At 41.9% G+C, this 141,642-nt stretch overlaps 3 protein-coding genes and 1 non-coding gene across 6 annotated transcripts; 3 read left to right on the top strand and 1 right to left on the bottom strand.

The window, feature by feature from the left end:
- The first annotated feature begins 4,794 nt into the window (after positions 1–4,794).
- Positions 4,795–24,756, top strand: CD1H11orf97 (chromosome D1 C11orf97 homolog). 3 transcript variants are annotated; one of them, XR_003972348.1, is made up of 4 exons: positions 4,795–4,942; positions 9,890–9,994; positions 21,022–21,321; positions 24,472–24,756. XR_003972348.1 is itself a non-coding variant. In XM_030332462.1 (4 exons), exons 1-3 carry the CDS (start codon positions 4,795–4,797, stop codon positions 21,198–21,200), a joined length of 432 nt encoding a protein of 143 aa, XP_030188322.1. In that variant the 3' UTR covers positions 21,201–21,214; positions 24,472–24,756. The 3 variants fall into 3 exon arrangements, 2 of the variants coding, with proteins under 2 accessions (XP_030188322.1, XP_030188321.1); XM_030332462.1 differs by having other exon boundaries at positions 21,022–21,214; XM_030332461.1 differs by lacking the exon at positions 24,472–24,756 and having other exon boundaries at positions 21,022–21,451.
- On the bottom strand, positions 11,747–11,933 carry LOC115526666. Its single transcript, XR_003972715.1, has one exon. It is a non-coding gene; the product is annotated as a U2 spliceosomal RNA (small nuclear RNA).
- On the top strand, positions 21,501–46,440 carry FUT4 (fucosyltransferase 4). The gene is made up of 4 exons (XM_030333697.1): positions 21,501–21,581; positions 22,444–22,611; positions 35,691–35,765; positions 39,880–46,440. Exons 1-4 carry the CDS (start codon positions 21,501–21,503, stop codon positions 41,944–41,946), a joined length of 2,391 nt encoding a protein of 796 aa, XP_030189557.1. The 3' UTR covers positions 41,947–46,440.
- Positions 46,441–73,432: 26,992 nt separating this feature from the next.
- PIWIL4 (piwi like RNA-mediated gene silencing 4) lies at positions 73,433–118,466 on the top strand. The gene is made up of 22 exons (XM_030333409.1): positions 73,433–73,501; positions 74,039–74,059; positions 74,690–74,768; positions 76,618–76,715; positions 77,421–77,574; positions 79,492–79,706; positions 84,534–84,655; positions 86,072–86,152; positions 87,651–87,848; positions 89,625–89,736; positions 94,123–94,246; positions 96,657–96,774; positions 99,311–99,422; positions 102,149–102,333; positions 104,497–104,569; positions 108,678–108,878; positions 110,038–110,141; positions 113,200–113,270; positions 114,645–114,798; positions 116,586–116,711; positions 116,823–116,970; positions 117,918–118,466. The coding sequence occupies exons 1-22, from the start codon at positions 73,433–73,435 to the stop codon at positions 118,032–118,034; spliced, it is 2,682 nt and encodes an 893-aa protein (XP_030189269.1). The 3' UTR covers positions 118,035–118,466.
- Positions 118,467–141,642: the final 23,176 nt, after the last annotated feature.

Here is a 141,642-nt window from a genome sequence, read left to right as displayed (position 1 = left end):
AAAGTTAGACTCTTGGGGCACCTGGCTGGCTCAGTCTGTTGAGCATCCAACTTCAGCTCAGGTCATGATCTCACAGTTTGTGGGGCTTGAACCCACAAGCTGTGCTGACAGCTCAGAGCCTGGAGCCTGCTTCGGATTCTGTGTCTCCTTCTCTCTCTGCCCCTCCCCCACTCATGCTTTGTCTCACTGTTTCTCAAAAATAAATAAATGTAAAAAAAAAAAAGTTAGACTCCTACATCACACTGTAATGTTAATAAAAAAATTAACTCAAAATGGTCAAAGACTTAAATGTAAGAGCTAAAACTATAAAACTCTCAGGAGAAAGCATGTAGGGGAAAAAGTCTTCACGATATTGAATTTGGCAGTGGTTTCTTGGATGTGACATCAAAAGCAAAGGCATCAAATGGAAAAACAGATAAATGTGACTACATCAAAATTAAAACTTAAAAAAATACTTTTTCATTTTTGAGAGACAGAGAGAGGCATAGCACAAGCAGGGGAGGGGCAGAGAGAGAGGGAGACACAGAATGTGAAGTGGGCTCCAGCCTCTGAGCTATCAGCACAGAGGCCCATGCGGGCCTCGAACCCACAAACTGTGAGATCATGACCTGAGCTGAAGTCGGATGCCTAACTGACTGAGCCACCCAGGTGCCCCTGAAACTTTTTAAAATATTTATTTTTAAGATAGAAAGAGAGAGAGAAAGACAGAGTGCGATCGGGGGAGGGGCAGAGAGGGAGGGAGGAAGGGGCAGAGAGAGAGGGAGACCCAGAATCCGAAGCAGGCTCCAGGCTCTGAGCTATCAGCACAGAGCCCAACGTGGGGCTTTAACCCGTGAACCGTGAGATCATGACCTGAGCTGAAGTCTAACGCTTAGCTGACTGAGCCACCCAGGTGCCCCAAATAAAAACTTTTTAAAATCAAAGGACACTATCAACAAAATGAGAAAGCAGCTCATGGAATAGGAGGAAATATTTACAAATCATATATCCTATAAGATATTAATATTCAAAATATATAAAGAACTCCTACAACTCAACAACAACAAAGAATCCCACAAGCAAAATACTTGAATAGCTATCTCTTCAAGGAAGATATATAGAGGGGCGCCTGGGTGGCTCAGTCGGTTGAGCGTCCAAACCTTCATTTCAGCTCAGGTCATGATCTCAGGCTCGTGGGTTTGAGCCCTGCATCGGGTTCCAGGCTGAGTGTGGAGCCTGCTTAAGATTCTCTCTCTCTCTTTCTCTCTCCCACTCCCCTCTCCCCTCCTTGCACACTCCTTCTCTTTCAAAAAAAATAAATAAATAGAAAGAAGATATACAGATAGGCTATAAGCACATGAAAAGATGCTCAACATCACTAATCATTGGAGAAATGCAAATCAAAACCACAAAGATAACCACTTCACACTCATTAGGACAGCAGACTATTATTATTTCTTTTAAAAAGGAAAGTAACAAGCGTTGGTCAGGATGTAGAGAAACTGGAACCCTTGTACGTTGCGGTTGGGAATGTAAAATAGTACAGCCACTTGAAAAAGTTTGATGGTTCCTTAAAAAGTTAAACTTGGAATTACCATATGATTCAGCAATTCCATTGTTAGATATGTACTCAAAAGAATTGAAAGCAAGAACTCAAATAGCTAACTTGTGTATCAGTGTTCATTGCAACATTATTGGAAACCAGCAAAGGTGGAAACAACCCAAACGTCGATCAACAGATGAATAAGAAAATGTAGTATATCCATACATTGGAATACTATTCAACTTTAAAAGAGAATGCAGTTCTTATACATGCTATGACATACATGAACTTTGAAAACATTATGCTAAGTGAAATCAGCCAGAAACAAAAGGAAAAATATTATATGATTCCACTTATATGAGGTACCTAAAGACAAATTCATAGAGACAGAAACTAGAATAGAGGTTCCCAGGGGCTAGGAGAGGGGGAAATTGGGAATTATCATTTAATGGGTACAGAGTTTCTGTTTGGGACACAGTTTCTGTTTGAGAGTGGTATCGGCTGTACAACATTGTGAATATACTTAATTCCATTGAATTATATGCTTAAAATTGGTTAAATTTTATGTGTATTTCACCACAATAAAAATAAAGCAGTTAGACCCCCGATTTCCCAATTCTGAGAAGCTAAATGAGTGACTTCCCACCTGAGCAGAAGACTGGAGGTAAATCTGTGGAGGAAGCTAAAGAGAGGCCTTCTGGACTGGAAGGTACAAAACACAATTGAGGGCAGGACCACCATACCAAACAGGGAAATTTTGTGAATATTTTCATACTTCATGTTGAGCCCTCGGTTGTCTTTTCCCACTCACTTCCCAGGGCACCGACACCAGACAGACACCCTCCAGCAGGGAGATTGGAGGAATCACTCCACGGAGAGTCAGAGCAGTTCAAGAGATAAGAACTTAAAATACTGACATCATACTGTTCCATAACTGAACATCCCAGGCAGTCACCTATCACTAAAGCCCCTAGTTAATAAGTCCCACTATATGCACACGTTCATATTTTCCACTGCTAGATAAGGCAAGACAGTCAAATACCACTTGAATATTGATGATGATCACCTACTAAGACAGAAACCAAAATAAACAGGAATAGGTATCTTGGAGGAAGCAGCAATTATACAAGAAGAAACTAACATGGGAACTGAAGTATATCGTTAATATCCTCAGAGACATAAGATATTGTACCATGATACAAGGCCAAGATGTTTTGTAAAAACAAACATTCAGAGGGCTCTGAGAAATTAAAAACATGACAGCAGAAGTGAAAAATAGAATTTAGAAAATAATATTGAGGAACTGTCCTAGAAAATAGTGTAAAAATAGACATAGAGACAGGAAAAAATAGGTCAGAATAGTAGATGACAAATCAGGAGCTCTAACATACAAATGACAGGACTTCCAGAAGAACAGAGAAAACAAAGAAATTGCAAAAAATGATTCAACAAAAATTCCCTAAAATGAAGGACATGAATTTCTAGATTGATCTGTTGAGTGCCCAGCAAAATGGATGGAAAATTTATCCATATCAAGATGTATCCTCATGAAATTTGAGAATAATGAGAACAAAGAGAAGAGACTCCAAGTTTCTAGAAGGAAAACACAAAAAAACAAAAACAAAAAAAAAAAATTGGGCCTGTACCAGCGGTAAGGAATAGAATGGCAGCAGAATTCTCTATGGCAATATTAGATACCGGAAGACAATGACTTTAAAATTCTGAGGAAAAATGATTTCCAATCTAAAGTTCTTTACCCAGCCAAACTTCCACGTTAGTAGAGAGTAAAATAAAGACACTTTCAGACTGATAGGACTTGGACATTTTATCTTCTATATACGATTTCTCAAAATGCTACTGGGGCCAGACTTCGCCAAATAAGTGAGTAAAACAGGAATGAGAAAAGATGGGATACACAAAACAAGGGATCGAATGCAAGAGACAGCCAAAGGGAAATCCTTAGGCGGCAGCTGTGCAACTAGAGGTCTAGAGAGCAACCAGTCCAACCCTTTTTAAAAAAGATAAAATTGACAAAATTGCTCATGAGTTGGAACATATTAAGAGAGAGAGTTTAGGAACCCATCAGTGATAAGGACATTAAAAAGCAAGAAAATTAAAAACAAAGGCAGTTACCAACTCCAGGAAGTTAAAACGCTATTCAGAAGGGAAAAGTCACCATAGTATTATTATGTAGATCAGCTGTGACTAGAGTTAACATAGTCATAGTAATACAAATGCTCTGGCCAAGATTTTGATTTATCTTTACTAGGGGTTTGAGGGGGCAGTGAATATATGGGAGGTGAGGAAAAGGAAAGAAAGATAAAGCCTTATTCTTTCAAAGTAGGAGATCAGCATATGATACCTAAAACTGAAAAACCTAAAAGCATCAAAATAAACACTTGGTTACATGGTTGTAAATACTAAAGTGTCAGCCAAGAGACGTGAAAGTGGTTGCTTTGGGGATGAAATGGAGGCAGGTGGGGTCCCCTGCATTTGGTTATAAGTGTGTAGAACTATTCGACTCTGTAAAATAATGCACATTTACTCCTCATAAAATTAACACCACATCGTAATTTTATTTTTCAATGACTGCAAAAGCAAAACAAAAGCAACCTCATGCTCCAAATAAAGCTCTAGGTTTTCCCGTTTGCTACTCAAATCAAATGTCTCTGAATTTGATATTCTCATCTGTAAAAATAGTTACTATGTATAGATTGAAATAGACTGTGAATACAAAAGTGCTTGAAAACTACAAGAGTTGTTTAAAAACAACTTAGAATCCAAAAGTTTGGGATCCTCCACATGCATTTATTTGATCACGTGTGTAGCAGGGAGCGAGACAGGATGAGCTCAACGCACGTGAAACTAGCGACCTTACCCTGAACTCACCTGTCTAGTACCTGCTCCTACTCCTACCCGCTCCAGGGGGTGACCTATTCTTTGGGCCTGTGACCTCGGACAATTTCCTTAGCTTTCCTGAATCTCAGTTTCCCTACCTGGGAATAGTAAAGCTACTCCTGCGAAGTGGGAGTGAGAAACAAACGAAAGCCTAATGGAAAGTCCTTTGTTTTGGTGGGTAGGTAATCGATGCTCCCTAACTTCAGGGCCGCCCTGGGCGCGCGGGACACCTAGGGCCTTGGAGAAGCACGCTGAGAACTTCTGCCGCCACGAGGATCCGCAGTCACTATGGCAACCGGAGACGCCCGGCGTTCCCTAGGTAGCGCGCGGAGGAGCGGAGAAGGCCGGGGGCAGCCGGCGAAGATCCCCGCGGCATGAGGCGGGAGGAAGCGGTGGCGGTGACCTCGGTGGCGGCGCCGGAGCCGGGCCGCGACGGGGAGCAGCCTCGGCCGCCGGCGGGACTGGGGTGCGGGGCGCGAGGGGAACCCGGCGGCGGCGGACCCCAGGAGTCTTGCAAACAGCGTGAGTTCCCCTCCAGTCGCGCACCCGGCCCGGAGGGACGTGTGGTGTGCAGAACGCGTGAAATGGGGACTGGGGGGAAACGCCAGTGAGACTGGCTGGGGCCAGGAGGGTTTTGGAGGGGGCAGAGCTGCCGTTTCGGCAAAGGTAGGGGAGCTGATGGCACTGTGGTCGAGAGGATCAGGTCCCTTTCCCCAAAGCCTGTTTCACAAAAGGCTCCCTGAGCCCAAGTAGCCTCCAACCTATAGGTAGTGGCATTGGCCTGAAACGTATTGAAAAAAAAAGTGTGTGTGTGTGTGTGTGTGTGTGTGTATACGTGTGTATAAATTATAAAATTGTAAATATAAAATCTGCATGGAAAATATTATAAAATTATAATTATAAAAATCTGTAATATATAATATAAATTTAAAATTGTATATAATAAATATATAATATATTTATATATAATAAATATATATAAATAATGCAAATTATTTTATATACTAAGTATATGTAAATAATATAAATATATTTATATATAAAATACATATTATATATTAATATATTGCTATATAATTCTATATGTTATGTACAATTATGTATTATATATTGTATATGAATTATTATTTATATCTAAATAATATATATTAATTTCTATATAATAAAATGTATAGACATTTATAATCTGTATATATAAAAATTATACACACACACACACACACACACACACAGAAATACATAGATCATTTTTGCCAATTCCTTCATTTTACAGACCAGGAAACTGAGGTCTAGATTAGAGGAAATGAAGTGACTTTCCTACAGTCGTTCAGTCAATGCTGGAGAAATACTTAAAACACTTAAACTCACATCTGTTGGACTCTCAGTTCATCAATTGTTACTACCTGAGGCTTTTAGAATCTTACAATTATGGGCCACATTTCAACACACGGTTTCCTCCTTTGCCCTGCCGAACACACAAACAATATTCAAGTGAGTAAAGGTAGTTCTGGTCCAGTCACAACCAACCTGGCTGAAACCTGAGTCTGCTCCAGACCTCAGCACTCATCCATGTTGTTTCACGAATTTACAGATGTTTCACAGCCCACTTGTGCTCTACAGGTTTTCAGTGAGTGCTGAGGAATGATGATGGTGAATATCATAGGCCAAAAGAGGAACACCAGCAGTTTCTAGCCCTTCTGCATTGCCTCCTTGATTGCCTCTCTAGGGACCGGCCTCAGGCTCTAGCAGTTCCTTCGGTGCCCAGGCAGACCCCAGGAGGGAGGGGTGGGCTCAGCTCCCCTGTCTCAGGGGGCCACACACTCTGCTCCCAGGACATCTCATTAAGGATCCGCAGAACCTGTGTCTCCTAATGAAAGGGCCTCTTCCCTCAGCATCAGCCCCACATTCCTTGGATTATTATCAACGGCATGCAGGGGTCTTACTTAGAGCAATGAAATCTAGTATGTTTAAGTATACAGTATATTTAAGTACATCCTTATTCTGACTAAAATTCCATCTGGGAATTTTCCTTACTGCATGCCAGGCATTGGGCAAGCTGCAGAGAAGTGAGTAACGAATTAAGGCATGTGTCCAAACTTTCAGGAACTCACAAAGTCGGGGGTGGGGCATGTGGAGTTCTTGCTTCAGCCTTCCGGAGAATCTTCTCTGAGGGCCTCAGCCTAAGTAGAGCCAGGCTATTCACACCCACATGAAGTACCCATTCAATTTTCAAATGTTTTTTGGAAAGGTCTTCAATCTCTCTGTAGCTTCTACTCCCTCATCACAGATCTGATCTGAAATAGACAGAGATGAAATGAGGTCCTTTTCCAATGAAACACCCTTAAATTGTATGAAGGTGGATATTTGAGCAGCCACCAAATCTTTCATAGACTTCAGTGTCATCTTTAAAATTCTTTGGAGCTCTCTCACCGTGCTGGCTAACCTCTTCCAACATTCTCCAGTTTATTAAATCACTGAATCCAGTATTCCAGATGTGATCAGATTAGGCTAGTGTGGTGGACGATAACCTCCCTTGAGCCGAACCTTATGCTTCTATTAAACGGATCCAGGATCACATTAGCTGTTTTGGCCGGCACATTGTATTATTAATATACATAACAAATGCAGTCTATGACATCCTTAGTTTTTCTTTCCTCTTTTGTCCAATTGAAAACATTTGGAAACTTTTCCTACCTTATATTTATGCAGTTAATTGTCTCGTCCTAAAAACAAGTTAGTGTATTTATCTCCATCAATACCATTTTATGAAATTTAGCATTTCGTTCCTGGTATGCAAGCAGCCCTTTGAGTCCTGAGTTTGCCATTCAGCAAGTCTGTGCCATTCTCACATTTGGTGAATTTATTGGCAATTCCTATATCCAAATTAGGAGGTGGTTCCAAGAGTTCCGAGCAGAGCCTCTAGAAGACCCTGATCTTTGCCATGAGTGCTCTGCCTCCTACAAATACACTTTATCAAATGCCTTTGTTGAAATGCAGATACATTATGGCTACAACATCCCCCTAATCTAGCTAGTGTAGTAACTGGGGTTTGGGAATCAGGTAGGCTTGGCTTTTAATTTTTATGACTAGTTTTGTGACTTCTGAGAGTTGCTTTCTCAACTATCAAATTAGGAATAATTATCCCTGCCCATAGAGTGATTTTGAGAAAGAGAGATAATATATGTAAGATGCTAATAATATATGTATGGTAGCATTCAATAAATTATAGCAATTGTTAATTAGCTCTTAACAAAAGAAAGCCATTTAGTCTGGGATAACATTGTTTTAAGTAGGTCCTTAAAACTTGGTGATCACTGTTCTTCAAAGTCTGTGACTCACAAGCCATCTGTTGACTAACCCACTCAAAATGTTGAAGATCAACCTCCAGTTGCTATGTCAGAGTTTGTAGAATTTTTTCCTTTTTCCTTTTTTCCTTCCTTCTTTCTTTTCCTTCCTTCCCTCCTTCCTTTCTTCCCTTCCTCCTTCCTTCTTGGAGCAGGGAATATTTGCCTAGACTAAGCTCTTTCCCACTATAATTTTTAACAGTTCCTCAAAACCTTTAATGATTTCCTCCAGAAACTCTTGTAGCAGCACAGCTGAAATTCGTCAAGAGACTTGAACTTAGAGCAGGTGATCTCTTCTGTACTACTGACCGGTTACAGGATTTTCTTCCTTCTTAGCCATGGTTCCTACACCCTTTCCTTCCTTCAGCTCCTAATTTAGCCAAAAACATTTAAACCAAAGTTAAGACTGAGTAATGCTAACTGCCATCTCCCATTCATAGGACTCCTAACTTTTGGGAAACAAGTGTGAGACCCAGAAAGTGTCTAATTTTACCTTGTTCATGTTTGAGGGCATGTTTGAGTTTTCATGACCAGGAATGACCCACATAGCCAGAGGCAACTGGTCTATTACCCCATTTGGACCCGTCTGTACACAAGTCAAATCTATTCACCAGTGTATCGGTTAGTCTGGAAAAGATGAGGCACATACTATTGTGAGTTAAAGTCACATCTTAAAATAGCTAAAGTATTTGGTTGTTTAGGTTTTCCATGGTTCCTTGGATTGAGCTTTTGAGTATTAAGATTAGAACTACTTGTTCCCTTACATTGACAAGGCTGCATTGGAATTCATGCACAAGAATAGTCTTTGAACTCTATCTAATTTAACCATGCTGAGTTCTGCTTGAACACATATTTGGTCTATTATTGTGCCAGATTGTGTTCTAGGACTCGGATGGACTGAACAGACAACGTTCCTGCCCTACAGTATGTATGGTCTGGTAAGGAAGGCATATATTCAACTAGTAGTTACATAGATAATGGCAAATAAAGCAAATGAAGCCATATACAAATTGTAATAAATGAAATAAAAGAAAAGAGAGTATTATGAGAAAAAGTAACCAGGGACATTTCAAGATTGTAGAGTCAGGGAAAGTTTCCCCAAAGAACTGACGTTTTAGCCTGCACTTGAAATTTGAGTCGAAGTTACCCAGGCAAAAATATTAGGAGAAAGGCAGTTCAGGCCGAAAATAGAATGTACAAAGGCTTTGAGGTGGGAATGGGCAGAAGGGCCATGATGAAGCTCAGAGACCAAGAGAGTGGGGCTGACAGGAGAGACTGGGGAAGACAGTGTCAGCACAGAGCTCGGGGCGGGGGGTGAGCAGAAGAAATATTGCTAAAGTGCTTAGAACAAATAATCCAGTCCTCCACAATAGCAGTGATATCCTACAGGGCCAGGCTTAGAGGCCAGGAAAAAGTCATATGTCCATCCGTGGTTCATTACTACAATTCAGGTTGATCTCTAAAAGTAATGATTAAATAATGCTGGGGCTGTTCTGTGTCATGTATCTGGATTATAAACTTCATGCAGACATGTGTCTTATTCATTGCTAGGTCCTCTGCCCCTAGCCAAATGCCTGGCACAGACTAGGTCTGTACTAAGGGTTTATTGAATAGGGGCTTCTCGGTGGCTCAGTTGGTTAAGTGTCTGACTCCTGATTTCGGCTCGGATCATGATCTCACGGTTCATGAGCCTGAGTCTTGCATCGGGCTCAGTGCTGACAGTGTGGAGTCTGCTTAGGATGCTCTCTCTCCTTTCCTCTCTCTCTGCCTCTCCCCTGCTCTCTCTCTCTCAAAAAATAAACTAAAAAAAAAAAAGGGGATTTATTGAATAAATGAGTTATCTTGAAGCTAATGAAGGAAACTCCATCTGTTTCTTCATAATACCTGAAAAGAGGTATCTGAAACTCACCACAAAAGTTCAGGAATTATGTGACGGCAAAAAGTCCCAAAAGAACCAAAAATTACAATGAAAGGGATTTTTCCAAAATAGAGTCTCAGGGGCAAATCATCTGCTCTCTGTATGGAAGGATGTGTCCTTTTAGAAAATAGTTATTCAGTGGGTATAATGGCCAGCAAGTTGGGCGTAATTTATGATAAGTAACTAATTTGATTAATGTCTTTATAGGGAAGAAATTCTTGTATTCAGAACCACATAAGCGAATTAAGGAAGTACTGGAAGAAGAACTTTATATTAAAAGAGATGAATGCCACATTAAAAACCCACCTGCAGGTAATCTCAGTGACAAACGAAGTGTAGTTCTGAAATGAAACTGAAATTACCTATTTGATGGGAGAGTGATTATTTTATTGATTACAAAACCATGACTATCAGAAGAAAAATGGATCCTTGGGAAATTCTTGAGCTAATTTTACAATTAGTTCACCTCTGTGCAAATAAGCTTGTATCTAGGAAAAAAATGAGCTGGGCGTCAGCATCTACATTGCCACCCCACATTTTTGGTGGAGTTATTTAATTTAATGAGAAGTAGAATTTTTGCCAAGAAAAGCACAATAACATCTTCCATCTTTATCAATATAGGTATGACCAATAACAGGGGTTCCCAGAGTTTCGATTTCATCAGAATTACCTGGGAGAGCATGTTAAAAGCAGAATGCTGGGACTCATTCCTACAGTAACTGGCTCAGTAGTTGGGGGGTGGGTGGGGAATGGGCAGAATTTGCATTTCTACTGAGTTCACGGTTGATGTTGAGGCTGATGGCGCAGGGACCAATTTGAAAAATCGCTGACCCAGAAGAATCGAAGTCATTTAAACAGGTCAAAAAATCGGGGTGCCTGGTGACTCAGTTGGTTGAGTGTCTGACTTTGGCTAGGGTCATGATCCTGCGGTTCATGAGTTCAAGCCCCGTGTCAGGCTCTGTGCTGACAGCTGGGAGCCTGGAGCCTGCTTCAGATTCTGTGTCTCCCTCCCCCTGCCCCTCCCCTACTCATGCACATGCTCTCTCTCTCTCAAGGATAAATAAACATTAAAAAAAAATTTTAAAATAAACAGGTCAAAAAACCATCCAAGAATTTTATTGTATATACACATAGTTTATGGGTTATATGGTCTGGGTATTGATAGTTCTCATTGATGGTTTGGGAAAAGATAAGCTCTAGAAGCCCAGAATCCCTCACAGATGTTATTTTGGAACCACTGGAGCCCCTCGTTTTCGTGATTCCTTCTCAGTGACTACTGGGTGCACATTTCATGCTTTTCGAACAATCAGGTTTTTATTGCAAATCTCTTGGGTGCCAGCATTCCTAGAGGAAAGAAAAGAACTGTAAGATGTGACTCCTATACTCAGAGAACTTGATATTTTCTGAGGAGGATTGTTGAATCCCCAGCGGGGCCCAAATTCTCTAAGGATTCCCAAGAGCTGATGCTGCAGGCCCACAAGTACATTTTTTCAGACTCTCCATTTTTTTTTCCCCCACTTTCCATCACAGAACCAGTCATACAAACAGATTTTAGGCCTCCTCTATTGCCCATTCTTACGAAAGAAGAGACCAGCAAAAAATGGCCAGTTTTACTGATACTGTGTCTGGAAGGAAAATATAAAGTCTGGATGCAGAATGCTTCTACTAAACTGCTTCTCTGGAACTCTGCCTATATGTACAATTTCCCTAGTGGTTAACAAAATTTTTAAGTCTTACACTGTTTTATTTTGGGGTTATTTCATATACGCGCTTATAACTCTATAATGTATATACTAGCTAGATATTGTATTATTGTTATTGGTTACAATTGATTTTTTTGACAATATACGTGATTAGGAAATATGATATGATTTACAAAAAATTCATTTTTCTAAGCAATCTTTGCAAATATCCTTCCTATAAAATAGAAATGCTTGGGCTGCATTTTTTGAAACAGCCACCAGAGGTCGCACGGGGGGGGGGTCTTGTAGTCCAGACTGAGAACAGACTCTGGAAGATTAAAGTTTTATATATTTCTATTTTTATCTTCGTTTATTTATTTATTTTGGGTCCACCATCCCTGGAGATACTGCGATACCAGCTCGATGTGTGGACGGAGAGAGCTCCTATTCCATCTCCCTGCTCTCCAAATCCACTTAACGTATTGTCCTCAGGTAGAGGACTTACCAGGTATTTTAACTGACCAGAACACACACTGCATTTGATCTGAGCCAAAAGCCCGAGAAGCGATGGAAGGTTAAGTTTTAAAGGGGCTTTGCTCATGGAAAACAGGAACTACTGATTTTTTTTTCTTTTTCTGTTCTTAAAAAAAAAAAAAAAATGAATAAGGCTGGCAGCCCTGTGTCCTTGGCCACAACAGGGAACTGGCACAGGGAGGGTGCTTAGTCTGAGTGTTGTCGCTCTGGGCCAGCCACTGAGCCTCCTACTGCAGGGTTTCCAGTGACAGTGACAGACTCCTTTGAATACATGATGAAAGCGATCACTTCTCTTTCTGGAGAGCACAGCTTGTCCCATACACGCAGACCTCTGCATAAAATTTTTAGGGGCTAGTACGGCGCCCATAGCAGCTATTCCTACATGTTAACGGTAAGCACACTAGACCCGTTGCTCCTACTGCTGCCCTTACTGTTTACTCCTTCGCCCGTTGCAAATAGGCTTCTGTTTCCGTGAATCCAAGGAAACTGTTCGTTTCCAGATGGTGAGTGACCTTCCTCTTGAAGGTCAAATCCGATGATCTTGAAAGTCAAATACAGCCCCCAAACTCATCACACTCAACTTCTCTGTAGCACCTGACAGAATTGTTGACTCCTTCCCTTTGAAAAGACTTTGTCCACTTAGACTCTGGGTCACCATGCTCCAGTCTCCTGGTTTTGCTGGTGCTACTCTTTGTCACCTTTGCTGGCTGTCCCTCCTCCTCACCTCTAAACTTTGGAGAGCTCAGTCACAGTCCCTACACATTCATTTCTTGAGCGATCACATCCAGCCCCGCTGCGCTCATGACTCCAAAATTTGTATCTCTGGCCTCTTTTCCCCTCAGATCCCCAAAGCTTAACTTAACTTCCCACCTGGGTGTCCATTAGGCCTCTCAAACTTAACTTGTCCAGAACAGGACTCTTATTCTACACCACCCTTCAACAGCTCTTCCCCATCTCAGGAAATGACATCACCATCCACTCCATTGCTTAGGCCCAATATCTAAAAAGTCAAATCTTCAAACTTCCTATCCAGTCCCTTAGCTAATCCTGTTAAGTCTACATTGGAAATACATCCTAAATCTCCCCAACTGCAACCTCGTCCAAGCCCCTTTCATGTCTTCCAAGCCCAGTAGTAGCATCCTGTTACAGCTTCTACTGCTGTCCCCCCCCATTCTGTTCTCTACACAGAACCCAGAGGGAGCTCTCACAACATAACTCGTCGCACATCACCTCCATACTCAGAACTCTCCGATGGCTCCTTATTATTCTTAGTCGAAATCCCAGTCCCCTTGTGTGGTCTGCTCAACTTCTGTAGTCAACCCTTATGCTTCCCCACCCCACCGTAGCCACACAGATTTTCCTGATGTTCTGGAACATGCCAAACCCCTTCCCACCTCAGAACCTTTACACTTCGCCCAGACCATCAAATGTCTTTCTCCCTTTTCCTTCAAGTTTCAGCTCAAATGTCACCTTCTTGGGGGTAACATCTCTACCAGGTTAAAATGGAGACTACCCACTCCTCCAATTACTCTCTAATGTTCTATACCACTTTCTTCTTTCCGCTCTTTAAAACATTACTACCTGTAATTAAGTATTTATTTGTATACTTCTTTATTGACGACCTCTCCCACATAAGCTACATGAGGATGGGGGCTTTATTTTGCTTACTACAAATCCTCATAAAAGCCATGTGATGTAGGTATTATGATCCCCATCTTATGGATGAGAAAACTGAGATTTTGAGAGGTTTTTGCTGTCCAAGGTGATGCTTTAAGTGGCAAAACCAGATTCCAAATTCAGGTCTGACTCCCAAATCCCATTGGCTTTTATGCACTATAGTGTTTCCATGTTATGACTAAGTCCCATGGGTACTGTTCTGCCCTTGACTGGCTTGAGATTTCTGCAACACGAGACATAGTTGATATGTCAACTCATAGATGAGTTCTCTCCTTAAACCTTGTTTCTTCCTCACACTCCTTGATACTAAAATGTCCTTATTCTTCTCTCACTTCTCTGCATGTTTCTTTTCATCCTCCTTTAAGAACTTTCTCCCACACATCCTCGTCATCGAATATTAGTGTTTATCAGGGTGTTACCCACAGTTTTCTAAATCGTGTTCCATTGGCTTTCCCTGGATCATCACCACTATTCCCACTTTTTCTACCACTACCTCATTATGATGTGCCTGTGTCTGAAATCTGTGTCTCCAGGCTAAGTTTCTCTTAGTGGATGTCCCATGTCCAACATCAGCACGTCCCAAACAAAACTCATGCTTCTCCTCGGTTTATTCCTTCCTATATATCACCTATCCCAATGCATGACGTGGCCTCATGTCCAAGTCCAAAACCAGAGAGCCACCCTCCATACCCACTCCAGATCACCACGTCCCACATCTAGTGAGGCTGTCGGGGGTATCTTAGTTTGGGTCAGGATCCCTAACTGTTGACTCCTCTGGTAGGTTCATCTTGCAAGCAGATAGACATATTTATTTGTTCTGCATTGTAATTTTTGAATATATGAACCAGCTGTCAACATTTTAAAAATCAGGACTTTTTACATACAAATCTAGATGTTTAGATTATGTTGGGTGAAGAGGGGCAAGGGAGGAGAAAGAGAGATGTGACGACCAAGTTGACGTTCGCAGCTGGCAGCAGTGACTGGAGTTGGGTTAGGCCACCCTAGCTGGCCTGCCCACTCTGTTCCCCCTTGCGTGTGAAGTTCCCCAGTCAAGTGGGGCATTTCACAAGCTATGTTCACACGTCCACTGCAGACTTTCTCCTTTCATGGTGGAAATGGGAAAAAATGTGTTTCTTTGGTACCCATGCCTCCAACAAAAGTAGAACAAAATAAGAGTAGGAGAGCCAATTATTTCTTACCTCTGGCCTGCTTTAAATAAAACGTCTAACTAGTAGATACATTATATATATACATATATATACAGACATATATATCTACATATATATATATACATACATCCACATATATACAGATATATATATAATATATACATATATTATATATATTTGAATTTATGACTATAGATAAACAATCTATACTATTTCTTAGACATACCCAAGTCTAGGAGGCGCCTGGGTGTCTCAGTCGGTTAAGCCTCCAACGTCGGCTCAGGTCATGATCTCGCGGTTCGTGAGTTTGAGCCCCCCTTTGGGCTCTGTGCTGACAGCTTGGAGCCTGGAGCCTGCTTTGGATTCTGTGTCTCCCTCTATCTGCCCCTCCCCTGCTCTCATTTTGTCTCTCTAGCTCTCTCTCCCTCTCTCTCAAAAAAAAATAGACATTAAAGAAAATCTAAAAATATCTGAATTCTAAATATCTAAATCTAAATTCTAGGGAACCCAAGGTATATATGCATGCATGCAAGCATATTTGTGTAGCAAAGGATGCATTAATTGGGTTTGTTTGAATTCCACATCCTCCCACCACAGTCGGATTGAGGGAAGTGAGATTTCAGTAAGCATCCAGGCTGGAGTTTCCCTCAACTGTCGATAAAGCACCAAAACGCCCGGTCACGTGGCAAAGGGTGAACTTACCAAAGAGCTTAGGCCATTTATCAAGAGGGGGGTTGGCCTGACGTCAGGCAACTTAAATCATAGCATGTTTTGTTTGTGACCGAACTAATGATGACCATTATGGAAGTGCCCAGAAGCAGTGGACTTAGTTATTTCTGTGCTTTTTCTCTTTTCCTCTGGTTGAGTGAAATCGGTGTAAGATCAAAATTTTCTTTTTCTTGGGTTGAAGGAAGTAAATAAGAAGTCTAAGATGCATTAATTAGGTTTTTTTTTTAATTTTTTTAACATTTATTTATTTTTGAGACAGAGAGAGATAGCATGAACGAGGGAGGGTCAGAAAGAGGGAGACACAGAATCTGAAACAGGCTTCAGGCTCTGAGCTGTCAGCACAGAGCCCGACGCGGGGCTCGAACTCACAGTCTGTGAGATCGTGACCTGAGCCGAAGTCGGCCGCTTAACCGACTGAGCCACCCAGGCGCCCCATAGGTTTTATGGACGTGTAACGGAGTAAACATTGCCCTTATTTTGGGATACTTTTGTTTGGGTGGCAGTAGGAGATTCAGGTTTGTCTTCTGGGGCCTTCAACGAAATGAGCTACCTAGTTGTTCATGTGGTCGTGTTGTGGCAGCGGTTACTAAGAGTTGCGACGACGGGGGGGGGGGGGGGGGGGGGGGGAGGGGGCCTGGGTGGTGCAGTCGTTTAAGAGCCCGACTTCTGCTCAGGTCAGGAACTCGAAGTTCAGAGGTTGGAGCCCTGCGTCCGGCTCTGTGCTGACAGCTCAGAGCCTGGGGCCTGCTTCGGATTCTGTGTCTACCTCTCTCTCTGCCCCTCCCCATCTCATACTCTGTCTCTCTCTCAAAAATAAAACAAACAACAAAAAGAGTTGTGACGACGTTGACATGGGCGAGATATCCCAGGTGGTTGTTACCCCTTACTTGGATCTGGGGAAGGACATCAGTGACCACAGGAAACATGGGCTTCCAGGCTGCTTAGCCCTCTCTTCTCGGGGATTTTGATTCTTTCCTGGCTCCATGTACAGAGATAGGTGGGCTCAGTGAGAAGCATTGGAGGCTGGGGTAAGGGGTAGGTGTGGGTCCAGGGCGTCTACATATATGTGATGGTGGCGGTAATCATAATAAGTATTATTAGTAACTAATAGTATTACTATTATATTTTTGCGGTTTTTTTAAATTACATCTTTCAACCCTTGCAATGACCCAGCACTCTTATTATTCCCATTTTGCAGATCTGGAAGCTGAGGCTCAGGGAGGTACAGTGACTTACCCTTTGTCACACAGTGCGATAGGCTTTTCAGAAGCTGATGTCCTTGCTCTCAGCCATTGGCTTATAATGTCTCTTTTAAAACACAAGATTATTGGGGCACCTGGTGGCTCAGTCGGTTAAGCGTCTGACTTCGGCTCAGGTCATGATCTCACAGTTTGCGAGTTTGAGCCCCGCGTTAGGCTCTGTGCTAACGCTCAGAGCTTGGAGCCTGCTTCAGATTCTGTGTCTCCCTCTCTTTCTGCCCCTCCCTTGCTCGCACTGTCTTTCTCTGTCTCTCAAAAAAATGAATAAATGTTTAAAAAAATTTAAAAATATTAAACACAAGATTATGTTTTCTGAGGTTATTATTATTGAAATTGTATTGGTAGCAGATAGTATTCTCTTCAGTAAAAGAAAAGCTGTCACAATCTTTTCCAAGTTAGGTTCAAACTTGAGGTAGAACAGTTGTCCGAGGATTTACACATTCCTGCCAGATAAGGACAGGGTCTGGCCTCTACTCGAAAACAGTCTCATCATCCTGACAAACAAATGCCGTTTTCTGCTCAAATCTTCTGTCAGATGAGAAGGGAGTTTGGGGGGTGGGGGAGGGCACCTGGGTGGCTCAGCCAATGAAGTGTCCAACTCTTGATTATCGGCTCAGGTCACGATCTCATGGTTTGTGGGATTGAGACCCACATTGGGCTCTGCACTGACAGCGTGGAGCCTGCTTGGGATTCTCTCTCTCCGTCTTTCTCTGCCCATCCTTCTCTCTCTCTCTCTCTCTCTCTCTCTCTCTTTTCTTCTCAAAACAAATAAATAAACTGTAAAAAAAAAATTAAAAAAAAGAGAATGGAACTCATAGGAAAGTTCCAACTTACGGAACATTCTGGATAGGTAAGAATTAGCCTATATCATCATTCACATATTCTTAGTGACTCCCTGAAGATTTCCCCCCTCCTTACAACTTTTTAAGATGAAGAGGTAAGCTTGTGAAACAGGTATTATCATTTATCATTTTACCATTTATCTTAAAACTATTTCTACATTTCTAAGAACTTCTGCAGAGGACTTTGTGGAAATACATTAATGTTTTAATTTAATGTTTTCAAGTTGCAAGGGCTTTTATATTTTCCTGGCTACAACCTGCAGAGGTTATAGTAATCATGAAAAACCCGATTAATAACACTTACTAGTTTTCTGTTACGCAACATTACCTTTTGCAATGACTTTCCGAAGTGTCCTGCCAAATCCATTAACTTGTGTCTATATGTCCCAGAATGCATAAAAACTTAATTTTCAGCTTTGTTTATTTATTACATTTAGTACCAATTTAGAAAATGTAAAACATCGCTCGGCAAGTGTGGATATGTTTGTTATTCATTAATTCATTCAACAAAAATATTTTGTGTACCTACAATGTAAAGGAATTTACTAGACACTAAAGGCACGTTAAGGTAATTACAGAGCCTAGGAGTCACCAAAGATGAATTTAAATCGCTTAAATTTTTCTTCCTGCGGTCAAATTTCTTGACGATATTCACACAAAGGAATCCCATATGATATGGCGCTAAACTGGCTTTTCAAGCTCCAATGTTCATTACTCATAAGCAGAGACAGCTGAAGGGAACGAAAATATTTTTGAAGGGCAAACTTATCTTCCCTGAAAGACCAGGCCAGGTCCTCCTGGCTAAAATTTCTAGCATAAAGTCATGGTTTAGTAACCTTAACATTCAGGACAAACACACACCTAGAAAGGTCTCTGAGTAGAAGGGGTTGGGGGCAGAGAAGGGAGGAGGGAAGAAGACGCTCCTGAAGATTCTGAGCTTCCAGAAGGGATTGAATTGCTTCCTCTCAGCTGCCCTTTCCTTTCCAGGTTGTGTGCCAGCCCTGGCCCTCCTCCCCTCTGTGTCTTTTCTTCGTCCTCTTGGAATGCACATGCCCAGAACTGAGGGAGTTGGATTTCTCTTTCAAGAAGCTGCTTCAAAAGGCACTTGTGCTTCTTTCTAGGCTTTTTTTAAAAAAAAAAAAAAAAATTTAAAAATGCTTATTCATTTTTGAGAGAAAGAGAGCACAAGCCGGGGAGGGGCAGAGAGAGAGGGAGACCCAGAATCCGAAGCAGGCTCCAGGCTCCGAGCTGTCAGCACGCAGCCCGACGCGGGGCTCGAACCCACAAACTGTGAGATCATGACCTGAGCCGAAGTCGGACGCTTAACCGACTGAGCCACCCAGGTGCCCCTCTCGGCTTCCTTTTCTCCAGTTGAACATATCACCATCTGTAACTTCTTCATCCAAACATCAAGTCAAATCAAAGCAGTGCTGTTTTTTTTTTTCCCAGCAGCCTCTTTCCCTGAGTACAATAAACCCTTACACATAACTATATTTTGCTTTGATTTTTTTGTCACACATTACTGAACATCTGCATTTACATTTGAGGTGTATTCCCCCGTAAGTTGTAAACCTCCAGATATTCCTGTGATTGCATTTGAAAGCTTAGTATTAGATTAGTATGATTTTTCTATCAAATTTAATGTGGTTTTTCTACATGGTTCTGCCTCCTGATTTCAAATGGTTTTTCATTGGCCAGAACTTCCCACAATGTGGAACAAAACGAAATCTATTCCCTTGGTTTCTTTAAAAAAAAAAATTTTTTTTGATGTTTGTTTATTTTTGAAAGAGAGACAGACAGAGGGTGAGTGGGGGAGGGGCAGAGAGAGAGGGAGACACAGAATCCGAAGCAGGCTCCAGGCTCTGAGCTGTCAGCACAGAGCCCAACGCAGGGCTCGAATCCACGAGCTGTGAGATCATGACTTGAGCCAAAGTCACATGCCTAACCGACAGAGCCACCAGGGTGCCCCTATTTCCTTGGTGTCTTACCAGATGTTGTACACAGGGGGTATCTAATAAATATCTGTGAACTCCTAAATCTGAGAGCATATTACCCAGAGGCTAGAGAGCAGCTCTTTTCTGTCTCTAGATAGGATAGAAGAGGAGGAAACTGGGTGGAACAGTGTGGAAAGATTTAGGTTAGGTATAAGGAACAGCTCAAACTTTGTAAGGTCTTGACAGAAGGAGACTGTGGAATCTTCACCGAAGGTCTTTGAGGGAGGGGGGAAATCTAACCTTGCCGGCTTCAGCGACTCCATTCAGGAGTGGGGAGGGAGAGGCAAGCGCTGACAACCCGCTTGGTGAGTCAGCTCATGGATTGTGCCTGTGGAAATAGAATCTGAGTCCCTGCTTGGATAGGAAGATTATTGTCCCTGTAAAACTAGTAGCTACCATTTATTGAATACAAAGCACTTTATTTCATCCAAATCCTATAATAATTCTTCAAGCTAAGTGTCATCCCTACTTCAAAGCTGGGGAGACTGAGACATCGTGGGTTAAATGACTTGCCCAAAGTCATACAACTGCTAGGTGGTGAAGCAAAGGCTGAAACCCGGATCCCACCCTGAACACAAACACTGTGCCCCTGATCACCACATGGCACCGAATCCTTTAGGGAGGAATCAAATGTTAGCGTGGAGACCAGTGGGCCGCCGTGGACCTGTGGAGAATACTTGGCACTAAGATTTGCAGCTTCAGAAATGGTAAAAACAACACATGGCACTAACCCGAATAACCTTACTTGACTTGGGTCACAGTTTTCTGCATGGTAGATTTTTACCAAAAGCTTGTTGATTGACTCTCGAGAGCCAAACAAATGCTTTTAGGATATGGAGGACGATCCAGTGCCAATCAATGAACTAAAACAATACTTACCGAAGGATGTCAGGACTTAAAACTGCCGTCTGCTTTGTATCAATGTGTAGTCGTCACGTCCTGAATATTTTGCTACGGTGTTTTTGCTGTGAGCTGGTTGTTTCCTTCAAGGGGAGATTAAATAGCATCGAGTGCAACGTATTAGAAGATTGTTGAATGTAGTTGGTGATACGGTAGCTTTTAATTATATTATCTTTGGAAATATTTTGCACTTCTAGGAAATAAATCCGAATCAGATAGGGTTGGCTGCACGAAGTCTATGTATTAACTAATTTATTACTGATCCTTTGTGTTTTGTTATGTATGTTTCTATATTGACTTCTCATCTATTTCTTTAGGGCCAGTTAAATTATCTAATTAATAGCACTATAGAGGTTTAATTGCCTGGGGGACACTGAATGAACAAACTGGAATAAAAGATCAAATACTAAAGACCTTGGGTGGTTTGATTAATCACACAAAATAATGCTCCACCCAAATGACTGGAAAAATAATGACCACGTAAATACTTGTAAAACATTTTGCGCTAAAAAGAAGCTCATAATTGTCATCTTGCTTTTGAAAATATTGACAGTGGCCCTGGAAGGGATCTGGAGCATCAGAAGGAATCTCCCTGTGGGAGTCTTGAAGCCAGGACTGCGGAGCAGAAACAGTATGCTGCCACAAGCCAAGTACTATTCGAGGCACGGAGGGCTGGGAAGTAACATCCGGACACTCCTGACTTCTGCGGAAGCCCCTGAGGGCGCCGATTAGTTCACAGACCAGCGGTGCATGCTTTATTTCAAGTTCTCAATCAGAATTCAATCTTCTTTTGGTTTGCTTCTCTCAGGTTGCCTTTAGCTTCGCCGTGTAACCTCAGCGTGGAACTCAAACGGTAACAATTCAGCTAAGCAAATTATCCCACCGCTACAATAGAAGTTCATCCTCTGAGTTGTACTCCCGACCCTTTCCTTTTCATCTAAGGAGGCCTTTGTGGCACACGGCCAGCCTCGCTGGGGAGGCATCTTGGGCTGTCCCTTTTTCCAGACGGATGATCTTTGCTTACCAGTGGAAATGGGGAGAGGGAAGAGGAGGGAATTAAGGAAGAATCAGACTACTACTTTGCTTGGCTCCCTTGGTGTCACCCCAGTTGAGGTAAAAGGCCACCAAGCTGGGCCCAGTGCACTGTTCCTCACAGACACACATAAAGGTTGACACAAAATATTATTCATTCCTCACTGTCATAGTCAGTGTCTGCCAGGAAATTGGTGGCAGGATGTGGAGAAAGCAGGGGTCTTGGCATGGAAGCGTAAGTAGTGTCCAGATATCCTAGGGACCTGAGATTCGGTTTACAAATCCTAAAAGTAGCTCTACAAATGGGAGGTTACCCTAGGATGAAAAGAGATAAGTGGGTAAATGCCAAGCTTGGGTAATGCTGTGTTGTCCTTATGATTCCAGACTCCTTATGTATAATAATCTCCTGAGTTTTTACAACCACCACAGGAAACAGGTACGATTCACTTGATAGGTTAGGAAACTGAGGCACAGAAAGGGTGAATAATTTACCCAGAGCCACTCAGCTAGTGAGTAGAGGTTCCGAGATCAGAATCCAGACAGCCAGTCTCCAGGGCCCTTTAACCACTAGATATTAGAGCCTCTCTGAGTCAAACTGTGCCCAAGAGCTGGGGAGTCTGTTGAACCTAAGAGTGGGGTGAGAGCTCAGAAAAAGTGGCACAAAGGAGGAGGGTCTCCTGGGAGGCAGTCTCTAGGATCTGACTCAGTAGGGAGAAAAATGCAGTCACGAAGAGACAGAGACACAAGGCTAAAGAAAGAAAGAACCCTGGTTACTAAAGGGGACTCATTGTAGCAAAAAAGGACCAGTATGGAGACATGGGTTCAATAATAAAGGACCAGTGGCCACCATTTGCCATGTGCCAGGCACAACAGTTAAGTGTTTTATATAGCTATGTAATCCACATGTTCACATAAGATGTGAGCTTTAATTTCCATTTTCCAGGTGAGAAAACTGAGGCACAGCGACATTACATTACTCAAGATCCTGTGTCTGGGAGGTGGTGAGGCCAGCACTACCAACCTGTGTCCGTCTGGTTTCTGGGATGATGCTCTTAACCTCTGGGCCATCATGGCAGAGAATCTAGTCACTGACCCCGAGGGTGGAACCAGTGTGGGTGGGGTTCAACAGGCTGAGGGGATGTGGGGTTAGGATCCTGGGAGACAGCGCTACTCGAAATCCACAAAGATAGCAGTGTCCTGAAGTAATGTTGATTCAGCTCATGTCTGGGCCTCTTGCCCACTGGGTGCTGTTTATTTCAACTTTCCACCCAATTTGTCAGGTTCTAAGTATAGTGGGTAAATTCATCATTCCAAGAAAACTCACAAAGCAATTTATTTTAAAAAGTGAATGATTTGCTAAATGCCATATTATAAGACTGGTTTGAAGAACAAATTACCTTCGCTTGAAGACATAAAAGTCCAATAGATGACCCAATTCATCAGTTGGGGACATAAGATTAAAAACACATGTGTTTCATTTTGACCATGATTGCATTATTTTCATCTGTACAAGTTAGGAGAGACTTGTTTATTGCTCCCCCTCATTTTTACTCATCCACACTTTCTTCCTAGCAGCCTCTAGGCCTCTATCGACAGCCCAGGTCAAGCACTAACAGTGATCATAATATCTTAGGTTATTATATCTATATAATCTTAGATTATAATTATTATAATCTATATATCTTAGATTATATATCTTAGGTTCATCTCTGTAAGTTATCAGCTGCGTTTTGCCATATGAAATCCTACTATCTGCTATACAGATCACAGCTGATCATTCTATGCGAACCAGATTGGTAACAAGGAATTAGACTCTTCTCATCATCAATGAAAAAGGTAGACGCGAGGCACAGAAATATCATAGATGAACAAAATCCACAGATAGTTTTTAAAAACTGATCAGCAGTAAGGCATACGTATCAGAAACTCCATGAAAGCACGAACCACGTCTCTTCCACTAACGACCACGTACTTAGCAGGGTGCCTGGCAAAGTAGGTCCTCAGTCACCTTTTGTCATGAGAATGACCAGTGAATGGCGAACCAGGAAGTACATGTTGGATGCCTACTCTATGTTCAGAATCATCTTGCTGCTAACTCACATGTGTCTCTCCCTCCACAAAAGTATATGGTTTTCCCTACTTGAGCCTGCTAAATTAAATAGAGTGCAAAATAGAGGGAAAAGCGAGGGGACCTATTGATTTTAGTGTGTTCGTCATGCGAAGTTGCATGTATTGTATAACAGCTTCGGACTGATGCTTTCAGTGACAGGTTTTCCACGGATTACAATATTTCCAGGGACTTCTCCCATAGAATATACTTCAGTTAGACAACTTAGCGGGTCCTCACCGCCACCTTTTTCCTATTCACTTGTGCTTCTTTTTCTCTTCCTCATGAACAACACGGTCATTGTAGTTGTGACTCTTCCAACATTTAATACACGCGCCTTAAAATTTAAATTTAGAATCACGATCATCTAATTGTACTTCTAAAACACGTTTCTGTTTGATACTGTGAAGCATCCGCTACCTTCCTCAGACCGACAAGTTTTATTCATTCTTTGTATCGTTTCTTTCTTGTCGTGTGGCATATAACAACAGCAGCTAAAGTTGTCCAGCCCAGCACTTCTGAAGCTTTAACGTGCCTACAAATGACATGGGTGTCTTACTAAAACTCAGACTCCGATACAGTAGGTCTGGGGTGGGCTCTGGGATTCTGCCTTTCTAACCAGCTCCCAGGTGATATCAACGATGCTGGTCGAGACACTGTACTCTGAGAATTGAGGGTCCGGAAGACTGAGCGGCAGGTTCTTTAATTACCTGGATCGCACGGGTGTGGCCTTTACACTCTGCTCTACCAAATGAAGTTCTGTTGGGAACATGAAATCAAATTTAGATTAAAAGGGGGTTGGGATTGAGAGCATTTCCCCAGAGTAAAAACTTGCTTATTTGTTCACTATTTTCTTTGCTCTAGGATAAGATGAATACATTTTTCCAGTGAGAAGAAACTTCCTTCTCCTGATGCCTGAAAAAACAAGAGCCCAAGCTTGTTTCACAGTTTAAGATGTGTAAAAAAAAATGTATATTAGTCTGTAATTCTAATTATTGGTATTAATTCCCCTCTATAAATTAATCCGAGGCAATGGAAGACTATTGGCAAAGTTTGCTAAGCACCTGGAAACAAGGAAGAAGAATATTATATTTACTTTTAGTTGGCACATTTGGAATACATTGAGTTGCTGATTTAACTTATTTTATTAAATGTGTGAAACATGATAAAACAAAGGCATGTTTACTGAGTCTTTACTTCGAGGTAAATATTATAAACCTTAACCCTTCCCTTAGTGTAAGTATGTTCATCCATTAAAGCAAACAAACAAATGAAGCCCCCCGGGTGGCTCAGTGGGTTAAGTGGCCAACTTTGGCTCAGGTCATGGTGTTGCAGTTCGTGGGCTCGAGCCCCACATCGGGCTCTGTGCTGACAGCTCAGAGCCTGGAGCCTGCTTCGGATTCTGTGTCTCTGTCTCCCTCTGCCCCTCCCCCACTCACACTCTGCTTCTCTCTCAAAAATAAACATTAAAAAAAATTAAAAAGAAACAAATAGGGGTGCCTGGCTGGCTCAGTTAGTAGAGCATGCAGCTCTTGATTTCGGAGTTGTGAGTTCGAGTCCCATGTTGACATGGAGGCTACTTAATAAACAAAACAAAACAAAAAACACTAAAATAAATCCAGGTATAGGTAAAGGTTAGTAAATGAACCATGTAGATGAAAGTCTCAGAGACAACAATTTCAATGCTAGTTTGGTAAGCTCATCATTTCTCTAGAATTTGTCTACTAAACAGTATGGATTTTACTAATGCTATTGGGTTAAAAACAGATTAAAAAGAAGGAGGAAAAACTATTCTCCCCCTTCCCCTTGTCAAACGTAATACATGTGCTGTATAGAAAAATGGGAAAATAAAGAAATGTAATGGGAAACATATCATCTAGAATTCAATTCCCAGAAACAACCACCGATAAAATGTTAATATAATTTTATTCCTTTTTCCTACGCGTATGTTCCTTTTACATGTTTGAAATCACTCTGTATACTACATACATTCGTTATCCCTTTTAACATAACATCATACAATTTCCCAGTCATTAAAATATAACTTTTTTTTTAGTTAAGTAGCCACACGATGTCGCATGAGTTTCAGGTGTATAACATAGTGATTCAACAGTTCCATACATTACGCTACACTTTCCACAAGTGTAGCTACCATATGTCACCGGGCAACAGTGTTACAATATCATTGACTTGTGTGTTTCCCTAGCTTAGTGATTATCATGTTAGCCTAACAGTACCATCAGCTGTATTTTCTATGCTGTTGCTTTCGTCTCCGAACTTATTCAATCCAAAATTGGAAGCCTGGGTCTCCCACTCCCCTTCCCGTTTTGCCCATCCCCACACTCTCCTCCCCTCTGGCAACGACCAGTTTGTTCTCTGTATTTACGGGTTTGTTTTTGCTTTGTTTTTTAGATTCCACATACAGGTAAAATCGTACCGTATCTGTCTTTCTTTGACTTATTTTATTGAGCATAATACCCTCTAGGTTCATTCATGCTGTCGGAATGACAAGATCTCATTCTTTTTTATGGCTGAATCATATTTCACTGTGTATGTGTACCACAACTTCTTTATCCATTCGTCTGCTTTTTAAAAATTATTTTTACTTATTATTTTTGAGGGAGAGAGAGAGGGAGAGAAAGGGGGACAGAGGATCTGAAGCTGGCTCCACACTGACAGCAGAGAAGACCAATGTGGGGCTCGAACTCACAAACTATAAGATCATGACCTGAATCGAAGTCAGACACTTAACTGACAGAGCGACCCAGGCACCCCACCATTCATCTACTTTTTAAAGTTTATTTATTTATTTTGAGAGGCGGGGAGGGGCAGAGACAGAGAGAGAAAAAAAGAGAAAATCCCAAGGAGGCTTCCCACTCAACAGGGAGCCTGAAGTGTGGCTCCATTTCATGACCTGAGCCGAAACCAAGAGTTGGATACTTAACAGACTAAGCCACCCAGGCACCCCTATTTTATTTTTATTTTACAGAGACAGCAAACACTAGTGGGGGAGAGGGACAGAGGGAAAGAGAGAATCCCAAGCAGACTCTATGCTCAGAGTTGATTCTGTGAGCCTGGAACCACAACCCAAGCTGAAATTGAGAGTCAGATGCTCAACCAACTGAGCCCCTGAGGTGTTCCTATCCATCATATAACTTTAAATGATAATTATATTTAAAAATTATATGTAGTAAAAATTTGCATTTATCACTATTTTTTGGACATTTGGGTTTTTCAGTCTTTCATTTTATACATAACTGTCATAATACTCATTCCTGTCCCCTTAAAAAATTATTTTTCATAGGGGCACCTAGGTGGCTCAGTCAGGTAAGCGTCCGACTTTGGCTCAGGTCATGATCCTGGGCTTCATGGGTTCGAGCCCCGTGTCGGGCTCTGTGCTGACAGCTCGTAGCCTGGGGCCCGCTTCAGATTCTGTGTCTTCCTCTCTCTCTGCCCCTCCCCTGTTGGTGCTCTGTCTTTCTGTCTCCCAAAAATAAATAAACATTAAAAAATTTTTTTTAAATTCTTTTTCATAGTATTCTGGTTACATATCTCTCATTCTCTTTCCTTTCTGGGCTAAGCTCGTCTTAAAACTTCTTCCAGTTCTCAGTTCTCCAGTTCATTTCTCAGTTTTAATGTAATAAGTCAAGTCAACAAAGATTTGTTGACTGGGTGTGTCCCTTCCCTATTTAAAAATATTTACACAGTGAAACAGTCAATAGTCTCTTAAGATCCAAACTTTTCCAGATTTAATATAAAAATTTCCATTTAGTAAACGCACACCAGAAGAGATCCTACATGTGAGCCAATTCCAGCCACCACCATGTTTATGGAATTCTGCATCGCTGGCTGCTTCAAAAATGGTGCTGTGGGCCAGTGGCTAAAATTGGAGAGATTACATTTTAAATCAGTCAAGAAATACAGCCCCCAAACTACCAGGAGTTGGGTAAAGCGTTCATTATTCTTACCAATCGAAAATCTTAACCTTCTAAAAATTCTTCCCATCACCTTTTTGCACCTATGTTAGGATACCCCACAAAAAGTGCAGTGAGTGGGGGAGTGCTGACTTATTCATCCATTAGAAATGATGTCCTGTTCGCACTTGAACTCCAGGTGTGGCTTTACAAACTCACTCTCAGGGATTTCCTTCCTCACTTCCACTCTATTCCTGCCCAATAAACAAGCCCCCCTTTGTTCATTCTCAGCCTCACTGCCTAGGCTGGGTCCTTGGCATCAGTCTCCCACTTCCCGATCAGCCGCTAGCTACCAGCACCAAGGACTGATCTCAAGGCTCTGTTTCCTAGCTAAGGTTTCTATCCTTATTCTAGTTTGAGGTCCTGGCTCCTTTTGTGGCTAAATTCTGTTCTTCATTGACCCATAGTACACCTTCCTAAGTGGATTCCTGGACAGGATTTTTCATGCAAGCATTATGTATAATAGTGAATAACTGAAACCATCGAAATGCCAAAGATAGGGGATGGTTTTAACAATTACAATATGATACATCTGGTTTTTAATTCAATAAGCATTTTCAATAAAAACTTTTTGAAAACCAGAATTACAAGGATACTCCTTTAAAGTGATAGAAATCTAGGGGCGCCTGGGTGGCGCAGTCGGTTAAGCTTCCGACTTCAGCCAGGTCACGATCTCACGGTCCGTGAGTTCGAGCCCCGCGTCAGGCTCTGGGCTGATGGCTCAGAGCCTGGAGCCTGTTTCTGATTCTGTGTCTCCCTCTCTCTCTGCCCCTCCCCTGTTCATGCTCTGTCTCTCTCTGTCCCAAAAATAAATAAACGTTGAAAAAAAAATTTAAAGTGATAGAAATCTATAGCCATCTTAAATCAATAGCCATTTTAATACTCGATGAAATACACTAGAAGCATTCCTTCTAAGGTCAGAAATGAAACAAAAAAATTTTTTTTCCCAGAGCTGTTTGAAGCTTGCTCACTTTTAGTTTTCATTTTATATGCTCCCAGCCCAAGAGTTCCTGAATTTTTACAGTTCAGGCTGAAGTTGCTCTGGGGTAACTTGGTGTCATAGGGCTTGCACCACACTTCCTAATTTGGCTAAATAGTCGTGGCAAGAGTATCTGTGAGCCACGCAGATGATAAGATTAGAAGTAGATTCACAGAGCTAGAACAAAGAATCCTCAAACTTCTATGGAACCACAAAAGACCCGGAATAGCCAAAGCAATTCTGAAAAAGAAAAACAAAACTGGAGGCATCACAATTCCGGACTTCAAGCTGTATTACAAAGCTATAGTCATGAAGATAGTATGGTACTGGCACAAAAACAGACACATAGATCAATGGAACAGAATAGAAAGCCCAGAAATGGAAGTACAACAATATGGGCAACTAGCCTTTGATGAAGCAGAAAAGAATATCCAATGGAAAAAAAAAGACGGTCTCTTCAACAAATGGTGTTGGGAAAACTGGACAGCGACATGCAGAAGAATGAAACTGGACATTTTCTTACACCAAACGCAAAAATAAATTCAAAATGGTTCTCCTAAAGGAGAACATAGGCAGCAACTTCTTTGACCTTGGCTGCAGCAACTTCTTAACGAGACATGACTCGGGCAAGGGAAACAAAAGCAAAAATGAACTATCGGGACCTCACCAAGATAAAAAACTTCTGCACAGGGAAGGAAACAATCAACAAAGTTAAACACGGCCTACGGAATGGGACAAGATATTTGCAAATGACATTTCTGATAAAGAGTTAGTATCCAAAATCTATCAAATTCAACACCCAAAAAACAAATAGCCCAGTTAAGAAATGGGCAGAAGACTTTTCTAAAGAAGACATCCAGTTGGCTACAGACACATGAAAAGATGCTCAACATCCCTCATAATGAGAGAAATACAAATCAAAACCATGATGAGATACCACCCCACACCTGTCAGAATGGCTAAAATTAACAACACAAAAACCAGCAGGTGTTGGCAAGAATGCAGAGAAAGTGGAACCCTCTTGCACTGTTGGTGGGAATGCAAACTGGTCCAGACACCCTGGAGAACACTATGGAGATTCCTCAAGAAACTAAAAATAGAACTATCCAGCAAGGACACTATAAGGTATTTGCCCAAAGGATACAAAAGTACAAATTTGAAGGGGTACATGCACCCCGATGTTTACAGCAGCATTATCAAAAATAACCAAACTATGGAGACAGTGCAAGTGCCCATTGACTGAAGAATGGATAAAGAACATGTGGTGTGTGTGTGCGTGTGCGTGTGTGTGTGTGTGTATGTGTGTATCACTCAGTCATCAAAAAGGATGAAATCTTGCCATTTGGAATTATGTGGAGGGAGCTAGAATGTATTATGCTAAGTGAAATAAGTCAATCAGAAAAAGACAGATACCATATGATTTCACTCATGTGGAATTTAACAAAACAGATGAACATACAGGGAGAGGGGAGAAGACAGGGAAACAAGCCACAAGAGACTCTTAATGGTAGAGAATAAACTATGGGTTGGCGGAGGGAGATGGGTGGGAAATGAGCTAGATGGGTGATGGGTACTAAGGAGGGCACTTGTTACGGTGAGCACCTGGTGTTGTAGGCAAGCGATGAATCACTGAATTCTACTCCTGAAACCAATATTTCATTGTATGTTAACTAAAAAAAAAAAAGAAAGAAAGAAAAAAGAAAGAAAGAAAAAAATTAGAAGTAGAAAATAAGGGGCACCTGAGTGGCTCAGTTGATTGAGCACCCCACTCTTGATTTTGGCTCAGGTCATGATCACACAGTTGGTGAGACCCAGCCCCTCGTCTGGCTCTGTGCTGACAGTGTGGAGTCTGCTTGGGATTCTCTCTCTCTCTGTTCCTCCTCTGCTTGCACACGTGTGCGTGCACTCTCTCTCAAAATAAATAAATAAACTTTAAAAATACATCAGAAATAAAAGAAAAGGGGTTAAAAGAGGCATATGTGGGTAGTCTTTTTTTTTTAATGTTTATTTTTGAGAGAGAGAGAGAGACAGAGACAGAGCACAAGCAGGGGAGGGGCAGAGAGAAAGAGAGACAGAATCCGAAGCAGTCCAGGCTCTGAGCTGTCAGCACAGAGCCCGACGCGGGGCTCGAACCCACAAACTGTGAGATTGTGACCTGAGCCAAAGCCAGACGCTCAATCGACCGAGCCACCCAGGTGCCCCTATGTGAATAATCTTAGCAATTGTTGAGTCTTAAGGGGAATTTGGGACTCATCACCCTATTTTTTCTACGTGTAAAGTATTTCATAACATGTTGTTTTCAAGGATTTACTTTAGATATAAGGAAGCATTTATTCATGGAAATAATTGAAAGGCTGAGGAAGACCTCCCTTGGTCATCCTTATTTATTAAAAAACAAAACAAACACAGGAGTTAGTCACCTCTCCAGAATGGTTCAGCTCACAAAGGTGTTCCTTCCTCTGAGAATAGCTCACCACCACCGTATCCCTGACTCCCTGCCCCCACTAATCCACTGACCACACTGCCCTGGACTCTGTTCTCGGCCATGGCTAAGTTCACCAGGTAGACAAAGCCCAGGGTGGCCCAGTTGGATTCTTGCTGCCAAAGACTGAAAATTGAGAGTTAGGGCACCGGGGTGGCTCAGTTGGTTAAATGTCCGACTCTAGATTTTGGCTCAGGTCATGATCTCAGGGTTCTTGGGATTGAGCCCGAGTCAGGCTCTGCATTGACAGCAGAAGCCTGCTTGGGATTCTCTGCCTTTCTCTCTCTTTGACCCTCACCTGCTCTCTCTCTCAAAAATAAATAAACACTTTAAAAATAGTGTTAATAAAAATTTTTAGAAGTGGGATTCTGTGAGACTCACTTCTCACCTGTTAATACGTTTTGCCCCCCATCCTGCCTTTTTTTTCCCCCCGATCCAGAGCTGCCTCCAGTAAGTCACTATAACTGCAACTAAAAGAATCCTTACTAATAAAACTGGCTTTAGTTTTGTCTGGCTTAATTATAGTGCTTGCTTGAAGCACATGTATGTGGGCTAAACCGCTTGACTCTGGTTTATAATTCCACATCTCTGTCACTAAGAGAGAGAGAGTAGAATCTACTGGGTGGAGAGACTCAGGTCTACCCTCTTTCCCCAGCAGAAACTTGCTTCCCTTTCACATGAAAAACTTCCTTGGTTGGGGCGCCTGGGTGGCTCAGTCGGTTAAGCGGCCAACTTCGGCTCAGGTCACGATCTCTCGGTCCGTGAGTTCGAGCCCTGCGTCGGGCTCTGTGCTCACAGCTCAGAGCCTGGAGGCTGTTTCAGATTCTGTGTCTCCCTCTCTCTGACCCTCCCCCGTTCATGCTCTGTCTCTCTCTGTCTCAAAAATAAATAAACGTTAAAAAAAAAAAAAAGAAAAACTTCCTTGGCAAACTGACGAACCTTGCCTAACTAGTTGTAAATGGAGATGAGAAAGGTGCAAAGATAGGTGGCCTAAAACAACCTTCTACTCTGAGAGTGACACTTGATCAATGCAGAGGTGACAAGGGACAAAGTGACAAGGCAATCGAGGAAGTCTTGCTTCTAGAGGCACGTTCAGCAGTTACTGAAGATCTTACACATCCCAGGTTCTGATGTCAGCCTTTGGACTCTTTAGGTCTGGAATTGCTCTAAAACTATAGTTCAACAGGGTGGATTGAGTGTAATAAATAGCTAACATCTCCTACCAGGGCAGAAATGTTTGTTCAGATATACCTCAAGGACTTTCATATAATTGGCCTTCAGTAAATGTTATCACATGAAGTTACAGCTTTTGCAGTTTTCTAAGCCCAAACAAGGTCTGCCCCTAAGGTAGCCCGGCAGGTGTCAATGTCGGACAATTCTCAGTACTGTGTTGTTTGGAAAACCCTTTAGAAAACAAACAAACAAAACAATAGCTCTACAAGCTGATCATGACAAAGGTGCCATGCCAAAATGTACCAAAGAAAAACTGAAGTATTTCACCTTTCAAAGGCACACAGCAAATCCTGTCACATCAAAATCGTCTATCAACAATCCCCATCAATCTTGCTCAAACTGTGGACTGGGAAAGGGGCCAGGAGAGCTTCAAGGGCGCTGGGAGGCAAAACAGCTGGTCAGTGGTGGGAGTGAGGAGCGGTGGGCTCCGTGAACGGGCGGTCAGACAGCATCTACCACTTCCGTTCACATCTGATTTCTCTTCTCTGACTTTAACAGTTGCCGCTGTTTCCCTGCTGCCTTGGATGATCCAGGAAATGAAGTCTTTGCACAGTGAGCTCACTCGAGAAAGAAGTTGCTTTTTATGCAGAGCCCCGTGGTGCTGCCAGCACAGAAGAAGCTCTTGCCATGCAGTTAGATAGTTAGGGCAGTGTTTATTCACCTGTCCTCTTTTCCCCAAGACCAAATGTTCACTGAATTGCACTAAATGTTTCTCAGGGTGAGTACAGACCGAATGTTCCTTTCAGAGCGGTTGAAAATAATCCTATTATAACCAGCCTTATTAATGTGATTTCAACTTTATGCAGCATGTAAGGTTTCTGGGCTGTGGTTTCTTTGGCCACAGTAAGCTTGGCCTGGAATCATAAATACGTGGCTGTCTTACTTCTTCAGGAATTTTGCTTCCCTTGCCATATGAGCAATCTAGACTTACCCTTTCATTTTCCGTGCCTTTCCAAAATCATTTGTGTGTCACTAATTTGTTCATTGTCACCCAACAAGTATTTCTTAGTATTGCAAGTGCCTCAACCCCTTTTTAGAAGTAGAGTCACAGGAACGAGAGTGATGGAGGCTGGTCTGAGCACCGTTCTATTCTGATTGGCTACTTGAGGGAAATTTACTGGTCAAGGCAGAATTACCTGACTTCCAGGGGAAAAAAAAAATGTATCTTCTCTCCATTTTCTTTCATGAAGTGTGCCCTGGGACTGTGTGAGAAGTGGGGTCAGGACAAGGGGTGGGGGACAGGTAGTCAAGATCCTTTCCTCCATCTGCAGAGGGTGGGGGGTGCCCAGAGTTAAGGTCTGGTCCTGAGTTAGGATCTGGTTGCCTTGAGTGTAGCCACACACATAAGTACTAATGTGGGGCAGGTACCATAGAAAAGCCTAGTGTTGATATGTTTGAATTTCTGTGATTGTGTAGGATTTGTCCTAACTTGCTTTAGTCAAGAGAGACTTGGGATTGGGGTAGAAGGACAGTGCTGGTGAACCTGGAGGGGATTTGGGGAGGCCAGTGTGATACTTAACAAGATGTACCCTACACTTCTGTTGTATTATTTTCTTAGTAATTATTTTAGAGTTCAATCTTTTTTTTTTTTTTTTTTTTTTTAAGAATTTTATTCTTGGGGCGCCTGGGTGGCTCAGTCGGTTAAGCGGCTGACTTCAGTTCAGGTCGTGATCTCGTGGTCCATGAGTTCGAGCCCCGCGTCGGGCTCTGTGCTCACAGCTCAGAGCCTGGAGCCTGTTTCAGATTCTGTGTCTCTCTCTCTCTGACCCTCCCCCGTTCATGCTCTGTCTCTCTCTGTCTCAAAAATAAATAAAGGTTAAAAAAAATTAAAAAAAAAAAGATTTTTATTCTTAAGTAATCTCTATACCTAATGTGGGGCTCGTATTCACAACCATGAGATCAAGAGTCACTTGCTCCACCAACTGAACCAGCCAGGCACCCTTAGAGTCCAAAGTCTTTTGCATAACCTTTATGAATGCAGAAATGAAATTGTTTTGTAAGTGTCTCCTAAAATGTAAAATTAAGAGTGGTGTTCATTCATTCATCTATTCATGTATTTAATAAATATTTATGAAACACCTCATGTTGCCAGGCATTTCACTGTGTGATGTTAACATACTTATTTCGATGTCAAAATAACTTTCTTTTTTTTTTTTATTCCATTAATTTATTTTTTTTTATTTTTTTAATTTTTTATTTTTCAACGTTTATTTATTTTTGGGACAGAGAGAGACAGAGCATGAACGGGGGAGGGGCAGAGAGAGAGGGAGACACAGAATTGGAAACAGGCTCCAGGCTCTGAGCCATCAGCCCAGAGCCCGATGCGGGGCTCGAACTCCCGGACCGCGAGATCGTGACCTGGCTGAAGTCGGACGCTTAACCGACTGCGCCACCCAGGCGCCCCTATTTTTTGAGGGTGGTGTAGGGGCAGAGAGAGGGACAGAGAGAATCCCAAGCAGGCTCCTTCCTGTCAGTGCAGAGCCTGATGCAGGGCTTGATCTCACGAAGGTGAGAGCATGACCTGAGCTGAAATCAAGAGTCGGAGGCTTAACCCACTGAGCCACCCTTGCGCCCCTTATTTTCTTTTGCGTAAGTCTTGTATTCCATAACTTTCACATGTGACTACAAATAATGTCTATTCTAGGAGGAAGTAGTTTAACAAGAAAAATGCAGAGGTAAATCCTGCCAATATTTAAAGAATTATATAAATATTTCTAACAGTAATTGAAATTTCACTATGTACATTTTTCGGAACATGTACATTTCACTATGTACATATTTTCGGATACAACATTCTTGTATCACTCTTCAGTCAAGGAAGTGTGCAAGAGGAACTCGAGTACATAAAGAGTAACACCCTAAAGTAAATACAGTATGTTCTCACATATTGTCTCTTCGCGACAACGCCTTTCAGGGGCAGTAACGTTTTGCACTTGGGTAAAAAGAGAAGAACTTATAAATTGGTATTAGGCTTGTTTTTCTACCAGTGATTTCACAGGGCAATGAATAATAAATTGGGGACTGTCGTTGAATTTACACAATTCTTAACAATCTTTAACTAACAAGCATGTCCACACTCACCTGCCCAATTACGCACAGTTAAAGAATTATGCCTGACAACGGAAACAATCTCCACCTACTTGCATCCGAGTTAGCCTTTCCAGGCACACCTTCTCACAGACTGCTCCCCACTTCCTTGTAAGTACAGAATATGGGGAGGGGCTCTGGATTGCCCTTTTCTCTCTTCAAGGAAAAAACTGGAAAGTATACTGAGCAGGTCAATGTTGAGTCACAGGAATCTCAAATCCATCCAGAGATAAGAACCCATCTGAGGGTGGCCTCGTGGAGCCCAGCTGGCAGCTTGGTGCCGGTGGAAAGGCCTGAGGCCGTCAGAATGTGTTCTGGGGATTCCTAGGAAATATCAAACGTCTTTGGTGAGGAGTCCCAGGACGGGCTGCAAATGTACCATTTCCCCGAGGAAGAGCCAAGAGTGAGTTAGACTTGTAGCAACCAGAGTTGTCCTTGCCCTTGGTCTCAAAGAATTCTGTCCTATATCAAGTTTTGGAACTGAATAGATCATCCTCGGACACGCTGTGCGCCGATTACTCACTTGGCTTGATAAAATAGGCCTTAATTTATGGACTTCTCCTCTACACCGCGTTAGCAATCCTCAGAGTCCAGAAGCCCTTCCTTATACCTGACCTCGTTGTCTTCATACTTGCAACGGAAAGCCAGTTCTTCCTGTGTAATATTCCTTGGAAACTGAGAGGCCTTTAACTACACAAGAAATACTTTGGTTTATCGTTACCAAATTAAAGAGGATCATAGAAATTTTAAAATTCTAAGAATCTTAGAATAACAATTTTAGCATTTAGAATAACAGTTGCTTACTGACGGCTGGTAGCCAGGGTTGTTTTGGCCCGCCCACTACCCCGTCCTCTTCAGATAACAGCATTTCCCTTTGGGGAACTCCCTCCGTTGTTGGTCCATGAAGTTTAGGTAAACCTACCCTGTAGCTCCACAAGAGTATCTAAAGAGAGTCCACATCTCCTGATCGCAGTGATTGTTTCAAGAATGACACTTGGTGCAGGTTGGGCCAATGAGAGTCAGCCTTATTTGATGGAGCTTCTGATGCTGGTCATCACGGCTCTAATTCATGTGTAGCATTTACACTTGAAAGCTTCAGGGGCTTCTTCACGTCACAGCAAATCATTCACACAGCCAATTTTTCCTGATACTTACACACTTTATAGTGGGGAACACATTTACCAACAGATTATTTCCGCAATACATTAAGAGCCTTTATTCATTCAACAGGTGTTCAGTGAAATGATGAAAACTACTAGATGCCTGGTTCAGTGCTAGGAATGGAGTTGTGAATGAAATATGATCCCGGCCCCATGATATTCTGAATGATGCCTATATGGGAGCACACAGGAGAGTCATGTAACCTACCCTACATTTGTGCACATGGGGGTCCAGGAAGGCTTCCTGGAGGAAGGGCCTCCTAACTATCTCTGAATTGATTCTCCTTTAATTTTAATTTAATCTCATCCTCACATCTATCTCAGTTCAGGCATTTTGTTTCATATCTGAATTATACCAACGGTTGTTCAACTGGATTAGATACTTGTGTTCTTATCCTGGTCCTTAACTCCCAATTCATCTTTTACTAATGAAAGAATGATTTTTTTTTCTTAGAAACATTTTACTGAAGTATAATATACACACATAAAAGCACATATATAAGTCTGAAGCTTAATGAATTTACTCAACAAAACATACCCAATTAACCAGTGCCTATATCAATGAACATGGTCAGCACACCAGGAGACTATCTCATGTCAACTTCCATATACTCACCTCCCCTCGCAAATGAGTTTTTTTTTGTTTTGTTTTTTAAGTAGGCTTCTAGCCCAATGTGGGGCTTGAACTCACAACCTTGAGATCAAGACCTGAGATGAAGGGTTGAATGCTTAACCAACTGAGCCACCCAGATACCTGGCAAAAGATCTTTTAAAAGTACTCATTATATTGATCCTTTGCTTTCTAAAACCTTTCGAGGACTCTCAACAGCCCTCAGGATAAAACCCCATCTCCTTAGTCAAACTAAAACCCTAGTGATTTCTTAATTTTATAACGTTTTTTTATTTATTTTTGGGACAGAGAGAGACAGAGCATGAACGGGGGAGGGGCAGAGAGAGAGGGAGACACAGAATCGGAAGCAGGCTCCAGGCTCTCAGCCATCAGCCCAGAGCCCGACGCGGGGCTCGAACTCACGGACCGCGAGATCGTGACCTGAGCTGAAGTCGGACGCTTAACCGACTGAACCACCCAGGCGCCCCAAACCCTAGTGATTTCTAACCTACCATCCTCACCCTGTTTGGCTGTTGCTATGCTGCTCCTTCTGTTTAGACGAACATCTCAGCCCTGTTCCCAATTTGAATCGTTCCTAATTATTCCAGGAACCACCTTCTCAAAGCCTTCTATAATTCTTTCTCTCTGCACTGTTTCAGATTCTTGAAGGTAGAAATGGTATTTTTCAGTCCAGGTTCCTAACTGGTTAAATAAATAAATGAGAACACCTGGCTTTGTTACTTAACACCTTTCCTCCTTTCCATCCCTCTAAAATAAGAACAAACCGTTGCTCAGGGAATAAATCAAGGAGTATGATCTTCAATCAGTTGTTTGTAGAGGAGTCATGATTGGTTTCCATTGATCCAACTACACCCTCCTGCCAGGTATCCCTTTCCCCAACATCAAGATAAGACTAAAGTCGGAGTTGGTCATCCCTCACTCTACCAAGGTAAGTAGACACTATGGAAATTGATATTCATGAGAGAGGAGCCATTCTGCCCATAAAAAGTTGGTTTAATTGGAATATCTGAAGGACTTACAGGAAAATTGGGAGTGGGGGAAGGAAGCAAGGAAGCAGGTTAACATTTACCAAATGCTTACCTACCATGTGCTGGATACAACGTTAGCCTCTATCTGTGATGTCTTATTTACTTCAAGTGGGGGAGGAATGTGCATAAATATACAGGTTTTTGAATTGCATAACAAGAAAAGCGAATATATCCTTCCCTTCTTTTGGTTGAAGAAGGAAACACTTGGGCATTTATAGCTTTTTTCTAGAATTAAAAATAACAGAGTGGGGCACCTGAGTGGTTCAGTCCGTTAAGCGTCTGGTCATGAGCGTCGGCTCAGGTCATGATCTCACGGTTCTTGAGTTCGAGCCCCACATCGGGCTCTGGGCTGACAGCTCGGAGCCTGGATCCCGCTTCAGATTCTGTGTCTCCCTCTCTCTACCCCTCTGCTGCTTGCACTCTGTCTCTCGCATGGTCTCAAAAATAAATAAACATTAAAAAAAATAACAGAGTGGAACTGCAATTCATAACTCCAATGACAATTTGGTTAAGTAGCTTAAAAATTATACCATGAAATTAAAAAATTAAAAATTAAAAAAAAAACAACTCCACAACTTTATAACAAGTTTTAGTGTGTAGGAGAAAGTAGGTATAGCCAGAACATCTAATGCTATCCGGCTCCCAAATTGTCCCTGTGGGCCAGAAGGCAGTGCCACATGAAACCATCTTTATAGAAGCTTTCGAAATCTATACTTGATTTTTTAAATACTTATTTTGAGAGAGAGTGTGTGTACACAAACGGCCAGAGAGAGAGAGAGAGACAGGGAGAGGCAGAATCCCAAGCAGGCTCCACCCTGTCAGCACAGAGCCCAAGAGGGTGGGGGGGCTCAATCCCCATGAACTGTGAGATCATGACCTGAGCAGAAATCAAGAGTGTGATGCTCAACTGACTGAGCCACCCAGGTGCCCCCTCTGTACTTGATTTTTAATGAAAAAGTTCTTCCCGGTAAATCCTAATGGCAAATCCAAGTTTGTTTGTTTGTTTGTTTTTTCTGTATGCATAATATCAAACACACCCGACAGGTTGGCCCCATTCCCAGCAAATCCATTTCTCCTCTAACATCCTGTAACTCAATATGGCACTGGGCTGGGGTGCTGGCAATGCACAGCTGTCGAATGCTAAAAATTCTCCCCAAACTGCCTCATCTCCTTAGGTCAGCAGCCCACCTATGGCCTATTTGGAATTTTGCTGAAAAACAGTTTAATGACATACATGAAGGCCTAAACCTAGAAATTCAAATTCAACTTGTAGGAAAAAAAAAATTTGCTCAACTGGCTGTAGAAATGGATGCCTGGATTGTTGACTCACTGATAACAGTGGAAGCAGCTGTGAGCTACTCACCTTTTATAGCCTAAACTTGGGTGATCTAATATTTATCTTAGCCATCATTTTATTATAGTCCAGAGTGTGTAATCTTCACGAGTACATTGTTTCTTCAGTGCTTAATAAAACTTAATAGTGACTTTCATTCATTCAACTCCCGGACCAAGCAGTAATTTCCTGGAGGACAAAGGCCCAAAGGGCCATATGTTTATCTTTGGTTTCAGAGTCCTCCTCGCCCTTGTACCAAGAACGTTCTGGGCCGGCAGTGAGGAGTATTTAGAGGTGGAGTGAGGGCAAAGAATGTTTCAGATTGCTCAGAAAACGTTTTATTCTTCTGATCCTCTGCTGGGGAGGAAGGCGGAGGGGAGAGAACGTTCTTGTGGCAGTGGGATTTAACTATCCACCCTGAAAAATGGTTTCATAAACGCACAACCCCTGTGGGTCGCGCCACTGGCCTGTCTCGGAGGGTCACGAGGTCACGGTCACCGCCGCCGTGGCCGCGCCGCAGCCCGCACGTTTCCGCGGCCTCTCGCGCTCCCTCCCTCCGGCAGGCGTCGCTGGCCACCGCAGGGCGGCGAGGAAGGAAGCGGACTCGATCTTCCGTCCCGACGCCCGGGGACTCGGCACCCCCGGCCCGCCTTCTCCACGAGTCCGCTCTAGCGCCCTCTGCACGCGCCCAGCGACGAACCGGGTCCTCCCTCTGGAAGGCGAAGGTGCAGGCCACCGCGACTGAACACCGGGGCGCCGCTGGGAGGGAGCCGCGGGCAGGCCCGGGCTCAAGGCCAGGGAGCTGGGCGCGCGGAAAGGCCCGGGACCCCCCGAGGTGGGGTCCGGAGAGCGGGGGAGGGGCCCGGGCGGCGCGGCCGAAGGTCCGGGAGTCCTGGACGGGGCGGGGACGGGCGGAGGCGCGGCAGGAAACGCCCGGGGCCGGCAGTGCCGGTCGGGCCGGGGGCGCGGTGGAGGGGAGGGACGGGGCGGCGCCCGGCGGGGCTGCCCGGGCCGCGCACTTAGCCCTGGCGGCGCGCCCCGCGGGGACTCTTCGGGAGGAGTGCCAGGCCCGCGAGCCTTGGGATTCCGGGGCCGCCCTCTCCCGCTCCAGGGCCGGCGGCGAGCGGCAACGACGGCCGGAGCCGCAGCGGCAGCATGAGAGCGGGCGCCGCGGCCCCACGCCTGCGGACGCGCGGCGAGCGGCGGCGGCCGTGCCTGCGCGCGCCATGGGGGCGCCGTGGGGCGGGGAGGCCGGCCGGCGCTTCGGGCGGCGCCGGGGCCGGGGGCTTCTGCCGAGCGCCTCCGCGCTGGCGGCGGCCGGCCTGCTGTGCACCGCTCTGGCCGCCTTCTGCTGCTGGAGGCAGCTGCCGCCGCTGCCCTGGGCATCCTCCGCCCCGCCGCGGCCGGTGGCGGTGCTGCTGTGGTGGGAACCCTTCGCGGGGCGCGACAGCGGCGCGAGGCCGCCCCCGGACTGCTGGCTGCGCTTCAACATCAGCGGCTGCCGCCTGCTCACCGACCGTGCGGCCTATGGGGAGGCCCAGGCGGTGCTTTTCCACCACCGTGACCTCGTGAAGGAACCCCGTGACTGGCCCCCGCCCTGGGGCGCCCCGGTGCGCGGGGCAGATGAGCTGGAGTTGCGGGTGTTGGACGACGAGGAGGCGGTGGCCGCCGAAGCCCTGGCCACCTCGGGCCTCAGGCCCCCGGGCCAGCGCTGGGTGTGGATGAACTTCGAGTCGCCCTCCCACTCCCCGGGCTTGCGGAACCTGGCGGGGAACCTCTTCAACTGGACCCTCTCCTACAGGGCCGACTCGGACGTCTTCGTGCCTTACGGGTACCTCTACCCCAGGACCCATCCCAGCGACCAGCCGCTAGGCCTGGCCCCGCCGCTGGCCCGGAAACGGGGGCTCGTGGCCTGGGTGGTGAGCAACTGGGATGAGCGCCAGGCCCGGGTCCGGTACTACCACCAGCTGAGCCAGCACGTGTCGGTGGACGTGTTCGGCAGGAGCGGGCCTGGCCGGCCGGTGCCCAGCATTGGCCTTCTGCACACAGTGGCCCGCTACAAGTTCTACCTGGCCTTTGAGAATTCGCAGCACCTGGATTACATCACCGAGAAGCTCTGGCGCAACGCGTTGCTGGCCGGGGCCGTGCCCGTGGTGCTGGGCCCCGACCGTGCCAATTATGAACGCTTCATGCCCCGCGGTGCCTTCATCCACGTAGACGACTTCCCTAGTGCCTCCTCCCTGGCTGCCTACCTGCTCTTCCTCGACCGAAACCCAGCAGTCTACCGTCGCTACTTCAGCTGGCGCAGGAGCTACGCCGTGCACATCACCTCCTTCTGGGACGAGCCTTGGTGCCGGGCCTGCCAGGCTGTGCAGAGCGCTGGGGACCGGCCCAAGAGCATACGCAATTTGGCTCGCTGGTTTGAGCGGTGAAACCCTGGTGTGACCCAGGGAGGTCAGATCGTCAACTTTTGACCCTCAGCTGCGCATCTCCTTGGCTGGTCGAATTTTCCAAACACCCATTTTTACTCTACGGGGGAAAGGTGATTTACCAATTAATATGATTCAGCATAAAGACTGGGTAGGAAGGATCCCCGGTTCTCATGGTTTTGTTTTTTTGTTTGTTTGGTTTTTTGGGTTTTTTTTTTTTTTTTTTTTTTTTTCACAGCTAGCAGTTGGGCTCTGTCTGCTGTAGGTGGGCATCAGTGTTCACCGGTGAAGAAGGGAGACCTCCCTCACCTTGTAACCAGGACGAGGTGAAACAGTAGCTTAACTACCAGAAGCCTTTGAGTCAGTTGCTCTTTTTTTCCTCATCTGTCACGGGCTATATAGGTGGCCTGTGCTGAATCCAAATCCATACACACTGCTCCTTGACTCACATTGCACTGGGCGAATGTGTAGCCCCCCCCCCCCTTCCAGAAGGAGCCTTGTTGCAGAATAGTGAAAGGACTGTGGCCGCAAGTGGGTCTCATGACTTCCTCAAAGTCTCATCTCCTAAAAAACGGTGAGGAGGGTGGTCCAATGATCCATGGACTGTTCCTTAACAAGTACTGTTTGTTCCCCGGCCGTATGAGTACAAAGACAATGCTAGATTGCCCTTGGGGAAGAGTTAGGATGAATATACAGGTGTACCTCACTTTACACACACGTATTTTTGAAACACTGCTTTTAAATCAAATCCCCAATTCACTGCTTTAGGAGAGGTCAGTGTTTAATGCAATCCTCTGGAGAATCCCTTTACAATGTGAATAAGCATCTCCTAACTTATTTCCTCTGTGTCTGTTTTTCTATAACCAAAATTTTTAAAAAGTGTGTTAAAATTAGAGATGTGAAAAAAGCAGAAGCGACCTTCTTCTCCCCTCTGTCCAGAAAACCAGCCCGTGTTTACCAACAGAAGAGAAGGAAGCCGCAGTGCCACTTTCCACAAAGTTATTTGTTTGTATCGTTTTACTGGACGGGAAAATTAAACAGGAACGTACTGCCCGAAGTACCTGTCTGCAGGACAGAGAAAGAGATTGTACCTCAATATGGAATCATGGCAAAAGGAAAAAAGTTTCATGGTGTCTATTAATGGCAGTTTTTGTTTCCGTCAGTTTTCAGTTAAATGTTTAATTGCTAGGGAATGGAACTAAATTAGTGCCTGCAATGAGCTGTGGTTTTTTGTTAAAATATAAATCTGCCATTCTCCCCAGGGCCGGCTGGTTCCCCTCCTAGTCTGCATAGTAGTACTTACGGTATGGCCTCCCATTTCTAGTGCCCTTGAGCCTGTGCCGTGGACCAACTTTGAAAATGGCATGCATTGACTTGAAAAGGTGAACGAGCAGCATATTTACTAGGAGTGACCGCGTGCCTCCTCTGTGCCAAACACTGGGCTTGGGGTGCCAGGAGAGACACACACATGTGTAAGGCGAGGTCCTTTTCTTGAAGGCTATTAGAATCTGCCCTTGCCAACAGGTAAAATAGAACTTTGATCAGTCAATCGGCAGAACCTACTTGTTTAAAGTGACATTCTTTAATACAGGCCATAGGTCAGTTATTAGAAAACAAGTTGATTTATAGTCTCAAATAATGGTTTATTTTTCTCTTTGACTTATTACAATAAGGACCTTCAGTGACTGATTATTGTGAGTATGGTCTAAGATTAACTAGGTTTATATAAAGTTGTGCTGTAAACTGTAATTTTGATTAGGGCAATTAGCTGAATCATTAAGTTTTATCTCTACGTGTATTCATTGCAGACTCACTTAAAAAGTTCACTGAAATCCAGGCGCTTCAATTTTTTTTCCTTAAAAGGAGAAATTAAAGCCCATAGATAACATTTCCTTATTAAAATATTATAGTGTGGGCGGAATTACAAAGTATCAGTCAACCAATAAAGAAAAAGGAAAAGTTCTCTTCTTATAATGAGTATTTATGAGAGATTAGCAAGTTATCTTGGGGTTCCTGGGAATCTAGATGGGCAGTGGGAGAGTGGATTTTGAAGGTACTCTGGCTTGAATTCCAGCTGTATGACCTCTGCAAGTTAGTAATAACCTTGAAGGGCACCTGGGTGGCTCAGTCAGTTAAGCCTCTGACTCTTGATTTCGGCTCAGGTCATGATCTCATGGTAGCGAGATGAAGCCCTGTGTCTGGCCCTTACTGGGCATGGAACCGGCTTAAGATTCCCTCTCCCTCTCTCTCTGACCCTCCACTGCTTGCACTTGCTTTCTCTCTCTAAAATAATAGTAACAACAACAACCTCGAGCCTCAGATTCCTTATCTGTAAGATGGGGAGGGAAAATACTTCATAGCTCACTGTGAGCTTTGTGGAAACTGAAATAAGTAAAGGGGCCTAACACGTGGCAATCACTCAATTGGTAAGAGAGAGATTTTTTTTTCCTTTTTTGTTGCAGTGATTTCAAGGTGCCTCCACATCGATTTGTATGTCTAAATTTAAATCTCAACATGTGTTTCAGGATATATCTCAAATAAAAAGGAAGGGGCCTCATATTGTATATTTCAAGTGTATTCCTAAAGCTAAACCCTATTATTTCAAGAATCATCATTGCTATTCAGATTGAGCTTGAATTTGCAGGCTAGGAGGAAACACCTATTCTTTCTTTGAAAGACAAATTGTTAAGTTATATTGTTACATGAGTATTATTTTGCTGATGTTCTTAGTTACAGTAAATCTTGTTAAAACTAACCACATATTTATTGAATATTTAGCATAAGGAAGGTATAATTGCATTTTTATTTGTGTGCAAATTTTGGGTCTAGAACAGCCAGAATAGTTTTTGAGGCTGATTTCATCAAAGAGTAAGAGAAATATGTCCATTGCTCATTTTATGTTATTTTTCACATCATTCTAAACTGAGTAGGTTAAAATTTCATATCTGATAATATAAAGATGCATCATATATATTTAAAAATGTCTTTTCTATGATCATCATGCCCCACCCCCCCTTGGAGGCATAAACTGTACTTTCAAGTTTATTACAAATTGAATATTTTTAGCACTTGATGACTCTAATGATATGATTGTGCCTGGAATGATACTGGGATCGGGAAGACAGTGTGACTGGCTTTCAGCGTCCACACTCGTTTCCGGTGTCCAAGCCCTTCCCTGGCGGTAAGTTAGAAGAGACAGGGTGGCTTCATGGAAAGAGTTTGCAACTGGGAGTCAGAACCTGGATGTGTTTCTGCCACTTTCTGCCCCTGCTGTCCTGATTAGGCGAGTTACTTAAACTCTCTGGGTTTTAGCTTCCTCCTTTATAATGCACAAATGCCCCTAGAGAATGAGGATTACGTGGGACGACGTGTCCCACAGTGCTTTGTACATTGTGAAGTGCTGTACGGTTACAGTGTGCTCTAAGTTTTCAAAGTTCTAGAGCAGGATGAAAACAGACTTCTCTCTGTAAAGGGCCGGGGTAAATATTTCAGGCTTTGCAGGCCATACAGTTTCTGCTGCCGCTAAACTCTGCCGATGCAGCACAAAAACAGCCGTTGGCAATATGTAAACAGATGGGGTACCTGGATTTGGCCGTAGTCAGTCAACTCTGTGCTAGACATTTAGACATCTGGGGAATTTGAGAACCTACCTGATGGGTGTTTCTTAAAAGGGATTTGAGAATTGGAATTTAAGAATTTTGGAGATAGACCCTCCTCGGTTCCTAGATCAGCTTGGCAACTTTTGTTAATTGTCTCACCTTGGGTACGTTATTTAAACTTTCTGTGCTTTGGCATCTCTGATGAAAGGTAATCATCTATGGTTGACAGAGGTGTTGGGGGAATTAGATGAGACATAAAGTACTCAGTACGGTGTCTGGCACATAGGAAGCACCTGGAAGATGTTAGCTATGATTATCACCATTCCATTTTATAGAGGAAGTCGAGGTCCAGACCTCTGAAGGACCTGCTTGAGGTTACGGTAGTAGAGGCAGGACCAGCCGTGCTTGAGCAAGTCACAACCCCTTGGAGCCTCTGTCACTTGAACTGCAGAATGGGGGAGGGGGCGGTTGGACATCTTCTCTTGGGACCTTCTAGTTTCACTTGCCATCGTCCTACCAACTGGCACCCCACAGTTTAAAGAACTAATTCACCTCCCCAGGTGCCTTCCTTGTAGTCTGGAAATGACTTCCTACCCAGCAGCAATAAACTGGAAGAAAACCAGGCACCAGAGAGAGAGACTCTGATTTAGCATTATATATATGTGTGTGTGTGTGTGTATGTGTGTGTGTGTTTTAAAGTGTCACATGCCTTAGATAGGAGGGAAGGGAGCCAAGTTCTTGGTAATTAGTATGGTGAATAATCGCATTACGTTTCAAGTCCTTTTTGGATGTATCTCAGGGACTTTTATGCTACCCATTCTTGAAGCAAATCAAGTATTTATGTACACGTGTTCAGATTGTTTTGACAAAGTGATTAAAGTGTTACCGTGGAAAATGACTCCTTGTTTATGATGTGTCTCCTCCAGGCACTAATGTGTCCCACCATGACACGTGGGAGTGTTTCTTGGTTGAGGGGTTCCTGTTAAGTTCGTCAGTCCTAGATTGGTAACTAAAATGTGATGCATTTGTCTCTTCTGAGTGGCGCGAGGTCTAATTCCAGCTCATCCTCTTACCTTTCTTGCCTGGCTTCTTTAACCCGGTGACTTGTCTCCAAGGGCAGAAGTAGTGTATTCCTTGCTCTCCTTCCAATTTATTTTATTAACTGCTCCAACACACTCTCTGTACCGTCTTTACTTCCTGTCCAGTAGACCAAATAATGCCATTTTAAAAGAGGCAGAACAAAGACTGGGAACATGATGGTGGGCAGACGCATCCTTCTTCAACTAACATTCAAATTATTGAAAAGGGGAAAAACAGTATTTTTCTCTCCTTCCCTTTCCCCAGCACACACACACACTGACATGCTCATTTCAGTACAGATTGTTGAAACCGATGATGGCCAGCTGAGGGTAGGAGCAGACGGGACGAGAAAAGAAGATTCGATAGTGAGTACTCCACCACGAATTGTGAATGAGTGAAAGGCGTGCACTATAGGACAGCTGGTGAATATACATGGGGAGGGTAGAGGAAACAGAGAAGCAAAGACATTGGGGTAAACAGGTAGGACGTGTTTGAAGAGAAAGTGAGAAGAGCAGATAGGAAGGAGAGGGAAGATCAGGGTTAAATGACCTGGAAAGAGGCAGGATCAGGGAGGAGCATGTGCACAGAGAATGAGGGAGTAGTGAAGAACCTGCCATTTTGTGGACTCTGAAAAGGAACCTTTGTTCCAAGTTGAAATGCAGCATCTGTTGGCGCATGGGAAGTGAAATCAAGAAGTCTGAACTCACGGACAGGGAAAGTCAGGACCTTAACAAGGAATAAAGTAACATTTCAGCAGATCTATAAAACTGTCCCCTGATGACAAGAGATTCTTGAACTCTTATGAATGCTTCTTTTTTGTCTTGGAGAACTTAGTCATTGCTGTTTTTTTGTGTTTTTTTTTTGTTTTCTTAATTCCCAGTTGGCGTACTTCAACTGTACTCAGCATCGACTTTTAGAGAAATTTATTATTTTTTTTTTATGGAGCCACAATAACCAATAGACTCCTTTGAAGAAGAGTCAGAGGAAAATAAAAGACTTAATACATTTGATAGACTTACTAGTTTCATACAGAATAGTTTTAAATATAAAACTATTTAAGTTGTGAAGGATTGGATTTTGGAGATCTTCAAATTCACGTTTTCAAAAATTACTGAATTTTGGGATACCTGGATGGCTCAGTCGGTTGAGTGTCTAACTTCAGCTCAGATCATGATCTCACAGTTCAGTTCATGGGTTTGAGCCCTGCGCAGACAGCGAGGAGCCTGCTTGGGATTTTCTGTCTCCCTTTCTCTCTGTCCCTCCCCCAGTCCCCAATCTCTCCCTCAAAGATAAATAAACATTAAAAATTTTTTTCTGTGTGTGTCTCTCTCTGTCCCTTCCCCACTCATGCTCTCTCTCTCAAAAATAAATAAACATTAAAAAATGAAAAAGGGGGCGCCTGGGTGGCTCAGTCGGTTGAGCATCCAACTTCGGCTCAGGTTGTGATCTACAGTTCGTGGGTTCGAGCCCCGCATCGAGCTCTGCTGACAGCTCAGAGCCTGTAGCCTGCTTCGGATTCTGTGTGTCTTTCTCTGCCCCCTCCCTGCTCGTGCTCTCTGTCTCTCAAAAATAAACGTTAAAAAAAATTTTTTTTTAATTTTTTAATTACTGAATTTTATCTAAATATACTAAAAAACATTGCCCTGTTAGATCATGAGTGTTAAAAATTTTAATCTGAATTATTTTAAGAGGCGGGAGAAATGGACTATTCAACAACAATTAACGAACATTTCTTTTTTAAAAAAATGTTTATTTTTGAGAAACAGCACGAGCAGGGGAGGGGCCGAGAGAGAGGGAGACAGAGGATTGGAAGCAGGCTCAGCACTGATAGCACAGAGCCCGATGTGGGGCTCGAACTCACAAACCTCGAGATCATGACCTAAGCTGAAGTCGGAAGCTTAACTGACTGAGCCACCCAGGTGCCCCCAAATTCAGAACTTTTAGAAATCTCTGTTCCACTATCTGAAACTTACTCTGAGCTGCAATTAAGTACAATTATCTTAGTGATCAAGTCTTTAGATAAAAACGAGTCAAGGCTCCTTCTTCGGGAGGCACAAATTTGTGGCGTTTAAACCAGAATTGTTTGCCAGAAGTTCACTAATATTTATAGGCTCCTAAATACAAGGTGCTTTCCATATATATAGATTTTTTCCCCTTTACATTAATGGCATTGTGGTAGGCAGTTTCTAAGATGATTACCATTGGTCTCTGCCCCCTGGTATCCATGCCGTTGTGTAACTTTCTCCCTTTGAGCGTGGTCTGGATTTAGGGATTCTTTCCTAAAGAATATGGCGAAGAGAGGGGCTGAAACCTTGAGATTAGGCTATTAAAAGTTTGGTCTTCTGTCTTGCGGGCTCCTTCTTGCTTTCTAGCTTGCTAGCTCTGACAGAAGTCAACGGACATGATGGGAGCTGCTGTGTGGCAAGACACTGAGGAAGGCCTTCCGGGCAACTCCAGTGAGTGACCTTCAGTCCAACAGCTCAAGAGGACCTGAGTCCTGCCAACCACACGAGTGAGATTGGGACCAATTCTCCCCGAGATGAGACGCCAGGCCTGGCAACCGTCTTCACTGCAACCTCATGAGAGACTTTAAGTCAGAGGCCCCCAGGTGAACCACGCCTGCATTCCTGACCCACAAAATCTGAGATAATACATGTTTGTCGTCTTAGGGTTTGGAGGTATTCGTTATGCAACAAAAGATAACGTATACAGTCATTATCTCTACGTTAGAGATAAGAAAACTGGGTATCAAACAGGTTAATCATGCACAATTATGCAGATAATACCTGAGCCAGGATTCTGCTATATGTCCATTTGGTTCCAAATCTTTCTTTCATTATAGTATTCTGCTTTTCGTTAAGTCTGAGTTTTGCAGTAACTGTGATGAATGTCCCTGTGTCCTAGTTTACCTAAGTTTCACTAGTCTTCAGCTACCGATATGGGCAATCTTCTTAACTACTCTCCGTTTGCATTTGCTCATTTGTAAAATATGGGGACACATATTTAGCACTGGCTTACCAAGAATCTTGCTGGGACTTGAATGCCTGGACATCAGAAAGAAGTAGCAGCCACGACTGGGAAGGGGTTAGGTGAGGTCAGCCAACTCACTGGAGGCAATGCCTTTGGATGGTTGCCAGCACCCCTTGCCATGGATTCTACAAGAGCCCGAAGACCTCATGATAAGGGCTGGTGTCAAGCTGACAGCAGCTGTGATCTTCTGGACCAAGCACAAGAGTCTCCAGGTGGATGTGACTAGGGGCCAAACGGGTAGCAGCAACCTTGCCATTTCAGATGGTCAGTCCATGTGGTTTAAAGCAGGATCACCTGGTAGGAGGACAGGAAATGGGGTCCAGTCCCTAGAGGGATGAGGTTGGTAAGAGGTAGAGAAGATTCCACGTCTTCTGAGCAGGGCTGGGGCAGGAGAGGCTGGAAAACACAACTGCTCTTCTCGTGGTCCCTCTGGTGCCACATTCCTCATCATGACCCTAGGTTTCTAAGTTCTCTGCATTCTCAACGATGGAATGACAGCAAATACTGGCCACAGGAAGAAATAATGCTGACTCATGAGCAGTGTGTAGCTGAATGTAGCTTGATTTCAGCTCCTGACTCATCGTAGCCATGGCTCCGGATTTTCTCAGGTCCCCCAATTTACAATATTTTGTAATGCATGACTATTTATCCCTGTTTCCTAATTTTGGATTTTAAAAATGTGGTACCGTAACTTTGGAGAACAGCCTCCCTGCTCATGTGTTGTTGACTGAAGGTTTATGCCATCTGTGGTGGATTCCCCAATTCAAGCTAGGACAAAATCCTTTTGCCTGTAATTGAATGGAAAGAAGAGGGGTGTGTGTGTTGGGGGGGCCAGGGAGATGTTGCTGAGCTGCCCACTGGAGGCTTTGATTATTTCTTTGATTTTAGAGAACAAGAAGTTTAGGGATTGAGAGTTTACCATATTCTGGAGATGCTCTCTTGGATTGAATCTGGAAAATTGAATAAAGCTAAAAAAAAAAAAAAAAAGCTTTGCAAAAGGATTTGGCAACTACCTACAGCATTTTGATCTCAAGTGTCATTGATGTAGTATGGATTTATGGATTTCTTTCATGGCTTCTCTACACCGGAGCACTAGAATGTTATCTATCTTGTCTTAAATATCAGCTGTTTGTTATAGTGCCACAACTCTGGAATTATGTTCATATCTAAGGGCATCTTTCTTCCAGAATTACATTTCTATTATTAATGGGTTCATATTATTTAAACTATAGATAAAATGCAATAACTGGAAGCTATGATCAAATTTGGACAATAGCTGTTCCAATTAACAGACCTCAAAGTTATGACACTGACCTTCAATGGTATTTTAATACCAACAGTCTGACAGTCAGTTGCTTTTCTTTTGTTACCTTATTATATGTATGTTTGTAGTTACCATTTATATTATTTGAATTGTATATTGTACCAACTTACTAAGTTCAAGAGATATCTGGAAGAAAGCATTGTTATGCCAAAAGTGCATTTTTAAAGTACTTTTTAATTTTTAGGTTGCTCCCTCATGCATAGTTAATTATTTAATTTATTCATTTTGTTTCATTCATCTTAAACCTAGCGCTCTGTCCCCAGTAATTATCTAAGTAAAGCATAGCGTCCTCATCTGCCCATTCCTGCCACTTCTCCATTTCCTCAATGCAGAGGAGGAAGATTTACAATTCTATTTCAGTTACTTGATGTTATATTTGAGATTTATCTGGGCCTATAGAACCATGATCAAATTACAGCAGTACATAGTAACTTTGATTTGCCTGGTCATGTTGATAGACTAGTATTTCCTGAGTGGTGCTGCCATGTAGATGACCACAGCCAAGCGAAGCTAAAATATGCGAGTCCCCTCCAACCTGGATGTATTATTTTCTACAGCTATTATACTCTGACTTAATTTGCATGCATCTCATATCTGAAAACCGGGAGTGGTGGTGAGATAACTAGAAATCCAAAATCAGTCAATCAGATTTATTGATGAACAAGAAATACAGAAACGTATGTTTACAGTTCCCAGAATGATTTTTACATATTTATTTTATAGCCTTTATCTATGTATCCAGTCGTTATTCATCCATCCAGGAATCCACTCAGCCATTCATTTAATTGATACATAGATTCACATAATAGCTATCATGCCAGACTCTAGACACAGAAGTGAAAAATGTGGTCCCTGTCCTCAAGGAGATCACAGTCTAGAAACAGACACAGACAAATGAAGCAACAATTTTCCAGTGGCTTGATTAGAGTCAGGGCACAGGAATGTATGGAGCAAAATGGGAGTACAGATGAGGCATGTCTCATTCAGTTTGGGTGTCGAGAGGATGAGCGGAGAACAGGGAAAGTGTCCCTGAATTTGGAGATGTCTGAGGGAGTCTTTAAGTTTGAAGAAGTTAGCAGTATGTATTTAGGAGAAATTAGCATAGGCAAAAGCCCATAAGTATGGGAGAATATGGTAGGTTAAAGAAACTGCATGTAATTCTGGACAGAGGACTGGGTGTGCTGGGGCAGGAGTGAGGTGAGTGGGGCAAGAGATCATTCTGGAGAGCAAATCAGGATCTGATCGTGAAAAGCCTTGTCAATGAAGCTAAAAATTTTGGATTGTTTCCAAAAAGTGAGGGGAACCATCAAAGACTTCGGTTTAGTTTGCCCAGAATAAATCCCAAAGAGGAGATATGGCCTTGGCAATTGCTTGCTCATTTTACATATTTCTGAGCAGAGAGCAGTCTTAGGTGTTCATTTCCCCATGTTCATTTGCATGTTTGAAGCCTAAATGAAATGTAGTGAGTTTAAGTAATTCACTCCAGTGATTCTGATGGTGCAGCACTGCTGATGCCCGTCCAGCATCTAGGAACCAACTCTTGTGGTCAATTTCCATCATTCCCCAAATTTGCCTCAAGGCCCTTTGGATACAGTTTCTCCCACCACCCCCAGGCCTCGACAACCACTGGTCTGTTTTCTATTGCTGTCTTTTGCTTTTTCTAAAATGTTATAAATGAAACTGAGCACTATGTAGCCTTTCAATCTGGCTTCTTTTGCTTAACATAATGCATTTGAGACACTTCAATATTATTGCATGTGTCAGTAGTTCCTTTTTATTGCTGAAATGCATTCCATTAAATCTTTGTATATTCTCTACACAAGTTCTGTGTGTGTGTTGAAGAAACTTTATATTTTAGAGCAGTTTTAGAGTCACAGCAAAATTGAGAGGAAGGCACAGAGATTTCCCATATGTCCCCTACCCCACACATGCATGGCCTCCCTCATTATCAACATCCCCTACCAGAGTGATACGTTTGCTACAACTGATGAACCTACACTGATACATCATAATCACCCAAAGTCTGTAGTTTACATTGGGGTTCACTTTTGGTGTTGTACATTTTATGGGTTTGGACAAACGTATAATGACATGGATCCACCATCGTAAGTTTCATAGAGTAATTTCACTGTCTTAGAAATCCTCTGTTTCCCCTATTCATCCCTCCCACCCCTCTGACCCCTAGCCACCATTGATCTTTTTACTGTCTCCATAGTTTTGCCTTCTACGATATCATATGGTCAGAATCATATAGTATTAGCTTTTTGAGATTGTTTTTTTTTCACTTTATAATATGCATTTAAGATTCTTCCATGTCTCTTCATGGCTTGATAGCCCATTTCTTTTTCAAACTGAATAATATTCCATTGCCTACATACACCATGGTTTCTCTATCCGTTCACCTACCAAAGGACGTCTTGGTTGCTTCCAAGTTTTGGCAGTTATGAATATGAGTAAAGATGAGATAAATCTGCGTGCAGGTTTCTGTGTGGATATGTTTTCAACTTCTGTGGGTAAATACTAAGGAGCTCAATTTCTGGATCATATGGTAAGAGGTTGGTTATTTAAGTTTGTCCCTTGAAATGTGCCACTTAACCATCATCTCTCAGGTTTTTATGTCCTAAAGAATAAGAAGAAATTATTTTGTTGTTGACTTAGTTACTACCACTACATTCTTCTTCTTCTTCTTGTTTAAATGTCTGATGATACTGTCCTTTTACTTAATGTACTGGAAAGAAAATGATTCAAGATATTCTTACGCAGGAGACTAACATGGCCGATGTGCCAACTTTGATTGGCACCATTCTTGGCTTTAAATCAATACTGTTTGGGGCAGGACACTTAGTAGACAATCCCACACAAATAATCAGGCAAATCTTGTTATTCATTTACTGAGAAGGACATATTGATATGACATTAAGGTCATTAATTCCTAGCAGTACAGGCAGCTTTGCTCTCTAATTCTCAATCTGTAAAGCAAATCAGTGAGACTGACTACAGAGTTCCACTTTATTTCTACTTAGCCATGTATCTAATGAGTTTTCAGGGCATAAACACTTTGCCTGCACTATTTTCTGAGTTCCACTTTTAAATGAGCCTCTATTTATCATGCTCCATATATAATTGAACAAAGCATCCTTAACAATTCAGATACGATTTAAAAAAAAAGTTTATTTATTTTGAGAGAGAGAGACAGCATGTGTGCGTGAGTATGGGAGGAGCAGAGAGAGAGAGAGAGAGAGAGAGAATCTCAAGCAGACTCCACACTCATTGCAGAGCTCGATCTGGGGCTCAATCCCATGACCCTAGGATCATGACCTGAGCCAAAATCAAGAGTTGGATGCTTAACTGCCTGAGCTACCCAGGAACCCCTTAGATGCCATTTTAAAAATTTTCAATAAAAAAATCCATTTGCTTCTTTCTTTTTATACTTTTCCATATTACATTTATTCTTTCCACCAGTCTTAACAGATAAGCTCGCCTTGAAAAATGAAATGAATGTCTTTACTTATGACATCAGCCTCATTCAATTTGAAAGCACTTTATTCGCTAACAGTTCTTTAGAATGACTAATAATGTTCAACCTTTTTTTCCTTATTTCACAGTAAAATAATTGAAAATATTATATATCACGTTTGGAAATTAGTCATCCTCTATTTCTTCTTTAAAGATTTACCAAGGTCGTTTATGGCCTAGTAATTATAGAAGCATGTAGCATATACAATAAACCACAATTATTTAGACATCAGCTTTGGCAACCCTGCCATTCCTTTTGAAATTCCACTTGCATTCTCTTGGGATCATGGATATAAAATCTTGCTTTATTTATTAAGTATACTAGGACAGGATGTAGACGCTAGGCAGTGAGCAAGTTGAACTAAGTAAGCAAGATGCAAGTTTCTGTGTGTCATAATGCATGAGAGTTAAATGATTTTCTTACTTTAGTATTCTGCTATCATAATTGCCAGAACTGCTGAACCATTTGGGAAACATGATTAAAGAGTTGGAATAAAAGTTCTTTATGGAAACATGTGAAGCAATGGGACAATATTAACCAGAGAACAAAAAGTTAAGGGGCATCTTCTCATGGTCTTCAAGCATCTCCAATCATCCAACAAATAATTTTCCCAAACACTGGGACCAGATTAGTTCCTGGGGATAAAGTATCAAGCATACAAAGTTTAAGTTCTCCTGGTGGAACCACATGGAGGGAACAGAAAGTATACAAGTAAGGAGATAAATAAAATGGTTTACTGTAACACATGAGGGCTCATCGTTCAGAATGATATCCAGCATCTTCTATCTTTGCTGGGGCCCAAAGAGAAAACAGGTTTTGCACCATAGAATAGGAAAGAAGTTCCTTTCACAAGGAGAGTACGTAGGGTTGCCCTGAGGGGGAAAAGAAGCAAAGAGAAGGTGAACTTTCCCGAACCTGCTATGTGGCCATCTAAGCTGGATGCTTTCTCACATATGTTATCCCATTTTAGAAATCACAACACTCCCTGTGAGTTAACTTTTAGGATCCCCATTTTACAGATAGCCAGGAGCTGACTTAGTTGCTTAAGGGCACAGATCTCATCATACAGAGCCTGGGTTGATTCTCTGGGACTCCAAGGTCACTTATTTTCACCGTGCACTGCAGGGAGATGGAATATTGTCATTCTAAATCTTTAAGCTTCTTTATAGGATTCTTTAGGTAGTTCCATGCCCAAATTAAGGGAAAAGACTATCTGAATGGCTTTCACACCTGTTTTTTTAAGGAGGAGAATCTAGTTTTTAAAGCTTTATGTGGGACCCCAATATGTGAAACAGATTAGAGCAGAGCAGCCCTGTTGGAACTGGGGTGCATTGTTAGAGGCTCAGCCACCCTTCTGCTGAATCCCCCTCAATGACTAAGCTCCACTGTGACCCAGGCACTCTTTCCTTGCCTAGTGGGTGGACATTTTTAAAAAGCTATTAAGGGGCGCCTGGGTGGCACAGTCGGTTAAGCGTCCGACTTCAGCCAGGTCACCATCTCGCGGTCCGTGAGTTCGAGCCCCGCGTCGGGCTCTGGGCTGATGGCTCGGAGCCTGGAGCCTGTTTCCGATTCTGTGTCTCCCTCTCTCTCTGCCCCTCCCCCGTTCATGCTCTGTCTCTCTCTGTCCCAAAAATAAATAAAAAACGTTGAAAAAAAAATTTTAAAAAGCTATTAAGAAATAAGGTGACTGGGGAGCCTGGGTGACTCAGTCAGTTATACGTCCGACTCTTGTTTTTGGCTCAGGTCATGATCCCAAGGTTGTGGGATCCGTCCCTGAGGCGGGCTCCATGCTAACAATGAGGGACCTGCTTGGGATTCTCGCTCTCTCTTCTCTCTCCCATGCTCCCCTACCCTCTCTTTCTCTCTCAAAATAATAAGTAAACTTGAAAAAAAAAAAAAGAAAGGTGAATAAAGTGAGTATTGGTAGTAGTGAAACAAAGAGGAAACTGAAAGCGGTAGATCATGAGATTCATCTCCTCTCCCCAGGGTGAAAATCTTAGATGTTTATTTAAAAATGGGATGAATAAAATGGATGTTGATGGGGTTAAAATAGTTTAATACAGCACTACCTAATGTTGGGTGAGCCATCGGACTCCCTACTGCTCTCCCAACATTAAAGGACCCCAAATAAGTCCACTCTATTCACCCTTTGGGGAAACTCAGGAAGTTAGAAGGCAGGGATTACAGTGAGAAACCTGACCAGCAATCCCCGCACGGGCAATAGTTAGGTGCATTAATCAAGTTAAAGAGTCACCAAAGGGCCTGCCTTGGCTCAACTCCTTCCTGGGGGACCCACAGCCTTTTGCACAAGAGTGGATAAAATGGCGGGGGTGGCACCTGGGTGGCCCAGTCAGTTAAGCTTCTGATTCTTGGTTTCAGCTCAGGTCATGATCTCACGGTTCATTGAGCCCCACGTCAGGCTCTGCACTGACAGCATGGAGCCTGCTTGGGATTTTCTCTCTCCCTCTCTCTCTCTCTGCCCCTCCCCTGCATGTGCACTCCCTCTCTCAAAATAAATTAAAAAAAAAAAAAGATTAAAAGAAAAAAAGTAGGTAAAATGGTAGGAGTCTCAGGACTCTTTCATTCAGAAGTCCCATAGATGGTGGTACCAAAACTCGCTGGTGAGGCCGTGACTCTGGTTACGATTAGTTTGAGAGAATATAAAAATGTAAGGACCAATAAGATTATGAAAATTAGAATGTTTAACCAGGCTTTATATGAAGTGACTATGTCTTATTGCTGATCTTAGGAATAATTCTTTTTATATGTTGCTGGATTTAATTTGCTATTTTTGTTGAGAATTTCTGTATCCTTATTCATAAGAGATATTGACTTGCAGTCTTATAATTGTGATATCTTTGTCTGGTTTTGGTGTCTGAATAACACTGACCTTCTAGAATGAGTTGAGTAGCATACCCTCCTCTCCTTTTTAGAATAATTTGTAAATAATCATTATTAATTCTTCTTTAACAATTTGGTAGAGTCCATCAGTGAAGCTATTTGCTCCTAGGACTTTTTTTTGGGTGGGGGTAGGTTGATTACTGATTGATTGAATCTTTAAACTTGTTATAGACATATTCATATTGTCTATGTCTTCTTGAGTCAGCTTTAGTAGTTTGTCTTTCTATGAACTTGTCTATTTTATCTAAGTGATCTAATTTCTTGGCATATAATTGTTCATAGTATTCTTTTATAAATCTCTTTATTTCTATGTGGTCAGTCATAATATCCCTTCTTTCATTGCTGATCCTGGTAATTTAAGTTCTTTTATTTTTTCTTTCTTTTCTTTCTTTCTTTCTTTCTTTTCCTTCCTTCCTTCCTTCCTTCCTTCCTTCCTTCCTTCCTTCCTTCCCTCCTCTCACCACCCCCCTCTTTATTTTTGTGAGTCTAGGTGAAGATCTGTCAGGTTTATTGATCTTTCAGAGGACCAAATTTGATTTAGTTGATTTTACATATTGTTTCTCTATTCTCTTCCCTTTATTTCATTAATTTCCCTTCTATTCTTTGCTTTTTCCTTCATTCTGCTTACTTTTGGTTTAGTTTGATTCTCTTTTTCCTTTGATGTAAGGTAGAAGTTTAGGTCATTGTTTTGAGTTTTTTTTAATGCATGCATTTACAGCTATAAATTTCCTTCTAAGCACTGCTTTAGCAGCATCTCATAAATTTTGATATATTGTGTTTTCATTTTCATGTATCTCAAAGTATCTTCTAATTTTCTTTTGGTATCTGCTTTGATCCTGGTTACGTAGAAGTGCATTGTTTAATTTCCACATATTTGTGATTTTTCTCAAATTTCTCTGTTACTGATAAATTTCTTTTTTTTAATTAAAAAAATTTCTTTTAATGTTTATTTATTTTTGAGAGAGAGAGAGACAGAGCGTGCATTGGGAGAGGAGCAGAGGGAGAGAGGGAGGCATAGAATCCAAAGCAGGGTCCAGGTTCTGAGCTGTCAGCACAGAGCCTGATGCGGGGCTCAAACCCACGAACCATGAGATCATGACCTGAACCAAAGTCAGACGCTTAACCAACTGAGCCACCCAGGTGCCCCAGTTACTGATAAATTTCTAATTCTATGCCACTGTGATAAGAGAACATATTTTGTATTATTTGCACCCTTTTAAATGTATAGAGGTTTGTGGCCTGACAGTGGTTTATCCTGAAGAACGTTCCATGTGCATTTGAGAAGGATGTATATGTTGCTATTATTGGGAGAAGTGTTCCATAAATGTCTGTTGGTTTGTCCTGTTGGTTCACAATATTGTTCCAGTCTTCTCTTTTTGTTGTTGTTCTTGGGCATAGTTGTCTTATCCGTTATTGAAAATGGTATGTTGCAGTCTCCAACTATTATTGTTGTACTGTCAATTTCTCTCTTAGGTTCTGTCAGTTTGCTTGGTTATTAGGTGCATACATGTTTATAACTGTTTTATTTTTCTGAGGGATTAACCCTTTTATCATTGTAAAATGTCCCTGTTATCTCTACTCGTATTTTTTTTAAGTCTCCTTTGTTCAATATTAGCGTAGCCTCTCCAGCTTTCTTTACAGTTGCTGTTTGCCTGGGATATCTTTTCCCATCCCTTTAAATTTTTTAATGTTTATTCATTTTTGAGAGACAGAGAGAGACAGAGTGCAAGCGGGGGAGGTGCAGAGAGAGAGAGGGAGACACAGAACTGAAACAGGCTCCAGGCTCTGAGCTGTCAGCACAGAGCCCAATGTGGGGCTCGAACCCACAGATCGCGAGATCATGACCTGAGCTGAAGTCGGCTACTTAACTGACTGAGCCACCAGGCGCCCCTCCCATCCCTTTAATTTTAATCTATTTGTAATTAAATCTCAAGTGTGTTCTGCTATAGACACATAGTTGGTTCCTTTTTGGCTTTCATCCTAACAATCTGCACTTTGATTGACTTGTTTAATCCATTTACATTTAATGTGAATACTGAGATGTTGGATTTATGAGGCATTTTACTTTTTGTGTTCTATGTCTCTCAGGTCTCTCATGTACTTTTCTTCCTCTTTTGCTGATTCCTTTTTATTAAGTGGATGTTTTCTACTATAATTTTTAATTACTTAGTGATTTTTCACTAGGTTTTTGAGTTATTTTCTTAGTTCTTTTGTCATTTTTTTTCTGCAGGCATTTTTAATTTTTAATTTTTTTCTTTTTATCATATATCATGCATGTTTATATTATGTATTTATATAAAAGTTTCGTTATGTTCTATGCCTCATCATTTCAATGTGGAATTTTTAAGAGCTTCTTTTTACTATGTATTCTTTCTACTGATTTTCAATCATATTTTGTTTTCAATTGTACTTGTTCATTTCTTGCTGTAAGCTGCTCTTTTTCATTGTGCAATTATTTGTGTAAATTCTCTGACACCTAGGTTAAATATAGATTTCTTTGGAGATTTTTGTTTTGCTTTTTCAATGCTTGGGTCATCACAAATTCAGGGCCACTGTAAAGAGAAATCGTGGCTTGAGGTTATTTTGGCCCCAAATGGTAAAGCAAATTTAGACTGCAAATGACAGAAGGGTTAGCACACGATTGCAAGTTCCCCCAAACAGCTGTTTGATCCTTTTTTTTGCTGTGTCCAATGCAAATTTCCTCAGAATACTCTTGTATTAAAGGATAGAGCAGATTTTGTTTTGTTTCACCCTGACTCTGAGGATATGAATCTGGGTTTCCCAGATTTTCAGGGAGGGGATATCTCATATACTCCCCACATGAATAAGCTCTTGGCATCATTTCCTATTATTACAACTCATGAGGCTGAGAAAGCCAACACTAAGATTTTTCCAGATTTGGCAAATGCCCTAAGGATAAAACCAACTTTTTTCTCTGGATTATTTCCTACATTTATATTGTTGGGGTAAATGATTATTCTCTTGATTATTCTACTATACTTTTAGATTTTTTAAATATTTTATCAATTATTTTTAGTGGGAGAGGGAACTTCTGCTTCTAAAGAGATGTTGCACCAGGTCTGTCTTCTGTTCAAAACCATCTTGTAACTCCACGTCTCACAGAAAAGCCAAAGCCTTCGCAATATCGCTGAGACCTACGTGAGCTAGACAGACACGGGACCTCATTTCAATTACACTCTGCTCCAGCCACACCGGCCTCCTCGCTCTTCCTTGAACACAGACACGCTCCTGCCCATGCATTTGCACCGGAGGCTCTCCCTGCCTGGAAAGAACTTGCCTAGATCTCCTCTTGGACAATTCACGGCTTTTAAATCTTTACTCAAAGTCACCTTCTCAATGAAGCCCATACTGAAGATCCTAGTAAAACAGCCATCTTCCTCCCCAGCCCACCCTCATTTCTACTCTGGATCACCTTCCTCAAAGCAATGACCAACTTCTAACGTAAACCCTTTCCTTATTTACTATGCTTATAGTATATAGTCTGCCCCTCAGTGATAGAACATCTGCTCCTCAAGGCTGGTGATGTTTACCTGTTTTTTTTCACTGGGATTTCCTAGATGCAAAAATAGTGTATCGTATATCTGCCATGCAACAAATACCAGTTGAATGAATAATCAGTGTAGAGCACCTCCCTATTCTAGAGATGGTATCTTTATTAATGCGACCTTAGGCCAAATGCTGCTTTGTGGCAGCTACAGCTCACATCTGCTCACCTAGCCATCAATGCCACCTGTGCTTTTCTCACAGTGCTGCTCTCCCTCCGTCTGTTCAACTCCTCCCTCCACACCAACTTCCTGCCCCGCACACAATTATATCTCTCTCTTCAGATAAGGTGATCCTCGTCTTATGAGTCCTGTTTTTTACCCAACTGTGGATCTAAAGTAGACTCTATTTTATGAATCCATGAGTTTCCATCAGAGCCACCACTTGGATTCCTGGAGCTAAGGTGCAGAGGAAGGGGGCAAGCTGAAGAGAAGGCGGAAAGCCAACAGGAATTTAATTAAGAGGAACAACTATCGGATCCCTCCTCTCTACTAATTCCAGAATCTGACTCTTTCAAAAAGATTGGCAAAGATGGAAAGAATAATCCAGGAAACGGGCCTAGGAGGAAGGGCAAAGCTGGATGAGTTTGAAAATTAATCTCTCAATGCTATAGGTGCCTGTGACTGGGACCGGTAGGGACAATGACAGGCAGAATTGACTCCTTCTGCTGTCACAGATCGGGCCAGCCCGGAGGAAAATGAGACCAGAGAAGAACAGGCATCATCTAGAAGAACCCACAGAAGTAAAATATAAACACGCAAAAGATGGGGGTTGAGGGCTGCACCCAGGTCCGAACCTAGGCTGATCCAGCTACACAAAGCCCTTGCTGCTGATGGTCCTGGAAACAGGACAAGGTCCCCATGATATCCAAGTCTCCGTGATCAAAGGTCCTAGTGAGACAATGTTCTACTAAAGGGACAAGGACAAAGGAGCAGAGAAGATGACCCAGCTGAGGAGTGACCATGTGAAAGCCCACACTGCACTGAGCACTGCCCAGGCACAGGCCTCATCCATACTAGGCCCCTCGCAGCCCTCTCCTCTACTCCCCTGCACCCCACCGCCCCGCAACAGACTCAGCACAGCAAACCTACAGATTCTGGAAGGTTCTCAGTGCCTCCACCTATTTCCTGTCTCAAACTTTAGGAATCTTCTCCTTTATTAACCCATCCACCCCACATGACAAGAAGTAGAAAAAAGAAATTCATATCCAGATTTTTATTTTTAACAGGGAAGAAAGATGTTACTACTCAGAGCAACATGAAGTACAGACAGGGATAGAGTCAGCTCAGCCCCGCCTCTGCTGGAACCGGAAACTTGATCAGGGAAGAAACACCACGGAGATCATGGTGGGGAGGGGGTCCTAGCGGGCAGAGGTGGGCCAGTCTCCCCACCTCCTCACATCATGCTAATAGGAACATAGGCATGTTCAGATGCCAGTTGCAGAAAGAGAAGTCAGGGGATCTCGAAGTCACATAGTGGGAGTATGAACAAATTTTTTTTTGTCACCAGTCCAACGCAAGGCAGCTGTCTCACATTGTAGAAAATAATCATGAACAAATGCAGGTCAGTCATATAAGCGTTGACCTTCTCAACAGTCCATTACATGATTAAAATGTCCTACTGAAAGAATCTCCATAACCCCTTTGTGTCTCCCCCACCCACCCCATCCCAACCACTCCCCCACTCCAGGCCCTCCAAGCCGTAGGCGCTGTCACTGCCTGGAAGAGAACAACATCAAGGTGTGGCCAAAGCCCAGAGCTGTAACTAAAGGAGGAATCATGGGGTGGGCCAGCTGCCCCCATGGGACCAGGGGTCTCAGGGATCAACCTCCTGTAACTCACTTGTAGCCCAAGAACAGCTCCCTTCTTTTTCTCCTGTAGGAAGAAAACATCCTGTGGGAGGTCAGGGAGGAGATCGGGCAATGAGAGCCTAGACATCCCCCAGCCCAGGACCAGAGGCTCTTGGCTACACACTTGGGATCTTAGTTTTGCACTTTTAGTGGCCCATCTTTTTCCATGAAGGGTAGCCTGTGTTAGCAGGTGCAGAACTTTCTTTTCAAAAGTCTACAGTGGTTATCCTATGTCCATCCCATAACCGTATTCACGTTCCCTACCCTGCCCTGAGTCTCCAGTCACAAAAGAACTTTAGGGGCACCTGGCGGGGGGGCTCAGTCAGTTAAGCCTCTGACTCTTGATTTTGGCTCAGGTCATGATCTCACAGTCATGGGATCGAGCCCCACATCAGACTCTGCACTGAGAGTAAAGCCTTCTTGAGATTCTCTCTCTCCCCCCCCCTCAAAATAAATAAATAAAATAAATTAAAAAAAAAAACAAAGAATTTTAGGACTCTATAGACTCCTTTCATTCAAAATTATTTTATTTTATTTTTTTTAATGTTTATTTTTGAGAGAGAAAGAGTGTAAGCAGCGGAGGGGCAGAGAGAGAGGGAGACACAGAATTTGAAGCAGACTCCAGGCTCTGAGCTGTCAGCACAGAGCCTGATGTGGGGCTCAAAGCCACAAAGTGTGAGATCATGACCTGAGCTGAAGTCGGGCGCTCAACCGACTGAGCCACCCAGGCGCCCCTCAGACTCCTTTCATTTTATACTGTCTTTGCACCTTTTACGAAAATTTGGAATATTTACGTAAATCTATGCTTTTAAAAACTCATTTCAAAGTCCAGCTTCTACCCACTGCCTGATTCCAAAACTAACACCTCATTTAAGATTTTTGTTATGATAGCACCCTATTTCCAGATACCAGATTCTGTAATAGATATTATTGCTGTGTAACAGCATTATTTTTAAAAATGCAGCTTAAAACAGCAAACATGTATTATCTCAATACTTTTCTGAGAGTCCAAATTGTCAGAGCAGGCTAGCTGGGCAGTTCTGGCTAAAGGTTTCTCATTAGGTTACTATCAATATGTTGGCTGGACCGGTAATAATGTGAAGGCTTGACTGGGATTGGAGGATGTACGTTCAAGTTCACGCAAGGGACCTTTGGCCAAAGGCTTTGGTTTGTTGTTGGCCCCTGATTGGAAGCCCCTGCCATCTACTATATGGGCATCAACACATGTGAGCATCTTTAGGATGTGGCACCTGCTTCTTCCAAAACAAATAATCAAAGAGAAGGAGAGGACAAGAGAGGAAGAGAGAGCAAAAGACCACAGACCCCTTTATGGCCTAATCTCTAAAGTCACACAACAACACATCCACTTTATTCTCTTCATTAGAAGTGAGTCACTGGGACACCTGGGTGGCTCAGTCGGTTGAGCATCTGACTTCGGCTCAGGTCATGATCTCGCAGTTTATGAGTTCGAACCCCACATCGGGCTCTGTTCTGACAGCGCAGAGCCTGGAGCCTGCTTCAGATTCTGTGTCTCCCTCTCTCTATGTTCCTCCCCTGCTCACATCCTGTCTCTCTCTCTCTCTCTCAAGAAAAATAAAGAAAAAAATTAAAAAAAAAAAAAGTGAGTCACTGAGTCCAGTCCACTCTCAAGAGAAGAGGAATTAGTTTTATCCCTCAAGAGGAGGAGAATTAAAGAGTTTGTGAACCACCACACCCTATATGTGAGCCGTCATTATCTCCTGCTGCTTTCCAGATTTTTTCCCTATCTTTGGCGTCTACCAGTTTATACATTGATGAGCCTGGGGCAACCTTCTTTGGTTGTCTCTGTTGCTATATTGAGCATCTTGGATCTATATGCTAAGTTGGGGGCCTTTCAGACATGATTTCTTCAAATCTTTTTTTCCTGCTCTTTTTCCTCCTCCTTCTCATTTTTGAGCTCCAATCGTCTGTTGCCTCTTAGGTATTCTTCCATGGGTTTCCAAGGTCTTGTTAATTTTTCATTCCTTTTTGTCTGTGTGTTTTTGGATTGGGTAATTTCTATGGACTTTTATTCAACTTCACTGCCTTCCCAGGACCTTCTTTTGAGCACATCCACTGAATTTTATTTCAGTTCGAGAATTGTGTTTGGTCCTTTTTATACTTTTCATTTCTTCGTTCAGATTTCCTGCCTATTCACTCTTTAATACCAAGATTTCCTTTAATTCCTTCAACATATTTTCATTCAATTCTTTGAATTTCTTAAAGCTGTGTGGGAGTCTTTGAATACTGAATCCAATATTGGGACATTCTGGGAATACATTTCTGTTGACTTTCTCATTATAGGCACATGCTTCTGTTTCTTTGCATGTGGTAATATTTAATTTAAAAGTGGCTATCAGATATATGTTTTAGGAAATCTGGAACCATTTTATTTTTCTGAGGATTGATTGCCTTTTTTCCCCCCTAGAAGGTGGTTAACATGCCTGGACCACACTGTGAAATGTGAACCCCTGCAGTGTGCAACAACTGGTACTTTGGCCCCATTTTCCAATATCTACTTGTATTTTTTTTTAAATTTTTTTTAACGTTTATTTATTTTTGAGACAGAGAGAGACAGAGCATGAATGGGGGAGGGTCAGAGAGAGGGAGACACAGAATCTGAAACAGGCTCCAGGCTCTGAGCTGTCAGCACAGAGCCCGACGCGGGGCTCGAACTCATGGACCACGAGATCATGACCTGAGCCGAAGTCGGACGCTTAACCGACTGAGCCATCCAGGCGCCCCTCCTTGTTGCATTTTTATCCCGAATGTTGAGTGATCTATCTGGCATCTGTATAATTTACTGATGAGCCAAGGATTTGGGCGGTTTCTACTCACATGTTGGCATTCACTGTCTCTGTGGTTGCCTTGTTCTTGGTATTTCCCCTAAATTTCCAAATGCACTGCCGGACACAAATTCTGACCCTCGATACCGCAAACCAGTAAGGTTTTTGCTTTCTGCTGCCTAAGCTTTGTGCTAACTGAAGAATTCATCAAACTATAGACTTGCAGAATTCACCAGGATCAGTCTGGTTCTTGCTGCTTTTTCAAGCAGTGTCTCTTGAGTGTCCCACCACCATGCACACTTTAGTGGTCAAGCAGGGATTTTGTTGCAGCTTGCATTCAGATTTGGCATCTCAACACTTCTGCTGCTCTCTTACTTTCATAGTTTTCACTCTATACTTCCAACTACTCTGCATCATGGACCCTATCACCCACCTTCTTGAGCCACTGGGGCGTCGTTATCTTCTTGGGTTAGGAGAACCCGTAGGTAAGAAGGCTACAGCCTGCAGTTCCTACCCATTTTGTTCAGGATCCAAGTAATTCAAGAGCAAAGTTCTTCTCGTGTTTTTCCCTGCCTGTATTTATTTTTCAGTGCCTTCAAATATTTGTTTTTCATATTTTTGTCCAGTTTTCATAACTGCCTTCTGGGGAAGACTTGCTCTGCCATGATAATTGCCATTATCAGGAGTTCTACCCTGTGAAGATGGCCATAGGCCACTTTTGATCTCATGAGACTAATATGGGTCTAGGCACCAGAGATTGGCCATTTTCAGCTTTCTCAAACAGAAATAAGATTAGGCCTGGGGTCTGGGTGCACAAACTCCTCAGGGGTATCACTGACTTTACACAACCCACAATGACAAAGGGTGCCCCCATCTGATTGCTTCTTTAGACTTGGAGACAACAAATTATATACCTGAGAATTTTCACATGTTTTTTTCTCTTTTCTTTTCTTTCTTTCTTTCTTTCTTTCTTTCTTTCTGTGTGTGGGGGGACCAAAGTGCAGGACTTTACATTTATTCTTTTTTTGTAAATATTTATTTATTTATTTATTTATTTATTTTAAATTTACATCCAAATTAGTTAGCATATAGTGAAACAATGATTTCAGGAGTAGATTCCTTACTGCCCCTTACCCATTTAGCCCATCCCCCCACCACAACCCCTCCAGCAACCTTCTGTTTGTTCTCCATATTTATGAGTCTCTTCTGTTTTGTCCCCCTCCCTGTTTTTATATTAGTTTTGTTTCCCTTCCCTTATGTTCATCTGTTTTGTCTCTTAAAGTCCTCATATGAGTGAAGTCATATGATTTTTGTCTTTCTCTGACTGACTAATTTCACTTAGCATAATACCCTCCAGTTCCATCCACGTAGTTGCAAATGGCAAGAGTTCATTTTCTTTGCCGAGTAATATTCCATTGTATGTATATATATACCACATCTTCTTTATCCATTCATCCATCAGTGGACATTTGGGCTCTTTCCATACTTTGGCTATTGTTGATAATGCTACTATAAACACGGAGGTGCGTGTGTCCCTTCGAAAAGACATACCTGTATCACATGGATAAATGCCTAGAAGTGCAATTGTTGGGTCACAGGGTAGTTCTATTTTGAGTTTTTTGAGGAACCTCCACCCTGTTCTCCAGAGTGGCTGCACCAGCTTGCGTTTCCATTTCACACGTTTTCTGAATGAAGTCACCAGAAATGCAGCTACATTTGAATGGTGGCCTTGGAAGTGGTTCAGTTAAATCTGAAACAAGCTTACTTTTGTCCTCCATCCTCCTCAGGCCATGAAATTACAGTCATCTCTCATCAATCCTACAGCTGTTTGTAGCCTTTGCCAGTAAGAGTTCCCTTTAGCGGGCTCTGCACTTTCTAACTTAACGTTTTTCTCCACCTATGAGGACTATAAGTGACATGTTACTGCGTTGGTGCGATCAAATCCTAGTGAATAACAATTATCAATGCCCGAGGAAAAGTTATGCCTTCTCATCCCCTTTGGGGCCTTCCCTGAATCAAAATCCTAATAGGTACAAAAAGCTCCCACATAAAATGCAAATGGCACCTCTACTTGAAGGCTAAGCCTGGACCCAGAGGCCTGAGCAAACTGCACACATTGATGGTCGGTAGCACATGTACGCTTCTGCTGCTTTCCCGAACCACCGACCACCAAGGGACCTGACAACAGAGGGGCCACCTGACATTGAAGCATGGTTCACTGGTGGAACAGCTCACCTGTTCCACTGTGGCACCCCCAGAGGAGTGCTGTGGCCATCTGCTGTTTGGAGGTAAACTGCCGACGGCCCAGAGCATTGGAGACTCTGTGCAGTTAAGCTGAACATCAATTGGCCAGAGAGCACACAATCTGACATTGACTGAAGCCCATGGACTCTTGGGCCTTCATTAGCAGACCTGCTGAACAGTCAGGTCATTGGGCTTCTGAATACTTAATTTTGAAGGGCACATCATAAGGCAAACCCTTTTATAGATGCAGGTTAGACCCCAGACACAAATTAGAACTTTATATTATATCTTTCATGCCCATGAGAATGGATTTCTCTGTTTATATAGTTAGAGGCTAAATTATTGGGGGAATATAAAATGGTCACACCTTCCTCTTGAACTGACATTATCCTTATTATGAAAATCAATCATGTATTATGATATGCCATAATTCTTCTTTCCTTAAGTCTACCTTCTCAGACACTAATACAGCTACTCCAGCTCTTTTCTGGTTAGCTTTTTATTATATCCTTTTTTTAAAAAATTTTTTTTAATGTTTATTTATTTTTGAGACAGAGAGAGACAGAGCATGAATGGGGGAGGGGCAGAGAGAGAGGGAGACACAGAATCGGAAGCAGGCTCCAGGCTCTGAGCCATCAGCCCAGAGCCTGACGCGGGGCTCGAACTCACGAACCATGAGATCGTGACCTGAGCTGAAGTCGGACGCTCAACCGACTGAGCCAGCCAGGCGCCCCTATTATATCATTTTTAACACCTTCCTTCTTAACCCATTGCTTCCCAGTATTTAAAGTGAATCACTTAAACAGCTTGCATTGGGGGGTTTTCTTTATCTAGTCAGGCAATATTTGTCATTAAACTGGTAGTTTTAGCTTACTTACTTTCTTCGTTGTTTACATAGAGAAAAAAATTAATCTTCACGGGTCCATGGGTTTTCACAAAAGCCTAGAGTGTATGTCCATCACCATAGTCATGATATGGAAGACTTTCATCTTCCATAAAATTTCACCATGTTATACCCAACCTTGGCAGTAATCTGTCCTATAACCTTACAGTTTGCCTTGTCTAAAATGTCACGGAAGTAGAATTCTACAAAGTGTCACCTTTTGTGTTTGACTACTTCTACTTAGCAAAATGCATTTGAGATTCACTCATGTTGTTGTGACATTCAATATTTCATTCCTTCTATTGCTAAGTAATATTCAGTGGTATCAATGTAACAGAGTTTGTTTATCCATTCATCTGTTGAAAGACATCTGGACTATTCTCAGTTTTGGACGATTGTGAATACAGCTGCAAAAACAGCCAACTATACAGGTTTCTGTGTGAACATAAGTGTTCATTTCTCCTAGATCAGTAAGAGTGGGATTGCTAGATTGTATTGTAAGTTTATATATGTTTAACTTTAGGTGACATTGCCAAACTGTTTTCTAAGGTGGCTTTACATTTTTACACGCACACCAACATGTATGAGAGTTCCAGTTGCTACACGCTATTGCTAGCATTGGGCACTGTCACACTTTGGGGTGTTTTTTTGTTTTAGATACTGTACTAGGTGTGTAAAAGGGTCATACCATGGTTTTAATTTTCACTTCCTTTATGGCTAGTAATGTTGAGTATCTTTTCATATGTTTAGTTGCCGCCCACATATTTTTTTGGTGCTGTTGGTTTTTAAAAGTTTATTTTGGGTGGGGGAGAGTGTGCACACATGTGTGAGTGAGAGAGAAGCAGAGAGAGAGAGAGAGAGAGAGAGAGAGAGAGAGAGAATTCCAAGCAGGCTCTACTACTATTAGTGCAGATCCTGATGTGGGGCTTGATCCCACAAACCGCAAGGTCATGATTGTAAGGTCATGACCAAGAGTTGGACACTTAACTCACCGAGCCACCCACGTGCTGCTTTTTTTTGGTGCTGCTTTTACTGCTTTGGTGAAGTGTCTGTTCAAGTCTTTCGCCCATTTTTAAAATTGTGTTTTTCTTAATTTTCAATTTTGAGAATTTTATATATATCCTGGGGAAAAGTCCTTATAAAAATGTGCTTGGCAAATATTTCCTCCCATTTTTTTTGTGGCCTTTTCATTGTCCTTACAGCATCTTACACAGAACAAGGGTACACTTTTGGTAAAGCCCAATTTATCATTTTGTTCTTAAATAGACTGTGCTTTCTACAGTGTATATAAGAACTCTGCCTAATCAAAGGTCATAAATATTTTCTTCTATATCTAATTTCTAGAACATTCCTAGTTTTGCATTTTACATTTAAATCTATATGCATTTTGAATGAATTTTTGTATAAAGTGTGAAGGATAGGTAAATTTTCCTTTTCTTGCAGATGGCGAATTGTTTCAGCACCGTTTGGTGAAAAAAATTATCCTTTCTCCATTGACTTGCCTTTAAAATTTGACAGATATCCATTTCTTGTTTTCATGTTGCGTCTATTTCTGCTTTCGTCCTCATTATTTCCTTTCTTCTTGCATTGAGTGTACTTTGTTCTTTTTCTAGATTCTTAAGATGGAAGTTTTTAGATTACTGTTAAAAAAAAAGTGTTTAATGCTACAAATTTTTGTTGAAGCACTCCTTTAGCTGCATCCCCAAATTTTTCATGTTTTAATTGGTCCTAATTAAAAAAAAATTTCTTTGAAACTTCCTTCTTGACCCATAGATTATTTACAAGTATGTTATAAAGTTTCTAAATATTTGGATGTCTTCTGGAAGTAACTCCATTTGTTTTCTAGTTGAATCTTACACTGGTCACAGAATATACTTTGTATGATCTCTATTTTTAACAATCCTTTAAAGTTTGTTTTCTAGCCCAGCATCCAGTTTCTCTTGGTTAACATTCCAGATGCACTTGAAAAGAACATATATTCTGCTGCTGTTGAGTGTCCTATAATGTCATTTTAAGTTTTCCCTTTTTTATCCCTGATAATATTTCTTGTTTTGAAGTCTACTCCGTCTGATGGTATAAGTTTGCTAAGTTTGCCAAGGCTGTGCCACAGCTCTAGAGGATAGAAGTCCAAAGTCAAGGTGTGAGTTCCTTCTGAGGGCCATGAGGAAAGGATCTGCTCCAGGATCTCTCGTTGGCTTGTAGACCCAGGTTCTCCCTGTGTCTCTCCACATCATCTTTCTCTTTATGTATCTCTGTGTACATTTTCCCTTTTTACAAGGACACCAGTCATACTGTAGTTGGGCCTACGGTAATGACTTTATTTTAACATGATTACCTCCGTAAAGACCTGCTCCTTAAATCAGATCACATTCTAAGGTACTTAGGGCTAGGATTTCAATGTACAAATGTGGGGGTTCGATTCACCCCAACAGATCGTAGTACAGTTACTCCATTTTTCTTTCAGTTAGGGTTTACATGGTATACCATTTTCCATTTTTTTTAGCCTATCTATATGCAATATTTAAATCAGGTTCTTTTCGTAGACATTTTAATTGTCACATTTAGGCCATTTATATTTAGTATGATTATTGATATGTTTGGATCAAAATCTACCCTCTGGCTAGGTGTTTTCTATTTGTTCCATCTTTTTTTTTTTGTTTTTTGTTTTTTTTGCTTTCTCGAGTTAATTGAGCATTTTTTATGATTCTATTTTATCTCCATAATTGACTTATTATTTATTTATAACTGTTCTTATAATTTTTTATTGATTGCCATAAGGCTTACTAATATATCAATAACTAGATTCCACCATTAAATACCGTTATAGTGCTTCCTGCTGCATAGTGTTACCTTACCTTATAATAGTGTATTCCCAATTCCTCCCATTTCTTGGCTATTGTTGGCATGCATTTTATTTTTATGTATGCTATATAAAACAATACATATATGCAACAACACATTGCTACTATTTTTGCTTAGGATTGCTATCTTAGAAAATAAAAATGCAAAAATATGCACTTTATTTTACATTTATTTATTGCTAGACTCTTCATTTCTCTATATAGATTCAATTTTCTGTACAGTCTCATATTTCTTCTACTTAAAGACTTCCTTTTTATATTTCTTATAGTACAGATTTGCTGGCTTTGAATTCTCCGTTTTTGTTTCTCTGAGAAAGCGTTAATTTCACCCTCCTTTTGAAGATATATTTTCTGGCTTTAGAATTCTAGGTTTACTTTTTTTTTTTTTCCCTTTGGACACTTTAGAAACAGGACTCCTTTGTCTTCTAGCTTGCTTGGTTTCTGATGAGAAGTTTGATAAGACTCTTATCTTCTGGCAAGTCGTGGCTGGTTGGAGGCCTCAGTCTCTCACCACATAAATCTTGTTTTGAGGTTGCTTGAATGTCCTCTTGATATGGCTGCTGATATTCCCCAGAACAAGTGACTTAAGAGACACATTAAGGAGGAAGCTATAGTGTCTTCTGTGACCTACTCACAGAAGTCACATAGCATCACCTCTGCCACGTTCTCACATAGAAGAGAGTCACTAAGAGAAGCCCGTGCTTCAAGGGAGGGAATTGCCTTCGGAGAGGAAGAGAATCAGAGAATTTGTAGATATACTGAAAAACCACCACACGGTTTAAAGAGTCTCACTCTATAGGGGCTTGTGAAGTAAATTTCCTGCCCTTTCCCTTACCTGTGAAGGTGCTAATTTGATTTGAATGGCTCAGTCATCACTGTTCTTCTGTTCACTGTTCTTACCAGTGGCCCTTTCCATGTGTTAACAGTTACCAGAGTTCCTAACTATCCTTTCCTGAGAGGGTAAAGTATTATATATATATAGATATAGATATATAGATATATATATATATATTACATATATATATTCATATATATATTCATATATATGAACATATATATATGTATATATGAACTATACAATGATACACGATTTTTAATGTGAACAGTACACTCTATAAAGTCAAGGAAAGAAAATATCATATAATGTCCTCGCAAACTTAGGGCAGGGAAACTTTTCCTTTGGAAAGACTCCCGAAGCACAAACCGTGGAGCTTTGACTCCATCAAAATCAAGGATCTGGGTTAGATGAAGGGCTTCCTAGTTCAAATTAACACGGAATAGATCGGGGGTAGTTATTTGCAATGTTTAAAAAATAAATAAATAAATAAATAAATAAATAAATAAATAAATAAATAAAATTTCTTCCAGATCGCAAAGAAAAACACGAGAAACCCGATTTTCAAAAAAGGGCAACAGATGAAACAAAAAATGGCAGCAAATGTAAACAGACAACTCACGGAATGGAAAACACTGTGGCTGTCACACCTAGGTGTTAACGCACACTAGTGAGCAGAGAGGACGAAAGGAGACCAGAAGTTCGATGCAACCTTAGACACGCAAGACGGGCAAGACCCAGACGGGTGGACGATGCCAAATTTGGGGGGGGGTGGTGGAGAGCAAACGGAAGTCCGGGCCTCCCCCTCCCCCCACCCCAGCCACGGTCCACGGGATCCCGGTGGGCGGTGCACGCCCCTCCACCCACACGCGCCTGCGTTGCGTCTCTCACCACGGTGGCCCCCCCGGCGTCACAGCCTTGCCCTCTGGCCGCCGTGGGACGAATCTCCTGACTGAGACCTCGCTGCCTTTGAAGTCGCTGTGCTCTTGGTGGCGAAAATGAGTGGTCGCGCCCGCGTAAGGGCACGAGGCAGGGCCCGCAGCCCCAGCCCCGCGGACGCGCCGTCGGTGTGTAGAACGCGTGGCCGACGCGGTCTCGCTCTCTCCTCTTCTGCCTTCTTCGTGGACAGCGCGTCCTTCTGCGCTGACCTCTCCCTGTCTGCTGGGAAAGGCGTGGCGTATCTTCCCTTTCCGCTTTGAGCCTTCCCGGGGTTTCTCCCATTTTTCCCTTCTGCGGGGCGGGGGTGGGGGTGTCTCATCCGAGGAAGATATTCATGGAGATATTTTGCTTAGCGAAAGGTACTGGGAGCTGGAGGCCGGTGTGTCAGTCTTTCCTACTTTCTGAGTGTTGCTTAATTACTTGACTCGGTTCTAAGTCTCCTGGTAAAAAATTCCTGCACCTTCGATAGTACTCTTATAGGGCATATAGCCTGATATGATTTGTCTGCCCAATTCATGCATAAAAATAAGTAATTTCAAGCACAGATGTGGTTTAGATTCGATTGCTATTTCTCGACACACAAGGCAACGAGGTTAAATTGGCTGGCAAATCAACTTTTGAGCGATGTGACTTACTCCTTGTCAGTCCTTCGAGCAGTCTCGTAGACCAAAAGTACTCAAAAGTGGGTAGTCTGTGGTCATTGTGCCTTTACTTTCATGGCATTGCTTTCTCTTGACTTCATGCATTTTTTTTTTTTTTAGCAGTCCAAGATACTTTTCGTCTTGAACAACAAGAAATAGTTATTGCGAGAAGAGAAAATATTAAGGGTTCTCTCCGTCTGTTTTATGAACTAATTTGGGACCCATTTATTCAGGAGAGTCCTCACCCGAGCTAGTGACCCAGGTCGCCTGGGCCCAGTTTATTTTCTTGCTACTAACGTGTTCATACTGGAGGCCCTGCGTGTGGAGGCTGTGAAGGCAGGAGCTGTGTGTGTTCGTGGGTACCACCTTCTGTGTGATGAATTTCCCCGGGCAGGAGAGTCACAGCTGCCTCTCTACACCTCCAGGGTGTGACAGCAGCGTCTGGCTCACAGTCAAGATTAAGGTCTGATAAATGGGGAAAACTATAGCTTGTCCTTGTCCTTTTTTTCTAGAATGGGCAGTCTCTTAGCATCTCTCAAGCGTTTTCCCTGTTAGCATTGGCTCATGGTAATCTGATGACTTAAAACATGATACAGTTCTTATTTTGTGTTAACCTTTGGGTTTACGATTTAACATCTTAAATGTAACCAAGGTGTTTTTTTTCTCCTATTTTAGCCTACATCTGTTGATATTAGTGCCAGTGAAGCATCCTCTACTGGTGACTTTGCGGGAACGAGCAGGATTTCCCAGACACGTAAGTGCAACCCCGTCTGTTCCATCCGGCTCCTCTCCATCTGAAGGGAGCAGTAGTGACCACTCAGCGTTACAGCAGCAGGCTCACTTCTCAAACATTCCATTTACCTTTTCTTGGAGGATCCCGTGTTTGTGTGTTAGGTTTCTTTGGGACTCCCCAAACACAGTCTGCTGCTGAATTTCCTGAGACTGCTTGGTAGTTGGGCGTCCACAGGCACCAGGAATCCAGTTTTCTGATCTTTTCTGTTCACTGAATAATTAAAAAACATTTTTTAAAAATTCTTTATGAGGGGCACCTGGGTGGCTCAGTTGGTTGAGCGTCCAACTTCGGCTCAGGTCATGATCTCGCAGTTTGTGAGTTTGAGCCCCGTGTCGGGCTCTGTGCTGATGGCTCAGAGCCTGGAACCTGCTTCGGATTCTGTGTGTGTGTCTCTCTCTCTCTGCCCCTCCTCCACTCACGCTGTCTCTCTCTCCTTCGGAAATAAATACACATTAAAAAAAATTAAAAAAAAATTCTTTATGACGTATGGATGCCTCTGCCACCACCGTGCGGGGATGGAAGAAACCTGGCTTACCTGCGGCCACGGCTTTCTTCTTTTTTCCCCACCCGTGGTAGACATCACCATTTGATGGCAGCTCTCTTCACTGCAAACCCAGATTTGGCCTCAGGGTCTTGTCAACATGCTACTGCAAGTGGCCGCTATCACAGTGTGGGGTGGCGTGCCCCTACGCTGGTTTGCGAGGGCCACCGTGACAAAGTACCGCGGACTGGGTAGTTTGAACAATAGAAGAGTGTCATCTCATAATTCTGAAGGCTGGAAGTCCAAACCCACGGCGTGCACGGAATTGGTTTCTTCTGAGGCCTCTCTCCTTGGCTTGTAGATGGCTGTCTTCTCCCTGCATCTTCACATGGTCTTCCCTCTGTATTTGTCTGTCTTGATCTCTTCTTATGAGGACACCAGTCATATTGGATTAGGGCTCATGCTAATGACATCATTCTAGCTTAATTACCTCATTAAAGACTCCGTCCCCAAATACAGTCACATTCTGAGATATTAGGGGTTAGATCTTCAACATATGAATTTTGGGCCACACAATTCACCCCATTCGACCACTGCCAAAACCTGTTAGCCTTCTCCCTTGTTCTGACTATGAAGTGATTGATTGATTGCTAACAACCATGTAAGCTCGAAGCACTAAGGTGCTCCCAGACTCTGTGAATCAGCAGTCTGTCCACCATCGTGTGCTTGGCTCTCTTGTTCTCCACCAGGGTTTTTCCAACTCTACTGAAGGACCCTCTGTGATCTGAGCTCACAGAAGTGAACTGGTCCCTCAGAAGACCTGTTCTGAGAGGCTGCACCTCAGGCCCAGCACTCCTGCCACCATTCAGAGGCTAGTCCAGCTTCTCTTGGGAATTTCTTTCCATGCCTGCTGCCCATCACTTGCAACTAGCAAGGGCTGGAGAGTGATTTTTATTTATTTATTTATTTTTAAAAATTGTGGCAAAATATACACAATGTAAAATGCACCATTTTAACCATTTTTAATTGTATGACTCCATTGGCATTAAGGACATTCACATTGTTGTGAATCACATCGCCAGTACCAACTCTGAGTGACTTTTTATTTTTTAACCTTACAAAACTGAAACCCTACACTCATTAAGGAATAACTCCCCATTTCCCCCTCCCTCTAGCCCCTGGAAACTACCACCTTATGGTAGATTGATTTTTTAGAAACTACCCAACATCTTTTGAAACCAAGAGCAGTGAAGGATATGGATAATATAGCAAGAATAATTTTTATGAACACCTTTTTAAATTAAATAAATGTTGTGATTTTCCTGGGAGACTCAGACTCCACTGAGAAGGGGATGAACAGCGGTCTTGGGCAAGTGATGGTGTCATTGGGGGCAGTTGCAGTGACTTTGTCAAAAGACAGTAGTCAAGTCAGAGCCCTGGAGATTGGTGATACTATTACTTCCTAGTAATACTACTACACTTACTTTGTGACAATATTCTATATTTTCCTATTTTCACATTGTCTTTGAAGTACCAATGTTGTATCCAAAAAACCAGCATCTCTTCGTACCTGTTTAAACAGAAAATGTTCATTCGGAAACAGATTTCACTTTCATACTTTCCAGAACCTACGAGTAAATAACATGCCCCAAGGTGAAATGCTGGCTTTCATTTCCAAGGGAATGATCTAGAATAAAAACTGATGGCAGTGTTCTGGGCATTTCAGAGTAAGAGATTCAGCTCCAGTCTGGGAAGAGGTTGGTGTAGACAGTCTTAGTCTGTGACTCTTAAGGGTGTTTGTTACACAGGAGTTGAGGGAGGGAGAGCTACCCTCCATAAGTGAGTGTGGAGAGGGGCCTAGGGGATAGAGCTTTTTCTCCATAGCCAAGAGGAGGAGCAGACTAGACCAAAATGTTATAAGGTAGAATTAACTCATCGCTTTGTTATTTCTAACAAAACATACCATGCTTCCTTTACAATTGTCAGTTTTTAGGCGGATGACTCCTGTATAGTCATGATTGTTTTCAGCAGTGTGGGCCAGTTTTAATTAAAGCCACAAAAATCTGAGCTTTGGTTATCAATGCACTTTTGATATAGTAGTTGTAAACAATATCACTGGAAAGAAATAGGAGACATTATGGCGTTCTCTTCATATTTTAGATGGTGTATCTCCTGGTGATGCAAGATGTCCTTTCATCCAAAGAAGCGGGAAAAGCAGACGGGACTTCACGGATCTGGATGTCTGTACCAGAGAGAAACTGGCCCATGTGAGAGACTGCAAAACAGGTACCCTCTCTTCACGGTACTTACTTTTTGATTGTTACCAAAGCTTGCTTAAGGAATTTTAATTTCTAGATCTAAAGTAAACAAGTTTATGTAGTGACTTAAAAGATACTTATTGAACATCTGTTACGTTCAAGGCATTATCCAGACACTAATTGTTTTAGCCTCAATTCTCTCCTTTATTAGTAGAAATAGTAACATTTCCCCAAAACATTTCACTTGTTCAAAAGATTTTCTCCTTCCACCTGGGATAGGGGTTAAAAGAGATGCGCTGTCTCTTTTCCAGCACTTTTCCTATATGGGAAATAATAACCTCCCTGGACTTCAGCCGTGAAAAGAAAGATCTAGCCTATTTTTGGAATTCCTAACCCAGTTTCCAGACTCACCCTTGAAACTGCACCCAGAGTTGTGCGCACATGCATTTTGAGGAAAGTAGGTCTGTTGTCTTCATTAGATTGTTGAGAGGCTTTGTGATACTGTCCCAAAAGGTAAGAGAGACTCCCTGAGGCAGATCAGTTTTCTTCAAACTCCTTACAACCATGCAAAAAAAATTAAGGGGTAGATATATTGTTATCTATATTATATTGTATGTCTAACATACACACGCTAACAGAAAAAAATTGAAACTAAGTCTCATGAGACAATGCTTGCCCTTAGTGTGGTCCACTCTGTTGCATCCCTGTCATTTCGTAAAACATAATTGGTCATCTCATATATTTCCATAACTTCAGCACTAATGGGTCACGATTACAGTTTGCAAACACTGGTATAGATGATTTCCAAGCGTCTTGCCAGCTCTGATATTCTAGGATGACTCCTCTTTGTCCACGAATATGAGCAGCTAAAATATGTTGCCATTTCCCAGGATACAGGAAAAGAAAAGAAAGCTTTTCTTTAATTAAAAGAGCACAATTAGTTAATTCCTTGCTCCTAACAGATATCTACCGTATGTAGAAGCTGAGGAAATAGGCGTACATGATGTTTTTTCTTTCTTACCACCTTGGAGGCTCATGTTTCCACTTCCTCCATGAAAGAAAGCAAAATAGTGCCCATTTGGTATAATTTTTGTGTTTTTTTTTGTAACATGAACACTGGATGATTCCCTATAAGGAGAAGTTGGAAGTAACTCTGCATTTGTGTCCTCCTTGATTCTGTCCTAGAGGGAATTCATGCCATCTTGAGCACAGAACAGCTATATTGAAGCCAGCTCTGAATTTGTCCTGTAGGTTTTGAAGAAGTGAATAAAAACTTCTGTAAGGGATGCAGTTTCTGGAAGCACACATGGCCTCCCTGTGTGTGCAGAAAACAGAAACCCAGAGGCCTTGTCTGTTTTTACACATAAAAGATGTGTGATTTCTTTTTCTCTCCCCTGTCCTGCCCCTCAGTCTCTTTCCTGGGACTTGTAGAGTGGTGTAACCACTGATTGAACTGTTCCAGAATTTTCACAAGTATGGGGGTTAACTTTTGATTATCTGGATTTCCAAGGGGCTGGGAGCTGTGTTCACGGAAGAACCGGACATTTCTTTATAATCCAAGAGCAGCATAATTTCAGAGCAGTATCTGAAAATATTACCTGAGCCAGTTTGAATTTCAGATGCAGAGCTGGAAGGCAAGTTTTGGAAGGAGTCCTGGGGTAGTTGAATTCTGACGCTTCTCTTTTCCCAAGGAGAAGAATGTCCGTGTCTTCTCTTATGTACTTATGAGGTCTGCTTTACACATGATCCCTTTTAAATTCCTAAATGTGTGTTTGTAGGACTCTATAAGGTTACCAGGCTATAGGTTGTTAGAGCTTGTCTTGTGTCACTGACACGAGCAACAACTATGCAGGAGCAAATAAAATTGTTAAATGATGCGATCGTTATTAGCATGGTGTGATTTTATTTTGGTTTAAAAAAAATGTTTTTTATTTGTCTTCTTCAGGTTCCAGTGGAGTGCCTGTGAAGCTGGTCACAAACCTCTTTAATTTAGATTTGCCCCAGGACTGGCAACTATACCAGTATCATGTGACATATGTTCCAGATTTAGAGTCTAGAAGGCTGAGAATTGCTTTGCTTTATAATCATAGGGAACTTTCTAACAAAGCGAAAGCATTTGATGGTGTCATCCTTTTTCTCACACAGAAACTGGAAGAAAAGGTACAGTGTGGTTAATGTTTATACTTGCACACACATGCGTATACTTACACTCATCCATGTATATTTAAGAGGTTAGCTGATTGTCTTAACAGTTGGAATGAGTGTTTCACTCTCTCCTTTCCTCTTTCCTGTTCCCATGCCTGAGAGCAAGAAGATTTCCTAATTAAGACCTCATCAGTAATTGATTTCTTAATTAAGAAGCTGATGATCTGGCATTAAAAAAAATAAGAGCTGTAATACAAACACTGAGTTTTTAACTACTACTTTTTTTTTTTAAGGCAAAGCGTCCTTGAAATAGGCATCCTTTTTAAACTTTTCCCCAAGTAGATAAGACTTTAAGAAACACCGTATAGCCTATGGATGGCTTCAGAGCTTTAAATTTACTCTATATTTTTTGCTCCTACACACTTGTATCTGTGAGTCCAAATAACTTTATATCCGTTTCTGATTCAAAAACTGTCATTTCTTTTATCATATGAAATGAGTTATTGGTACCAGTTTTAAGGATTTGTTTTAATGGTGTGATCATGGAAAATGGCAATTGCATGATTCATATTCCTTTATCCATGTTTTTATACCTTCAACATTTTCACTCCTAAAATATATTGTTATTGACGTTTTTATCATATGCTTTGTTCGGAGGCAGTATTAAAATCACTACAACGAAAAAAAACCTCATCAGTAATTGATTTCTTAATTAAGAAGCTGACGACCTGGCATTTAAAAAAAATAAGAGCTGTAATACAAACACTGACTTTTGAACTACTACTTTTTTTTTAAAGGCAACGTGTCCTTGAAATAGGCATCCTTTTTAAACTTTTCCCTAAGTAGACAAGATACAAACCAAAAGGAACCAGTTTTTTTATAAAAAAATTAAAATGGAGCATTGGATTAAAACTTCATGCTTCTATTCCTGAGAAAGCTTAGTCTTTTAGTTCAACATTTTGGACAGGATAATACCAAGGCATAAATTTAAATTTCTGGACTCCACATAAATCTCTGTGCATGTCTTCAAGAAATGCATTCTTTTCGGGGCGCCTGGGTGGCGCAGTCGGTTAAGCGTCCGACTTCAGCCAGGTCACGATCTCGCGGTCCGTGAGTTCAAACCCCGCGTCAGGCTCTGGGCTGATGGCTCAGAGCCTGGAGCCTGTTTCCGATTCTGTGTCTCCCTCTCTCTCTGCCCCTCCCCCGTTCATGCTCTGTCTCTCTCTGTCCCAAAAATAAATAAAAAACGTTGAAAAAAAATTAAAAAAAAAAAAAAAGAAATGCGTTCTTTTCATTTTTAAGAGAGTGAGAGCGCATACACACAGTAGGGGAGAGGTAAAGAGGGAGAGAGAGAGACTCTTAAGCAGGCTCCATGCTAAGTGTGGAGCCTGACACAAGGCTTGATCCTACAATTCTGGGATTGTGACTTGTGCCAAAATCGAGAGTCAGTCGCGTAACTGATGGATCCCCCTAGGTACCTGAACAAATGCATTAATGAGCACTTTGGGGGCCTATATCTTTTTACAAGAGCCTAACATTTATAGGAGCTACTTGAGTGATTATTTTCTCTGGATATGGAATTTGAAAGTTGTACCATAGGTTTAAATTTGGTGGCTTGGAAAATCCAGATGTGTAAATTTAGAAACACTTGAATTCATCCTAAGTCCTTACTGATTTAATATTTTGTTCTATGACCAGATATTGATAGCATGCTAATATACGGCGCCTCTCATACTTGAACGATATCTATTTCAGGTGTATTGTTATAATTAAAAATTATCTTGTTCTTGTACATACATCTGTAGTAACAGTAAATTAGATATGTTAGTATTATTATATACCCACCTCGAGTAGTCCAGCTTACTTCAATTGTAACCCAAATGGAGAAATTTTACTCTACAGATGCTCGGAATAAGTTAATATTACTTGTTTCCCATTCAAAATGAGCATGTGGTATGTACCTTATTGTTGGGGGTGGAATCTAATGAAGAGGCAGCTGAGTAAACACCTAGTGAGACAAGTCAGGCCTATCGATTTTATTTTTCCAGACACAGGTGATACGGGATTTAGACAAAAGAGTGTTGTCTTGTACCTTATCGACATATGACCTGCTACCCAGTGACAGTGAACTAGAAATAGTAAAAAGAAATAGCGTCCCAACAAACATGTTACTATGTTCACCTTTGTATTCTGGTCTTCATTTGTCTCAGGCTTGTCCGGCACTCCCATCCATCCTCTACACACTTTGCAGGGTGCTCATTTTTGTTCAAAGAGCCCCTTCCACTAATCATTCATTGTACTCCCACACAGTGCAGTTCTAGAAGTCCTGTTCTGCTGCTCCCTGGCCTTCCGCTGTCTTGCAGACCCCATTTGTGTATCTGTGGCCATGACCTGGATGGCTGTCACTAGTCACATCTATTTGCCATTCTTATGCATTCATTCCGCACTTCGAAGGGGCCTGGTGTGTGACTGCCATCATAGAGGATACCAGGAAACCGGGACAGATAGAACAAGGTTCTTGTCAAAACACTTCAACTTAGCGCTAAGGTCATTTCCAACTAAATACAGCACAAGGTTATTTATAAATGAATACAGGACAAGGTGACATTATTGAGTGCGTGCTCTGCCAGGCTCTTTATATGTGTGATCTCGTTTAATCCTCTCATCACTCCTGGAGCCTCAGAAAGGTTAAGTGTCTTGTCCAAGGTCTTTATAGAGAGGTTGATGAAAGATCATTCCCAGCAGGATACTTGAAGGGAAGCAATACTGGCTCCTAGGATTTGGACCAATGCAGGGGATGAAGGCGGTTAGAGGGAATTCCGAGACAGAAGGACAGGAAGGAGCAAAGGCACAATGATAGAAGGGGAGGGGCATGTTTTAGAAACTTCTGATCATTCACGTTTAGCCAGGAAGGAATGGAAGTTGTGCCTCTAATGTAGGGAGGATCTTAAATGTCCTGGTAAGGGATAGGAACTGCCCTCCATGGACCACTGAAGCCTTTGAGAGAGGGTTTCCATGAGAGCTGTGTTACATTGCAGTTGCTCTCATCATATCCCATTGAATGGTTGGCAGGAGAAAGGAGGAAGATTGATAAAGTGCCCCTGGAAAACTGTGGGCAGGGTGTCAGAGGGGCTTGAAGAAAGGTACAAAGTGCTGCCATTTATTTAACCTTCCTGAGTGCATGGATAAGGATAAGGATGAGATCAGTGAATTATCTCATGTGATTTTCACAACCTGTGACTTCGGTGAGACTTCCTCCCATTTTAGAGATGGGAAAAGGTCTTAAGGAACCATAGTAGCTTGCTGTATATCACAGGCTGTAAGAGGCCGAGGACCAAGGTTTGTTCAATTCCCAGTCATGTGCTCTTAAGCCCTGTGGTAAATAACTGGAACAGCTAAACTAGATAAAGGTGTTGTCAGTGTAGAAGTGCTAAGACTTGCCAGCCGATTAGCTGGTGGATTGACAAATGAAAGCCCACTCTGGCACCAGCAGCCCCGGCACTGGATGTGTGGGGATGGACGTTAACAGACACAGGAGCCAAGGAGTTGGCATTTGGTAGGGAGGGTATAGGCAGCATTGATGAGTTTGCTTAGAGGGCTGTTAGGAATGCAGATCCCAGATGGAAGTCTGAGTGGGGACCACTGCTGTCACCCCCACACCAGCCCCTCAGCCAATGTCCTGTGTTGTCTGAAGCCTTTGTCCTGAAGTCCCTGCAGCAGTTTGAGAGCATCATGCCTGCTAGACTTCTCTTGGATGTTGATGAGCTCTTCCTGCATCCACCCCCTTCTGATTTCTCTCAATTTTATTTGAGGAAGAAATAATTTCATGCCCTGTGAAAGGACCTGTTTCTCTTTGTTTCCATACAGTAAACCATTCCTGCCCTATATTTCTGGTTGAACCTGAAAGTGATTGAAATTACACTTTAACTATAGGGAGTAGGGATAAAATACATAAATACCTGTTAATGAGCTGACCTCTTCTGATTCCTTACCCTTCTGAAAGATCCTTGGTCATTGATTTTTATTGACTGATTTGATCATTCTTTTATTCCAAAACCCTGTACCAAGTCCTATCTGGTCTAAAAAGTTTTACATTTCTTGGGGAGCTGGTATAGAAATTTTCATGCATTCATTCTTTTGTTAGAAGATTGTTCCAAATAATGAGAAGCATACGAATTTCTCTAGATGTTTCCAAAAGTAATAAAATCAGATTCTCTGTCTGTTTCCACGTCTACTGATTACTCCCCTTTCTCCTCACATTTACTTCCACTCTTGCAAATCTCCTCTCCTTATGTTTCTTCCTCTATTCTTCTCTGTTCTTCTGTTTTATGAAAAACAGTTGAGAGACTGTCTTTTGGAATCCACAAACCCAGAATGGGCAGGACGGTCCACATATAGGCTTCTGGGCGTCTGTGAACACCCTGAAAATAAGTGTATCATTGTGGCATACAGGTATGTAAAGTTTTCTTGGGACAATGCCTGCAACTTTAATCAGACTCTCGAAGTGATTTGTGACCGCCCCCCCCCCAAGTTGCCTCTGCTCCCCCCACCAAATAAGATGAAGAAACCTTGCTCTGGATTTCTCTTTGGATCAAGTCTCTGTACCCTAAGCCTGATTTTGATTCTCCATTAAGATCTTCCATTAAGAGGAGAGAAACGTGTTGCCTTTCTAGGATTAGCAAGATAGAAAAATCCTCCAAGTGTAATGTGATTAGATTATTACATTACTAACACCTGCAGTTTTGTTTTGTTAATGCATGTTAAATTGTGATGGCTGTATCATATCTAATTTTTCACACCCGGGGACAATCTGGAGTGCCTATTAAGTGCGTCTTTTCCCAGGTCACGGAGTTGTCAAGTGAAACTCACAGAGGCGGGACTGTAAAGATGACTATCACTCTGACAAGGGAGCTGCCGGCAAGTTCCTCCGTGTGCATCCAGGTCTTCAATATCATCTTCAAAAAGTGAGGCACCCCACGTGTTCATTTAATTGAGGCTAGAGACACCTTTCATCACGGAGCCAGGGTGTGACGGCTGTCAGCCATCTCGCCGGCCACCTGTGAGCAGCAGTGTTGTCCGCGGGGCACTTCCCCATGGACTTTCACGTACGCGTGCAGTACTATGCCCGCAGTCCCTCACAGCCTCTCACTGGCTCCCATCTTGTCATCCAGTGCTCCTTGAGTGGGGACAAAGAGCTTAAGGGTTGTGATGTCTCAGAGATAGCAGCTGTGGGTGGGGGAGGGTTGCCTTTTCCTTACCCTCTCTCACCCTCCACCCCAGGCTTAAATATTCTCTGTTACTTGTTACCAGCTGCTTTCTGCTCTCGCCCCACCCTCAGCCCCCTGCCCTTCCCCCCATGAACCCCTGCGGCAGAAGGAAGGGTGTGATTACACCACTCAGTGTCCTTGAAATTGATGCAAGGGTTACTTGCTTCAGTGTTATCTGGGATGGGGGGTGAAACTCCATAAAATGCAGATTTCCTCGACCCTCCCTGGACCTAGTAAACAGAACATCAAGAATGGGGCCTGAAAAATCCATATTTTGAGTACACTTTCTAGATGACACACGGCAACACAAAGGCTTGTGAACCACAGTTTTCCACACTGCTGGTGTGGACCAGCAAGATGATATGTCCAGAAACCTTTGACACCAGCCCTTTGCTCAATAATGGCTTCTGGACAGGAGGAGGATGGAGGAGTTTGGTTGTTGGGTTGGGCACATAAAGGAATCCACCCCCACCCCCAGATGTATTATTTCCTAATTCTAATCAGACATCTTGCTGAGCAGCCTTAGGTCATATGTTCAGTATGGTCAGATAAGCAGGCTGAGGCTCAGTGTCATATGGTAGCCAAAATCATGGAGTTATAACCCATGTTTTCTGACCTGAAATGTTTATACTTCCGTCATGCGGTGGGCAGCTTCAGATCAGTGATGTGTCCAGCTCCACAGGTGACCAGGATGTTAGTTGCTGAAGAGGCAGCCATGCCATGTGGGGAGCTTGAGTAGCCTCACGAGAAGCCGCTTCCCCACCTCAAATCAGAGAAGACATCAGAAGAGCCTTCAAACATGGCTTGCCTCGCTCCATCCATGCTAACCAGTATGTGACAACCACAGTCCTATTGGTGACCACGTATTTATCATTGCAGTTAAGCGCGGAGGACAAAAGCAATTTCAGTGATACCATTCTCAAATATGAGGAAGTGATAGTTCTCATACACACGCGTGCTTATATTTAGCATCCAAACCTTCCAGCGCTAGAAGAATGAGAGTTCTATACTTTCTACATACTCTTATCGGGATGTTCAGCATGGGTACAAACTTAGAATTATACCGTTATTAACTGATGTTTACCAAATATTTAAAAATATATATACTTGCAGGATCTTAAAAAAGTTGGCCATGTACCAAATAGGACGGAACTTCTATAAGCCTTCTGAACCAGTGGAAATTCCCCAACACAAGTAGGTTTATTTATATTTTCTGTTACTCTGAAATTGTGGTAACGTGAAGAACATAATTTACGATGCAATATTATGCGATGTTATGCCATTATGCCTCCTCTGAGAGACTGTGTATTATGAAAAGTAATGGATTTTTTTAATTTTCAAGGTTTTTTTATAGAATGGTGAATGTCAGTGTGAAGCTAGCAGCCTGTTTTCTTATATTAGTGTGCTAGATCATTATCATAAGTCGTGGAAGGAATTCAGAAACTGAGTTTTTTGTGCATGACAAGTAGTAATGAAAGCAGAATAAGCTATATTATGTTATACCACATATTGATACTCTGCTTTCTTGCTGACAGGAAGTTTGGTTGATGTTGGGTCAGCAGAGGTCAGACGAAACAGTCAACTAAACGGGGAAGACTTTTCACTCTGAACTGGGGAGTGGTTGCTTTCGGGAAGGTGGTCGGCTATGTCTGCAACGGGTTGTCAGCTCTCCCAAATATGTGGTCAAGCTAAAGACAGAGAGGCAGTGGGTAACCCAAAGACAGATGGGTAAACAAAGGAAGGAGTGCATAAAAGAAAACGAGGGGCACAATGTTTAGCCTGCTGGCAGGTAGGGAGAACATGGCGGGGTTTCCATATGTTAGTTCAGTGTGTCAGAGTAGTCCGTGGAAAGCACCCTGTTGGTGCTCTCACTTATCTCCCAACCTGGATTAGAAATTCTTGTAGGTCCAGTGTTGTGCTGGGCTGGAGTGGGTGCCCAGCGCACATGCTTGTCCTAAAGGCTGGCTGTGAATCAAGTCCGCAAAGTAAACTGAAACAATTAAAAAAAAACATATTTGCCTGTTCTTTCATGTCTTTTCCATAAATTTTTCTTTTTTAAGACTTCAATCCATGATATCCATGAATGTAGAAAGGAGTTGTAGCCTCTGCTGTGGTGTCCCTTTGTGTGTTTGCATGTGATGTCATTTAGATTATTTCTTGCTCTCGTGAAATCTGTACACTGTCTTCACCGTTGAGTCTGCGTGCTTTTCTGAACCTTGAAGTTTTTGCTCTGGGACGCACAACTCCATAAATGTAGTAATCCTACAGCTGTGGCTCCCAACCAAGGGCAGGTTTGTCCCCCAGGGGTCATTTGGCAACGTCCAGAAGTATTTTCGGTTGTCACGGTGTGGAGGCTATGCCTGCCTTCTGGTGGGTAGAGGTCAGGGGATATTGCCAAACATCCTGCGGGGCACCGGACGGCTCCTGACACAGAATGATCCAGTCCCAAATGTCGGTAGTGCCAAGGAGGGGGGATGCTGTTCTCTGGGATGCATTTATCATAAATATATGCTTAAAGACACTCCCCAGCTAGAAATAACTAAAGATTCTAGTCAGCAACTGGAAGAAATCAGACTGAAGAAAGAGTATTCTATAAAATCAGGAAAATTGGAATGTAAAATCAAATCATCACTGAAAATGTTTATTGTTTTATGATAGGGCATTTCAAATTTATCTATCTATCTATTTGAAGGTTGTCCCTTTGGCCTGGGTTTGCTATTTCTGTGTCACGGTTTGAGAACAGGCTCCTATTTACTGCTGATGTGAGTTATAAAATACTCCGGAATGAGACTGTTCTGGAATTCATGACTGATCTCCGCCAGGAAACTACTATGTCCTGCTTTACCCAGACGTGTGAAAAACGGCTGCTGGGTCTCATTGTCCTTACAAGGTAAGAGCCTGCATTTAAGAAAACTTCCTGAGGGAATGAATTCTTTTTTTTTTTTTTTAAATTTTTTTAATGTTTATTTTTTGAGAGAGAGAGAGAGAGAGAGAGAGACAAAGTGTGAGCAGTGGGGAGGGGCAGAGAGAGAGGGAGACACAGAATCCAAAGCAGGCTCCGGGGTCTGAGCTGTCAGCACAAGAGCCCATCACGAGGCTTGGCTTGAACCCACGAACCATGGATAATTAACCAAACACTGTACCCAACTGTGAGATCTTGACCTCAGCCTAAGTCGGACACTTAACTGACTGAGCCACCCAGGCGCCCCGAGGGAATGAATTCTTTATGCTGTTTGGGAACAGGAATAGCCACAGGGCATTGTCCTGAGCACAGATCTGATCAGTTTACTGGCCTGTTTAGACCTGGCCATTCTCAGTTGACTAGAGTTCAGACTTCCTGGAGTGGCCTTCAGGGACCGTCCACTCCTCACACGGCCCTACAGCATCTCTTGCTGCACCCCTCTCCCCACTCCCGAGAGTCTGCACTTTGCTGCTTCAGTGCCCTTGCCTGGATTTTCCACCCTTAATTCTGCCTTTTTAAAGTTCTATTTCCACAAAGTCCTGCTCATACCTCACTGCTTTTCTGAAGCCATCACCTGTCCACTCAGCTGGAAGTACTCAGTTACCTCCCCTGTGCTGTTCCCGTAGCACATTGCTCATAACCCTTTTATTTCATTTTATTCCGTCACAGGAGAGAACATCAGGTCCATGTCTCTTCTTCTCTGTAAGATTAGAGGGGCTTTAAGACCAAGATCTTTCAAATCCCGAGGTTTATCTGCATATAATTTTCCCTGCATGCACATTGAACTGAGTTAAACACGGATGGATTAGGTTGCTTCCTGAGTACCAACCACAAAGCTTACCATGTCCTTCTTCAGTCCACAGACAGTTCTTCTAGAGGACGTGTTAATCCTCTTTCTAATCTGGCTTGGAATTTACACTTCAAGTTGTTTTTTCTGGGTTATATAGCAGGGCCATAGGCCTGGTTGTCTTCCATACCACCTGAGGAGAGAAGGCCACCCCTTGATCCTCTTGTCATGATTGCCAAGAATTAGCTTATCACACTATAAGCTTGCAAAGTACCTTGCAAAGAGTAACCTTGCAAAGAACCAAGAGCCTAGGAGACAGCGCTGACAAGGAGGTTCCTGTCTTGAGGCTGGGGCAGCATGCAAGAATATTCCAGGCCACACAGTGCTGCAGGGGGAAATAGACTTTAGAATGATCTTAGCCAGCCTGCTTTGCAGTTTGGCTGAGGGCCAGCCCTCGATGGGAGATCACGTGGGATACCCAGCTGGCATGGTTGATCAACCTTCTTCAGGTGCCTTTTAGCAGAAGAACTATCTGGGAGCTCAAAAACTCTGAGTGATACCAGAAGCTGATGGGAAAGCTTTGAAAATGGGAAAGCTTTGAGCAATGCTTCACCCTTTGAACATACAGGAATAATTTATCTGAAGTTAGAGTGTCTCTCATTGACAAAGATTATGGTCTAATGACTTCCTTACCAGTTTTGTTGGAGAATGGAGGTCTTCCTGTATCCTGAAGAGTTAATGAATGCTCTTCTCAGATGAGAGCCAATCATTAAAAAAAAAAAAAAAAAAAAAGACTATTCTTGTATTACTATTGTAATTTCTGAAATTCTGGAGTCTAATACTTTGAATTAAAGCTGTAGTGAAATAGCCGCTTGTATGATTTGGAAACATTTGTGAAGATTTCTTGCATTTCCCAGATACAATAACAAAACCTACCGCATCGATGACATTGACTGGTCGGTGAAGCCCACGCACACCTTTCAGAAGCAGGATGGCACTGAGATCACCTATGTGGATTACTATAAGCAGGTTGGACTTTTGTACTTTATTCTCGTCTCTCTTCCTCTTAGTTTAGAGAAGTCTCTCTGTTCCTTTCCAGAGCTAACAAGTCCCCCAAATTGTCAGGCTGAGACAGCTTCTGACATAATTCTTCGACTTGTCTCTTCCCCTCCAAGCCTGCCTTCCCTGGCTTGCCTCAGACCTGATCCTGTCTCCTGTTGTCCTTCTTCCTGTAGTCTGAGTAATTTCCCTTAAAAGCGTATCTGATAATGTCATTTCCTTGCTTAAAGTATTTCCATGACTTTGTAGTACCTTAGAAGCCAGTCCTAAGCTCCTGGGCAAAGCCCCTTTGTGATCTGGCCACTTCCTGCCACTGGAGCCTCATCTGTTACCACTTTCGTTTCCTTTGTTCTGCTGTGCTTATGTTTGTGGTTCCTTTAGTCAGTTACTCCTACCCACCCCCCACCCCCTTGCATCCTCATGCATGTTACTTCCTCTTCCTGGACACCCCTTCACAGCCAGCCATTCAGTCATCGACACCCTTCAATACTCAGCTCAGCCGTCAACTCTCAGGCAAGCCCCATGGCACTCTCCCCAGGGGCCCCTTCCTGCATTTAGCCCCATCACATTATCATGGGCAGGATGTGAAGGGTCTGACTTCCCTCCTGAACTTTGGGCTCTTTATTTCTGGATACCCAGGGGAACGCGGTGCCTTGCCTTGCACGTAGCAGATACTCAAACATTTGTTGATGGAATCTCCCGCTGCCTCCAGGAGCGTGATTCACAATTATCACCATCACTGTTACCTCTACCCCCACCTTCCCCTCTGACTTCCTTACAGAGGCTCCTTCTCTTTCATGTACAATCGTATTTCAGTCTCCAGAATCTCACAGATATTTCAGAAAACAAACACATAGCAAAAACTCTTCCTTTCCAAACGTTCAAGAATATATATGTATAATTTTTTTTTTCCTTAGCTGATTTCTTTGGAAGGTCATCTTCACTGGCTCCAAGCACCTCTTCTGTTCTTCCTCCCTGAAACCTCCGTAGTCTGGCATCCAGTCTGCTGCTATGGAAATAGCTCCCTTTAAAGTCAAATTCAGCTACTGAACTTATTGTAAGGGGCTTTTTGTGGCACGTGACACCAGTGACCACTCCCATCCGACTGAGTGGCTCTCCTCGTTGACTCCTGGGCACAGCCCTGATGGCTCCCCCCCAGATTTTGTTGTTGAGTTTCAGCCTCCTTTGATGCTTTCCCCTTCCTTTCCCTTCAGGTGTTAAATGCGATTATTCACCATGGTTCCCTCATACAGGATCTCCTCTTCATATCTCCAGACCTCTCAAATACAGTGTTTTTGCCCTTATTCGTGAATTATACTCATTTCCATTTTCAGACCATATTTTCATGAATGTCCTGCAGGCATTTCAGACTAACATCATTCATTCTGAATTCGTTGTCTTTCACACTCCCGTTTCTCCTTGGAAATTCAACCTCTTGCTTCTGTCCTCTTCTTTACCCTCACCTGCTCATTCAGTTGTCACCAACATCGGTCCTGCCTTCTTTATCTGTGGATTCTCCCAGGACCCCATCTCCCTTCCCCAGCCCTATAACCGCTGCATGAATGCAAGACGACTCATGGATCCCCACCTGGAAGATTTGGGTCACCCCCTTATGGTGCCATTGCCCCAGCTTTGTCTTCGCTGTGCCCTGTTATCCTCACTGCCACCAAACACATCTTCCTAAAATGCTACCCAGAAAGGTGGTTAAGAGGATAGGCTATAGAATAAGGTACTCCTGGCACTGGCTGTGTGACCTTGAGCAAATCACTAAACCTGGAGGGTCATCTGTGAAGGGGAATCATTGATCTGCCTTCGTGGGGCCTGTAGCGCAAGCATAGAATGAGGTAGCCATGCCTACAGAGCTTTTAGCCCAGTACCTGCACATGGTGAACACTGGATAAATGCTGGAGACCCGGCCCCTCTTTTCCCAGCCTCCCCTTTCTTCATCTCTGGCATCACACACTTTGGTTCCATCTCACCTTTCAGCCTCATCTGTCACCGCATTGCCACCAGTCACCCCATCCTGCTGTCACCCCATCCACTCGCTGTCACTAAATGTTTCTCAGCCTTTGCTCGTGTCCACTAGACACTGGCATAAATCCACACCACACCTTTCCCCTTCACCACCAGCTAAACCCTTAACTTGCAAGTCACGTGTCACCGCATTTGCAGAGTCCTCTCTGACCTTGCTTCCTGTCACATTCACAGAAGAGCTAGTGATTCTCTTCTCTGAGCACTTGTATCACGCATAATGTTGCTTCTAGAATGTCTTCCTTGTAGAACAGGGATGGCATTTGGCTAACCCGTGATGAATAGTGCCTAGCAGAGCATCTTGTGCATGATGCGCTCCATAAGTGTTTGTTTATTAACCACCAAGTTTGTTGAACATTTGGGTTTCTTTCCTGCATGATTAAATTTGTTCTTCCTTGAACAGAGGTATTTTTAGGACCTGTGACATTCTGAAAAGAGAATCATGGTAAAATCCCACTCACTTTCTTTGTAATGAGTTGCGGTTCACTGCATGTATGTTGTAATTAGGGAGAAAAAGAAGGAAATTGTGCCAATTCTAGAATGTCTTCCTCTCTGTCCCAGGAAAAGGAACATTAAATTACAATGTAGTCAACTCTCAAAGTGGACATCTTGATTTTGACTTTTATATTTCTCCATTTTATTTTATCATGAAAAATATTTTCAAATGCTAAGAAAACTGGGCAAGGGAGAAAGTAAAGATTACCTTATGACACAGTTTAGGGGAGACAATTCTTGGCCACGTGCCAGGTAAATGCAATACCCTCTTCCTGGAACATGCCCCGGCGAATCTTTATACTCCCGTATTTTCTTCAAGGTGCTCCTTTGGGCTCTGCTTCCTTCGTGAAGCCTTCCCTGATTTACCATCCATGTATTGTCTTCCTACCACCACCTTTCTGCCCAGGGACCCAGTACTGAATGGTGTAATAAGCAGAAGTTCCCAAGTCTTACAGGATAAATCCTGGCTGTGCTGATTCCCAGTTCTGGGACCTTGGGAGGGTTGTTTCACTTCTCATGATATTTCCTCGTCTGTGGAGGGGATGAACTAGTTATCTGTCTCATAGGTTTGTTGTTAAGATTAAGTGAGGAAAAGTAGAGGTGCTTAGCATGTCATCCTTGTACTTCTCATACCTTGTTTGTAGAGGGTGTAGTTGTATCAGGGATTGTGCCTCTTCCATCTCTGTGTCCACTGTGGTCCCTGGAACGTAGTAAGCGTGAGATGTTTACTGTACTGACAAAGTCACCTACCAAACTCTCCTTCTACGAAGACTTCGCCAAGCTTTTTAGCTATAGCATTTGTTGCAATCAGCACTTCAAACTGCAATTTCCTGAATTGTTTTATTTTAATGACTAGGAGTCCTTACTGAATAGAGAAACTCTCACTTCTTGCCTCCTTAATTATGATTATTGATGTCGGCATCACATAGTGCCCAGGCATTTTGTAGATTATAATTCCAGTTGTTCTGTCATTAGTGTTGAGTAAATTACACCGGAAATGAGTGGTAATTGGAACCTCTGCTGTTGGAAGGTAAATGAACTTTTGGCAAGGTGAGAATGTTGAAACTCAAGGTTAGGAAGGGAAAGGGGGTGGGATAGGAGTGAACAGTTGCCAAGGACTCATTAGAAACCAGACACCATGCTAGTGGTTTATGTCAGATGCCTCTGAGCTACTGTTCACCTCATTTCATAGATGAGGAAAGGTAAGTAACTTCCCCAGTGTCACAGTCCAATTAAACAGAAGAGCCAAGGAGCAGGTTCACATTTGCCAGACTTCAAAGCTGCTTCCCTATAACATCAGGCTGTCCTGGAAATTAAGGAGACAGTCATGCTTTTTTGGGAAATCTGAGGTTCATTCAATATAACCCACACCCCCAATTTGTGTATGGATATTTTCAGAATGACTATAGATGCTCAGAGCCAGTTAGTTACACATGGAGTTGCAGGCCTCAGTCATCAATAGTGGAAAGGCTGGCACTGAGTCCCCTCCACTGGGGCCACTGAACTGTGTACACAGCCAGCTGGAGGCTGTTCTGACTCTGGATGAGGCAAGGAAATACCTTCTTTTCTGTTTTAATCTACAAAATGCCTGGGCATCGCATTGTAAAAGATAATCATTAAAATCATAACACTGACTCTGAGAAGTAAAAGACGAGTCCTAGGAGGGAAGTAGAAATGAGTGGGTAACCATAGGGATTCCTAGGGATTTTTTTTCTTTATTGGAAAGATTTATCTATTCACTTTAGGATTACCTTGTGGCTTATAAGCAACGATGCTTATTTTACAGTGTTTCCATATTAATTTTTCCCTCATTAATCTTGCATTCTATAGCAATATGATATTACTTTATCTGACCTAAACCAGCCAGTGCTTGTTAGTCTGCTGAAAACCAAGAGAAATGACAACACTGAGCCTCGGGTGGCCCACCTGATACCTGAGCTCTGCTTTCTAACAGGTAACGTTTATGCTTTATACTCTTATCAGTCAGGCTCTTGATCCAAGGCTCAAGGCATATGTTCAAAGCATATCAAGGCTCAAGGATCCAGGCAGTGGGCAGCTAGTGGAGTGCCAGAGCATTCATTTAACCCATGGACGGTGGGCCCGCTAAGTGATGTGTTTTATAGAGGAAAGTGGGAGGGTAGAGTGCCCTTTGGAAATTGCTTGGCACAATAAGGGTTATATGCTTTTTTAATCTCATGCGTTCTGTTTGTTACTTTGACATAAAAGAGGCCACCAGATATTTTCTGAAAACCAAGCTTCTCTTTTTTTTTACGTGTGCTATCCAGTCTTTTATGTATGTATCTTGAACCACTTCATTGAGGTCGTGATTGACATGTCAAAAGCTGTGCATATTTAACTTATACCATTGAATGAGTTTGGGGTGAGTGTACACTTAGAAAACCGTCAGCACCCTGAAGGTCGTAGGCCTGTCCTTCACCTACCAAAGTTTCTTGCTGCTCCAATTATTATTATTATTATTATTATTATTATTATTATTATTTTGACGCACACTGTTCTATTTGACTTCTGTGTGATTTAAGTATAATTATAATTATCTCCATTTTATAAGTGAGGGAACCAAACCTTGCAGATTGCTTTAAGTCCCATGCCTTTTAATAGGCAGGATTAGGATTTAAACTTTTACCTGTCTGATTTCAGATCTTAATTTCTTTCTTATGGTACCTCTCACCCCAGAATAAGAAAGGGTATTCTAGGGAGTCAGTTAAGCTTAGAAGTAGAAACCATTACTATGATGTTATCCAGTTAGAGAGCTAAAAGGGAGTAGCCAAAAAACCAGTGTGAGTTAACTTTATTTGTGAGAGACTCTAGAGGTGCTAGTAATTAATAAGAAATAAGCTCTCAAGGTTAAACTCTTCTAATACAGGAATAGTTTACAAATGGTAACACCATGTATACTGTTACCTCAGGGCCTTTGCATTAACTGTTACCTGTGCCTGAGTATTTAAAAAAATTTTTGTATTTATCTTTTTAATTCTAGTGTAATTAACATACAGTGTTACATTAGTTTCAGGTGTACAATATAGCGATTCAACAATTCTGTACATCACCCGGTGCTCATTTGGATAAGTGTACCCTTCCTCCCCTTCATCTCTTTCACTTATCCCCTCACCCACCTCCCCTCTTGCAACCACCAGTTTGTTCTTTATATTTAGGTGTCTTTCCTTTTGTTTGCTTCTTTTTTTTTCTTTGTTCGTTTTTTTGTTTCTTTCTTAAATTCTATGTATGAGTGAAGTCATATGGTATTTGTCTTTCCCAGTCTGACTTATTTGACTTAGCATTATATCCTCTAGATCCATCTATGTTGTTGCAAATGGCAATGTTTCATTCTTTTTTATGGCTGAAAAATGTTCCGTTGTGTATGTATGTGTATGTGTGTGTATGTCTGTATATACACACATACACATATACACACACCAGATCTTCTTTATCCATTCTTCTGTTGATGGACACTGGGTTGCTTCCATGTCTTGGTTATTACAAAGAATGCTTCAATAAACCTAGGATGTATATATGGTTTCAAATTAGCATTTTCATTTTCTTTGGGTAAATACCTAGTAGTGGAATTGCTGGATCATATAAAACCAAGCTTGTCTTTAACATTTTTGAGCTTCCCTAGCATAGGAAGCAATATGACTTTGATTCTCTTCAGGTACATTGTTTGCATGGTACCAAAGTGATCCTTGTTTCCCTTTTGCATGAGTTCTAGAAAGTAATCCTCACTCTACAGTAGAATCTGAGTAACTGTCCCGAGTACTTTTGATCATGTTCATTTGATTAATAGGGCAGGACTAAGCAAGGAGGACTTTCTGCCTTTTGCATTTTGGGAATCAGTTACGATATGTATATATTTATTTCACAATTAGAAAAATTAATAAGGATATAATATTTGAAGGAAGGGATGATCCTTCTTCGTGGTATTCTAGATCTGCACAGTCCCATATGGTGGCCACTGGCCACATGTGTTTAGTGAGCCCTGGAAATGTGACTGAAGGGCCAGCTGGAGACATGCTGTGAGTGTAGAATACAGACTGGATTTCTAAGACTTAGTATGAAAAAGAGAAAAGAGCTCCTTAGTTTTTATGTAGTGATTGCATGTTGAAATGATAACATTTTGGATATATTGAGTTGAGTAACATATACTATTCAAGTAACTTCATCTGTTCTTTTTGGCTTTTTTCCAGTATGGCTGCTAGAAGATTTAAAATGACATGTGTGGCTTGCGTTTCTTTTGCATCCAGATGCTAGATCTGAGTCCATTTAAGTGGAAAGCTTACAGTCTGCCTGAGCTGGGCTGGGTTACATTGCGTGTTCATTTTTCACTTTGTTTTCATTTACATTAATAGGGCTGACCTGCCAGGCAACCTCTGACTTCCGGCTGATGAAGGCTGTGGCTGAAGAAACACGCCTCAGTCCTTTGGGAAGGCAGCAGCGCCTGGCCAGGCTTGCTGACGACATCCAGAGGTACTGGGCCGCTTTGTGGGGTCAGAGGGTGTCCTTCCTAAGGCCTAGTTTATGGAATTGGATGGTCTACAAAACGTTTCATTCCTTGATGAACATGTCTCTTTCCTACTGACTCAGAGCAAGGCACTTTTGAATTGTGTTGGCCGGAACCAGAGGTTTACCCCAGATGCTCAGGACTACAGCCTGCAGGGGGGTGGCGGGGAGGTGGTTGGGGTCCATGCTGACAGAACTACCACCCGGCTTCAACAAGATGACTCTTGCTTTCTTCTTTGTAAAACATGGAGGTTTGGGTAAAAAATTGAAAGCAGAAAAATGTTGCAATTTAAAAAACAGAAAACCCCCGCCACCTCAGCCCCCCAATACTCACGGTCAAGAATGTTCAGTCTCAATATAGTGGCCTCAGCACAGTGACCATTAGAAGATTTCTACTGTGTGTTCTTTAAGCTTAGGAATGCTGTGTGCCCTTTGGGTTAGCCCATCTGGCCCTCAGACTGCACTCCTGTCCTCTTTCTGACAGTTGGCTGTCTCTTGGGATCCCAGCTCCTCCTGTTTTCCTTTCTGACCTAGTAAAACTTCACTGCCCCCTGCTATAGCCTCATGTAACTGTAGGACATATGTGGCTAGTGCCCACATCTTGAAATGATCACATTTTCAACTTACTGAGTTAACGGCATATATTTTAAAAATAATTTTATTTGACAGTTTTTACTTTTGTAATGCAGCTGTTTAGAAAATTTAAAATTACATATGTGGGTTGCTTTATATTTCTACTGGACAACATTGTAGAATGGCCTTTTTTTTCTTTAAAGATACAAAACTTGGAGGACAAATTTGGAAATTTATGTAGACCGAAACGTGTGTGTGTGTACTCAGTGAATGTTTAATGCGTGAACGAATCCTGATTGGTGTATATCATTTCAAATATTTTTAAACGCATGTAATAATGTTCATTTTAGGAAAATGGCATAGCACTGTGCATTGTGTTTTTTTAAACTTTTTTTAAATGTTTATTTATTTCTGAGAGAGAGACAGAGCATGAGTGGGGGAGGGGCAGAGAGAGAGGGGGACACAGAATTCAAAGCAGGCTGCAGGCTCTGAGCTGTCAGCACAGAGCCCGACGCGGGGCTCGAACTCACAGACTGTGAGATCATGACCTGAGCCAGAGCCGGACGCTCAACCAACTGAGCCACCAGGCGCCCCTGTGCATTGTTTTTGTAACTTTTTCTTGAACATTTCCATAGGATAAATGTGAATCTCTAATATCATGCTCGTGATTTCATAGTTTTCCATTTTGTGGCTATGTTTTATGTCGTTCATCCTGGGTACCCCCCAGGCTTATGCCTACTTGAGAAGTTTCCTGGTTCTCTCCCCTTATTCTGGGCTCTGGATTACTCTTCCTGCCGCCTCTCCCTGCCACCTTTCAGGAATCCCATTGACTTCAACCCAGTTTCCTGACTGGAGATCACCCTACCCATCTCATCTTGGGCAGATAGCATCTGCCGGAAAATAATTAATTCCAAGTATTCAATGTGACTGGACCGCACATAGCATTAACAGATGGAAATAATGAACTGTTGCACGGAGTCACTGTAAAGGGGTTTGAGCTCCTTTAAGGAGAGAGGGGAGGCTTTACTAGGCAATGCATGGGTCTCATCAGTGTCTTCGGTGAGTGCCCGGCTTATCATGTGCCGGCTACTGTGGAGGCCAGGAGGTGAAGTCAGTACGGTACCTCTCCTGAAGGAATTTACAGCTTAATAGAGATGACCGTGTGTCATAATCCGATGAGGTTATACATCAGCTGTGGTTAAGGTTTACTAAGTTATAACCTTGAAGTACTATACAAATATAAAGCGGTTAATATCGCTAATACTAATATTCTCCCCCATGATCTTCCTGCTGCCATGTCTATCCAATGAGTCTTCTGAAGCCTAAGTCCACATGCTCCCTCCTTTGTCATCATTCATTCACTCCTAAGCCAACTAATTCACATATTCCCAGAAGACATCTCCACCAGCAGAAGCTCCATAATATCTCTTTGTTAGCAAGTTTATTATCAGGAAAAATAGCTCACATTTATTGAGCACATTAGCATGTGCCCGGTCCTGTGGTAACAGTTTCCAGGTGTTGTCAGTTTAATCATTACATCACCCGTTTGAAGGAGTTAACTTTATTATGCCTACATTTTGGCAATAAGGAAACCATAACTTTAGAAGATTTGAGTCTTACTCGAGGTCACATATTAGGAAGTGTCAGCACTAGGAGTTAAACCCTGGTCCGTCTGGCTCAAAGGCCCGTTTTCCTAACCAGTGTGCCACATTGGAAGCCTTCTCCATCCCTGCGTGTCCCAAATGGGTTCAGTTGTCCCATAATTCTTTTGAGCAGGGGAAAACAATGGTGAGTAGAAATGAAAGTCAGGAATCCTAAAAAATAAAAAAAAAATTAGTCTTTGACTAATTCAGTAAGTTATAATTCTATCTCTAATAATTAAAATTCCTTAGAAGATAAGCGCTTTAATGATTTAAAACTCTATCAACAGAAACAAGGATGCTCGTTTTGAGCTGGAGACCTGGGGGCTGCATTTTGGATGCCAGGTGTCTCTGACCGGGCGGGTTTTGCCTTCGGAAAAAATACTAATGCAAGACCACGTAGTAAGTGCTGTGATTTTATTTTCATTTAAAAGTATTTGCTTGAGTATGTGTAAGTTTGATCATATGCCAGAGTGACTAGTGGGCTTGTAATAATCATTTAGTTTCTCTAGGGCCATGTCCGTGCCTTCCCTTTGTCCTGAACCTTGACGTCCCCTCTGTTTTCAATCTGAGTGTACTTCTGAGGCTTAGCACCCACCGGACACGATTTAGGTCAGTGTGGTGTGGTTTCACACTAAAAACACATTAGAAAATGGTATTTCAAGCTATGGCAATTAAAATGTTCCCACCTATTATTAATTGTTGCAGTACTTTTGTGTCACTACATAAAAGAAAAAGAAAAAAAAATCTATAGTACCCAAAAACTTTTTTGGAGCTGGCGCAGGTTAATTCCAGTAGGCTATGTTTCTTGATGCCAGGTTTCTTCCCCCCCACCCCCCAAGTGAAATGCTGCTTGGTTGCTATCAATGTGAAGAAACGCAGGGAGTCCGTCCCCAGCCGTAGCGTTTAGGGAAAGAGGCACTCTGAAACCCAAGGAAACACATCTCAGTTGAAAAAATGAACCCATTTTATGCAAAAATGGTAAATTATCTTTGCACTTTCCCCTCTGTTTTTGCCCATTTTAAAAGCTAATTACAGGTGCACCTGGGTGGCTCAGTGGGTTAAACGTCTAACTTCGGCTCAGGTCATGATCCCATAGCTCGTGGGTTCAAGCCCTGCATCCGGTTCTCTGCTGAGCCTGGAGCCTGCTTCAGATTCTGTGCCTCCCTTTCTGTCTGCCCCTCCCCTGCTCATGCTCTGTCTCTTTCTCACTCAAAAAAAAAAAAAAAAAAAACCAAAAAACAAAAAAAACCAAACATTAAGAAAAATTTTTAAAAACTTAAAAAAAGAAGGATTTTGGCTAGAAGTCAGTAAAAAGAAACTCAGTTTCAGTTCCACACATGAAACAGGATTTAAATATTTAATGATCCATCTCATCATCTCTGTAAGTAAAATCACATTTCTCGGAGCTTTTTTGTTGCATTTTTTTTTTTTTTTTTTTTTTTTTTAGCGTGGAAACAGGTCTCCATAGGAGAAGAGGCATTAAAATAGGAGACCTGCCCGCTGGTGGTGGTGGTGACTGGGCTAGAGTTGACTGCGTCATGGGCTTCCAGACCATTTCTGCTTTTCTGAAATTGGGTTCTAGGAACTGAGTAGAAGAGAGGCTCCCAGGCCTCAGAGTGAGCCTTGGACATTTGTCCTCGGTCTCTGCCAGCCCATAGCAGGTAGGGTGTAGGTGAGAGTGCTGTGGCTCTCCTCATACTGGTGGCAATGGAAAGAATGAACCATGACTCCAGATGAAACCACTGATGGAGAGCTAACCTTTCCCCTTCATTCTTTAAGGTCGCCTCCTGGATCTGGCTGAGTCTCTTCCTGGCCACCTAATGCCACCTAATGGCAAGGCATTATGAGGGTGCCTGTGGTTGGATTTCAGACTGCTTGGTGGAAGGTGCCCTGATTGCAACATCAAGAAGACTGATCTAAGTCTGTCACTAACACCAGCTGGCTCCATAATCTCTCTCAGCCATAGCTTTGAAGTCTGTAAAAGAAGGGGATTATAATGCTTCTTAAACATTCATTTGCTGATGAATGAGTGCAGATTCTGGTGCAGTGGGTCCAGAATGGGACCCAGGACTCTGCATTTCTTTCTTTCCTTTTTTTTTTTTTTCATATTATACCATTCTTTAAAAAAAAATTTTTTTTTAACATTTATTTATTATTGAGAGAGAGAGACAGAGCGTGAGCATGGGAGGGGCAGAGAGAGGGGGAGACACAGAATCCGAAGCAGGCTCCAGGCTCTGAGCTGTCAGCGCAGAGCCTGACATGGGGCTTGAACCCATGAACTGTGAGATCATGACCTGAGCCTAAGTCAGATGCTTAACTGACTGAGCCACCCAGGTCTCCCAAGAGCTCTGCATTTCTAACAAGCTCTCAGGAAATAGCCATGTTGTTACAAGGCAATACTGAATAGCAAGGGATTTGATTCAGGGTGGTCCTTTTAAATTCTAACTGGCTCTTCCTAGCTCACTATACCAAAGACATTTCCATTCATTTCCGGTCTATGGATATAAGCAGAAGGCTAGTGACCAGTCTAAAGTCTCCCCTCTTCAGTGCCGGGAGCTGAGTTTTCCAGTCACCTGGGGAACCATCCAAGAGTGAGAAAGGAGCCTGTGCCCTGGTCTCATCTTTGCTCCTAGACATAGCTACTTCTAGCATAAAATACACTCTTAGCTACCCTGTAGCGTGTGAGTTGTAGTGTAGTGACCTGGAGTAGCATTTGTCAGCGTTTCTATTTGAGGTAGCATTATGCCTAAAGAGACTGAATCAGACAGCCCGTTGGCTTAGGGATTCCCATTAAAGGGCACCCATCCTAGAGCTGGAAGGGAGCCCAGAGATCCTTGAACCACACACCTTTCTTTGCACACAGCGGAAGTCCGTGAGGTAAAGGGCCTTGCCTTCTGATCTGCAGCCGGGGAGTGGCCGACCCGGCGGGGGGTATGGGGGGATGATCAGATGCCTCCACTTCCAGGAAGTCTGTGTAATCTGTCCAGATGTGCAGTCTGTGAATAGCAAGTGGTACTAAATAGCTCTCCTAGGACAAACTTGGAACAACCATCTTCGTGCTGTCTTTATTCAATCGCTTTCCGAATAAATGAGTTCAACCCTTTCATGATCATTATTTTTCTCAGTGTCAACCTGCATCTGCAGCTGATTGGTCCAAGGATATGCGAAATTGCAAGATTTTAAGTGCACAGTCTTTGAATAAATGGTTGATTCTGTGTAGCAACAGAGCTGAATATGTGACTGAGAACTTTCTGCACTGCTTGAGAAGAGCTGGAAGTTCCATGGGATTTAATGTGGACTACCCCAAAATGTGAGAATACACAGAAAATCATGCCAACTTTTTTTGGTATATTAATTGGCTTTGGTTAGAAGATCAGAAATGATGGCTCATGTAGCTACAAAAGCTTTATCTCAGTAAAGTTTCCTAATACAAATTACCAAAAAAAATAGTTCTAAGTAGATAGATTTTGCAGTGATTAAGTTTTTATAGTTAAAATATATTTTATATTGGTCTTTGTAAAACTGTTTTCATAGTTCTTAGGCAATAGTCTCATTATCTCCAAATCTTTTCAGTACTGGTTGGGGCATAAATCCGTTAACTTTTTCTCCCTAGTTCTTTCCTATCAGTTATTTATAAACCTTAATGGCAAACAGGGTATTGAAAAATGAAAGTTGCATTTCCTGACTTATGTGATAGACTTTACGCTTTAAAATTTAATGTAAAAATAGATCTAAAATAACCTTTCCTGATTCTGTTAACCGTAGTATAAGATTATTTAGATAGTGTTCTGATAAAACCAAGGGCAGTTAGCCTTTGAACATTTATTGAGTATCTGCTATTAGATACTATGCCAGTTGCTGGGGATGACAAAGATAAATAAATTGCTTCCAGTTTAGTAAGGGATCCCCATATACACAATCACACTCAAAATTGGATACTCTTTGCTTTAGAAAAGCAATTAAATTGCTCCTGCCTCATTTTATTGAGCTTGATATGCTTCATAAGGAGGAATGCATACTTCATTTTGTTGTTGTTATAGTGGAGGTGCAGTGTCCTAATTGGCAAGGTGGGAAGTTATTCTTTAAACACATGGTTACTAATTAATTACATCAACTGTACAAGCATTGTTGAAAGCTATGCTCATTTTACAACCAAGTCTCACTTTACACTGTAGTTTAGAATTCTCGTCTTATCACATCTGTTAACAAATCACCTGGTTTGAGTTTCACCTGCTCTAATTTCTCTTAACCCATGAGCTAATGAAGCAGGAAAAGATTAATGAAAGAAGCCACAGTCACAGACCCGGGGATGACATCACAGTCTTCTTTCTTACATGAATTCCATGAACAAGCCCTTGCCACGTTCTGTTCTTGGCCTGTTTTATCTGAAAGCCCGTATTTTATTCCATCCTTTTTCTTTCCCATGAAGTATCCATTTACCTGTTAGATTTTTTATATGCATGCTTTCTCCCATCTGAAACATTTGCCTGATGAGTTTAGAAAGAATGGACAGTAGGGTAGTCGCAGAGTCTGCATGCAAGAGATCAAACTGGAAAAGTCAGAAACATTTAGTTGTTTTTACAGAGCTGCAGGCCATTCCTGTAGCTCAGTTAGAATCAGTGATCAGGAAACAGCCGTCCCGCCACCTGCTGGGCAAGTCTGAAAAGGCCACTGGGCATTAGGACACTCCAATTGTTTATACATATCAGAAGCGGATTCTACATAAACCAAAGCTGTGAAGTCGTCTGTGTGGGAATTATTTCTGTAGCGTCTGGCCCCTAAGGTAAACACAGAACAATTAAGTACTTGCTGACTAATTGGTTGAGGCAGGCTAAATATTCCAGGCTCCAAGCAAGCTGTCACTGAAAGAAAAATCTTTCAATCTGAATCATTTTGATTAGCTGAATATCTTGGTCTCATTAATCTGATGATTTTTGAGACTTTTATTTTAAAGTTCTCATGGGGATTTTGTATTAAAGAAATTTTTTTTTAAGTTTATTTATTTAGAGGGGGGTGGCAGAGAGAGAGGGAGAGAGAATCCCAAGCAGGTTCCGCGCTGTCAGCGTGTAGCCCAACTTGGGGCTTGAACTCATGAACCTTGCGATCATGACCTGAGCCTAAACCAAGAGTCAGACACTTAACTGACTGAGCTACCCACGCACCCCAGTGTTAGAGAAATCTTAATCCCAATTCAACTCAAACCAGCTTCAGATGCTTGGTATTGAGACTTGTCAAAAGTTCACTTTCAACCTCATTTTGGAAAAACAGAATTATTAATTGTAGGGGTTAAATATAATTGAGGAAATTGCATTTTCCACCAAACTATTTTTAGGCTAATAAAAATGATTATCACATATTTCTGGTGTATCTTGTAGTGGGATTATAAAATTCTGTTTGGAGTAGTTTTGACTGTGCATGTTATGTGCTTCTGAAAAGGGAATTACGTATTCTCCAAACGAATCTTTTCATGTAGCATAAAAGCACAAGAAGATCCAGCTGCATTCTTTAGCGCTGTACAGAAACATGTTAATCCTGATGTTCAGTTGGTAAGTATAGGATAATTTTGGTTTTGATGTATAATTTTTATTTTTTCCTTATATCTAACAGTCTTCTTTCCTTGAAAGAATGAATGTGAGCATATTCTCCCATGGTATGTTTGCAAATTGCTGTGCATTTCCCCAAGAACCCAAGAAAGGATTAATCTTAGCATTTTATCAATATTTTATTTCCTTTTCATATTTCTAATATTAATTTTTAAATACTCGTTTTTACCCCTATCCCAGTCTCTTTGATGTCTACATATTTTTAACTTGTTGGGGGCCATCTTTTATTTAAGATTTAAGATAAAGTGACTCCCATCTTACCCCATAAATGCTGAGTACCCAGTGCTCTCTCCAGTTTTTTGACAGACTCCTTGGAGGGCTTAGGTTTTTCCATGTCACCCACGGCTGCTTCCTCTGAATTCTTGCCCCCTTTCCTGAGTGCCATCTCCCCCTGCACTGCATCCGTTTCCACAGCTCTCTCATTTCCCAAAGTGTCCTGTGTGTGTGCCCCTGTGCAGCTGACTTTGCAGAGGGTTTGCGTCCGAGGCAAGGTTACAGCACACCCCAATGTCCCAGTCGAGTTACAGTTGACATCCTTGCTCTTAAGGCTCTCTCAACCATTTCTCTTCTCCCAAGCCTCAGCCTCCCACCGCACGGCAGTGTCTCTTACTTACCTCGCTCACGCTTCTGGGCCCCAGCATGCCGGTCCCCATCTCCTGCAGAGCAACGTAGCCGTCTCTGTTCCTCTTTTAGTCAGACACAAAAAAGGCCCATAAGGATGTTGTATTAAACAAAGGGAATTCTAACCCTGAGCGTCTTTTTTTTTTTCTTAAAAATAAAATAAAACTTAACAGAAACATTGCAAGAAGAGTACAAAGAACTCCCAGATATCCTTCATCCAGATTCCCCAGTTGTTGACATTTTATTATATTTGCTTCATTGTTTCGTTCCTTCCTTCCCTCCTGCCTGCCATCCTCTATCTATCTATCTATCTATCTATCTATCTATCTATCTATCTACCTACCTATCTACTTACCTACCTACCTACCTATCTACCTACCATCTTTTTTCCTGAACCGTTTGAGAGTAGGTCACAGACTTGATGCCCCATTGCCCTTCAGTGCGTATTCTCTACAAACAAGGTCACTCTCCTACAGAACCATAGGACAACCATCCAAATCAAGAAACAGTAAGACCAGCTAATCCACAGACTCCCATTCACGTTTCTCCATTAGTCCCCAAAATGTCTTCTCCAGTGAAAGGATCTAATGCATTGCATTTAGTTGTCCTGTCTCTTTAAGACGCTCCTTCAGTCTGGAACAGTTCCCTAGTTTTCGATGACTTTCCAATTTTGAAGGGTATAGATGAATCACTTTATATAATATCCCTCAATTTGGGTTTGTCTGATGTTTCCTTATAATTAAATTCTGATTATGTACTTTTGGCGGGATTATCACAGCAATGATTCTGTGTTCTTAATGCATCCTACCAGGAGGTACTCCATTAATGTATCTGCCAGGTTTCTCCACTGTACATTTACTCCTTTCTTTGTGAAGCAGGTGTTTTTGGTCTGGTGTTTTGCAGGGAGACACTTTGAGACTATGTAAATGCCCTGTTTCTCATCAAACTTTTACCTCTAGTTTTAGAATCCATTGATAATTCTTATCTTTTTTTATTATTACTATTTTATTTATGTATGTGTTTATTAATTTAATTATTTATTTTATGTTATTATTGTTATTACTCTGATGATTGCCAAATGGTGGCTTTCTGATTTCCTACATTTAGTATGCAGCTTTGTATGCCTTCTACATTTAGTGGGTAGCCTTATGTTATAAGGAAGAACTTTCTCTTCTCCCCATTTCTTTGTTCATTTATTTTTATCAGTTATGGATTCATGGTTTCCTGTTTTATTTACCAGCTGATAGTCGATTACCAATATTATTTATTTTGATGCCCAAATTGTTCGCGATTTTGTTGATTGGAGACTCATTCAGGTTGGCTTCCGTGACTTTTTGATGTGTCCCCATTGTTTGGGGGACACTTCCTTACCATCTGGCACAATAAGGTATTTCAGGTTAATTTTGAAATTTTGCTGCCTGGCTCTGGAATTAGGTATTTCTCCAATGAGCCATGATTACTTTTGGTAGAGAACAGTATTTAGAAATCAAAATCTGGGGGGTGCCTGGGTGGCTCAGTTGGTTAAGTATCTGACTATAGCTTAGGTCATGATCTCTCAGTTTGTGAGTTTGAGCCCTGCTTTGACCTCTGTGCTAATAACATCATGGAGGCTGGAGCCTGCTTCGAGTTCCGTGTGTCCCTCTCTCCGTTCCTCCCCCACTCACGCTCTCTCTCTCTCTCTCAAAAATAAACATTTAAAAAAATCTAAATCTGGGCAGCTGGGTGTGCTTATTTGTTAGTGGGGTGTCACTGCCCCCAGACTTTCTCAATGGGCAAAGCTAAGAATGTTGTGTACGCGTGTGTCTACATACGTATGCTCAAACACTGCTGATCCTTGAACAATGTGGGGTTTAGGGGTGCAGACTCCCTGCACAGTCCAAAATCCCCATGTGACTTTTGACTCCCACAAAACTTAACTCCTAATAACCTATTGTTGATTGGAAGCCTTATAACATAGTCAATTAACACGTATTTTTGTATTTTATGTACTATAGACTGTACTCTCACACAAAAGTCAGCTAGAGAAAACACAATGTTATTAAGAAAATCATAAGGAAGAGGAAATACATTTACAGTACTGTATTATGTTTATTAAAAAATCTGCATATAAGTGGACTTGCATAGTTTAAACCTGTGTTGCTCAAAAGGTTATGCATACACCCTTACATCTATGTTACTACCATGTCTGTCTATGTATATATTGAAAATGTGTTCACACTTCCAGTCCCAACACCACAGGAAAACATTCTCCATTGCCATATTGTACCTCCCTTCTCTGATAAGGGGAGTGTGGCCCCTGTTACCCTCCACTTATCACTTCACATCCTTGTCCCCTTGTAAGCAACCAGTCTCACTTGTCTCCCACCTTCTTTCGGCCCCCATCCCTGTTCAACCACTGCCTTGGTCTGATGCCTACCTCGCTTGGCTCCAAATTCATAGGATGGAAAGCAGGAAGACCCCCTAAGATACATTTCCCTATTTTACATACTTAAGTGTAAGTAATTTTGGCCCTTCACATTATGATTTTGAACAGATCTATAGGTGAAAAATCTATTTGTTCTCTGCTGATGATGACAGTGCCTGTTTTTTGTATAAATTTGGTGGGTGTTGAAGGTGGAGAATAAAGGGTGGAAAGGAGATGGAAACAGGCCAGGAGAAGCCCTTCCGAGGGAAACACCTGCTAAGAAACAGAGGTGCTGGCAGAGATGGGTGGAATTTAAAAATACCTGAGGACTTGAAGCTTCCTTCTCCTTCTTCTCCCTCCCCCCCCCCCCCTAGCCTTATTCTCAGGTCACAGTAAACAAAACAATTGTGGTTGGTTTCTTTTATTTTGGTTGTCTAGTACCTGCTGGGAAGGAGACCACCCTGTAAGCTAATCCTGCACTTGGCCTATCTGTGGGCAAGGATGGGAGAGGGATGGTGGGATGAGGGCTGGAGAGCCACAGGAAAAGCCAACAGGGGGCGGGAGGGAGCTGGAGTAAGACCTAGGTTAGGAGGGAATTTGAGGAGCCTAACAATCAAATCAGAAGAGATAGGAGGAAGGGAAAGCCAGCGGGGTGGGGGTTGGGGGGCTTTGGAGCGGGACTGCAGAGCCGATGGCTGATAAAAAGGCATTTCAAATGGGATTGTCAGTGGTTAAAGGCCATTTAACACAACTGTAGGCATTTTAATATTTGTTTCTTGGGAACTTGGAGGCAAGATGTTTAGAGAACCCATGTGTTCATTTTTTTTAAATTCTTATTTATTTATTTATTTATTTATTTATTTAGAGTTGGGGAGGGGCAGAGAGAGAGAGACAGAGACAGAGAATCCCAAATAAGCTCCATGCTGATCATTTTTTTTTAAAGCTACTTAAAAGCTACTTTACTTTAAAGCTACTTCTAAACATAAGTAAATTGACTTTTTTCTCTTCTTTTTTTTTTCCTTTTAGGTAATGTGTATTCTACCTTCTAATCAGAAGAACTACTATGATACCATTAAAAACTATTTGAACTCCTTCTGCCCAGTGCCCAGCCAGTGTGTGCTCACTCGGACCTTGAATAAACAGGGGATGATGATGAGTGTCGCCACCAAGATTGCCATGCAAATGGCCTGTAAACTCGGAGGCGAACTGTGGGCTGTGGAGATCCCTGTGAGCAGTCTGTCAGTCTTTTAGTAATCAGTCCATTTGTTAATTGAAAAATGTAATCAGAGTACGAGACCTTTTCACATGATTCCAGAGGTATTTGTTTTGTATGGTGGGTTTGTTATTTGTCCGCTCTGGGTTGTGGCATGACACAAGACACCGTCCAGAAGGTGAGGTGAGGCTCCTGTTCTCCAGGAGCTTTGAGTAAGCTGATAACAGAATGTTTCATGAAAGAGAATCTAGGCTGGCACAGGCTTGCGGGGTGGCTTGATCTGGAGCTTCCCGCTGCCACGTAAAATCTGTGCCCTCTGGCCTCTACTTCTACCTACTCTTTGCAGCGCACTAGCTCTCAGAGTAGCCCTGCACCCTGGAGGGGGGCCTCCCCACAGCTTGGGGGAACCGGCAGAGCTATGATTTTGAACTGTGGTGGGAACTAAGAAAATCCTCGTCCACTGGGGGAGGAAGTGAGGGGGTGAGAAATGAGGGGATGTCGTCCATTCCCTTCCATTTCCATAACCAGGATGTGTGCGCTGAGCCCCAGCTGCCTCCCTGGAGGCTCATGGCCAGTGGCAACTAGGATCCCTTAGACATCTGAACAAAAGGGAGTGGACTTCCTCTTCAGATCCCACCAGCCCAGAAGCCAGGGATAAATGACTGATCACTTTCCCAGAATTTCTTGAGCCACATTAATGGCACTTGTCCACCTCCACAAAGGATGGTAGCTATTTTGCACTCCAGTGAGCCTCTTAAGCAAATTAGGTACCATATTCATCCCTCCATCTTTTTTTTTTTTTTTTAAGTAGATTTCTTTATTTTGAGAGAGCTAGAGGGGGAGGGACAGAGAGAGAGGGAGACAGAGAATCCCATGCAGGCTCTGTACTGTCAGCACAGAGCCCAACAGGAGGCTCAGACCTATGAACTATGAGATCGTGACCTGAGCTGAAACCAAGAGTTGGATGCTCAACCAACTGAGCCATCAAGCCCCCCACCCCACCCCATCCCTCCATCTTCAAGTCTTTTGGTTTCTGTTTTAATGATCTGCTTCATCTGGACCTTGATCTCCCTGGCATATAGCTTAACTTAATTTAATAACCAGGGACAGTTTTTTTCAAAACTTCATATGAAGTCATCATTTTATTAAATCATGAAAAATTTACTTTTACAGTTAAAGTCCCTGATGGTGGTCGGTATCGATGCCTGTAAAGACGAAGTCAGCAAGGGAATGGTGGTGGTTGGATTTGTGGCCAGCATTAACCCCGGAATCACCAGGTACTTTTACAATTACCCAACATATTCCATAATTATAGTTTGCGGTTTAACTGAAAACCATGCAGCAGGAAACAGTTTGTATTCTTCCCTCATTTGAAAAATATGAACATTTTAGTCATAAATTATACTTACATATAAAGTGTGATTGATAATATTAAGATAATATGTAGCCTCATGAAAAAACTATGCTTATACACACATTAGGACAAGCTAATACTCGTATGCCAGGCAGCTTCCTCAAACGATGGATGATAGAAATTTTCATGTACTTATTTTCTGTACATGTGCACTGTATTAGGTACTGTACTAGGAACTTATATCCAGCAGCAAGCTTTGGAATCTGATTGCTTGCTTCTGTGTCCTGATCTGCCACTTATTCTGTGTATGACATCTGGCTATTTAATGTTGCCGTGACTTAGCTGTGGTCTCATGTAAAATGGGCATAAAGATGATGCCTATTTCTTTTTTTTTTTTTAATTTTTTAAAATTTACATCCAAATTGTTTAGAATACAGCACAACAATGATTTTTCAGGAGTAGATTCCTTAGTGCCCCTTTCCCATTTAGCCCATCCCCCCTCCCACAACCCCTCCAGTAACCCTCTGTTTGTTCTCCATATTTATGAGTCTCTTCTCTTTTGTTCCCCTCCCTGGTTTTGTATTATTTTTGTTTCTCTTCCCTTATGTCCATCTGTTTTGTCTCTTAAAGTCCCATATGAGTGAAGTCATATGATTTTTGTCTTTCTCTGACTGACTAATTTCACTTAGCATAATACCCTCCAGTTCCATCCACGTAGTTGCAAATGACAAGATTGCATCCTTTCTGATTGCCGAGTAATACTCCATTGTATAGATATACCACATCTTCTTTGTCCGTTCGTCCATCGATGGACATTTGGGCCCTTTTCATACTTTGGCTGTTGTTGATAGTGCTGCTATAAACATGGGGGTGCGTGTGGCCCTTGGAAACAGCACACCTGTATCCCGTGGATAAATGCCTAGTAGTGTAATTGCTGGGTCGTAGGGTAGTTCTATTTTTAGTTTTTTGAGGAACTTCCATACTGTTTTCCAGAGTGGCTGTGCCAGCTTGCGTTCCCAGATGATGCCTATTTCATAGGGTATTTATGGAAGTTACATAAGATAAAATGCTTAAAACATAGCCTCCCATAGCAGACGCTCAATACATGCTTGTTGTTATTAACACTTGAAGGCAGTTGATGTAGTTGTTCACACAGCTGCTGAAAACATAAGCAGGAAAAGGACTTCCAGTTTGTTAGCCACATTCCTAATTGTGTCATTATTGGCATATATAATAATGTTGATGCGCACTTGCACAAAGTCATGATCTTCATTTTGCAAGTACTTTTGTTTACTTAATGTCTTTAACAATAGAACTTCTTCTGAAATTTAAAGAAGTTAATCATGTTCAGATTTCAAGTCCAAAAGCCTCTCCTATGGAAGTGGAACTTTATGCTTGAGAAATCTTTGAATATTTTTTTGTTTATTTGTTGTTGTTTTTTGTTTTTTTACTATGTGATTCCGTTTATTTATTTAATTTTAATCAATTTAAATTTTAGTTAAAATACAGTGTGGCATTTGTTTCAGGGCTAGAACCCAGTGATTCAAGACTTACATATACCGCCCAGTGCTCATCCCAGCAAGTGCCCTCCTTAATGGCCCATCACCCACTTAGCCCATCCCCCTCCCATCTCCCCTCCAGCAACCCTCAGTTTGTTTTCTGTATTTGTCCCTTATGGTTTGCCTTCCTCTCTGTTTCTTATTTTATTTTTTCTTCCCTTCCCCTATGCTGTTTTGTTTCTTAAATTCCACGTATGAGTGAAATTATATGATACCTGTCTTTCTCTGACTGACTTATTTTGCTTAGCGTAATACACTCTAGTTTTGAATATTTTGAAAGTAAATTTGGTAAACTAATAAATTCCTTCATAATAATAACAACAGTGTTTCTATTTATGATTGCTTATCTTGTGCTAAGTACTTTCTATATATTATCTAATTTAATTTTTATAACAACCTTGTGAGGTAGTAACTACCTTACCATCTTGTGTGTTTCCTTGGTACGGATGAGGAAACTGAGACTTAGGTTGACGTAGCAAAGTCACATGGCTGATGAGTATGCCAACCAGGATTTGAACCCAAGCGTGTCTGATGTCAGCACTATGCTTTAGTTTCTCTTATCGATAAATTTCTTTTGAGGAGGGGAGGTTTTTAATATAGTTATGACCGTATAACATATATAGGCTCATGAACATTAAATTTGCTCATAATGTCTAGTTCTTTTTATTTTGATTGAGGTGTAATGGCATACAACATTGTATGTTCATTTGTTGTGTTTCTCAGATTCCACATAAGAGTGAAATCATATGATACCTGTCTTTTTCTGACTTATTTTGTGTAGCATAATACACTCTAGTTCCATCCACATTGTTGCAAATGGCAAGATTTCATTCTTTTTCATCACTGAATAGTATTCCATTGTATATATATGCTACATCTTCTTTATCCATTCGTCAGTTGATGGGCATTTGGGCTCTTTCCATACTTCGGCTATTGTCGATAGCACTGCTATAAACATTGGGGTGCTTGTGCCCCTTTGAATCAACATTTTTGCATCCTTTGAACAAATACCCAGTAGTGCAATTGCTGGGTCGTAGGATAATTCTATTTTTAATTTTTTGTGGAACCTCCACACTGTTTCCCAGAGTGGCTGCACTGGTTTGCATTCCCACCAAAAGTGGAAAAGTGTTTCCCTTTCTCCGCATCCTTGCCAACATCTGTGTTTCCTGAGTTGTTAATGTTAGCCATTCTGACAGGTGTGAGGTAACATCTCAGTGTGGTTTTGATTTGTATTTCCCTGCTGATGAGTGATGTTGAGCATCCCTTCATGTGTCTAACAGCCATCTGAAGCATCACATTTTCTTCACCCATTCTTCCGCTGATGGACACTTAGGTTGTTTTCTGTTTCTTCATTTAATGCTAATGCGTTTGTGGTAGACATTTTGAAGTTGGACATTCTTTTCTTTTCTTTTCTTGCTTTAGGTGGTTCTCTCGGTGTATCCTTCAGAGAACGGCGACCGATGTTGCAGATTGCTTAAAAGTGTTCATGACCGGTACTAAAAGTATAGCAGTGGCGGTGGGCCCCAAGCGCTATTCCTTCAGGCCCCAGAGTCCACGTGTCTATAGCAGACCAGATGGTGGAAGCAGACTCCCCAAAGCCTGCCTGAGTCAACCATCACCCAGATGGAGATTCCCAAAGCTGTATCCTGATCCACGCTAACAGATGCTGTAGAATTTACATTTGTCATCTGTGTATGATAAACAGAAAGCCTCTAAGAGGCAGGGGAGTTTGTAGCTGCTGGTAGCTCTGGCAAGCAGTGTGAAGGCCAAAGGAATCTACCTGGAGAGACAGGGGTTATGACAGAGTCCTGTGAGGTCTAGAAATAGGAAAGAAGCCTGTGGGGTGGGGATAGGAATGCTGGCAGATGAGGGCTGGCATCGCAGGAGAAGATGGGGAAGAAGGCAGACAAGGAGGGGAGCCTATTCACAGTGGAGGTACAGTGGGAACAGATATCTGGGGCTCCCGTCCCCTGCCCAGCCCTGGCCAGGATCTGGCTTTGCCACTCCCTGTAGTACTTCTTGTGTGATTCACTCCGTCTCCTGATCCGCATTTTCCCATCTATAAGTTTGGGAAAGGGGTGTAAGTATTTTTTCCCCAAAAATTGAATTTGCTGATATGTGTTGGTTACGGCCTTACAGATATGATCATCTTCTATTGAACGCAAATGGATTTCCTGGACAATGAACTCTTCTAAAACAGTTGCACAGTATATACATGAAAATAATTATTGTATTACTTTGCCCTCACTTCAAAACTTGGTTCTTTTTTTAAGTAGTTGTGAAAAGTTTCTGTTGAGTAGGAGTTACTGGCTGGTCTCTGCTCTTTAGGCAATTTCTAGTTGGAGTGGGTGGAAATGTTTTCAGAGTTCATATTGTCAGTGCAACTTAGAATCAAATTGGGTGAGTCCATGGTAAGAGATGCTTCCAGAAGATCAGCCACGTCCTCTCCTTATGTTTTCATAATTATGCTTATTGGAGACGAAAATGACATGAAATTATCCAGTCTGTATCCATTGATAGCATGTGAAGAGTTGAAGAAACTAAATTAGTATTAATTTGGTTTTGGGAATTAATCTATTGCACGACTTAATTTATTGATTAAATATTAAAATTTTATTAAAGGGATATGTTAAGTTTAAGAATATGTTTTGCCACAGAAACCAGTATGATTCCTCAAATAGCAGATGCCAGATGTTAGCCCTAAAGTTATCCATTTTTATATTAGTGTAGTCATGACTCAAATTAGGTAGTACCCTATATTACAGTGGTCGGAAATAATGAACTTAAAACGTTGAACTACATGGGAATTTTGTTCTTTGTTGGCATTGGACAAGTCATTCTTTTCTTCCTGACAACAAATTCTGCAGGAGCACTCAACAAATGGTACAAGCACAACCATGGCTTGCCGGCACGGATAATTGTGTACCGGAATGGGGTAGGGGACGGTCAGCTAAAAACACTGATTGAATACGAAGTTCCACAGCTGCTGAGCAGTGTGACAGAAGCGAGTGCAAACACCAGGTATTGAGTTACGTTTTTTTCCCCACACTTGCAACCAGGGCACGTTTTATCGTAGCTATTCAGATTACTGCACGCCAGCACCTTGTTTTCATGCGGGCGAGCTTCGCTCTCGTCTGCATCATGTAAGTACAGCTGGACGGACAGGTTTCCCCTAGACTGGAGGGTGGTTGAGATGGTCCTCTGTGAATAGGGTGGCATGAGCCTGGGTGGGGGCCCCCAGAGGAAGGCAAGTGTCCCCCAGAGCAGCTGACACTGAGACTCCGCACGAGGGTGAAGACACTTCATACATATTGCTATGCCGCGGGATTAAACAAGCGCTGGTTTCCAATTCGAGGCCCAAATCCACACCAGGGGCTAAAGTCCCTGCCGTGCAGGCCCTGGTGTGCAGGTGGAGGTCGATGGAGGTGCTGAAAGGAGTGTGAGGGCAGTGCAGGCTGCACTGCAGATGGAAGTCAGACCGCCCTCATCTCCCTTGCCCCATTTCTTGGTTCAGTGTTGCAGTACATTTTCCTCGGTGAGTACGTCAAGTGGCGGGAGCAAGAAGAATATTAGAAGTGGCAATTCGGGGAGGATGATAATCTTAAATGGGCTTCCTAAAATATTCGGAAGGCATCCTGTTCCAAGCAGGGCACAGCATTCATCCGTCAGGTGTGACTTGTCATCACCACCATCAACCGAAGTTGCAGCCACAGGCCACAGGGGGACTGAGCCTTGACCTCACCGGTGACTGTCAGAGTGGAGGAAGAGCACGGTGGCTTGGGGGGCAGTGTCATCTTCCCCTGAGTCCAAACCCTAACAGCCAAACCCTAACAGCCAACCCTATCTCCCTCCCACTGACCTCAGGTGACTGCGCAGAATCACAAGTATGCAATTTTGGGCTAGCAGGAGTGAATTTAGCAGCTGACAGTGCTAAGGAGTTTTATTGCAGTATAACATCAGGTTTTGAAAGTTTCAATACTGAAAACCAATAATATATTTTTAAGATAATTAAACTGCTTGAAAGTGGAATTTCCCTGCAATCTTTGCCTCCCAAAAGTTCCTTTGGGAATTATGGCCAGTAAGTGGATTTGACCCTGGCTTTACTAAATCCTGACTTTAATATTTGATCATTCAACATTTGGCACAAATGTACATTTGGTCTGTCCATCCATCCCCCCAGGTGTGTGTCTTGCAAGATTCAGAAGTGATGATCTGAGGAATGAGAGAACTTGCGGGTCTCTTTGCTATTCAGAAATTGAGAGGAAGAGTGAAAGTGAAATAGGGACACTATTGCTAATGGAAAAAGAAATCTTGTCTCTATGGAATATTCTGGAAAGCCCTCCTTTAGAAATGTGAATTGAAGTTCGTTGCCCTATTAACTCTTCCTCCCTGTCCCCTTCAAATGATATAAACCGGCCAAGTGACTGGACACACCACACTTTTGCAACAAAGAAGGACAATCTCTAATTTTAAAAACTTTATGGGGGGCACCTGGGTGTCTCAGTCGGTTAAGAGTCTGACTCTTGATTTCAGCCCAGGTCATAATCTCACGGTTTGTGGGTTCTCTCTCTCTCTCTCCCTCCCCCCCCGCCCCCCAAAATAAATAAACTTTTAAAAAATAAAAAAAAACTGTGTACGCAGCTCTGAGGGAGGGGATAATTTTTATTTTCTTCATTTTTGCAGTGTTCTTCTAATGAATGAATTTATTTATTTATTCCATTTAGAAATTAGCAAAAAAAAGTCATTAGGTAAGCTGTAAGCTTGGTTTTAGTTCTCTGCATCTTTCCTTTTGCCTTTCTGGTTCCAAGCTCCAAACTGTCCGTGATTGTGGTCAGGAAGAAGTGCACGCTGCGATTCTGCATGGAAATGAGCCGATCCCTGCAGAACCCGCCACTTGGCACCGTGGTGGACTCAGAAGCGACGCGTCCTGACTGGCAAGTGCCGTTAGCAAATCTGTTCTTAATGAAACGTTTGCCTTGTGTTCTTCAAGTGAGGCCTTATTCTGTTTGCCTTCTTTCTCATGTTCATTCCGTTTTCCCCCTCAGGTATGACTTTTACCTGATCAGTCAGGCTGCCTGTCGGGGAACTGTTAATCCCACCTACTATAATGTCATCTATGATGACAATGGCTTGAAGCCCGACCACATGCAGAGACTTACGTTCAAACTGTGTCACCTGTACTACAACTGGCCGGTGAGTGACAGCTGTGTACTTGTGTGGGTACTGACTCTCAGGGTTCCCACCCAGGAACTGTCACCCAATTCACGTTTGTATCCCTATGTCCTGACTTCACAAAGGAGGAAAGAATGAATGCATGAATGAGTCCTTGAGAGAAACACAGTCTGTCATAGAAATCAAGTAGCAATAACTGTTAACATCATCATTATCATCGTTATTATTTGTAACATTAGTATTTACAATTTCTGGAGGACTTCATTCTATGCATTATCTTTTTTTTAATTAAAACAAATTTTAACATTTATTTTTGAGAGAGAGAGAGAGAAAGAGAGTATAAGCAAGGGGAGGGGCAGAAAGAGGGAGACACACAATCTGAAGCAGGCTCTGGGCTCTGAGCTGTCAGAACAGAGCCCGATGTGGGGCTCGAACTCTTGAACCATGAGATCATAACTTGAGCCAAAGTCGGACGCTCAACTGACCGAGCCACCCAGCGGCCCCATATTCTATGCATTGTCTTATGCAAGCCTGGGAGGAAATCAGGGTATTGTTATTTCCAAGTTACAGTTGAGGAAGTTAAAGCCAACTCAGATGCTGTCTCATGGGAAGGTAACGGGCTCATCTGTCCTATGTTCCTGTGCGCGAAGCCAGGAGCTGCTCTCGAAGTCCAAGGCCAAGATTTGCTCTGAGCCCCTTGGAGCATTAAGTCACGGGAGACTTAGATTAGCGCTAGGTGTGATGGCACCCAGTGGTCAGCTTCATGAAGGCAGACTGGGCCTCCATCCCCTCTTGCCCAGCGAGCTTGTGTTCCCCATGGATGAGGTTGCCCTTGGTTGAGTTTAGTCACTGTGTACTCACAAATGCATTCTATCATATGTAACTAGCAGGGGATAAAACTCAGGAAAATGTATTACTTTGGAGAACAAGTTATCCTCTTAACTGTTATCAGTACGTTTTCTCCTCAGGGCTTAATCAGTATCCCAGCGCCTTGTCAGTATGCGCACAAGCTGACTTTTCTGGTGGCACAGAGCATTCATAAAGAACCCAGTTTGGAACTAGCCAACTCTCTCTTCTACCTGTGATGACGTGAACTGTGGGCACCCGAGATGAGCAATCTGAGAAGTCATTGGTGTATTTTGTGCAAATCTGCCGTAAGCGCAAGGCTGTGTCTCAGGAAAGGAGATTGAGCTTAGTTTCAACTTCCTGAAAAAGCACCCAACACAGCTTCATCTGAAATGGTTCAAAAGAAATGTATATTGTTTTAAAGAGTTTTATGCTTTGTGGAAATTCTCATTATGGTACATGGAATTAAAATGTACCGTCGTCTGTAAGTAATTCCACGAAGCTAAACATCCTCTGAGAAAAGAAGTGTTTGCATGATGTTTTGATGATAGGGAAATGGGGTCTGATTCCCACCCTAAGTTTTGCACAAGTTTCCTTAAATAATGTTATAGAACGTTTTATAGAGTGGTTTAAACGGTTATTTGAAAATAAAGGAAATTCAGAGCATCGCATATATGTTTATTGTTATTTGAATTTCAATTGAAATTACATGCAAACCTTGTCATTTCCAGAAAAGGCTCTTACACGCTAAACTACATTGCCGTCACTCTTTGAATGATTATTTCTTTTTTTTTAATTTTATTTTTTATTTTTTAAAATTTACATCCAAATTAGTTAGCATATAGTGAAACAGTGATTTCAGGAGTAGATTCCTTACTGCCCCTTACCCATTTAGCCCATACCCCCCCCACAACCCCTCCAGTAACCCTCAGTTTGTTCTCCATATTTATGAGTCTCTTCTGTTTTGTCCCCCTCCCTGTTTTTATATTATTTTTGTTTCCCTTCCCTTATGTTCATCTGTTTTGTCTCTTAAAGTCCTCATATGAGTGAAGTCGCATGATATTTGTCTTTCTCTGATTGACTGATTTCACTTAGCATAATACCCTCCAGTTCCATCCACGTAGTTGCAAATGGCAAGATTTCATTCTTTTTGATTGCCGAGTAATACTCCATTGTATATATATATACACCACTTCTTCTTTATCCATTCATCCATCGATGGACATTTGGGCTCTTTCCATACTTTGGCTACTGTTGATAGTGCTGCTATAAACATGGGGGTGCATGTGGTCCTTGGAAACAGCACACCTGTATCCCGTGGATAAATGCCTAGTGGTGCAATTGCTGGGTCATAGGGTAGTTCTATTTTGAGTTTTTTGAGGAAGCTCCATACTGTTTTCCAGAGTGGCTGCACCAGCTTTCATTCCCATGAATGATTATTTCTAAATCTTAACATGTCCCTTGCTCTCTTGATGGTACTTTGTTTCACTTAAAAGCAGCTACTCCCATTGATGACCTTGCTTCGTACCTTACCGAGATAGCAGAGTCCACAAGAAGAGAGCTTGCACAGGCTCCCAGTCCATCTGCCCGCCTGAGGGCGGTGTGCGTAGATGCCTATATGCGTAGACGCTGCCCCTGGCCTTGTTACCGGAAATGAACCATGTCTGTGCTCCCGTGTGTACCAGATCCCCTCGCGCTGACCTAGGAGGAGAGCTGCTCTCCCAATTCTTCCCTCTGTCCTCTGAAGCACCAGTCTGCCCTCACCCCAGATCATTCCCAGCATCCCTACTAACATGCTGTGATTTCTCCCATCTTAAAAACGAAAATATTTCCTCCCCCAGCGGCCACCCCATCTCTTTGCTCCTCTTTATAGAAAAACCTCTCCGAAGGGTAATGTATGCTTGTATCCAATTCCTTCCTCCAATCAGAATTCCACATCAAAATTGCTTTTGTCCAAGTCACCAATGACCTCCCTTTACTGAATTGGATTGTCAGTTCCCGGCGGTGCGTACTGACATATCACAGCGTTTACCCGGCCAGTCATTTCCTCCTCCAGAGACGCTGAGGTGGCCTCGAGGGCAACACACGCTTCTGGTTTCTCTTCTGCATCAGATGCCTCATTCTTGGTCTCCTTTGCTGGCCGCCGCTCATCTTCTCATCCCTTCCAGGTGAGACTGCCCCAGGAATGAGAACAGGACTACATGCAGAAAACACGTTTAAGGGGAAAGATGACCTGAGGGGGAGTGCGGAGTGCTGCAGGTTCTGTCAGACATGTGAGATCCCAGAAGATGGCACTGAAAACATTTTTTCCTATTTGACAGTGTTTCCCAGGCCTGGTAAAAATGCACCTGACATGGGTCAATTTCAGTAATAGTAATCATCGTCATCTGTGGGGCTTGAGGGTGGAGGAGGTTAATACAGTCCAGGCACAGTGCACTTTACAGGCGCACTCAGTCTCCACAACACTTGTAGGAATTGGGCATTATAATGACCATTTTACAGGTGATAAAACTGAGGGTGAAAGATGCCACGTGGCTCACTGAAGTGTGTAAGATTAACAATCGTAGAGCTAGAATTCGTCCTCAGGAATGTTTGACTCCAAAAGCTGTGAGATGAACCATAGGGCTGCCTTAGGTACAGTTACTATAAGATTTAAAAAATTTCTCCCTTGAGCGCTTAGATGAGGAAGTGTCGCGCGCGATTTAAAATCGGCTTTGTATGTGGCGTCTTTGGAGGCAAGGCACTGTACCAATCCAGTGTGGCTTTTGTGTAGAAGTTGGTTTGTTCCTTCCAAGGGCGGGGATGCTGTAAAGTGCCACCAAGCGAGAAGCCGGTTTGTATAAATCAACATGCGGCATTGGGATCAGGCAATACAGAGACCCTTAGAGCTCTTCACTCTTTTACCGGTTGAATACCTATTAAGGCAGTGGCTCCTTACCACTTTAGCCCACCAGGGGGCACACAAGAACTGTCATGTGGGCCGAGACTGGTGCGCCCTCCCCCCCCCCCCCACGCCTTTGCCCAGGGGGTGCAAGAGATCGTGGAAGAACTGTCCAGTAAGCTCCCAGAGGGCAACATGGGATTAGGGAAATCTTTTTGCACTCTGGTTCCAACACTTTTAGCTGTGGAATGCAATAATCTCCCCTCTCTGAGACTCCGTTATCCAATCCGTGAAAAGAGAAGGGGTTGTTATAGATCAATGGTGCTCAACCTTGGAAACAATAGAACATTCCACATTTAAAATCTTTTTAAAAAAAGAAGTGCAAATGTCTGGGCCCACCTCCAGAAACAGTGATTTAATCACTCTGAAATGAGGCCTGATTATCTGAATATCTTAAATTTCTGGAGGTGATTCTGATGGTTAGCCAGAATTGAAAATTACTGGTCTGGAGCAGTATTGGATTGGAATCCCAGAACCACCACTTATTAGCTGTATGACCCGGATCAAGTTACTTAACCTCTCTGAGCCTCAGTGTATCTACTTTAAAGACACCTAACAATGTCTGCATCATAGGGTTGTTATTACAAGAATTAGAAATATCAAATCTAAAGTATCTGGCTTTAGGGGCACCTGTGTGACTCAGTCGGTTAAGGATCTAACTTTGGCTCAGGTCATGATCTCACAGTTTGTGAGTTTGAGCCCTGCGTTGGGCTCTGTGCTCTCAGTTCAATTTTTTTTTTTTTTTAATGTATTTATTTTTGAGAGAGAGAGCATGCTGGGGAGGGGCACAGAGAGAGGGAGACACAGAATCCAAAGCAGGCTCCAGGCTCTGAGTTGTCAGCACAGAGCCCGACATGGGGTTCGAACTCATGAACCGTGAGATCATGACCTGAGCCGAAGTTAGATGCTTAACTGACTGAGCCACCCAGGCGCCCCTCTCAGTTCAGAGCCTGGAGCTTGCTTCAGATTCTGTGTCTCCCTCTCTTTGTGCCCCTCCCCCACTCACACTCTGTCTCTCAAAAAATGAGTAAGTGTTAAAAAATTTTTTTAAAAAGTATCTGGCTTTAATGAAAAATGGCATATTATTATGCTTCACGAGAGGAAAAGAATCATAGAAATACCATGTGATCCAGTAATTCCACTATTGGATATTTCCTCAGGGAAAACAAAAACATGAACTCAAAATATATGCACCCCTGTTTGTTGCAGCATTGTCTACAATAACCATGACATGAGAACAACCTAAGTGTCCATCAGTAGATGAATGGATAAAGAAAATGTGGTATATATACATAATGGAATATTATACAGTCATAAAAAAGATGCGATCATGCCATTTGAGGCAACAAGGATTGATCTAGAGGGCATTCCACTAAATGAAATAAGTCAGATTGAGAAAGACAAATACTATATGACTGCACTCATAAATAGAATTTAAAAATGAATAAACAAAAAGCAGAATGAGAACTACAAATACAGAGAACAAACTGGTGATTTCTGGGGGGGCAGTGTGTGGCCAAAATGGGTGAAGTGAAGAGGGACACACAGGCCTCCAGTTATGGAAAGAGTATAAGAAATGCAGTCAGTGATATCGTAATAGCGATAATCTATCAGCGCCTACTGGAAAGATAAGGTGAGGGCTCATGTCAAAGGGGGAGAAGCCAAGCACAACTGAAGAATTTATGGCTCGAATCAAGTTCCTTCCAATTTATTGAGAAAGTTTTCCGTGAAAATAATAGAGGTACATTATGGAATATTTGGACAGTACAAAAAAGTATAATGAGGTAGGAAAAACACCCCATTAGGACAACTACTACCCACGTATATATGCTGTCAACACTTTGATATATACTTTTCATTTAATCCTTTATCTATACCATATGTGTAGTTTTCTACGCTTGATTTTTCACATAAGATATGGCTTGGGTATTTTCATATTTTATTAAAATATTTTTGTAAGCCTAAGCCTTTTTTAAATTTCATGCCAGTGTAGTTAGTGTTATATTAGTTTCAGATATACAACGTAGTGATTCGACAATTCTATACATCACTCAGTGCTCATCGCCATAAGTGTCCTCTTAATCCCCTTCACCTGTTTCACCCATCCCCCCCCCCCCCACTTACCTCCCCTCTGGCAATCATGTATTTGTTCTCTATAGTTAAGAGTCTTTTTGATTTCTCTGGTCTCTTTTTTTTTTTTCCTTTGTCACTATTTTATTTCTTAAATTCCACATGTGAATGAAATTACATGGTATTTGTCTTTCCTTGACTGGCTTATTTCACTTAGCATTATACTCAGCTCCATCTGTGTTGTTGCAAATGGCAAGATTTCATTCATCTTTTATGGCTGAATAATATTCTATTATATATATAATATATAATATCAATACGTATCAATATATCACATCTTCACATCTTCTTTATTCATTCATCTACTTATGGAAACTTAGGTTGCTTCCACGGGTTGGCTATCGTAATGCTACAAGGAACATGGGGGTGTATGTATCCCTTGGAATTACTGTTTTTGTAATCTTTGGATAAATACCCAGTAGTGCGGTTACTGGGCCATAGGGAGTTCTTTTTTTTTTTTTTTTTAATTTTTTTTTTCAACGTTTTTATTTATTTTTGGGACAGAGAGAGACAGAGCATGAACGGGGGAGGGGCAGAGAGAGAGGGAGACACAGAATCGGAAACAGCCTCCAGGCTCCGAGCCATCAGCCCAGAGCCTGACGCGGGGCTCGAACTCACGGACCGTGAGATCGTGACCTGGCTGAAGTCGGACGCTTAACCGACTGCGCCACCCAGGCGCCCCCATAGGGAGTTCTATTTGTAATATTTTGAGGACCCTTCATACTGTCTCCATAGTGGCTGCACCACTTTGCATTCCCACCAACACTACATAGTGTTCCCTTTTCTCTACATCCTTGCTAACTCTTGTTGTTGCTTGAATTTTTGATTTTAGCCATTTTGACAGGTGTGGGTGATATCTCATGTGGTTTTGATTTGCATTTCCCTGATGATGAGTGGTGTTGAGCATCTTTTCATGTGCCTGTTGGCCACCTGTATGTCTTCTTTGCAGAAATGTCTGTCCATGGCTTCTCCCCATTTTTTAATAGGATTATTTGTGTTATTTGGTGTTGAGTTTTGTACGTTCTTTATATATTTTGGATACTAAGCCTTTATCAGATATGTCATTTGTAAATATCTCCTCCCATTCAGTAGGTTGCCTTTTAGTTTTGTTGTTTCTTCCTTTGCTATGCAGGAGCTTTCTATTTTGATGTAGGCCCAATAGTTTATTTTTGCTTTTGTTGCAGTAAAGATATCTAGAAATGTTGCTATGGCCCATGTGAGAGAAATTACTACCTATGTTCTCTTCTGGGATTTTTAGGCCCTTAATCCATTTTGATTTCTTTTTTGTGTATGGTCTAAGGAAGTGGTCCAGTTTCATTCTTTTGCATGTAGCTGTCCAGTTTTGCCAACACCATTTGTTGAAGAGGCTTTTGTACACATTGCATCTTCTTGCCTCCTTTAGCAAAGATTAATTGATTGCATAATTGTGGGTTTGTTTCTGGACTTTCTATTTTGTTCCATTCACCATGTGTCTGTTTTTGTGCCAGTGCCATACTATTTTGATCACTACAGGGTAAGCATAAATCTCAAAGACTGAGTAGTAGTATTTTCTTGTACAGATGTAACAGTTACTTTTCCCCCTCTTTATTGTACCTCTAGATTGTTTCCAATTTCTCTTTCCCTCAGAAGATGGCATAAAGTTTTTTCTCCCCAGTATTTGGGATTGATGCCTTGGGTTAGATTCCTAAAAGTGAAATTAGGGGGCGCCTGGGTGGCGCAGTCGGTTAAGCGTCCGACTTCAGCCAGGTCACGATCTCGCGGTCTGTGAGTTCGAGCCCCGCGTCAGGCTCTGGGCTGATGGCTCAGAGCCTGGAGCCTGTTTCCGATTCTGTGTCTCCTTCTCTCTCTGCCCCTCCCCCGTTCATGCTCTGTCTCTCTCTGTCCCAAAAATAAATAAACGTTGAAAAAAAAAATTTAAATAAAAAAAGTGAAATTAGTATATCAAAAAGGTAGCATACTTAAAAAAATATAGAGAATACTTGTAAGTTGCTTAGTATATATTGCAAAATGTTTTCAAAACTATTGTATTTTATGCTCTCATAGCAAGCTTTGTATATTCTTATTAAAAGCAAAATATTTTAATATGGTAGATGTCAGAGAATTTGTTTTATTACTATTTATTTAATTATTAGTAAAGGAAGACAATTTGAATGTTTATTAGCCATTTATATTTTTATGTTTTTCTTATCAATTTCTAGGAATCCTTCATATGTTAAAGGTAGTAATACTTTGCCATACTTTTGTAGCTATGCCTTCAATTTACTATCTGATTTTAAATTTTGCTTATGCCGGATCTTTAGCTGTAGACACTTAAAGTCTATATATTCAAATTATCACTATTGTTTTTTAAGATTACAAAAGTAGATCTGGGATTTTTAAAACCTAGAAAATCTATCCTCATCTAGAGATTTGCAAAATATTTTTTCCTTTAATTTCCATTCATTTAACTCTATAAATCCATCTAGATTTTATTTTATTTAAAAACATTTTTTTAATGTTTATTTTTGAGAGACAGAGACAGAGCATGAGCAGAGGAGGGATAGAGACAGAGAGGGAGATACAGTCCGAAGCAGGCTCCAGGCTCTGAGCTGTCAGCACAGAGCCTGATGCAGGGCTCAGACTCACAAGCCATGAGATCATGACCTGAGCCGAAGTCAGACGCTTAACCAACTGAGCTACCCAGGCACCCCTAGGTTTTATTTTAATGTAAAGTAAGAACTAAACAAATTTTTTCCAAATAATTCTGGAAAATAATTGATGGATTTAAGAAATAATGAAGTGGGAATCCTATAAATGAAAACAGAATCACTGAAATAGGGATGCCTGGGTGGTTCAGTCAGTTAAGCATCCGACTTGGGCTCAGGTTATATCTCACAGTTCGTGGGATCAAGCCCCATGTTAGGGTCTGTGCTGACAGTTCAGAGCACGGAGCCCCCTTCGGATTGTGTGTCTCCCTCTCTCTGCCCCTCCCCGCTCACGCTTTGTCTTTCTCTTTCTCAAAAATAAACATTTTTGAAAAATTAAAAAAAAATTATCACTGAAATTAAAATCTCAATAGATTTGTTAAGACTAAAAACAGGTGAACACAGAATTAACAAATTGGAAAACAGCCTTTGGGAAATCACTTAGAATGCAGAATGAAGAGACAGACACAGGGTGTAACAGGAGATGTCCCACCACACGTTTCGTGGAAGTTCTGGACTCGGGCAATACAGAGAATGAGGTAGAAGGCAGAATCAACTTTGAAAGAGCGAATGCCTAAGAGTGTTCCAAATTGAAACATACATTCTTACAGTGGAATGAAAAACCACAAGTAGGATAAATAAGAGATTTCACATCTAACACGTGGAACATCAGCAGTGAAGGGAAAATCCTAGAGGATTCAAGAAGGAAATGCAGACTTGCAGACAACCTGCAAAGAAGCAAGTGCACTCTGTAGACTTCACATTGTAAGAACAGGTGAGAAAGAATGGAATATCTTTCAGTTCGTGAGAGAGAAGAAAAACGAAGTTAGAACTCTGTGCACAGATCAATGGTTTTTGGAGAAGGAGTGTACATGAAAAAAATGTACAGACAGCGAGTGTTTACTGCCCACAGCCCCTTGTTGGAAGAACCGCTGAAGAATGTGCTTCATGAAGGAAGACAGAAAGCAAACCCACTGAACAAAGCAAGAAGGAGAAAAGAAAACAGTAAAATATGTTGGAAATCTAAATTAGTATTGGGCGTTTTAGAAAAGCAAACCACACCAAACACGTTCCTTGTTCCTGTTAATAGAAGGTCAGAAGTCAACACGGGCAGCAGTAAGCCTGGGAGGTGAGAGCCTTCAAAAGGAAGCTATAGTGCACACGAGTCCTTGTCGTGTTAGGGAGGAGGCTGCACGTAGCAACTTCACAGTCCGTTAGAACATGAGCTTAAAATGTATGCGGGCTTCTTCTAAAAGAATAAAGACTTCATTACCCTGAATCAGTAGAAGGGAAGAAAAGAGGATAGATGATACTATCGATTTAGTAAACATGAGGAAAAGAGAAGAGGAAGGAGTAAAGAAAAAATGAACAGGCTGAATAGACACATCAGATAAGAAAGGCGCATATAGGGTGGCTCAGTTGGCTGAGCACCCGACTTCAGCTCAGAAGCCGTGAGTTCAAGCCCCACTTCGGGCTCTGCTGTCAGTGCAGAGCCCACTTCAGATCCTCTGTCTCCCTCTCTCTCTGCTCCTCCCCTGCTTGCACTCTCTCTCTCTCTCTCACAAAAATAAATAAACATTAAAAACACAATGGTGCATTTGGGATGAGCACTGGGTGTTGTATGGAAACCAATTTGACAATAAATTTCATATATTAAAAAAGTAAATAAAAAAACAATGGTGCATACACACTAAAAACATAATTCATCTTAACATAATTTATGTAAGAATGTAGTTTCATTTATTATTGGAGATGGTGAAATAAAATAATATTAGCGATAAAAAATGTATGGTAGAGATTTCAAAATATCATGTGAGTATTATAATACTCTTAAGCCAATCATTATGGAATTTTAAGAGAAAGGTATAATTTTCTAGGAATATGTAAATTAACATACAATTTACCCAAAATGAAATAGAGAAATTTACTCTACTCTAGTGGTTAAGAGCATAGATTCTGTAGCCAGACTGCCTGGGTTTGATTTTGGCTCTGCCATTACTGTGTGAGCTTGAGCAAACTACCTAACCCCTCTTTGCCTCAGTTTCTTCATAAGTAAAATGGGAATAATAATTGTATCTAGGTCATAAGACTGTTGATTAAATAAGAATTAGTTGTCGAAAGGCAAGGATGAGAACAGGGGGCTCGCACTGTGTGTTACCTGCTGCTAATGTGGGAATAGCAAAATAATGAGATTGCGTCAGCGGTAAAAAATATCTTCCCTAAAAAGAAAACAGAGCCAGAAAGATTTCTAGCTGAGTATTATTATGATCACTAAGGAACGGATAATTCCTATCTTATACACACTGTTCCAGAGAATAGACAAAGAAAAAAAGGCATTCAATTTATTTTATGAGACAATCTACTTTGAGTCCAAAATGTGTTAAAGACAGTATAATCCAGAAAACTACATGCCAAACTCACTTATAGATATAGATGTAAAAACTCCAAGTAAAAGACTAACAAATCCAGTTTAGGACCAGAGAAGAATATGTTTTAAAAATAAGACCAAACCTGTTTACCCCAGGAATGCACAGAAGTTTTAACTGAAGACAATCTATCCGTGTTATTCACCAAGTAGCAGATTGAAAGAGGCAACCCACGTGCTTCCTGCAATAGATGCATTCCAAGCATTCAGGAAAATTTACAACCCATCCGTGACTTACAAAGACAGTTCCTAACAAAGTTTAAGTACAAGGGAAGCTGAACACACTGGACGTTAAAAGAAAAAAGGCATCTAACAAAAATCTCTAGCGTGTCAAAATACATTTTGTCAAAGATCCTAAAATAAGTATTTAGTCAGTAAGTATGAAAGTCAAGAACAAGACAAAGATATCCACTACCCACTGGTGATACAGTTATCAGCACTACAGAACTTCTAGCCAATAAGGCAATGGAGAAACATGGATCTAAAAGGAAGCGACAGGGGCTCCTGGGTGGCTCACTCCATTAAAAATCTAACTTCAGCTCAGGTCACGATCTCAAGGTTGGTGGGTTTAAACCCTGCGTCGGGCTCTGTGCTGACAGCTCGGAGCCTGGAGCCTGGAGCCTGTTTCAGATTCTGTGTCTCCCTCTCTCTCTACCCCTCCCGCACTCATGCTCTGTTTCTCTCTGTCTCAAAAATAAGTAAACATTGGGGTGCCTGGGTAGCTGAGTCGAGTAAGTGCCTGCCTTTGGCTCAGATCATGATCCTGAGGTTCGTAAGTTCAAGCCCCGCATCGGGCTCTGTGCTGACAGCTCAGAGCCTGGAGCCTGCTTCAGATTCTGTGTCTCCCTCTCTCTCTACCCCTCCCGCACTCATGCTCTGTTTCTCTCTGTCTCAAAAATAAGTAAACATTGGGGTGCCTGGGTAGCTGAGTCGAGTAAGTGCCTGACTTTGGCTCAGATCATGATCCTGAGGTTCGTAAGTTCAAGCCCCGCATCGGGCTCTGTGCTGACAGCTCAGAGCCTGGAGCCTGCTTCAGATTCTGTGTCTCCCTCTCTCTCTGCCCCTCCCCTGCTCACACTCTGTCTCTCTCTCTCTCTCTTTCAAAAATAAATAAACTTAAAAAAAATTTAAATAAATAAATAAACATAAAAACTAAATAAATAAAAGGAAGAGACAAATTATCATTATTTGTGTGGTATGATGGTCTATTTAGAAAATCTAAGAAATCCTACAGAACTAATAAAATTATTCAATAAGATGGATCATATAAAACTGCCTTCAAAAACAAATGGAATTCCTACAAGCTAATATTTGCACAAAGAAATTTAAAAAATCTAATCTAGCAATAAAAGTAACTTGATGCCTAAGAATAAATAAAACAAAAAAAGTAAGATTTTTTTTGCTGAGAAAATTTCAAAACCTGTATTGAAGACGTATCTTAAAAAAGAAACTGTCTCATGAATAGAAAGGTTCAGTAGGGTAACGATGGTGATCTTCCCCCAAGTAGATCTGACACTAGTGCAATTCCAATGAAAACTCTTAACACGGTTTTCTACAAAACTTTGCAAAGTTGTTTTAAAATTCACCCGGTAGCAGAAAGTGCAAAAAAATCCAAGGAATTCTGAAAAAGAATAACAAGAAGGGAATGCTGATTTTACCGGGCTTCGGAGTTTATTATGAATAAGTACTAAATAAGTACCACAGTGTGGGTTTGGCTGATCCATAGATAAGAGTTGAGCAGATTTGAAGTTCCAAAATAGGTCGCTGCATATACGGACACTGACATTCAATGGAGCTGGCATTACAGTTCAGAGAGGGAAGGATAAACTACTCGGTAAAAGGTCCTGGGCAGCTGGGCTTCCTGCAGAAAGAAAATTAGATCTCTATCTTATGCAGAAAAAAGAAAAGGAATTTCATGTAGGTTAAAGACCTACACATTAAAAACATAGAAAACATTATAGCAACTAGAAGAAAATAGAGAATATTTTTAGGATATTAGGGTAGGAAAAAACTTCTTAAGCAGTAGGATACAAAAAGCATAAATTATACAGGGATAGAATGATAATTTGATTATGTCAAAATGTCAGATTCTGAATGACAAGATCATCGTAATACTAAAAGACAAACAGCAGACTAGAATAATGCATTTGTAACATATACAACAGGAAGGGATTATTACCCAAAATAAGTTTTTAAAAGCGCTATCGGGTTAATTAAAAAAAAAAAAAAGAAAAAAGAAAAAGAGATCGAAAGTCAAATAGGCAAAAAAGTGAACAAGCAATTCATAGTAAAGGGAAACAAATGTTAATGAATATTTGAGATGATGTTCAAGTTCACCAATAATCAGGGAAGTTAAAAACAAAATACCAGTGTGGTTTAATTTCGTTTTCATATGTTTGGAAAAAAAATTTGAAGTCTGCTAACTGTTTCTGGGAATGTGGGGAAATGTTGCTGCTGGAGTGTGAACTGGTACAATCATAATGGAAGGTTCATACCCTACAAACTAGAAGTTCTACCTCCAGATGGACACTGTAGAGAGTCTCATGTGTGTATGTACAGGAGGGGAATAGATACGATATATGATATTCATACTCTAGAAAACTAAATTAAAAGAAAGGGGTTAAGTAGATTTACATGGATGGTTCTCAACGATGGTGAGTGAAAAATGAATGAGGTGTACATGATGCCATTCCTGTTACAGGTTTTTTTTTGTTTTTTTTTTTTTTTAATTTTTAGATGGAGAGAGAGAGAGAGAGAGGGAGAGAGAGTCTTAAGAAGGCTCCACTTTCGGCATAGAGCCGGACTCAAGGCTTGATCTCACAACGCTGGGATCATGACCTGAGCCGAAACCAAGAGTCAGACACTCAACCAACTGAGCCACCCAGGTGCCCCTAAAGTTTTAAAATACACGTAAAATAGCATATATTTTCCTGGTTTTATGGGGTGCATATACACAATGTAAAAGGGGAAAGTGCAGATAGAAGGTTACATGCTGAATTTAAGACGTTTCATCTATAAGGCAAGGAGTGTTTTTCAGATTGTAGATACGGATGCTCAAGAACAAGGATCTAACTTCAATCCTATTCATTTTTTCAAAAAAGGGTCAAATATCACAAAAATGGTAACAGCTGGCAATTCTGGGTTGAGGCTTTGTGCATGTTCAAACTCCAGTCTAATAATGAGAAAACATCAAATAAATCTCAGTGAAAGGACATCCTGTGAAACGTCTGGCCAGTATTCCTCAAAACTGTCAGGGTCGTAAAAAATAAGGAAAGTCTTGTTTAAGAAACTGTTGTAACCAAGAGGGGCCTAAGGAGACATGATCAGTAAATGCAATGTGGTGGTTTCCTGGATCTGGTCCCAGAGCAAAAAAGACGTAACTAAGGAAATCTAGATAAAATATGGATTTTGTTAACAATAATGGATCAATACTGGTACATTAATTGTGACAAATGGGAAGCTGGGTGTGGGGTCTATGGGAACTCTTTGTACCAACTGTTACTTAAATCTAAAATTACTCTAAAATGAAAAAGCTTATTTAATAAACACAATAGGTTACAGAATCCTCCCAATTTTGTGTGAGTATGTGAGTGTGTGTGTGTGTGTGTGTGTGTGTAAAAACAGGAAGACAAGCAAAATATTTAGCAGAACTATCAGATAGTGATTAGGTCTGGATGGTGGGACTGTGGGTGGCTTTCACTTTCTCCTTCATTGTTTTATTTTTCTTTATTTTCTCATTTTTCTAACTAGTTTTGCTATCAAAAAATATCTATACATTTTCAAATTCCTGCCATCTATTATATTGCAGTCATGATAAATTGATACATGCGGAACATCAGGGACATTATCAAGACCTGATGTTGTTTGTTCCTATCTGCACTTGGGAATTATTGGGCCCATCCTCCTAACACCTGTTTCCTAGATTTGCCGGAGGTGCTGGCTGAAAGTGCGAACTCTAAGCTCTCTGCTAGGAATTTCTGGGAAAGAAGCTTGAGAATTTCTTTTTTTTTTCTTCTTAAAAAATGTTTATATATTTTTGAGAGAGAGACAGAGTATGAGTGGGGAAGTGGCAGAGAGAGAGGGGAACACAGAATCCGGAGCAGGCTACAGGCTCTGAGCTGTCAGCACAGAGCCTGACGCGGGACTCGAACCCACGAACTGTGAGATCATGACCTGAGCCGAAGTCGGAGGCTTAACCAACTGAGCCACCCAGGCCCCCCCGAGAATTTTTTTTTTAACAAGCCTCCAGGTGATTTTTTTGTGGTGGCTGTTCAGATGAGTTTAGGAAACAGACTCAGCTAGTTCTCAAACTGTAAGACTCCGCTCAGCTGGGCTCGGCTCCGCTGACAAGCTTTCTCTACCCATGAGAGGCACTTACGACCTCCCCTCTCTGGGGCCTCACTGTACCGCACACAGAGATCCATCCTCGCCCTCCCTGCAATGTACCGCAGTTAGCTGATTACACATTTGTGGCTCCGGCTGTTTTGCTGTTTTTTGATTTCCGTGAGAGCTTACGGTAGGCTATTAATATGTGTTGGATGCATCCATGGAAGGACAGGTCGATGAATGGGTGCTTTTAAATTGGGCAAGTCTGAGAACTTCACCAGCATCCGCCTTAGGCCCTGGCATCCCTAGTTGCTTTGCGATGGGTGGGATCTGTCTCTTCTATCACTCTGCAGAGCGAAGCGTGGTAATATTTACTTTATTCTATTCCATTCTATACTGCTTTAGACTTGGGTAACAGTCAGAGACACTTGGAGGCATAAACATGTTTCTGCATATCTGGGAAATTATCCAAACCCGAGCTCCCATTTGGTGAGTAGAGCTTACATGGGGGCAGGCTAGTCAGTGCTTAGAGCGCACTATTCAATATGGCAGCCTCTGGCCACATGTGGCCTCTGAAATTTGAATGTGAAGTGATTAACACTAAATGAAATTTAAAAATTCGCTTCCATGGTCACACATTCTCAAGTGCTCAAAGGTCACGTGCGGTAGTGGCTACTGTGTTGGAAAGGGCAGGTGTAAGACATTTCCGTGATCACAGGAAGTTCTGTAGGAGAGGGTTGACAGAATATTCCTCTTCATCCTTCAAAATCCAAATTAGAGGCCTTTCCTCATCCCTCCAAGCAAAGTTCTGTCTGCTGCACAGTTCCAGGCATGTCCTTGGCACTGGGAATTCAGAGATAAAGACAACGTGGGTGCTGCCTTGCAAGATCTTAAAGCAGGGCTTCTTAGCTGGGGACTTTTGCTGCCCAGGGCACATCTGGGCCCAGAGATATTCCTGGTTGTCATCACTGGTGCAAGTTGTGTGTGTATGTACGTAGGCGTGTGTGTGTGTGTGCGCGATACTGGCAGGTAGAACATAGAGCCCAGGGATGCTGTTAAACATTCTGTAATGCACAAGACAGGCCCCTCTCCCATCAAAAATATATCCGGTACAAAAGGTCAATAGTGCTGACGTTGAGAAACCCTGGCTTAAAGCCTTGTTGTGGGGAGAGACCCCAGAGCAGACAGTGCCAAGTAATGTGAAAAGGGAAGAGAGAGGGGAGGTTACGGAAATGGGGTCAGGATGATTCCAGAACTGAGTCTGGAAGGAGCTAGATGGTTAGTCGGTCCTTCTTCTACGATCCCATAACGCTTTGCGTGTTCCTCCGAACAGCACTGAACACCACACTGTATTTTAACCGTTGGTTCGCACGTACTTCTCCCTGTCGCACTGTGCATTCTTCAAGAGCAGGCCCTGTGTCTAATCCACTGACATGTACCCATGGTCTTGCTGAATGACTGGGCCACGGAGGAGAAACCCGAGAAAATTTGCACAGGTGAACAAATGGTAGGTGGGTACGGTCTCCCATACCTCTCCCCAGACAGAAGTGCTCACACAAATCATTGTGCTGCCTGTAAAAAGCATTATCTAAAGCAAGGTGCAGCACTCCGTTGAGTAAAAATTGTCATCAGAGCTTATGTTTTCAGAAAGAACCCTGTCCTCAGGCAGTTGTGCCTGAGAGAGGAGTTGGGGGATTTAGTTCACATAGTTTAGCGGCTTACAATGCTGCACATATCCGCCTCCCTGACAATGTCAATTCATCATGCAGTACATTGTCAAGTCAGAACAGCCAACGCTGAAAACAGCAATTCCATCTCATGATGCAGTCCATCTGGAGCCAGGGGACAAGGGGACAGCAACTCCGAGGAGAAGACGAGCCTTAACTTAATGTAGCCCCTTTGAATTTTATAAACGTTTCTGTTAATCTCCAGTACTGTGGGGGGAAAATATCCCCAAGTGAGCAAATACAGTCTTGCCTTTGGTTGGTCTTTTCCTTTTCTTTGAGGATGATTAGGCGGATTCGGATATTTATAAAACCTCATCCCAAGCTGGTGAGAGTTAGGTTGCAAATCACATTTTATGCAAAAGTCTAACATCTGGAATAAACATACAGGCTTACAAATCATAAAGGAAAAGAGAAACAATTCAATAAAATGTAGGCAAAGGATGCAGATCGGCAATTCACAGAAGGGGAAACCCAATGGCCGATAAATATTTGAAAAAGATACTTGCCTTCATTAGTGATCCCCAAATGCCAACTAACACGATAGGATGATACAATTTCACACACGTTCTGTTGGCGAAAATTAAAATCTGAAACACTGAGAGTTGGTGAGGCTAAGAAATAGCAGCTCTTGTGTGTTGTTGGTAAAAATATAAATTAGTACAACCGCCCTGGAGAGTAATTTGGCAATTTCTAGTAAAGCTGAGAATGTTTAAACCCTATGAGCCAGGGCATAAAATTGCTTATTGCAGCACTGATTGAATAGGGAATATTGAAAACAATGTAAATATCCATCAGCAGGAGAACAGATAGAGTGGAACACTATTCAGCAATTAAGATGAACGAAACATATTGATATGTACTAACATGCACATATCTTCAAAACACTCCACTGAATGAAAAAAGTGAACTATATGGGGGCGCCTGCGTGGCTCAGTTGGTTAAGTGTCTGAGTTTGGCTCAGGTCACGATCTCATGGTTCGTGGGGTCAAGCCCAACATCAGCCTCTCTGCTGTCACCATGGAGCCTGCTTCAGATCCTCTGTCTCCCTTTCTCTCTCTGCCCCTACCCCTCTCACACTCTCTCTCTCAAAAGTAAATAAACATTAAGAAAAGTGAATTATATGCAGAGCATGAAAATATTTATACAAATTTTAAGATGTCAACATAATGCTATCCAGTGTTTATTTTTATATATAAGTCATGGAAGTAAAACAAAACCAAAAACAGAACATGGCCACAAAGGGCATACGCCAAATTTATAACATTGGTTATCTTCGATGAGGGAGGGGAGTGGAATGGTGGGGTGAACCAAGGAGCCTTTCAACTCTATCTTTAAAGTTCTATTTATTTATTTTTGCATGAGAAGCAAAAATAACAAGCTGTCACCACTTCTTAACTCCAGATGAGGGGTTATGTGGGCATTCCCTGCCCTCAAGAAGCACGCTTACCTTCCTCCTCTACCTACTGTGGCCCTGGGGGCTGCCCTCTCTGCTCAGCTGCCCAGCCCTGCAGCTCCCACTGAGTTTAACCAGTTGGGAACGGGGCAGAGATGGAAGGGAGAAGTGAGAGAGACTCTGGGTATTTATTCGCCCCGTCCCCTCCCCCTCTGTGGAAATGGAGGCTCCTTTCAGGAAGTTCTATCTTGTCAAATTCTTGACGGCTCTCAACCTTGCCCCTTAGAGATGCTAAGGCTCCTGAACGTGGGGGTACGACACTATCTCTTGTGGTTTTCCTACACCTCGCTCACGCCTTTGCCATATATTTCCCGTCAGGACCCTTCTTGATGCAGGGTGTAAAGTGTTTGCTGCTTCTCTGCAATTTTTGCATTTCTAAAACACACACAAAAAGAAAAAAAGTATTAGAGGCATAAGGAATTGAGAGGGAAGAAGCCCAAGAGTATGAAAAGCTGCCCAAGAACCTGGCGTGCCTTGAAAAACTAGGCATTAGTGGAAATAAGACCCTCTCATGCTTGTGCTTTAGGTGAATTGTTCCCCCCCCCACCGCCCCGTCCACCAGGTGTGCCACACAAGAGTCCTGCCTTCCTTCAGAGACACAGCCTGGGACATTTGCCCCCACCCTGTCGTCAACTTGACACGCAACAGATATTGCGATAAGCCAGCAGTTTCCTCTCCCTGTTTGGTTTTGTTCAACAAACATGACTGAGCATCTCTGTTCTGTCAACCAATGGGCCAGATGCTGCAGGTGCAGAGTTATCACAGCTGTCCCTGCTCTCCAGGGCTTTACTGCCTGCTGGCAGAACATTGCCCTGAAGGATGGCCATTTCAATATGAAGCAGAAACTTCTATTTTATTTTGTTATTTTATTTTATTTTACTTTATTTTTATTTTATTTTATTTATTTCACTTTTATCATGGTATGAACACTTAACATGAGCTCTACCCAACAACAAATTTTTAAGTACCCAATGCATAATTTTACTCCATAGGTACGATGTTGTACAGAAGCTCCCTACAGTTTATTCACTTTGATTAATTGAGATTTTATGCCCATTGATTAGTAACTCCTCTTTTCCCCTTCCTCCCGGGCCCAGCAACCACCATTCTGTTCTCTGATTGTATAAATGGGACTATGTTAGGTCCCTCATGTAAGTAAAATCATGAGGTATCTGTCTTTCTGTGACCTATTTCAATGAAGTCCTCTAGGTTCATCCATACTATTTTATATGACAGAATTTCCTTTTTTCTTTTTTTTAGTGTTTATTTACCTTTGAGAGAGAGAGAGAGAGAGAGAGAGAGAGAGCGGGAGTGGGGGAGGGGCAAAGAGAGAGGGAGACACAGAATCTGAAGCAGGCTCCAGACTCTCAGCTTGTCAACCCAGAGCCCGACGTGGGGCTCGAACTCATGAACTGTGAGATCATGACCCGAGGCAAAGTTGGATGCTCAACCGACTGAGCCTCCCAGTTGCCCCCAGAATTTCCTCTCTTAAAAAAGACTGAATAGTGTTCCATTGCATGCGTATATCACATTTTACAAAATCTATTCATCTGTTGATAGACATTTAGATTGTTTCCACACCTTTGATATAAGTGAATAGGGCTGGAATGAACATAGGAGAACTAATTATCTCTTCAAGATCCTGATTTCAATTCTTTTGAATAAGTGCCCATAAGTGGGATTGATGGATCATCTGGTAGTTCTATTTTTAACTTTATGAGGATCCTCCATGTTTTTCATAGCAGGAACTATTTTGTAAGGGTTCCAATTTTTTCACATACTCACCAGTGCTTATTATATTTTTGTTTTCTTTTTTTGTTTTTCTGAATTTTAATTTTTGACTTTTATTTAGTTTAATTCCAGTACAGTTAACATGCGGTGTTATATTAGTTTCAGGTGTATAATATAGCGATTCAACAATTCTATTTATTACTCATTGCTCATCACCATAAATGTACTCTTAATCCCCTTCACCTGTTTCACCCCCCCCCCCCCCCCCCCCGCCTCCTCTCTGGTAACCATCAGTTTCTCTCTACAGTTAAGAGTCTGGTTCTTGGTTTGTATCTCTTTCCCCTTTGTTTGTGTTTTGTTTCTTAAATGCCACACATGAGTAGAATCATATGGTATTTGTCTTTCTCTGACCGGCTTATTTCGCTTGGCATTACACACTCTGGATCCATCCATTTTGTTGCAAATGGCAAGATTTCATTTTTTTATGGCTAAATCATATTTCATTATACATATAATAAAAAGATGTGAGACATCGATATGTATATCATCTATATCTATATCTATCTCACATCTTTTTTATCCATTCATCCCTCATGGACATTTGGACTGCATCCAAACTTTGGCTATTGTAAACAATACTGCAATGAACATAAGCATGCATATGTCCCTTCAAACTAGTGTTTTCATGCTCTTTGAGTAGACCTAGTAGTGTGATTATGGACTTTATGGTAGCTCTATTTTTAATTTTTTGAAGAACCTCCATGCTGTCTTCCATAGTGGCTGCACCACTTTGCATTCCCAGCAACACTGCACAAGTGTTCCCTTTTCTCTACATCCTTGCCAACTCTTGATGCCTCTTATGTTTTTTTTTATTTTGGCCATTCCGACAGGTGTGAGATGATATTGCATGTGGTTTTGATTTGCATTTCCCTGATGATGAGTGACACATCTTCTCATGTGTCTGTTGGCCATATGTATGTCTTCTTTGCAGAAATGTCTGTCCATGTCTTCTGCCCATTTTTTAATTGGACTATTTGTGTTATTTGGTGTTGAGTTGTGTAAGTTCTTTATATATTTTGAATACTAAACCTTTATCGGATGTGTCATTTGTAAATATCTCCTCCCATTCAGTAGGTTGCCTTTTAGTTTTGTTGTTGTTTCCTGTGCTATGCAGCAGCTTTCTGTTTTGATGTAGGCCCAATAGTTTATTTTTGCTTTTGTTTCTCCTGCCTCAGGAAAGATTTCTAGAAAATGTTGCTATGGCCTGTGTCAGAGAGATTATTGCCTGTGCTCTGTTCTAGGATTTCTGTGGTCTCAAGTCTCACATTTAGGTCTTTAATCCATTTTGAGTTTATTTTTGCGTATGGTGTAAGAAAAATGGCCCAGTTTCATTGTTTTGCACGTAGCTGTCCAGTTTTGTCAACACCATTTGTTGAAGAGACTTTTTTCCATTGCATATTCCTGCTTCTGTTGTCAAAGATTAATTGGTCATATAATCATGGGTTGTTTCTGGGCTTTCTATTTTGTTCCATTGACTTATGTGTCTGTTTTTGTGCCAGACCATACTCTTTTGATTACTACAGCTTTTTAATATAATTTGAAGTATGGAATTCTGATACCTCCAGCTTTGTTCTTCTTTTTCAAGATGGCTTTGGCTATTTGGGGTCTTTTGTGGTTCCATACAAATTTTAGGATTGTTGGTTCTAGTTCTGTGAAAAATGCTGTTGGTATTTTGATAAGGATTACGATGAATCTGTAGATTGCTTTGGGTAGTATGGACATTTTAACAATATTGGTTCTTCCAATCCATGAGCATGGAATATCTTTCCATTCGTTTGTGTCATCTTTAATTTCTTTCATCAATATTTTATGGTTTTCAGAGTGCAAGTCTTTCACTTCCTTGATTAGGTTTATTCCTAGGTTGGTTTTTTTTTTTTTTGATGCAATTGTAAATGGGATTATTTTGTTAATTTCTCTTTCTGCTGCTTCATTATTATCATATGGAAATGCAATAGATTTCTGTACATTGATTTTGTATCCTGCAAACTTAACTGAATTCATTTACCAGTTCCAATAGGTTTTTGGTGGAATCTTTGGGGTTTTCTATATAGAGTATTATGTCACCTGCAAATAGTGAAAGTTTTACTTCTTCCTTACCAGTTTGGATGCCTTTTATTCCTTTTTCTTATCTGATTGCTGTGGCTAGGACTTCCAGTACTATGGTGAATAAAAGTGGTGAGAGTGGACATCCTTGTCTTGTTCCCGACCTTACAGAAAAAGCTTTCGGCTTTTCACCCTTGAGTATAATGTTAGCTATTGATTTTTCATAGATGGCTTTTAGAATGTTGAGGTATGTTCCCTCTAATCCTACTTTGCTGAGGGTTTTTTATTATGAATGGATGTTGTACTTTGTCAAATGCTTTTTCTGCATCTATTGAAAAAATAATAATATGGTTTTTATCCTTTCGCTTATTGATGTGGTGCATCACATTGATTGATTTGCAAATATTGAACTACCCTTGCATCCTGGGAATAAATCTTATTTGATCATGTTGAATGACTTTTTAAAATGTGTTGTCGGATTCACTTTTCTAATATTTTGTAAGGATTTTTGCATCTATGTTCATCAGAGATATTGCCCTGTAGTTCTTTCTCTCTCTCTCTCTCTCTCTCTCTCTCTCTCTCTCTTTTGTAGTTTCTTTATCTGATTTTGGTATTAGAGTAATGCTGGCCTCATAGAATGAATTTAGAAGTTTTCCTTCCTCTTTTATTTCTTGTAATAGTTTGAGGAGAATAGGTATATTAGCTCTTCTTTAACTGGTAGCATTCACCTGTGAAGCTGTCGCTTCCCAGATTTTTGTTTATTGGGAGTTTTTTGATTACTCATTCAATTCCAACGCTGTTAATGAGTCTATTCAAATTTTCTATTTCTTTGTGATTTCAGTATTGGGAGGTTATATGTTTCTAGGAATTTACTGATTTTTCAAGGTTGTCTAATTTGTTGCTATATAATTTTTCATAATATTCTCTTACAATCTTTTTATTTCTGTAGTTTCAATTGTTATTTCTTCTCTTTCATTTGTGGTTTTGTTTGAGTCGTCTCTCTCTCTCTTTTGATTAGTCTGGCTAATTTTATCAATTTTGTTGATCTTTTCAGAGAACCAGCTCCTGGTTTCATTGATCTGTTCTACTGTTTTCATTGATCTGTTCTACTGTTTCTATATAATTTATTTCTGCTCTAATCTTTATTCTTTCCTTCCTTCTACTGGGCTGGGTTTTTGTTTGTTCTTCTTTTTCTACCTACTTTAGGTGTAAAGTTAATTTGTTTATTTGAGATTTTTCTTTCTTCTTGAGGTAGACCTGTATTGCTATAAACTTCCCTCTTAGATCCACTTGCTGCATCCCATAAGATTTTGAACCACTGTGTTTTCAATTTAATTTGTCTCCATGTGTTTTTTCTTTCCTCTTTGATTTCCTGGTTGACCCTTTCATTGTTTAGTAGCATGGTACTTAACTTCCATGTATTTGTGCTTTTTCCAAATTGTTTTCTTGTGGTTAATTTCTAGTTTCATAGCATTAAGATCAGAAAAGATGCGTGGAATGACTTTGGTCTTTTTGAATTTGCTGAGACTTGCTTTGTAGCCTAAAATGTGATCTGTTCTGGAGAACGTTCCATGTGCACTTGAAAAGAACATGTATTCTGCTGCTTTAGGATGGAATGTTAAGACTATATCTGTTAAATCCTTCTTGTCCAGTGTGTTATTAAAAGCCACTGTTCCTTGTTGATGTTCTGTTTGGATAATCTATCCATTGATGTCAGTGTTGAAGTCCCCTACTATTAATGTATTACTATCAACTGGTACCTTTATGTTTGTTATTAACTGTTTTATGTATTTGGGTGCCTCCATGTTTGCTGCATAAATAGTTACAATTGTTATATCTTCTTGTTGGATTGTTCCCTTTGTGACAATACAGTGCCCTTCTTTGTTTCTTGTTATAGTCTTTGTTTTAAAGTCTATTTGGTCCCATATAAGTATCACTACCCTGGCTTTCTTTTCACTCCCATTTGCATGATAGATGCTTCTCCATACCTTCACTTTCAATCGGTAAGTGTCATTAGATCTGAAATGAGTCTCTTGTAGGCAGCATATAGATGGGTCTTATTATTTTTTTTTTTTACCCATTCCATTATCCTATGTTTTTTGATTGGAGCAATTAGTCCATTTACATACAAAGTAAGTATTGATAGATGTGTGTTTATTGCCATTTTGTTGCTTGTTTTATGGTGGTTTCTGTAGTTTTTCTCTGTTCCTTTCTTCCCTTGCTCTCTTCTCTCATGATTAGTCCACTTTCTTTAGTGATATGCTTGGATTTCTTGATTTTTCACCTATCCATCGCTGGTTTTTGATTTGTGGTTACCATTTAGTCTG

Source organism: Lynx canadensis, chromosome D1 (genome assembly GCF_007474595.2).
Source record: "Lynx canadensis isolate LIC74 chromosome D1, mLynCan4.pri.v2, whole genome shotgun sequence".
Taxonomy (NCBI): domain Eukaryota; kingdom Metazoa; phylum Chordata; class Mammalia; order Carnivora; family Felidae; genus Lynx; species Lynx canadensis.
Note: the sequence above shows the minus strand (reverse complement) of the source record. Positions and strands in the feature narration are given on the sequence as shown.

Excerpts from the sequence above, each read along its gene's own strand:
- CD1H11orf97 (XM_030332462.1), top strand. The coding sequence starts at position 4,795 with ATGAGGCGGGAGGAAGCGGTGGCGGTGACCTCGGTGGCGGCGCCGGAG. Across the intron at positions 4,943-9,889 it reads CCAGGAGTCTTGCAAACAGC|GGAAGAAATTCTTGTATTCA; the intron begins GTGAGTTCCCCT and ends ATGTCTTTATAG. Across the intron at positions 9,995-21,021 it reads CATTAAAAACCCACCTGCAG|TGGCCCTGGAAGGGATCTGG; the intron begins GTAATCTCAGTG and ends AAATATTGACAG.
- FUT4 (XM_030333697.1), top strand. The coding sequence starts at position 21,501 with ATGGGGAGAGGGAAGAGGAGGGAATTAAGGAAGAATCAGACTACTACT. Across the intron at positions 22,612-35,690 it reads ACCCCGAGGGTGGAACCAGT|GAAATATCAAACGTCTTTGG; the intron begins GTGGGTGGGGTT and ends GGGGATTCCTAG. Across the intron at positions 35,766-39,879 it reads TCCCCGAGGAAGAGCCAAGA|GAAGGCGGAGGGGAGAGAAC; the intron begins GTGAGTTAGACT and ends TCTGCTGGGGAG.
- PIWIL4 (XM_030333409.1), top strand. The coding sequence starts at position 73,433 with ATGAGTGGTCGCGCCCGCGTAAGGGCACGAGGCAGGGCCCGCAGCCCC. Across the intron at positions 89,737-94,122 it reads ATGTGGATTACTATAAGCAG|CAATATGATATTACTTTATC; the intron begins GTTGGACTTTTG and ends TGCATTCTATAG. Across the intron at positions 96,775-99,310 it reads CTTGCTGACGACATCCAGAG|AAACAAGGATGCTCGTTTTG; the intron begins GTACTGGGCCGC and ends CTCTATCAACAG.